At 47.7% G+C, this 140,657-nt stretch overlaps 3 protein-coding genes across 4 annotated transcripts; 2 read left to right on the top strand and 1 right to left on the bottom strand.

Moving 5' to 3' along the window:
* Positions 1-13,940: 13,940 nt before the first annotated feature.
* Positions 13,941-37,300, top strand: SEPTIN11 (septin 11). 2 transcript variants are annotated; one of them, XM_009960779.2, is made up of 8 exons: positions 20,148-20,343; positions 22,462-22,648; positions 24,849-25,010; positions 26,774-26,870; positions 28,647-28,815; positions 33,640-33,772; positions 34,834-35,021; positions 37,267-37,300. In XM_009960779.2, the coding sequence occupies exons 1-8, from the start codon at positions 20,177-20,179 to the stop codon at positions 37,298-37,300; spliced, it is 1,137 nt and encodes a 378-aa protein (XP_009959081.2). In that variant the 5' UTR covers positions 20,148-20,176. The 2 variants fall into 2 exon arrangements, with proteins under 2 accessions (XP_086320655.1, XP_009959081.2); XM_086464529.1 differs by lacking the exons at positions 20,148-20,343; positions 37,267-37,300 and adding an exon at positions 13,941-13,954 and having other exon boundaries at positions 34,834-35,034.
* Positions 37,301-49,577: 12,277 nt separating this feature from the next.
* CCNI (cyclin I) lies at positions 49,578-82,690 on the bottom strand. The gene is made up of 7 exons (XM_086464528.1): positions 82,660-82,690; positions 66,075-66,231; positions 55,955-56,089; positions 53,290-53,364; positions 52,982-53,122; positions 51,954-52,184; positions 49,578-51,277 (listed from the first exon to the last, which is right to left on the bottom strand). The coding sequence occupies exons 2-7, from the start codon at positions 66,186-66,188 to the stop codon at positions 50,819-50,821; spliced, it is 1,155 nt and encodes a 384-aa protein (XP_086320654.1). The 5' UTR covers positions 66,189-66,231; positions 82,660-82,690; the 3' UTR covers positions 49,578-50,818.
* A 15,954-nt stretch (positions 82,691-98,644) lies between these two features.
* CCNG2 (cyclin G2) lies at positions 98,645-105,551 on the top strand. The gene is made up of 8 exons (XM_086464032.1): positions 98,645-98,655; positions 98,827-98,964; positions 99,950-100,087; positions 101,069-101,319; positions 101,466-101,544; positions 101,625-101,723; positions 102,637-102,842; positions 103,363-105,551. Exons 2-8 carry the CDS (start codon positions 98,854-98,856, stop codon positions 103,493-103,495), a joined length of 1,017 nt encoding a protein of 338 aa, XP_086320158.1. The 5' UTR covers positions 98,645-98,655; positions 98,827-98,853; the 3' UTR covers positions 103,496-105,551.
* The last annotated feature ends 35,106 nt before the right edge of the window (positions 105,552-140,657 follow it).

The raw sequence follows: 140,657 nt of genomic DNA, 5'->3' as shown, positions 1-140,657 counted from the left end.
AGCTGTGGGATACCGGGGGCTGTGCAGAACTGGCCGCTCTGGCAGCTGCTGCTTTCAGAAGCCTCAGATAACTTTGTTCGCTGTCCTCATGGAGCTTATTCCTTTGCCTGCCATGGAAGCATCTCCCCTCTCTTTTCCAGGCCAAGTATTGCTCCTGTTACGTGTGTAAATGACTGCTTACTGCATCTCTTGTTACGAATGTCAGTCTTTCTAGTGGACAGGTTGAAATGCAACGTGATCCTCAACTGTTCTGGAGCTTTGACATATACCGTGAGCTCACTGAACACACAGCCTTGCCAGGGCCCATGTTGGGACAGAGTGCTTTTGAAAAAAATAGCTATAGGAAGGCTGTTTCTGGAATGGCTGGAAGGGGGAACTGAACACAAAGCCCTCTTACTGATGGTAATAGGTGTGGGGAAAAATCCAATGACTAGAAAGTAAGTTTCCTTCATTTTAGAGAAGTAAGTCTCCATACTTTGATCAGGTGAAAACTTATAAAGCTGTATGTTATATTTTGTAGCAGATTTGAAAGGGACTTCTGTCTGATGTCCAGAGCTCAGTTTCCAAATGAGCACTGTGCCTGCCGATGTACATCACTCCTGAGTCCTGGCCACAGGCCATTGGACCCCCTTTCTCATAAGCACCTGGAAAATGGCAAACTGCTGATATAGCCAGTAGGATTCCAGGCGTTGATGATGAACCTGCTGCCAAGTTATGGATGTGCGTTGGTTTATCAGAGGGATCTTGGAATAGTCATGGGAAACCATGGGGAGCATAGCTGTGTCTGTTAGATAGTGACTCATTATTAAGTGAATTAATTTGATTGAGTGTATAAGGTGGTGTTAATACATGGCTGCTTCTTCCCCCCGAGTTTATAAATCAGTTTGCTCTTCTGTGCTGTTAAATTTGTGACTGCAGTGTCTTTCATCAGCTTACTGCATGGGAGATACTGGGCGTATTGTTGGAGTGTGCAGCAGGGACGATTCCCCTTGCTGACATGAGGGGAAATTCAAGAATAAGCCCACAGTGTGCAATATGCTTCCTGAGGTTTTAGGGGATTTTTCTTCCCTGTTTGTTTGTTTGTTTTTGTTTTCCTGATGGAATAAACTGGAACATTGGGCCCTCTAAAGTTGATAGTAGGTTTTGGGGATCAAGGTCTCAGAATTACGTAGAAGAAAGAATAGGATTTTTATGGTTACAAGATGTATTTAATTAATGTCTGGAATTTAGTCACTAATATAAGTTTGTTGATAGAAATACTGTTAGTATTTTCTTTGAGGAGTTTTTGTTTTCTACATGTAGTTGTTAGAAATAATACTTAGTGTTAATGAAACTTAGCAACAGCCAAAAGAAAAACATTTTTCTCTTGCTTATTTCCTTATGCTGTGAATTTATACACTGATCCCATTGGGCTTTTTTGTTTTGGGGTATGTATGTTGCTTTTTCTAGAGCAAAAATTAAAATGTTCACCAAGAAAAGCTGAGCTTATACAAACATAGCAGTTGGCTGAAGTTTCTGGGGCTGGTGACATCTGAACCTACTTGCATAGGGGGAAGTGTGGGATCTTGAGGTTTTATTTATTTATTTTTCATTTCATGTTGGACAGTCTTGAAGAGATTTCCCCCTTCCCAGCCACAGGAATTTAACATGGCGCTTCTTGTTTTCATGACTGCTGATGCGTAACTGGTGTTTGTGGGAAGCTGAACGTGGGATTAGTCTCATCTCTTAAAGAATGAGCTTCCTCCCCTGAAATCTAGATATGCTTCTTAGAACCTTGCTGGGGGTCTTCACTAACACTGCTGAGCTTGAGCTATGTGGAAACAGATTGCAGGCTGTAAAATCTGAAACTGCCCAGAGCAAGCGCAACCTCCTCCGGTGGTTGGTGTCCACCAGGTCTGGCGTAGCAATGCCACAGTGCTGTGCTTCACTCCTAGAGCACCTGAGCCTCCTGGGTGCGCCGCGGTGACAGGGAGTTACGTTTGGCCGTGAGCAAGCAGCCCCTCCTCTGAATACTTTAGCTGACGGTAATCGGTGTCCATGCCTTTGTGAGCAGGATCCTGACCGGTGGTAGTCTGACCCCAGAGAGTGGGATGAGGAAAAGAGAAATGGGGTGTGACTTGAGCCTCCAAAGCCCTTGCTGTGTTAACAGGGGGACCTGCAGCCTCTCTGTTAGGGCTTGAATATTGGTCGAGAAGAAACTCCAACCCCTGAAGGTGTATCCCTGCATGCAAACGTTGAATTTGGTCTCAAGTGCTAGCACGTTCAGGTAGATACAAGGGCAGAAGCACCTTTATTGGGAGAGAAGGCAGTTACTGAAATGGCAGCTGTGCCCACCTTGTCCCCCTGGCACACCCAGCCTGGTAGCATCGAGCTGGCTCAAGTTCCAGAGGATGGGGAAGGAGGAAAAGGATAACTGTACAGGCTTGTGCTTCATTATGAGAGATTCATGAAGGGGGGGGGGGTGGTGTCATGGGCAGGTTTTTCCACATGTAGTGACTTATGGCAGTTTTGCATCTGGCTTTATTTGCATTGTTAGGATTAAACTAATAAATCTGCTTGAAATCCTTAATGATGGGAAATTGCCATTTGCCAGTGCTGTGTTGCCAAGGAAAGGCTTTCTCCAGGCTGGGTGTCTGGTCTGCACAACATATTACAAAGCTTGTACCACACACTCATGCTCTGTTGTTCTTTCCCTAGTGGGTTATCACCCATGACTTAGCTTTTTATATTAATCCTGACATTTGCCTTTGTTACAGGCTTTAGAAATTTCTGTAGTACAGTGCCTAGTACAAAATGGGTAGTTTTTGGGGAGTTTGCACAGGTGTCAGTACAAAGTTGTTCCGTTGGCTTGCATTTGTGTACAGTCAATTTTATTTACAGTGTTGAGCTTAACCTCACAGCAAAGGCAGCGTTGTGTTCTGTGGACTTCACGGGGACTGGGGAAGCGCTAGTCTCGAAGCTGCCCTTGACCTATGCATGATGCGTGATCGCTTGGCTCTTGCCTGTGCCTGGGAGCCTGGCTGGGTGAACACCCCTCACACACATGTACACGCTTGGAGTTGTGTCTACCCCACAGAGACTGAGGCAGGGCGCTTTAATGCCTTCTCCCCAAATACTGCCTGGTCAGTGGGCCAGGGACTGAGTGCTGTTGCAGAAGAGAGCAGTGGTTTCCTAGTTAAGTACCAGCACTGAAGAACACTACTCATCTGTCCATCTTTGAGACAGACTGTTACATGGCTGCTTTTTTTTTTTTTTTTTGTAAGTGGCAGCTGGCAGGCAGTTTTCAGATGTCCAAAACAGTGCATGTGTTTGCTTGAAGACCCCAGAAATATACTGGAGACTGAAGTGGAGGTCATGCAGTGGTCTCTGTTTTGAGCCTGGCCACCTAGAAATTGTTAGTGTCTTGATGAAAAGCCTGGTAGCAAGTACTGGCAAAGGAGGAGAGAAGACAGAGACAGGGAGAAGGGTAAAAGTCTGAGCTTTGGCTGAGGCCACAACTAGTACTGGTTCGTGATACCAAAGCTCTTAGTCACTGCCTGGCCTGCTTATAGCACTCAAGTCAGGTAGGCATGCAGCCACAGCAGTTTGAAAATGACAGGTTTGTCTGTGCCCATGCATTTTGCTGAGAAGTTAAGGCCTGGATTTCCCCCAACTCAGGTAGGCTTTGTTGTTTCAGTTGCCTCAGTAGCTGTTCCTACGCGACTACAGATGAAGGCACAAGAAAATAAAGGCAAATTGTGTAGCTGTTTTTTATTCTGAATGCATTGCAGTTATCTGCTTTTCCTGGTCCTTTCTCCTTTGCAGCTTTTCCCTCCTAGACATCTCTCGCACAGACGAAGCTGCTGCTTTTACTCGAGGTGATAAATTTGTAGCCTGCAGAAATTAAGTTCTGCAGCTGACCTAAGACATGTCTTTTCCTGCTAAAGAGCACCTCGCTGCAAAATAAGCTGCATTAAGGAAATCGTCACAGCTCGTATAAAATGAGCAAGGAAAGCTGACGTGACTATGGGAGTTGGAGTTGCTGGTGTGATCTGAGCTTGGTCTGATGGGAAAGCTTGCCCAGCCTTTCAGAGGCTGAGAGCTGCAAGCTGGAATACAGCTAGGAGCCACGCAAGTGCTGCGTGTGTTTGAAGGGGGCACCTGGGGTGGGGGCTCAGAGGCTCTGCCAGGAACGTACCGTTTGCCGGGGCTGGGCCCACAGCAGGAATTGGGGGTCTGGTGCTGACTCTGCCTTCCTGTACATTTCTTAGCAAGCTGGGGGTTGCACATGAACCCCCCCTACCCTCTGTTCTGGCACAGACCCACCGTCTCCTGCCGGGATCCAGCCCTGGGGTGGAAGCTGTGCCCAAACACCTCGGGAGCCTGGTGCGTCCAACGAGCTGTGGTGTGGCCTCATTGACTTTACAATGTATTCCCAATTGGACCAGTGAAACTATTTTATTCCCCAGGAATTCCTGCCTCAGTAATAGAGGTGTTTGGAAAATAGGTCCCTGCAAAAGAAGCTTGTTGGACAAGCCTCATGTTAGGTATCACTGGGGGAAAGATCCTTCCCTGCTGTGTCACGTTCCCAGGCTTGTCACCTGCGGGATAACCCCACTCTTGTTTTAGGGTGATGGTGTCTGCTTGAGCCACCTTTGGAGGTGGGAGCACTTGGAGGGTCTGGAGGAGGGAGGAAACAGTATTTCTGTCTGTTTTGTGGATGGTGCAAAGATATTTCCATGAAAAAGCCTCCACTTTTCTAGTGCCTTCAGAGCAGCCTCTCTGGCAAATGGCTCCTTTTTATCCTTGTCTGTGGATGACCTGCAGCTGGTGAAGCACGAGGCGAGAACTGTCGGGGCGGCACGAGTCTCTTGGTGATGCTGGTTGGCACCACCATCCAGATCCCCTTGAATTATTGTGCTGTGGCACAGTACAGGGCAGCACGAGGTTTCTCTGCCTTGACTGTAATGCCTGCAAAGCCTCATTCTGCCTGACTTGTTCCAGATGGTAGGTAGCTGGCTTAATTTGGGCTGTCTTCACTTGCTTACTGACATGGGCTCCTCCTGAGCTAATTAGCAGATGAAGTTGATGGTACCCATGCTTTGCTGTCTGCTGTCATGGAGGTCTGATGTATGGGGGTTGGGGGGACAGGGAGAAAAAGTGATATTTTCTCTACTTTGGTGCTAGCTCGGGCTGCCCAGGCTGACTCCAGTGGGAGACGGGAAGTGAGGGACTTCAAATCACTCTTGGAGACATCCTCTTGGTGGAACCTCTCTGTGACTTTGTAGCTAGCTCTTCTGGCCCAGGCAAAAAAATAGTCGTGGGAGTTGGATTTCCTTGCTGGTCTGCTTGCAGTGGAGGCTGAGGACCTGTTTGGAGAGGACAGAAATGTTCAGCTTCAGAAGGGCATTTCTGTGCTGCGTAAGAGGCCTTGGTGGCCTGTGCTGTGGTAGGGACTTGCAGCTCTGTAACATCTTTCATGCTGTCTTACTTGTAGTTAGTCACGAGCAGCTAGAGTGCATGGAAAGCCTTTTCCCTTTTCGGTGTGTGAGGAGGAATAGCTCAGGATAAACTCTGGTGCAGAAAATAGGTATGGGGCAGAGTGGGACTCTTCCTGTTTATGGGAGTTGGTTTAGATCTCCTGAGGAAAAGGCTTGTCTCTGCCACAACCCAAAAACTGGAGTTGTAAAACTCATCCTTAGATTCCTGGTGACTGGAGAGTTAATCCTTTCTTCTGGTGCTGTAGACGTTTATTTAGCCGTCCCTCTTATGCATTTGTGGAGCTCAAACACTTTTGAGTGTATGTTGGGCAATTGCCGGTGTCCTGTCCAGGGATTTTTTATGACTTGGAGCATCACCAGAATTGTAGTGGTCATCAAATGCCTTTGTGATCTTGCCCCTTTGCAAGTGATGGATGTGGAGAGGGCTGTGGGAACATTCCTGTCTGTGGGCTGCCTGCGAGAAAAATGTTTTGTCTTGCGCTGCCTATTGAATCCAGAAAATCAACTTTCTGTAGCAGTCTATCAGCGCAGCAAAGCACAAGGCGGGTAAAAAGCCTGGTGTAGAGTGGCCTTCTAGGCCCTCCTAATGATACCAGTGTTATGACTGTGACGCTGACCTAGATGAGATGCGCTTTCCTCTGGAAGAGCTCTGGCCAAGTAGCATTTTTGGAAAGACAAAACACAGTCTTTCAAGGCAACCACAAAAATTTGGAATTAATGAGGTGGAGGGAAGGAAGTACTTCAGCTAAAATTGAGAATTGCTCCTTGAAGCTATGTCTTATTTATGAAAATTTTTGTATAGGCTTTCTCTGTTAAAGGCAGGAAGACGAAGACTTGCTGAAGGCAAGTGGGGAATGTTGTTGCTGTTGAGTCAATTGAGAGCTTGAAGTCTATGGACTAATGTTTCAAACCTGTCAGCTAAATAATTCAATAAACCTTGACCTTTTCCTCTGCACGCAGATTCAATTCAACTTAATTCCACTTTTGCTCCTGCTGAAGACAGAACACTGCATGCTAAGGCAAACAACATCATTTATAATTCTCTATATTCTTTGATTTCTGGCCTTTTCTTACTAAGGATGAATGACTTCTGTGGCGCCCTAGAAGAGCTTCGTGTACCATAATGGGCTATGCACATTCCTTTTTCCTTTTCGAAGCAGATGCGAGGGCTGTGACTCGAGACTCAGAAAATTAGACTATACTGTGAGCGCATTAAAATCTGGTTTTCCTGCTTTGTTGTTGTTGTCTGCATTGCTTTGTCAGAACCATGCTCAAGTGTACGCATTGCTAGTGAGAGTAAAAACACTGGACTTGTCTAAATCTGAATTTAGTATCCTTAATGTCATATGTGCACGTGCATGTCACATGAATTTAAGGAAAACTGGTCTGAGCCAACTGTTTCAATCCAGATGATAGTGGATTGACTTGGTGTGCTGGACCAGTAAAGCTTCTCTGAGGAATTCCAGTGTGTATCTAGCACTTGTTGGGACCTTAAAAGCCCTTGTAGGGATTTTCCAAGGAGTACGTTTAATTGCTTCATTTAGGTCCTCCAGTAACTCCAAGCGCAAGACAAGTTGCCAGTGCACTGCCCATGTGAAATCACATAGCTGAATGCTGAGATTGCTTTGAGACCTGTTGGTACTCACTGCTGTGGTACCTGGGCACTGAAGGAACCTTGTATGTATACTTATCAGTGTTGTCGTAGGACTTTGATATGAAGACAGTTACTGTGATAAATCTCAACTCTGTAGTCCAGACTCAAGAGAACTAGTAAATAAATGATCTGAATCTATATGCCTTTATATACGCAGCTCTGCATGCCCTACTTGGGAACTGGGTCTGTGCAGACAACTGTAGCATGTCCGTGTGCCGGGTAGCACTATGCCACGGTGTCCCCCACCTGCTTCGGAGCAAACCAGCAGGGCATGGTATTAATGCAGATCCTGCTCGTAACTCCCAGGGCTAATTAATTATCCAGAGCGTGATATGGGGCACCTTTCAGTCCTGGAGTTTGCTGAACAGGAGCTGACAAAATGTGCCCTTGATGTGCAGCTATGGTTTTTCAGGAAAGAAAACACAGGGTTCAGGAACTGCAGGCCAGCCCTGCTCTGCTGTGCCTGCACCGCCTTGCAAGGAAAGCTGCTGCTTTTTGTGCTTGGAGTGGCCCTTAATTTGATTCAGGTATTGGAACAGTGCTGCCTTGTTACAGTTTTATAAGCAAGCCTTATGGGCTGCTTTCCTTTCTAAAAATCTCTGTGTTTTGCTCTGGTTGTGTTCACACCCCTAACTGTACTGGAGTTGGCAGAAGCCTGGGGAAGGTTTGAGGAAAACTTGGCAATGGGATCAGATGGTCTGTTCCTGGGTTTGTGCATATTCTACCTTCTTGTGCCCAGGATCAGTGTCCCAGAGAGCTCCCTGCAAGCTGCCCCTGTGTTAGTGTAACTGGGAGTCTCGCCGAGTTCGTTTATCACGGTTTCCTCTGTGTCGAGCCCTGTATTGCACTGTTTCAGAGCTATTTTAAGTGCATGACAGTGGAATACAGAAGGAAATGGTTGTTGTTGGCTTTTTCCTCTCTGCTGTCTTGCTGGACTATGTCTGTGGTGGTGTGGCACTGTATAGTCAGAAGGGCTGGAAAAGGGCAAAAGAACTGGAGGGAGGAAAAAAAAAAAAAGTATTTCTAATATCCATATAGCGACATGCCTTGCTGCCATCTCCCAGTTAGCTTCTGCCTTACTGATCCGAGTTGTTTTTAACTCTTAAGATTACACGTTCTCAAGTCTAACAAAGACTCGACCTTCTCCAATACTTGCCGGTGTCACAGACTGCCTCGTGTGCTGTGTCGCCCTGCAGCAGCTGCTGGGCTGCTGGGCTGCAGTCTCTGCCGAAAACATTTCGTTCAGGGCTGCTGCGAAGGATCCTCCAACTTTATCATCTGTGCCTGGCTGAGAAAGGATGGCTGGGCGTGCTAAAAAGGGATATATTTGCCTTTCCCTACGTGTGGCACCTCAGAAGACAAAAGACGGGGAAGTTGCAATAAATCACGTGCTGTTTTTTTGAAATAGGAGGAGTGGAGTATTTCAAGCTAGGGGAGCCTGGCAGTGAATAATAACTCCCATTCTATTTCATCAACCTCATACAAGCAGTCAAAAAGGCAGTTAGTTGCACATCGTCCTGCTGTCAGGAGAGAGGTTGCCAGAGAAGCAAAGAGCATCTGGTTCTCATTGGGCTCTGCCTTTAGATGGTCTTCATTCTTGTTTGTCACATTATGTCTCTTTTTTCCCCCCTCCCTTCCTCTTTCCTCTTTCTTTTTTTTTTTTTCTTTTTTTTTTTTCTTTTCCCTTCAGTGAGTTTACAGGCCTTGCTGGAATGCACATATGGTCCTTATCAGCCCCAAAGTCCAGTTTTGTTGTTTTGTTTTTTTTTTTTTTTTGCTGGTTAGCAGTTTGTGACATCAAGGGCTGTTAGAGGCATTAGTCACTTTTACTCCAAATAGAAAGGTCTGTGGTTTTTGGAAACCTAGGAAGGAATATGTCTTTTATGTCAGTTCTTGGCGTAAGTGGAACTGTTAGTGCTCTGAGCTTGTGCTGACCTTTAGCCAAACATTTTGCCTGGAAGACAAATGTTCGTTCCCACTCTCTACAGCCACTTCTGAATTGTCAGATTTTGCTGACTTCCCTCTTCCCAGAAGAATGCGACCGTATCCTTTTTCTCCATCCTCCTGCTGAGTTGCTGCAGTTTGCCAATGTAAGCAATTCCCCTCGCCTCCCGGCCAGCGTGCCTTGCAGGCACGGGAACAGCGCGGCTCTGTCGGCCGCAGGGAGCGTGTCCTTGCTGCGTGGCAGGGGCCACGACTCGTGATTGCAAGCCACTGGTGACCAGGATATGTGGTGCTAGATGTTGAGGGGATGGGCCATGTGCTTCTCACCCCGTGCTGCATCTGTGCTGGGGAAGTTGGGATTGGGCCAGAGAGTTGGCTCGGGGATTTTCCTCTGGCGGGCAGGGGCTGGCTTGTGATGCCAGCTCACTGTCCCCGGTGTCACCCGGCAATACGTTTAGGGAGCCAGCCTTGGAGAGAGGGTGCTTCCTTCCCCATCGCTTCTGTGTGTTGTTGCCCGTGCTAATGTAAGCATGTCCAGCATCACCCAGTCCCTGAGAGTGGCTCCTCAGGGGAACCCCTTGCTTTGTCTCGCTGGCAGCCTCCACTGGCTGGTGATTCCCTGGATAAAATCTCATGTATCTGTAGAGCAATATTCTGTGCGAGGAGGGGCAGCGTGAGACCCACACCTACCCTTCCCTGTCTGCTGCTGCCGGGTGCTTTGTTGGCCAAATTGCTTCCAGCCTTCCTCCCACAAAATAGCCTTTCCTGCTATCCCGATTCTCCAGGATTAATGGGAAAAAACAGCACTTTGAAGGAGAGATTTTTTGTGTTCCCGGTGACCTCTGTGGTTACTGAGCGAGGAGGCCAACTGTGGCATAACACTGTTGATAGGATTTCTTGTTACTGGGAGTAGGGAGACCTGGCTTCTTGATGTTTAAGCATTGCTGGAGGGCTGGGGCAGGGGACTTTTGATGGGTTGGTGGCAGGGCAGGAGGCATTAGCCATCCAGCTCGCCTACCTCTGTGATGAATCTTTGTGGCTTGCTTGACACATCCTTATTCCGTGTCTTCCAAAGGGGCCTGCCCTCCCGGTTGAGAGAGAGAGAAGGGGAAAAAAAGAAAAGGGGGAGGGGGGAAAACCCAAAAGACCTCCCGGACTTTGGTGGCTTTTGGAGACATCTGCCCGAGTCTGCAGCCAGCCAGCAGCAGAAGTATGGAGACAGGAACTCCCCCTCCTCTGCTGGTGACACTGATGGTTATCTTAGCCTAAAACAACAAGAAAGCAGTCCTTCCTTTCCTGATTAACTGATGGATTGCTACGGGCTGTTTTCTTGTGGCATGACTATGGCTACGGCCAGAAGGGGAAAGGAATTGTTCTTTCTTTTTGTGGTCCCCCATACTATTATACTTGAGTTTCCTTGTCCAAGAACTACGGGTTTAACCATCACTTAAGTCTGTGTAAGAAAAGGGATGGGGGTTGTGGGTGCTCTTTCAAGGAACTTAAACAGTGAGCTTGGCTCTGGCATAGGTGCTGGGAATACTTTGTGTCCTGCCGGCAGGTACCCCAGCTCTCGGATTTAACACAGGGAGAGGGCAGGAGAGATCCATCTCTTGTGACTACTCTTTGCTTCTGTGCTCACTGCTCTTTCTTGAGCCACCAGACTCGAGTATCTCTGAGGTCCCTGGCTTTGGATGCGGCATCTAAGATTACTTCAGAAACACGGGAATGTGCGCCTAGTAATGGGGTGAAAATGTAGCTGGCCTGAGCTGCTGACAACAATAAAAGCTTTCAGAATTTCTTAAAGGTGCCTCCTAAGTCGTGTGGCCTCAAATAACTAAACACTTGCTTCATATTTGTGGTTGAGCTCAATATTTTGCATACCAGCATTTTTCCCCTCTTGAATTTGAGGCTCTTTTTTGTTTTCTTTAACTCTTGGGAGGCCGTGTGAAGCTGACCCCCAGCTGCCAGGGGCAGTGGGCCAGGAGGGGCTGAAGGAGAATATCTTGCCATTAGCCTAAAAGCAGAAGGGGCTCAGCCAGGAGCTGGCTTGGATTGAGGGAACAGCTGTCATCATGGTTAAGTCCTGAGCGAGGAGAGCAGACTGGGGGAATAAGTGCGGATGTCCTTGTGGACCCTCTCTGCTCAGTGTTTTGGGAGCAACACACTTTTTCTACCTAGGAGAAAAGCAACTTTGCTTTATCTTGGATCAGCTATCAGAGACCTTCTGAAGTGTAAGGGCATGGCTCTGCTTTGTGCTGCGTCTGCAGAAGCGGTGCATTTCTCATCATGGGACCCACCTTTATATCCATGTCTCCATCTGCACACAGGCACACTGCTGCTGACTCTGATCAGAAAAATAAGTTTCCCCTTACTCCTGCTAGATCTGCCAAGCCACCGTGGCTTAGGAGGAATGAGCTGATTCTCTCTTTGCACGTGCCTTGTCAGCCAAATTGTTTTATAAAGCTTCACTGAATTACATCCAGGCAAACCCACTGTTTGCCACAGAGATCCGTTACGGCGTCGCTTGACCTATAAAACCTTTGCCACCAGGATCTATGTATGAAGACAATCAGATCTGAAGTAGACTTGACAGGGCTTTGGGATTGCAAACCCTTTCTTGTCTTCTGCAAGGCATTTTTTTTTTTTCCCCCTTAAGATTAAGAGCACTAGGACATGGGTTCCTGGCAATTAATCTCTTATGTAGTCAATGCTGTTTCCTCTGGAGGCCTGTCTCTTCTTTACTTACCCCTTCTCTTACCCTGCTGGAGTTAAAACCAGCAGCTGCAATAACAGCATCTCAAAGATTCTTGACCCAAGAAATCAACTGTGGGATGCCTTGTAGGTCACTGTGCAAAGAAAAGTAAAGTGATCAGCATCTTTCCCAATAAACAAGTGTTTATTTGTTCATGTTACTCTGTAGTTTTTGTAGGGCTTAGCACACAGCTCTGGAGGTTTAGAACCGCTTCTCGCTCATGCGGTTGGTATGAGAAGAGGGAAGGAAGATTTGCCCTATAATGCAGCGTTCAGTAAAGGAGACATGGCTGTGTCTTTAGGAGGAGTTTAAAAATAAAGACTGCTCTTGGGATGTCTTAAGCTCTCTGACATCTGAGAACATCCAGACACCCAAGTCTAGCAGAGTATCTGGTGCAAATTGGCTGGTCTCTATAGAAGTCTGGAGCTGCAGTTTTACCCCTGCTGATATTATCCATCGCTCATGAAGCTGCAAGCAAGGAGGGGTGCTTGGCAAACAGTTATTCTTTTACCATGCTTGTAAGAGGTCAGCACTTGCAGATACAGTAACTTGTCTGTGTGTTAATAAGGGGCTGTGTTACTGTGAGTGACAGCTGAGGCGTTGTTTTAATCCCAGCGCGTGTTTAGGTGCGGTATTGGAGCAAGAGAGGAGTTGTGCTGAACTCAAAGGCATGCTGAGCTCTGTTCATCTTCTGAGGGAAAGTGAGGAATACCCTTGGGAAGAAATTGGTGAGGCAGGGTGACAATATGCCTTTCCACTTGGAGTGAAGAGCCTGGGCAACACTGATGTCTTCCTCTGGAAGAGCAGCCCTGTGGCAGGAGGAATAAATCAGTGCTGGTGGCATTGCTCCCCTGGCTTGTTGGGTGCACAAGGGGGCTCTGGGCTTGTCTCTGTGGGGCAGGAGCCTTTGCCTACCTCAGCCTTTGACCACCCCTCAGCTGGAGGCACCCATTTTACAGTGGAATGACTCCCTTGAGATCAAAACCCAGTCCAATGACTCTCCTCAGGAGCTTGTCACAGCGATTCACAGCCGGAGCAGCAGGGCCATCTGACTTAGCATCCCGTTGTTTTTAAAACACTTCTGTTTTGCCAGACTGAGCGCATGAATCACATGCCTGTTCTGCTAATTATACACTGAGCAATCATGCTTATTGCTCTCCAGCAGAGCCTGTCTTTCTACGTGGATAAAACCTGAGCTCGTGAGCTGCTCCTGAGTTCGCAGTGGTTTCAGTCCTTGCCCCCTCCCCAGGCAGCCCGAGAGCTGAAGACTGTAGCCCTGTTGAGCTGATAAAGCCAGAGCTGCCCAGTTGAAAGCAATCGGGTTAATTGGTAAAATTGCCTGACGTGATTTTGCCGATTGGCATCCTTGGCAGTCCTGTGCCTTGGCTAGAGGGCCTGCAGAGCCTCGTGAGGGGTCCTGCAGCTTCCAGCCTGCTGTCCAAACCTCTGTGTGGGGAGAGCAGAGAAAGGGGGCAGGGTTTTTCTCCTTGTGTCAGAGCCCTGGCTGCAGTGGTAAGAGATCATGCGGTGTGTGCACCTCCCGTTAACCCCTCTTGTCAGAGAGGAGCAGCCTGCATCTCCCCCCACCAAAAGTGCCGTCTCTCCAAGCCCATCTGCTTGCACTTGGAGCTGGCTGTGATGTTGTACGGTACTTTCATTTGTGTGTTGACGGAGATGTTTAGAGACTCTAGTCCCTTTGGCTCTTCTGCCTTGTCTGCAATGCCTATCTGTGATGCTTCTGCAGAAACGCACGTATTTTCTGTATCCGCTCAATGAGATGTGCTGCAGACTGGGGAGTACGGAAGGAGGTGGGGACTGGCGTTTGCATTTCATCTCTGGCCATGCCTTGGGCCTCTGAGCCTTTTCGTGAGTGTTTTGGTGTTTCGGGCAGATATCAGACTACATTTCTGCCTCCCGTTATGCAGCATAGCTTGTGAAAAATACTTGGCATTGAAAGGTGTAGAGATAGTTTTTGTTTTTTCCACTGTTGGTGTTTGCCACTTGCAGGAAAAAGAAACAAGAGGGAGCTAAACCGGAGAAGGTATGCAGCAAAAATTAACTGACACAGATGCAAGAGATGAGTCTAACTCCTGTTCCTGCTGAGTAACCGATGATGAGGCAGTAGTTGCTTTCCCAAAATAAATCAGGGAAAGAGATATCGGTTCTGTGCTGAGAGATGTTCAACACCCACCACTTTCTGTGAAGCCTGTGAGTCATGGGCACCTATTGCTTTCTGGGATCTGCTGCAAGCTCTCTTCACTTAATCATAAACATAAGCCCACTGGTGTTTTAAAAATACTTCTGTTCCAAATATTTAATTTAACCCATTCACATCCTGCATAAGTCCCAGGGTCTCCTTCCATTGCCTGGGGCTTTTCCAGGGAAATAATTCTTGTGGGTAAATAAGGTCATGGTCCCTTTTGTGTTGTGGGGTTTGGTTTTGTTTTGTTTTGTTTTTTTGTTAACCAGCCTGAGTGAAGGAGGTGGCATCTCTTAATCACCTTAAGCTTCTGTGGTATGCTGCTGCTGAATAGCTGTCCAGTATATGGAGGGGAACAGTCTGGTGCACTGCCGTTTTAGCCTTCAGACAAGCCTAGCTCAGGTGTTAAGAGAAGGCTTAGGTATCACCTACGGGTGCCAAGCTGCATGTGCCAGCACGGCAAAAAGGAGCCCTTTGTGCCATATGGTCATGTCACAGACTTAGACATTTTTACTTTGAGATGTTGCGTTTCTCAGAGGATTTCTGTATTTTTTTTCTTTAAGTCTGAGCGCTATTTTCATCAACTCTCGGCTCAGATGTAGCTGATTTCTTCCTGCAATAGATGGCTGGTCTGTATGTTTTAAGGAGGGAGGTGGAGAAGCTCAGCAATTGTGCAGAGAGTGGGAAGTCGTCCTCCGCTTTTGATTCTTATTTTAACAGCTAAAGAGTGGGGTTTTTTTTCTGTGTCTGGTCCAAAGCACACTGTTTTTGTGGAAAAGCAGCTGGTGCTTCTAGTGTCTTTATACAAGGCTGAGGCTGCCCATGTCTATAATGTAGCTCAAGAGTATGGCCTCAGTGGAGTGACTCTGCTGGAAATGTTTAGGTTTGGAGAAAGGTTAGAATCTTCAGTTAGGCACAGCAAGCTTTTAGAGAAAAACATTGTGTGAAACAACAGCAGAGCTGCTGTAGGTCTACCGAGTTGTTGGTGGTTTTTTGTTTATGTTATTCGTTTTACCTGTGCTCAGGGTGTCAACATAACTGCGATTTGCTGGGGAAGAGACAACTGGGCTGGCTTCTTTTGCCAAGCCTCCCTCTGAATTACTGTACAGCTGTTGTGGGAAAGTCCTAAATACAATCTTGGAGTTGTTTCAAACCTCCCTTCTGCGAGGTCTGTGCTGCCCCATTACCCTCCACAAAATGGCCTTGGGGTGTTTGATATTATCAGCTTGAGAGCCCAGCAGCCTGGAGGAGGCGAGTGGGTCACGAGGGGTGACTTGCACCCCAGGGGTGCCTGGCCTGGCTTTTTTTTTTTCCTGCTGAAGGCATGGGAGGGCAGCACAGTGGGCTTTGTCGGTCGTGCAGAGAACACCGGGAACGGTGCCCTGCTTTCTCACCTCGCGTCGGATGAGGTTATTTGTGAACCAAGGCATCTGCAGAGCAGCATGCATGCTTTTTTCCATTCCGGTCAAGGCCTGTAAAAGCTGGAAAGAGACTTAGCTGGCTTTAGAGAGGGTGCTGCCAGCTAAGCTATGTCCTGCTGTGGTCATACGGAAGGGTTGCAGCAAAAGTGCGTGAGTGTTGGTGTCTCCCTTGTACTGCTGGGAGCACTGCTCCTTCCCTTTGGCAAACTGAGCCAAGGAGAACACAAGCTTGGCGCTCTGCTTGCCTACAGGGCTTTCTGTCAGGAATAGATTTTGGAGTTGCAAGCAGGACCACATCATTGCCTCTGTCACTCTTTCACATGCTGTTTGGGAGAGCTGGCCTCACTGGGTGGTTTAGGGAAGCTCTCACGCTGCTGGGGGAGGTTGGCTGGTTTCTGCAGAGAGCTGTACAGTGGACATGGGGGAGGCAGACTGAGCTGCTTCACCGATTAAACAGGAATTGGTTTGCTTGCAGCCACGACTGTGTTTCACTGTGGCTCTTCCAGGTGTCCGCCTAAATCTTTGGGTAACCCTAGGGGTGTGTGATGCTGAGGCCTCAGAAACAATGTTTGGGTGTTGCAGATTGGTACAGAATCATGGTTTATTAGTCGCAGGCGTGGACAGTCTGGTGGTGTTTGCATGCCTTGAGGTTGGGGACGTTTTAGCTCCTAAGCCCCACAGTGGAGGGCTGGATAGAAGTAAAAGGAGAGCACGTTTGGGAGGCAAATCTGAGACAGAAAGATCTTGTGTCCCAAAAACTCCTGTGTCGTTACGCAGTTCTGATCGGACTAGGCACAGCCTTCTTCCCTGGGTGTTGCAACCCTGTTAAATGCCTGCTGCCTTGGTTTTACAGAGCGATGACCTTAGGAACCTGTCCCTCTCTGGCCACGTGGGCTTCGACAGCCTCCCTGATCAGCTGGTCAACAAGTCAACGTCGCAGGGCTTCTGCTTCAACATCCTCTGCGTGGGTAAGTCATCCTGCGCCGCTGGGCAGTCAGCTGATGCCAAGGAGTGCATGCGTAGCCACAAATTAGCACCTTCTCCCTCCTGCAAAGGGTAGCATCTGAGCCAGTGGGGACCATAGTGGTAGGGAAGTGACAAGTTTCTTTCCAGAGCTGCTCCAGGGTAAAATCTACTATCCCTCTTTTCCTTTTCTCTTCCCTGTCCCCCGCGTCAAAACATGGAAATTTCTAGCTGTTAAAATCTACCCTTTTGATCATCTTGTGGTTCTGCTTACCCCAAGGGCTGCCCATAAGGAAGCTGAGCTAACTTGGGAACTGAATGTGTTTTTAAAAGAACGTTAACTTAAATCTGCCTTTCACTGGGTTGGGTGTGGAGGCCGTTTCTCAATAAATTGCATTTCTTCCCTTCCAGGCTTTGCCTGTCTGTCTCGTTATATTCTTAGTTTCTCCAGTGGGAAACAATGCCATTTTTAGTCTCCAAATGATGTACTTGAGAACAAAGCCTGTCACCTGTTCTCTGCTGTATTTAATCTGGGTGCTGCAAGTTGGTTTTATAACCTGAGTTACCGTGTTACTTTCCCCAAAATGTTCAGAGGGTGAAATATGGGGAGGCAACGTCTTCTCTTGGCTATAGAGAGATATGTCCTCTCTTGGTACTCTGTGGATACTATGCTATTGGAAATTCATTGCTCGGCCCTAGGGAGCTGTGTGCCAAAACAGCCTTGACCTCTTGTTCATGACGGCCCCAGAACGTGGTTCTGTAAATTGACAAAAATGGTGGGTTTTGCTCTTAGTTTGGCAGAGCAGTCTGCAAACATCATCTTTCCATTCTTTTTTCATTTAAGCTTGCAAGGAGGGAGTGTTGTCCCTTCTAATTAGTTACATTAATTAGCTGGGAAATCACAACCCTCTGACTGTGATTTTTCTACAGCAAGTTGAGAATTTCTGTCTGCAGTGCACGACAAGCTGTCTGAAAAGAAATCTGGCAAACTAGACTCCTCTCTGTAGCTTTGCCTGTCGAAGAACAAGATAAGAGAGTAGTTGTACTTGTGCACACTCAAGCTACAAACCCTCACGTGACTCTCCAAGCGGCATGAAACCACTTAAAATGCAGCAGGGAACAGCCCGATTAGCAGGCAGCTCTTTGATCAAAATGGCATAAATTAATTGCCTTTTTCTCTTGCGGTAAATATTCCTCTCTTAGCATGACTTGATACGTCTCCATTAACAGAGCAATTTGGTCCAGCTCTTTTCTCTTGTAAGATGTGCTGATCAACCATTCTTTGCCCCAAATGAAAATTTCACACAAATTGCTGCAGTTGTCCAAGGAATGGAAATCTCACCTTTGGGGGAAAAACAAACAAACAAACAAACAAAAAAACCCTACAAAAACCAACACCAAACACTTTTGAAATTGTGCTTTTGAGAAAGGACACAATTAACTTTGCATTGTAATTTCAGACTTCTAATTGTGGCGTGCATGGATAAAATGCTGCAAAGCCCATCTAGCACAGCGTGCAGCAGCGCTGCGTTCACACCAGGAGCTCGCTAAAATACGTAGCTTCAGAGATGAAGTCTGTGCCATCGGTTTAGGACTGATCTTTTTATGTGGGTTGTGCTTTATGTGGGCCTAGATTTTGAGCTCTAATGTTGTGTATACTTTGTCTTCCCTGTCTTTCATTTGTTCATTCTTTTTTAAAAGCTTGCATTATGTCCTGCACTTCCCAGGGCAGGAATGCTGTGACAAGCATATCTCTGCTCGATTGTTTTACTGGGCTGTAAGTAATTACTTACCTTCCTGAGCCTGGCATGAAAATGGTCAAAATGAAAGCCAGCAAAATGAACGGTTGAGTATCGCAGAGCAACAGGCAGTTGCTGAGTAGTGGTGTTTGTTTCTGTGGACACAAATACTGTATGGTTTTCTGAGATCTTCTAAGTGGGGGTTTTGCATATTTTCAGAGAGATATTTTCATGGTAGGACAGCTGCATGCAGCTCAGAGATGCTTGAGGGCCATCCCAGATGCAGGCCCTCCTCTCCTAGCTGACATTTTGCATTGCTTTTCTATTATTTGCTTAAGATTTTGGGGGATTTAAGAGGTTGGGCTAGGACACCCTCACAAGCCCAACCTCCAGTCCAGGAGGTCTGTCCCGAACTTCTTCAGCTGGAACAACTTCAGGATGTTACCTCAGCCCACCCCCTGCTCGCAGCATGGGCAGCACTAGGAGTTTGAGAGTGGAATTGCAAAGCAAACACTCTTGACTTAAAAATGGGATTTAGGCTAATGCTTTCATCCATGTTACTAATTGTGCTGGAGATTAGTGAACATCTAATAATTTTAAAGGTTGATATTTAAGCAGTGTGCTATTTTAGACTTTTTTGAAACTTTTTCTGTATTTCTCTGTCTTCAATTTTCATTGTCCAGGTTGCATTATGGACTTTTTTGTGATCCTTTTGAAAAAGGAATGGAAGCTGAGCTGAAAAAACAGCATAAAAACATGTAGAGAAACAGATACCTCCACATGAATCAAACTCAGAGTTGAGAGAATTTACAACTTGCTTCTGTAAAGAAAGTGATATCAGAACTAGGACTTAGCCTGCACTGTTAAAAAGAGAATTAAATATTTCTTGAGTAAGAACAGCTTCTTGCTGTCTTGAATACAGGTGTCGTTCGCAGGGTCAGGAGGTTGCGGCTCTTGGTGCTATCAACCAGGAGGGAGCCTGCATCACCAGTGATGTGAAAACCACGGGCAACAGCTGAAGACTGCTGGAAGCAAAGGCTTTTATGGGAAGGGAAGGATTATTTGTCTCTCTTGCACTGCCAGTGTAGCAAGTCCAGTAACAGGGCTCAGCATCAGCAGGCATTTGCTGGTTCATCATGGAAGGAGTCCTTTCCCTTCTCCATGGAGGGGGGATCACTTGGCAAATATCTAATTAACTATTCTGAAAACTGTCGTGGGTTTATTTTTATTTTTATTTTTTCTTATTTGTCATCGTGTCTCCCCCTCCCTGCCTTGCCGTTTAGTACCTTCTCTTCAGGGAGTCTCATAATCCTCAGCAATTCCTCTGTTTCCTATTGGAAATGTTAACAGTAGTATTACTGGAAAAACCTGTGTACCTCTCTGTCTGAAATAAGCCCCTTTACTTCCCCAAAATAATGAGAAATCCCTGAGGTCAGGGGTATCTCTGGTGATGCCCCTTTTGGTGTCCTTGTCTGTGACTGTGGTACACCTGTGAAAACCCAGCCCACAAATTTCTCTTGCCATTCCCAGCGCAGCAGCCTCGCTCTTCACCTCCAGGTGATGACTTTGAGCTCTGAAGGTGTTCAGTTTGTCTCGGTGTCTGTCAGGGTAGCAGCTTCTGCATAGCAAGGGCTCATTTCAGACTCGCATCCCCAGCGTGTGGTGCTTTGATCACCAGTGTCTGCAAGGTGTGCTGCAGAGACCCAGGCAGTGTGACCCAGGGAGGAGATGAGTTGGAGCCCAGCAGCAGAAGCCAGACCTGCTGTCACATCCCAGTGTCCACAAAGTCCTTGGTTCAGTCCTGGGAGACTGGTAAAGGTGGGGACTGTTTCAAAAGACATCTGTTGCTGCAGGGATTATTTTACTTAGCCATGTGAACGTAGCCTAATTCCGCTGCTACCCGAGTGGAATAACTCCTTAGCCTGGCAAATGTGCCTGAGAACGAGATGAGGAAAAGCAATCAGACCATACTAACGTTGCCTTTGTCTGCTCAGGTGAAACTGGCATCGGCAAGTCAACGTTGATGGACACTCTGTTCAATACCAAGTTTGAAAGTGAACCCGCGACGCACAACGAGCCTGGTGTGAGATTGAAAGCCAGGAGTTACGAGCTCCAGGAGAGTAATGTCCGTCTGAAGCTGACTATTGTTGACACAGTTGGATTTGGCGATCAAATTAACAAAGATGACAGGTAAATTTATTTCTCTCAAGAGAAGCAATCCTTGTGTTGATGTGCTCTGAGATCAGAAGGGCCCGATTCCTCATGGGGAGTAGGTCCCTCCTGTTCCTGGGGGCGTTTCCAGATCCAGGTGTGGCCCCTAGCATCACTCACCCCATGAGACAGGTAGAAGTGATGAGAAACTGAAGTGAAGAACAGCGAGATCAACTATGCAACAGAACTGAAACTGTGTTTCTGCCTTCCTTGTCTCTGTGCATCTCTTCTCTGCACCTTGCCGAGCGAGGGGCATGCTGGCTGGCAGCGTGTGTGCTGACCAAAAGCTATTAGGGCACTAGGTAGCTTTTGGAAAAAGCAAGCTGAACATCGAAGTTTCCCCCAGGATCCCCATTAGCATGGAGAACTGAGCAGGTTCTGCTTCCTGGTCCATGAGGTAAACTCTGTAGGCTTTTCAAAAAAGATTTTGTGCTGCTTTATTTCTGTAACGCTTCCTTGCTGCTTGACCTGATGCCAAAATGCAACTGCTGCCCCTGCTTTGCAGCTCCTGCTTCTAACTGACGCTAGAGAGCTGAAACAGTGAGGGGCACGTGCTGGCTGGAGGGAGAGCTCTGCACGTCAGACGCTGCCATATGCTCTCGGGCGAGAACAAAAGCTGCTCAGAGGAGGAGCAGGTGCTCGGAGCGGGGATGCTCTGCAGCTTGTTACTGCCGGGTCACTTTGCATTTGCTTCGTTTGGCAGACAAGAAGAGCCAGTGGTATTGGTGGCGAAGCCCCTCCAGCTTCCCTCTCGGGCAGTTGGAGAGAGGGGCAGTCATGGGCAGCAGGGCTTAGGGGCAGCGTTTGTCCTCCTGCTGTGTCCTGACACAGGCTGCAGTGGGTGGGATTGGATTTTCTCTGTGCTCCTGGTTTGAGTTCTCCCAGTCCTTTTTTGCTCTACTTTTTTATGGTACTTTCTCTAATAGGATCTCCCAATGTAAGGCCTTACTGCTTTCTTTGCAACATTGCTCTGTCTGAGGTTTCTGGGGTCTCATGATCAGAGACAGAAATTCCAAGAGCAAAGAAACCAGAGGAGCAGTCATGTTACGAACCCACCTAGTGATATTGATGATACCCTCTGTGCTGGCAAATGAAGCAGAGCTCGGTAGGGGTCTCTGGTGTCGGCAGCCCTTATGCAGCTCTGTCTGTCTTTTGCTGTAGCTCTCGCTCGGTAAATCAAGCAAGAGTCTGCTCTGCTTCACCGAGGGTTTTGAGCAACTGCTCAAACAGCTGCACTGGCATCTGGAGCAGAGAGGCCAGAGCAGAGCCTTGCTGGCTGCCTGTCAGAAGGGTGTTTCTGGAAGACCTGAAGGTCTGTTTCCACGTCACAGCTGCTTTTAAGGGAGGACATTAACACTGTTGTGAATCCAGTGCTGAAGGCAGTGGCAGTGTTGTCTTGGTGCCCTCTTTCGAGAGCTTCCTTGGGCTGGATGTCCCGAGGCAGCCCTTGGTGGAGGGAGGAGCAAACTGCAAAGTTTCCTTTCCAAAAGCACAATCAGTTAGTGAGATCAGGACATGTTACCCTGCACCAGCTTTTTTTTTTCTCGGAGAAAATGGTCCCCTCCAAGTATACAAACAGTGCAGTTGTCTCCTGAGCTTTGCTCCCAGGCTTCAATGCCTGAAAAGTTCCTTTTATTCCCTTGTGAATCTCCCTTCCCTCTTTTAAGATCGCAAACAAGCTTTTGGATGAGCTGGGGTGCAGGTGGCGGTTTCATCTTTAAATCTTCTTGTATCAGATGATTCTCAATGACCTTGGCAGAGCAGCAGCTCAGACTTTAATTGGAGAGACTGCAAAATACTTTTTTCTTTTTTTTTTTTTTTTCAGGATAGCAGCCTTGTGTGGTTTCCGTGCACCTAAAGTCCAGGGTCTCTGCCGCTTTATCTTGCTAATATGTCCATAATACTCTCCCTGTGCACTGAGTGGAAACACAGGCTTGCTAAGGAGGGAGTGTAGGTTGGGCTGGGAGGGTCCTAGGAGCAGCACTTGTCCCGTAACATCCAGAACACCTATACAGCTTCCAGAGTGTCAGTCGGTGACCTGTGTTGTCCCAGCAGTGAATGCCCTGGTTTTCTCTGTGCCATGTTCTTTCTCCTCAGCTACAAGCCTATAGTAGAATATATTGATGCGCAGTTTGAAGCCTACTTGCAAGAAGAGCTGAAGATCAAACGATCCTTGTTCAATTACCACGACACCAGAATTCACGCCTGCCTATATTTCATTGCACCGACTGGACACTCACTGAAGTCCCTAGACTTGGTCACCATGAAGAAGCTTGACAGTAAGGTACTTGGCTGCTCATGCTAGGACCCTCGCATGGCCCTACTAGTGCTTTTATGATCTTGCACAGGCTTAGTTAAACTGCTCAGAAAAATACTGGGTTTAGCAGTGGAGAGTTGCAGAGGTGCATGTGAAAACTTCACCTTGGGCTAGCTGCTAAAATGGGTTGTTATTCACCAATTCAGATGCTGCAGAGATTTATGAAGAGTATGGGCTCCTACCCTCTTCCAGTCCCATCTTGGATTAGGAAACTTGGCTGCTTGCTCCCCAGCTGTGCTGTAAAGTTAGCAGTCTGAGAGCAAGAAACTGTATTTATGAGGATGCATTAGGAGACCACTGGTCTTTTTGCTGCTGTGTGTTAACTCGGCCAAGTTCAGTGGCAGGTTTGTTTGCAACTGAAAGATCTGTTGAGAGAGAAAAGTGTGTTCTCCTCTTTAAATCCATAAATAAAAATGAGAGGTTGAAGTTGAGCTCTACTAGTTCTAGCACTCAAAGACATGATTGCCATCTCTATTTCACTTTGTCCAACAGATTATTAATTAGGTTTTGGTACAAAACCCGAGAAGTACATCTAAACCTCTTAGGTCATCTTGCTAATCAGTGAAAAACAAATGAAAATGCTGTGTCTGCATGCTCTGACTGCATCCAGCTAGACACAAACAGTGATTTGAACTTCTATAGCAAATGTAGTGTTATTCTAACCACTATCTGATAAACAAGAAGAATCTGAGTGAGTACATTAGTCAGTATGTACTTTTTCAGTTATCCTCCTCACTAGCACGAATGGGAACTGAGCTTGGTTTAAACCATGGTGTTTTACTAGATACTTGTAAGGAGATTTCAACTCTCTCCTTCTAGGGAAGATAAGCAGGGTACAAATGTAAAACCTGAATATTTAAACTGAGCTTTCTCTGTGCTTCTTTACATCATGATGAAGCATTTTCAATCAGTCTGCCTTGTACCTTTGGCTTGTTGGATCCCGATTGTGCAGAAGAAAAATGATGACAATGGTTCTTTAATTTGAGTGACCTATTGATTGGGTTTTATGCAGTGATGGAGAAGGATGCCTGCTCTATTCAGCTTAAAATAGGGTTATGGAGATTTACCCAAAGTGAGCTAATTGGCATTCATCTTCTAGCTTTTGGCAAAGGGGAATTTAATAACCCCAGGCCGTCCTCTGAACAGAATTAAGTGATGTAATATAAGAGGATTTTCAAGTACTGTAGTTAAAATCCCTTCATATAGGTCAATATCGACATCTTCCTCGCTACAATTTCTATCTGCTGTTGCAAGAAAAAACAAGTCCTGCAAGATCAAAAGCAGAAATTGTCCGTCTGGAGGGAGTAGAAAGGGAAAGAAAGCAGGATCCGTCCTCCTAATGCATTCTTGCCCTCTCCCAACAAAGCAGATGCTTGTGCAGTGGTCACTGTGCATTGACCCCTTCAGCTACGCTGAGGGTACCATGCTGTCTCTCCTCAGCTCCTAGATGGTGTTGCTGTTTGCCGTCCTGCTGCCGGTAGTGCAAACAGCCTGTGTAGGGAAAAAAGCCAGCGACTTATCTTTCATTTCTGTGTTTAACCCCATTGTGCCATTCCTTTGGATGGTTGTCTTAGAGCTGTGCAGGCAGAAATCAGCCCTAGTCCTGCAGTACAGCAGTGTTTGGGAGCATGTGAGGGCATGCAGGTGGAGGAAGGATGCCTGTGTTCCTGCCAGCCCCCACCCTGGCTGTAGCATGGTTGGATATGGACCATCTGCTTCCACCTTCAGTGGGGTAACAGCAGCACTGCTGCCCACCTGGGTGTCCCCGACAGCAACACCCAAGCAAACGCTCACGAGAGGCTATTGTCTGTCTCTTGCAGTCATCCAGCCTGCTGCAGCATGGGGGAGAAGTGCCTAGACATGGTAATTTCCTTTTTTTTGGAACAGCTCGTGATAATCTGTGACAGCATTTCCTGTCCAGCCAATTCGGATGAGGAGGGGAATAGGACAGGACAGGAAATAGCACGTTGCCAAATTGCATTTGACTTCTTTTTAAGGCCATCATTGCTGCTGCCTTTCCCAGCCCCAGGGAAAGTCTTCTGCTGGGGAGGCGGTGGCTGGTGGCACTCACAGGGCTGTTGCTGCAGGATGCATGCTGCTCTCCATCTTCTCCCAGTGATGCAACATGTGCAGTCCTGTATGCGGAGGCGCTGTCTTTGTCTTGCAGGTGAACATCATCCCCATCATTGCCAAGGCTGACACCATCGCAAAAAATGAGTTGCACAAGTTCAAGAGTAAAATCATGAGCGAACTGGTCAGCAACGGTGTCCAGATCTACCAGTTCCCGACAGACGAAGAGACGGTGGCTGAGATAAATGCCACGATGAGTGTATGTTTTTTTGGGGGTGGGGTGGGGTGTTGCTTGCCTTGGTTTGTGTGCGTCCTTGATGGTAGGACACATTATACCGTGTTTCTTTTGGCTTTAAGACTGCAGTCTAAGCACAGATATTGGGCTGGCCCAAAGGCTTTTGGAATAGGAGATACCTGTCACATGTGGCCTCCTGGCCTGATATGCTTCATTGTCTGATGAACGATTCTCCTTTGAGCATTTTTTCATATCCTTCCCCTCTTGCAGTATTCCCATCTCGGGAAAGGAAGAGGATGGGAGGTAGGGCCCCGACGTGGTCAGGGCAAAGGGCTAGGGTTTGGGTTTCCTGTCCCAAATGACTGCTTGTTGCTTAGTGGGGGGTGATTGAGGTCTGTCTTTGTTTCACTTTCCGGTGAGAGTGGGGGCGTCGTCAGTGATGTTCCAGCTCTCGTCAGGGCCAGTGGCCGTCAGCGGCCAGGTCTCTGGCTTTCACCTCTTTCCCCTTCCTCTAGTGATAGGGTGGGATTTGAGGGCAAACAGGGCTGGGGTAGACCAGACGTTTTAGTGAGGTTTACAGAGGGGAAACAACTGTTTCCCATGGGCCTGACTTTGAGCGCAAGGGGAAGAACCTAAGCTCAGGGTTTCTGGCAGTGACGTGCGTCACAGCGGTGCTGACAGGGCCCTTGGGTGGCTTTAGCAGGGCACGTAACACCCAAGAGGACATGCCAACCCCAAAGCAAGTGCACTCAAAAGCAAGAGCAAGGATGAGGTTGAGTTATCTGCATTTCAGAGGCACGAAGATTCAGCCATTTCCTTGCAACTTGGAGGCTTTTGTGATTTTCTCTGTGCAACTTCTTGTAGATGGGCAATGGCCAACTCCAGATGGGTACCAGACCCTGTCTAAACTTCTCTATTGCCTCTTTTCCTTGTCTATGTTGTGCCTTCAGCAGGGAGAAGCTTGCACAGAGAAGGGACATGGCTCTGCCAGGGTGCAGCTTGCGTTTTGCCTTCCTCTGATGCAGCCCAGCTGCTAGGGAACTGCTTTGCCAGTTCATCACATCTCTGCTGCTTGGCTTCTTCCCCTCCCACCCAGCCTGTGACCACAGCTTGGCCGACACGGCACCCGCTCCCAGAGCTTGCACCCAGCCCTTCTGGATGCTGTTAAGGCTGGGAGAGCACCGCGGGGGCGGGCTGGCGGCAGCGGCGAGCTCCCTCCTGGTAGCAGCCACCCTTCTGGGAGCAGATCCCAGATTGTCGCCACCCCAGCCGTGGGGAGACTGGGATATCGCAGAGCTCGGTGACTCAGACCTGTCAGCCCAGGGCTGGGTCGACTCTGCTCTTCCCCTTGCTCACAACTTTGCCCTTTTTAAGAGGAAGTATTAGCAGTTATTTCTAGCAGCAGAAACCCCCTGAATTTTTAGCCTACCTTCCTCAGGAGGATATTGGGGGTTTTTTATTATTGTTTAACAGTTATTTTTCCTCAGTGTTCAGATTCCATTCTAGTTTGTAAGACTTCTGTGCTTAAGACAGTCGTGCTTTACAATTACATGAAAAATACATACATCTTTTGTATTTTTAGGGCTTCAGAATTTTGGACATTAAGTGTGAGCGGGTTTCTCGGCCAGATTGTCCTGTTGCTCTTTCTAAAACACCAGATGAATTGCAAAGGCATTTAAGCAACTTAAATCCAGCACAGCTGCCACAGTAAACAGCTTTCTTCAGAAACAATCCCTGGCAAGGCAACAAAGGAAATCCCTAACCTCCTTGTTCCTTTCCTTTTGTAGGTCCACCTTCCTTTTGCCGTAGTTGGCAGCACCGAAGAAGTGAAGATCGGCAATAAGATGGCAAAAGCCAGGCAGTACCCCTGGGGTGTGGTGCAGGGTATGTTACCGAAAGCAGAGTTAAGACCTTGTCATCCTGTCTCATTCTGATGAAAAAACGCATTGATCTCTGGATGGTCCTTATCGAAATCTGTCTTGAGAAAGCAAGATCACAGCTCTAAGACCTCCTAAAATCAGAGCTTGGCAACCTACATCTAGACATGGAGGGGGTTGGGCAGCAGGATGGTGTTGTCAACCTAGCCATTGGCTTTGGGAGGTCACGTTACTAGGAGACGTTAAGTAACTAGCTCAAAAAACCAAAGACTTGCCATTTTCTGTTCTTTATGGTTTTCTGCAAGGATAAAAAGCATGAGCGACAGGGAAGGCTTGGGCAGCTGAGTGGTTCGCTTTGGACCTTGCGCACAAGCCCGACTGCAGACATGTAGCTGGGGGATTTTCCAGGGAGGTCAGCAGGTGCTCTGCCTTCTTAACTCGAAGTGAGAGCAGAACTAATTCAACACTAACTGCTTGGTATGTCTCGTCCTGGTATCCTAAACAGTGGACGTGCAGCTTAAGTATGCAACAGCGCATAAAGCCAACCAAAAGCTCCTTTCTGTTGGAGAGCAGAGCTTGGCTAGGGCTGTGTTTGCAACCCAGGCTGTACTGAAGCTGCCAAAGATGGGGCTGGTCCTTGCTTTCCCAGCCAGTGCTGAGAAGTACAAGGTTGAGCTGGTGGTGGTCTGCCTGTGGCGTCAGCTGTGCATCCAGTTGGGGAATGCCCCAGCAAGCTGTAGGGGAATATTTGCAGGGCAGGTCTGCAAAACTCACCCACTTTTTCTCAGTAATACAAGCTGACCCTGAAGCAGCTTCAGACTTACTGTCTTCAGTTTCACCAGAGGATAATACTGGGAATAACTCACAATTAGGAAAGAAGTTGATGTGTTTGTTAAGTCTTGGACTCGATGCGTATCCTGCTGGGTTCTTGCTGTTTGCAGGAAACTAGGACGAGATAGTCAAAGAGGTTTAGTTGGTTACCAGAGAGTCTTTGAAGATCTGGCCCTGAACTGCCCCTTTGAGAGGCAGCTGCTCTGGTCTGAAGGGGAGCAGCCGGAGTGCTTCCCTGTGTCCCCGGAGGCGCGCTGCGGAGTTGTCCATTAGCAGCAGAGATGCCTGCTGCTTGCCATCACATCCTAAAGAGAGAACTTCCACCCCTCGTCTTTAGGCGTGCTCAAGCTGTTTGCCCGCGCTGAAGCGTGCAGCCCTCTGGCACACCAGACCCTGCTCTGAACAGAAGTTGTTACGGGAAGCCATGTTACACTCTGCGTGCTGCCTCCCTTCAGAGCCAGGAAGGAGCAAGGGTTTAGGGTTCCTTCGTAAGGTTAGCTGGCATGGAAAGGGTACAGCGTCTCTGGTAGGGTCTTCTTATAACCTTTCCTTTCAGCACTGCTACAAACAGACTTTGTTGCCTGCCTGGGCCCTTATTAGTTTGGCCTTTGGCTTTAGAGTGGATTTGAGTGGGGAGTGAAATCCTGTGTGCAAATGGATCATCTCCTTGCTGGTGCAGAAATGCATGGAGAGACAGGAGCTCCGTGACAGATGGGTAACACAGAGATCTTGCAAATCCAGTGAAAGGCCTTGAACTGGTGGCTGTGTGTTGGCGTGGGATGGCTTCACCCCACGTTCAGCAAGGGGTTTTGGTGCAGGCTGACTTGGCGTTCTGCCTGTGTGCCTGCAGAACTCTCAGGCTTGCTAAACTGGGGCCCGGGTCCAGGGAATGGGGGGGACTTGGCTCCTGGGTTTAACGTTCTCTCTGTGGACGGTCTGTCTTTTTTTGCAGTTGAAAATGAAAATCACTGTGACTTTGTGAAGCTGCGGGAGATGCTGATCCGAGTGAACATGGAGGACTTGAGAGAGCAGACGCACACCCGGCACTACGAGCTGTACAGGCGCTGCAAACTTGAAGAGATGGGGTTCAAGGACACAGATCCGGACAGCAAGCCTTTCAGGTAGGAAAGGCCTTGTACAACCAGAGAGGTTGGAGGGTTTGGGGTTGCCAGTGCTTGCAAGAACCAGGGAGGGAATAGCCATGGTCACTCAGAGCAGCTGAGATCTAAAGTGTGGCTGGGAAGGCAAGCCTTATGCAATGCAATCTTGCCCTCAGGGCCTAGGATTTGTACAGCAGAAGCCCAGGAAAAGCTTGAGTGGCTGAGAAAGCCAATTCTTACCTTAACATTTTGAAAACGTCTGCAACCCAACAGCAGGGCTGTACAGGCTTTCTAGAGCCTGCGAAATGTCATCAGAGTGCTTGATGTGTTTTGAGGGAAGAATATGAGTCATTTTGGATCAACCTGGAAAGTTTAGGAGGAAGAAGTACATGCCCGCGGATCTATTTGTACCTTGTTGCTTAAGTTGTATGGGTTTTTCCTTGCACCCTTCTCTGAGCATCCCCTGCTCTGCCCTGTCAGATACAAGCTGCTGGCCCCCACTCACAACTGTGTGCCTTTCAGTCGATCTCCTGCCTGTAATCTGTCAGCCAGTGCTGAAAAGTGTTGAAAGGATTGATTTCTAAATGCTCCTCCTGTCACTCAGTGTGGTGTTCCTCACTGGACTCTTCAGGCTGATTTTGCTATCCCTGCTTGAAACCATCCGTCGCTCTATGTGGCCAAGAGGCAGCTGTAATGCAGAGCCTGCCGTGGGGATCACTGCTGCTTCCTGGTTTCTTTGTGTCCTCAGTGTCATGAAAGGGGGCATGTTTTTGCAAGGTGCAGTGAGAGAGTTGGTGGTAGTATGCAATCCAGGCTTGTAGGCGTGTCTGATTGGGAGCCATTACCATCAGGGAACTGTTCACGTTGTTGACTTGTCATTTTTTCAAGCTGGGAGAATCTCATTTTGGGGTTGGGCAATTGATTTTTTTTTTTTTTTTTTTTTTTTCCCCTCCACCTTTGCCCTTGTTTTCCTAAAGCCTGTGGACTGCCTAGTTTTAGGTGACGCTTATGCTCATCTTCCTGCTGGCAGTACTATGAGCTTCACAGAGACTTGAGTGAATCTGTTGAACAGGGAATTTGTTAATCACTTCAGAAATTCCCCCTGACGCTTTTTGCCTGTGAAGGAGGGCAAGGTGTGAGATGGTCAGGTAATATATCGGTGCCTCCTTTCCTCCACTGCAGACTCAACAGTGTTTTGCAGCCAGCTTGCTCTGCTGCAAGTCAGGGCTACGTACAATTGCTGGGCTTGAAAAGTACAGCCGTGTCCATGCTGACATGAGGGCGACTCCTGTGTTGAGGTAAAACTGGATGCCGAAAGGGAGATCCTGGGATAAATGTTCTTGTGGACCCTCCTAGAGCTTTTCACAGCTGGTCCAAGGTGCGCTGTGAAGAGGGTACCACGATCCGATGCTTGAGGTTTGGCTTTTTAGTAAATACAGAGTTTGTGCTGTCTGACAGCTTTATTGGTCTGAAGCCCAAGTCATTAGCCAGGGACAGCAGCTGTGTGGGAATTTGGGAGGGAGTGTTTGTTTTCTTCTTTCATTTCCTGTGTCCCGTTCCTCCCCGACTTTTCCCCAATAATTGCACCCGCTGCCTTAGCCACATCCCACGCTCCCCTCTGCCCCAAGGGAAGGCAGGCAGAGTTAAATGTGCATCAATGTAGGTTTACCCCCTTAACACATGTGTCTGTCGGGAATCGGTGTTTCGATCCCCGAGACGGCAGCCCTGCGGCTGGCTTGTGCAGATAGCCACGGACTGGTTCGTCTCTGATCCTGAGCTGGGGAAAGCCGGGTGGGCTCCAGAGCAGAAGGCAGAGTGGGAGCCTTGTGTTCCTCTTTCTGGAAAACAGCACTGCGTGGTGAGCCGAGCGAGGTCTGCGCTATGACATGGAGTTTGCGTCAGTTCAGGGTTTTGTGACTTGCTGAGTTTATGCAGCTGCATTTCTTTTGCAGCACAGAAATTCTGCTGGAATCAGTCGAGCTCAGTTCTGTTACTAAGCCCAAGTGTGAAGCTTTATTGGATTTCCTTTCTGGAGAGCAATGGCTTAAGATGGGCTCAGCCCTTCCCTTTGAGGAATCTGAGGAATTTCCATTGCTTCCTGTACACGAGGCCTCTCTTGACCAAGCTATAAGTAGAAAGGAAATGAAAATGTACAGATTTTCTCCATCTGGTACGTGCTAGTTCAGAACAGTTCGCTTTGGCTGCTTCTTCCCTCCAATAAACAAACAAAACCCATGATCCCAAGCTGTTTGGCTGAGGCTGATGTATATCTGAAATGAGGAAAACAGTTGGTTTGGTTCTTTCTGTTCTTCCTTCTGAGCCTAGGGATCAAAAGCATGCCTTTCCCCCGGGTCTGGGCCCTGGGAGCCACAGGGACTGCTGATCTTCAGCTGGTTTGCATCAGCCAGGAGCAGGGAGCCTTTGTAAATGTCGGGGTGAGCAGGTCAAAAGACCCCAGTGGTCTGTTGGTACTGTGTAGACGCTTGTGCAAGGTGTGGAAAAGGGAGGCTGGTGTGAGGCCCACCCTGCGAGCAGAACGGCCACTGCTTGTCCAAGCTGCAGGAGGGAGCAACAGCGTCCCTGTAGGCATCTGCTCTGTGAAACGGGGTTCTTTGTTGCACAGAGACCCTTCTGCTGTCCTTGTGTCTGTAGTGGACTGGTTTTTCTGCTGCTTTGGTTAATTTTCTCAAAATATGTGTTTAAAAAGAATGTTATTTGCAAGGGCATCGTTCAGTGTGTGGGTGTTGGGGAATCAAGTTACTCTTGTAATCTAGGTTCATATGTTTGTATACTTAACAAGCAAATTCCCTGGTTGTCTTCCTCTGTGAGAAGCTGCAGGGATCCCAGTTGGTTTGGACTGTTATTCCTTAGGGCTGTAAGTTTGTTTTTCATATACAGCCTGGAGTTGCCGGGCCAGTTTCTCTGAGAACTTTGCTTCTCTGGAAGTTGGAGTCACTTCAGCAAACAATTAAGCTTGCTGGCTTTAGGTTAGTGGTAAGTTTTTAAGCTTGAAGCTGGGATTAGCATTGAACCTGGGACAATTTAACAGCAAGCCCCTGCCACCCTCGCTCCTGCCATCCTTTTCCTCCTTGCCCGTCACTTGGCATTGTGGTTTTGGAAGTGAGCTTTGCAATAAATGGTTTGCAGTACAGGGTATGATTAGCAGCGTGCAGAGTTTTCTGTTTCGGTCCGTAAGGCTCTGCTGCTCCCTAGTATAGTGTGTCACTAATTGCAGATTCAGTTTTTCCTCACTGAGCAGTCAGTGAAGGCTAATCTGCCCTCAGGGTTTTCCTGGGCTCTAGCCAGACCCTTCAGAAGGGTTATGAATTTAAGTTTCAGTGTCCACAGTCAAAGGATTAAATCCAAGACTGAATTTGAGGGAGGTTTTGATTCGAGTCTCTTGATTTCTATCTGCTGTGAGTTGTCTGGTTCCTGATATAGTTAAGAATCCAAAGATGCCTCTCGCCCTGTTCTCCCATTAAAAGATTTTTGTCATTTTTAGAATCGATATTTTTGCTTCAATGCATGGGAGGTTGGTGTGGTCAGCTGGAGTCGTGTGATTCCTCCAGGGAGGCCAGTGCTGTGCAAGAACAGCTCTGGGCATGCTCTCTGTGGAGTATTTTAGGAGACAGCTGATGTGCCCATCAATTAGCAGTGTCAAACCCAATACTTGGGTTTATCTGTCAGGTTCAGCTCCCTAGCTCAACATCCCCACCTCAAAAAAATCTCCCCACAAACTCACCGACCAAAAAAACCCACAAAAAAACCCCAACAAAACCAAGGAAAGAAAGAAAAAAAAAAAAAAAAAAAAAAAAAGCCACCATAAACCACTCCACATGCAAGGAGAGGCAAAGCTTGGCTTTAGTGGGATTAAAATGTTCTACTAGCCCAGTGGTCAATATGTTTCTTAGGCGCTTGGATGCACGGTATCTGTGTGATATCAGTGGAGTTTTCATTTAAAAGAATGCATTTTCAAAAAGGCAATCTTGGGGGAAATAGTTATCATTCCCACACTATCATTATGTCTGCAATATCCAAATCCATTTAAGGAATGAAATGAAGAGGAATTTGGCGTCCAGAGTTCCTAAGAGGCTCTGAAAATCTCAGAGGTGTATGGACAACATATTTTGTGTCCCAAATCTTTGCTGCGGTATCTCGGTGCTGGGGAAATAAAGGAATGCCAAGAAGTAGAGGGGGAATAACGGAATTAAGGAATCAAGTAATGTGGTTATTTGGAGGAGGAAGGCTGCTGCTCGTTCACGAAGGCTTAGCCTCCCTTGGCAGCTAAAGGAGAAAGAGAGGTCTCCCAAGATGGCTTTATCTAAATAAAGCCCCTGATCTGAATCCATTAGCAATGAGCAGTGAAAATTAGTTTTGCTCTGCGTCAGTGTCATGCTTAATGAACTACATAAAGCCAGATTTCTCACTCTGATATGCCCGTGTCTGTTCCACGAATCTTGCACTTCAAATGAAGAGGTACAGGACAGACGGTGGGACAAGTGAGGAGGTGTGACTGAAACGGATCACAAGCCATGTGGGCATCGGGGATTGCTGTAGATGCTTACGTCATGGCTGTTTATTTTCGAGGGCAGTCGGCCTGCCTGTGAAGTGATTTACAGCATCCTCAAAAGAGTGTGCTCATTTATTCCTTGCCAATTTGTCTCCCACTGCTGCCACCTAGCAAGCTAGGAGTGGTTTCGGGGGAGGTGTTCATGCCTCTGTTGTAGTCAGGGACCTCTGACGATGATTTCTGACAAGGCAATGCGGAAAGATCAGCAAAGGCTGGAAACTCATGACTGTGCTTGAAACAGAGCTCTGACTGGTTTTTTTCTGTGTTTTTAACAGTCTCCAAGAGACTTATGAAGCAAAGAGGAACGAATTCCTGGGTGAACTCCAGAAGAAGGAGGACGAAATGAGGCAGATGTTTGTCATGCGAGTAAAGGAGAAGGAAGCAGAGTTGAAGGAAGCAGAGAAAGATGTGAGTATATTGTAACTGAGAGAACTGTGTGCGAGGCTTTAGGCTGGGGCTTTTCCAGGAGAGCCCTGAGAAGGTGAGCATCCAGATTCCGCCATCAAGCCTACCAAGGTGCTTGCTGTGGATGAACAGTCTCAGGAAGCAGATGTGAACTCAGTTCTCAGTCCTGCTGTGGACTTGTGGTCACACAAGTCCTCTGCCACTTTTCTGTGCCTGTGATGTGGAGCAGGGGTATTCCCTGCTTTTGGACAGCTGGAGGAGGATGTATGCTGTGGAGCGAGTGGGAGGTGCTGCAGCGTGACAGTAACAGGGGCTGCGGCTACATACCCCACAGAAGTGCCAGCCTGGCTGTGCTGCGGGAGTGCTCTCTGCTCTCTCCCCTCTTCAGTCTCACCCAAAGGAGAGAATATGTTTGTTACTCAATGTTGAGTTGCAATGGATCTTCAGCTATGGTACAGCCAGCGCTGCCCTTTAGCAGTTGCGCCTTTCTGGAGACTTTCAGTAAGTAGATGAGGACTTCCCAGAGGGCAGTAAGTCCCACTCAGCATAGTTGTAGAGGGATGTGACAGAGATCTTTGAGAGCTGCCCTGCTGTGATTTGCTTGGTGTGTGTAGATCAGCACTGATTACCTTGGGACAGAGAAAACATAGATATCCACTAGGGGAGGGAGCTGTTTCTTGGCCCTCACAGGAGGGTGTGGACTTCTACAGAGGTATGGAGAAGAGCCCCAGGGAAGCCTGTCGCCTTGCATGGCCACATCTTCTTGCTTTGCACAAGCCTGAGAGAGTCCACTAGGTACAAAGCAATGAGGGATGGAACATGGGGGTTTGGAAGTGTCCAGAGACCTGTCATATTCCTGCAGCAACTTAAAATCCCGCCATCTATGTGTGGGCGCCTGTGTGTTAATTTTCTCAGAAAGTCAGGCATTGGGGGGAGGGGCAATGACTTGTTATTAGTGCAAGGAGGCCTCAGTGCCAACCGAACCCCTTCAGGCATCAGTACTGGTAATCAGGGTGAAACATTCTTCTCTTCCCGTCCAATTCTCATTATCTCTGTCCTGGCAGCTTCACGAAAAGTTTGACCATCTAAAGAGGACTCACCAAGAGGAGAAGAAAAAGGTGGAAGACAAAAAGAAGGAACTTGAGGAAGAGCTGAACAACTTTCAAAAGAAGAAGGCAGCAGCTCAGCTATTACAGTCACAGGCCCAGCAGGCAGGTTCTCAACAAACCAAGAAAGACAAGGACAAGAAAAAGTAAGCGGATGTCACCCACGTCTTTTGTAGGGTTTATTAGAGTTTGGGAGGTTGTTTTTTCTTTCTTGCTGCATGTCTGTATTTGCTTTTCCCCGTTACCAGACTGGAAACTGGGCTTTTATCAGCCTGATCAAATAAAATATTTTTTTCTAAAGGGTGGGCCAGGGACATGATCTTAATTTTTCCTCTAGAAGAGTACCTTCAAGTTTTATGTCAAAGTCTGACTGGTATGGGAGAGCAGTTGGATGGTGGAGGTTTGACCTGTGATCTGTCCAGCATCTCCTGGAACAGCCCTGATTTATCTGCCTGAGCCAAAGTGATTAAGGGGGTCTCTACCCATCCTTTCTTTCACCCAAGAGTAGTCTCCAGTTCCTGTTCCTTAAGGTTATAGTTGTAAGTAGAAGTAGAGTAGAACCAAAACCACCATGTTATTTTTACATGGGAAATGCTAGTGCCAAAAGTGAATACTTGGCAGCTTGCTTGAAAGACAAGAAGTTTTGGGTTTGTTTTTCTTTTAGAAAACAAGCTACTATGGTACCGTAATTGCAGATAAATGGCATTTGTGGTTGTATCAAGTTGACATAATAAGCTAAGAAACCCATACCTTTTAGTAAAGATAATGGCACTGTTTTCTACTATTTTATATTCGTATACTAGGAGTATAACTCTATACCCTCCAGTACTCTGAGATTCCAGCAACGTAGTAGGCGCCAAGTGTATCTGTGGACAGAGTCTGCCCTGTGGTCAGTATTTGGAGGTGGGATTTTCAGATGTGCTCAGTTTGGACCTAACTCTGCTTCCGTTGAAACTGGAGGAATGTTGCCATTGACTTGGGCTCAGAGTTAAGTCAGTGCGGAGCTCCGCTGAAAACCTTCAGCTCTAGGCTGATCCAAATTGAGGAACCTCCTCCTTGCAGCCTGTACTGGGAGACGGCTATGTTGAGCTTGCTATTGGTGCAAGAGGCCCCTCTTTATTACATGATACTGGCTACTTCACTGTGCTTTACAAACCAGAACACGAAGTCCACTAAGACGTGATAGGTACAGTGAAGCCAGACAAACCGTGCGGAGGTGAAGTAGACTGCACGTGGCTGGTTTGTACGGCGCAGCAAGGCAGGTTACTGCAACAGAGGCTGCTTTGAGGCCTCCTGGCGTAATTTCCATTCGCTTTTTGCATACTTAGTAAGGGGAGAGTCATGCAGGTCCTTTCTGGGTCATCTGCGATAGCAGCGCTGGTTGATGACAGCAGTCAGGAAAGATGTAAAGGCGATAATGCAGCAAATCTCACTGGAAGATGCTTCTTTAACCCACACACGAAAACGACAGTTCCACGCTTCTCTTAACAGCCGACAGTGAAGGGGTGCACTCCTTAATAGGCTCCGGCAGAGTCACCTGCTCAGTTAACATCAAGCTGTCGCTGTTGGAGGAACCAAAATGCTAGTAGGGGTGTGGTATAGACACTTTTGTCTCCCTTGCTAACCTGTGAGCTTAAGCCAGGTCTGAGCTGTCTTACAGCATAAGCCTATGAGATTCTGTTGTATTGCATATATACTAGTATATTTTTATACTTCGGGAAGTTACGCCAACGCTCACTGCATGTCCCTCGTCTCTGTTGCTGGTTTGGTGCCCGTCATTCGTTGCTTCTGCCCCTGACTTCCCCGGGGTAGGTCTAGGGCGAGTTCCTCAGCTGATGTAAATTGATGTAGCTCCTATGGAGCCGTGCTGCTTTATGCTAACTGAGAACCTGGCCTTCGGTGCCCGCTGAAATATGTAGAGTGCTTGTGTGCTGCATGCTCTGCTTGGGTAATGAAATCATTTCAGACCGATCAGTGCCATGCTGAACTGTAGAAACAGCAAGTGTCGGGAGCTAACGTCCAAGCATGCTGGAACAGCGTTCTGCGACGATGCCTGTAAATAGGGTAGGCTGAAACACCGGTCTTGTCTCACATGAGAATTCAGACGTGGTGACCTGTTTCCTAAAAAGAATAGAAAATTTTGAAGACGCCTTTTCTTATCTGTTAAACAGAGTATTTTTAAGAACTCTGCAGTCAGTTTTTTCACCTCTTAGATATGAGACCAGTGCAGTATCTAATAGTCTGGGGAGTTTTGTAACTTTTGTAGTCAGTGTTAGCTACAGTTTGCTTCTGTGAAGTTGGCTGGCACGTGCACAATGTTGTGGGTGTGATACACGGATGTTTTTAGCCACCATGACAAACACAGTTTCTGCTTTGCTGGTGCATTCACAGAAATCCCGTCGTGAGGAACATGCACGTGTTTTAGTGTGTCCTTTCAGTGTCGCTCCGCACCAGGTGCTGTAACTGCTTCAAACGTTCTTTAGTGTCTGAATTACTAACGGAGGCTTTAAAGGGAAATGCTGATGCTTCTGCCTTCTGCACACCTTGGTTTTTCTAATGGCTTTAAGTTCTTCCTTGCACTGTAATGTAAAGCTGCGGTTTATTTAGGTAAGGCTTTCAACCTTTCTCTTGTGCTGATATTGCCTGTGGTGGTTCTTGTGTGGTTGCCAGAGGAAATCCTTGCCATGCACGATCGTTGTAGCCTCCCCAGAAAGTCAGTCACAGGAATGCTGCTTTCTCGAGGTGGGATTAGTTTTCTCCAGCTTGGACAACGGAGACTTCCTGCTGTGCTGTGGAAGCCTGCGGGAAGGCTCATGGGGGAATCTGCTGCTGGCCTAACTCCATGAGCGGGAACTTGGTCCTCTTGGGTTTCCAGACTATTTCTATAGGAAAAACTTGTCTCTTTATACTTTTTTTTTGGTAATACATTTCCCAGATTCCTGTAGCTTACGCTTTTTTCATCTAAAATTGTTGCAGCTCTGGCCTGATGACAGAAGTGTGCTGTTCTCAGGACACTCAGACGCTTGTGTGACTGTAGTATAGACACGTACCCGCGTCCTTCCCTGCAACAGGGGCTGAGCATACATAGCAAGCCCTTGCTGTTATTTTGGGATGGGACTGTACTTCAAACCTGAACAGTCTGGAGATGGTTCCTGGCAATGGACTTGTCAAAAACAAATAGGAGCTGCAAATAGCCTTCTGGTGCTTGCCTGTTGTTTGGTAGATGGCCACATGCATGCCTCAACACGTGCCATTGTGTTACTTGCTCATCCTCAACCCACCCCCCCAGCCCCCCAGGAGCTGGGACCATCTGTTTGGGCTCTGTTTCTGTTTATTTCAAGCTACTTCTGAAAACCAGATGAAAAACTTGTTTCCAGTTTCCTTTCTACATAATAGTTTCCAGTCCAATGTGACTGGTCTGGCCATCACAGGCTATGCTTAGTCCCAAAGAAGTCCCTGAGCTCTACCACGCAGCTGTAAGCTGAGCTGTAACACGTGTGTCAGGGCCTGGCCCAACACCCTGTAAAAAGAGGGGGTTTGTTGATGTCTGAAGGATCTGACTTGGGCCTGAAAGCTGATGTGCAAGTGCTGGGAGACATCACGGTGTCCAGGTCCGAGATACCCGAGCTTGGGTGAAGGCTAAGCACACAGCTTTCTGCAAAAGCGCCCGTGTGAGGTAACCCCAACTGGACACCTGCAACCGTGCCCCACAGCCATGGACATTCAGAAAAGATGAGGATTAAAGACACCAACCACTGTGTGGTTACAGACCGTAACCTTAACGTGGTCGGTGGTTCGGTAGCTCTGCCCGCTCCATTTTTCTTTTTGCCTTTGCTTGTCATAGGCTGGAGTAGAGCCCAGCCTTGAGGTTTAATTTCTTTAAAATTCCATCTGCATGCCCACCCACCAAAGCGGGTTGCTGGTGTCGGCTCTCGCAGCTTTCTTTGATTTTGGTTTTTTTGAGGGTTTTTTTTTTCATTTTGAGTTCCATTATTGCTAACTTTTTTTGTATTTTGTTCTTTTTTTAACTTGCAGTGCAAGCTTCACATAAAGCCTGTCAAGCCAAGGATGTTCCTGCATTCACCTGCTTTTGCAGTAATGTGTCTCTGCCATCTGTTTTCTTTCTTTTTTTCTTTTTCCTTTTTTTTTTTTTTCCATTTTTTAACATGAATAACTATTAACTCATCTAATAACATAGTGGGAACAAGAAGGACTGGGTGCAGGACTGTATGCAACTGGAAGTTCAGGGGTGGGTGGAGAGGCGAGGTAATGATACCATGTGTTTTTCTGGTCAAAACCAGCAGCAGTAAATCATTCTCGGCCCCAAATTTGTACGGAGGTAGTCAGGGCTGGCCATCAGCAGCTCGGGTGAGCGTCATTGAGTGCATCAGGTCCTACCCAGCGCTTGGAGGGCTGGCTACCATAGCCCTGTGCTGAAGGGGTCCCTGGGTCCGCAGAAACCGGCCTTGGGGAATTGCTGCTGTACGAGGGCCACAGCCCAGTCCCCGGTGGGGCTAAACCCTGGAGTTTAGTTGGACCCATATTCCTTCAATAGCGAATGTGTTAGAGCAACAGGAGTCCCGCTGCTGGGGGAGAGGGAGGGGGGTATGTGTGTGTACATAACAAAAGTTTAACTGACCTTGCATGCCATTACATTTGCATGATAGTTTTTAATAGTTCCTGTTTTTGTTGTGTGACTTGATCCTACTAGTTGGCTTGGGTTTATCATCACGTGCTGGCATATTTTTACAGCCACCCTTCCAGTTCAGTGTAGTAGCTACCTGCTGAATGCTGCGGTGGGAAGCAAGCGGCGCTGCAGGTGCCTGGGAGAAGGACCACTTCTTGTTACTGCTTTCCATGTATTGCCTGGCCATAACCTTTGAAACCTCACGTAAAATAGTACCTGGTTGCCAATGTGCATGATCTTAGCAAGACTTAGCAGCTCTTACGGAATCAGATGCACGGGTAGGGGGGAAGACACAGCCTTCAGCATCCACTTAGAGCCTTCAGGAGGGATTCCTGCACCCACTTAAATACAGACTTGCAGAGCTGTGGGATCTGGAATTTCATGTCAAAGGAGAGAGGGTGCCTGGACACACATTCCCACACTCCCCACCAGCCCTCCTGCACCAGGGACAATGTCCCCTTCACATGTCCCTGGATCATGCAAAGGAGGTGTAGCACAAGTCAGGCCTTGTCCTCCGGCCAGCGTGGTGTGGAAATCGGTCTGTTTAACGTGTATTTTCTATGCCATTGCTTTTTGGACAGAGTCTTTCCCTTCCTTCCCAAGAAGTGGCGCACCATGCTTACCCTATGACTTCTGGATTTCTTTCTCTTCTGCTGATGTACAGCCAGCATTTCCACTGCTCCTAGCTAGGTAGTCTCCTGTTTCTTTCTTTAAAGCACTCCTAAAAAGAGCTCTTTCCACCTAAGCCTCACGCACTGCAGTTCTTTGCTTGTTTCTGGGAGGGAATTTCATGTCTCTCTGCAGGGGTGGGTGGGGGAGAGAAAAAAGGCAGAATTATCACCTTTTCTGAAGTGTTGGATTGGGAGATGTGTTTGGGGGTTAGCTTTTGGGTAGTCTTGCTGTTTAACCCTCACTGCTCAAACATGGCTTTGGGAAGAGAATAGCTAAATATGATGTCCCAGACAGAGGGCAAAAATTGATTGGAGATAAATAAGCTGGAAATAAAATAGTTGAGCCTTTTCTCTTTTTTTTTTTTTTTTTTGTTGTTGTTGTTGTTGTTGTTGGGCTTTGTTTTGTTTTGTTTTTCCTAAGTCGCACCTCCTGCTCTTACCAGCCTTGTTGCACTTTTTGTCAAGTTAAATAGATTTGCTGGGGGTTGTTTGGAAAAATGGAACTATAGTTCTCATGGCTTCTGGCAAACCCAGCTTTGAAATCTTGAGTTGCCAAGGGAGAAGTTTGGGTTTTGGCGTGAGTTGCCTTTTTTTTTTTTTTTTACAGTCTGATCATACGCATATTGTGGAATGCTTGTGGTGGTATGCTTTGCTTCAGCTGTCTCCGTGCATGTCCCCTTTTTAAGTACCAGCATTTTGTGCCAAGTAGGAAACTTTAATTTTAACGTTTATTCATCTAACAGCCCTTCAAGGTGTGCTTGGCAGGGGAAATCAGCTGAGTCTAGCTATGTTTTTATATTTTTTTTGGCACAAAGCTGTGGTCAAGTGTATTAATGTATTTTTGGTTGAGTTTCTTTCTCCAGCAAAAAGCAAACTGTTTTGGAGAAACTGGGAATAAAGCGTAGACTTGCGAAAGTCAAAGGTACCATTTTGTTGTGGTGTTTTGTGTTTGTTTTGTTTTGTTTTGTTTTTGCCAGAGGAGATGTTAATTACTTACTTTCTCCTTAAACCCCTGGGCCATGTTTAGCTTGTTACCGCTGCACTTCTTTCTTTTCTTTACTTATGCCTTTTCCCACAGTAGCCCCTGATTCTGCATGGAATAAATGATGATACCCTCAAATCTAGCTGGATGTGCGTTCACCTTTGCATGTAAGTGCAGTAGTAAGACACTCACCCTTGCTGCCTCGCTACTGGTACGGAACCAGCCGTGTTTTTTTGGGGCGTTCTTTAAGTCCGCTTGCTTACAAGTGGCATGGTTAAAACTCCTTTAAAACTTTCTGCAATAATCTGCTTTTTGCTGAGATGTTGGAAAGGAGTCGTAGGGAACACGACATCCAGCTCCTGTTGAATGCCTAGAGCAACCTGCCCAGCTGCTCTGCGTGCTTGAAGCTAGCAAGCCGGCTGGTGGAAGTGCGGGCAGACAGCCGTGCAGGCAGAAGCCTTGCTTGAGAGGCACTGCGGCCTCAAATGTGCATTAGGCAGCGATGGGGACTAGCTGATAATGCTGCATGTTCCCAACAAGGTGGATTTCAAACCTTAGAGTAATATAAAGGAGCAGGAAAGCACACTGAAACATGCATTTCTGGGATGATGGTGTTCCCTGGGCATGGAATGAACCCCCAGAATGGGAAACCAGACAAAATCCAGGTCGCTCTGTAGGGGTGGGCACGCGCGCATCCAGCAGTCAGCCGAAAAGGCGGAGGGTGAATGAAGGTTTGCTCCTCCAAACCCCACTGGGGTTGCACAGTTGCTTCCCGGGAGGGCAGGAAGGAGGAAGGCGCCCTTGGAGCTCGTGATGGTGAAATGCATCACCTTGCATCTCCTGTGGCGGGTGGTGCTGCCGGGGAGGGCGGGAAGCAGAGACTGGCGCCCGCCTCGGGCCTCTCTGCAGCCTGAAATCTGCAACTGGTGTCACCCCCTCTGTGTGCTTTTGACAGCTTGAAATCCCGTCAAGGAGACTGGTATCTCTGTGTCCCCCTTTAAGCGTGTCTTTATTTAACGTGACCAGTGTTTCTCCAGGCAGCTCTCATTCTGCTTCTCCTAAAACATCCAAGTGAGAATGGAAATCTCTTTTTGTGTGTCATCGTATTGGATATGTCCATTTGAATCCAGTTACCACTTGCCCTTCTAAGATGTTAGAAGAGGGTGTATTTGTCTCTTCTCCGAGGACCCTGGTTGCATTTGCAGTATATGATATCCATGACGCTCTCATCAGCGTGTATCAGCACAGAACTGTACAAATATGAAGGGTTTTTTTAATTAACGGAAAATAAAGCTGTGAACAGCAGTAGAAGTATTGTATTTGTATACATTTTTAATATCCCAATTGCCTTAAACTATAGATGTAGAACTTTATTACCTTGCTATTTGAAAATAACCCATGTTTGTAACTAAATAATTGTGTAACCTACATACAGTGTTAATGCAAATTATATGTATGCATCTGTTAGATATTGTCACTTTATTTGATGTTAAAATATTTCAGTTTTTGAATTACAAATTGAATAATAACCTTATAGCATAAGCTCAGTTATTTCTTGTACGTGCTTCAGGTTACACATACGGATAGTGCCAACACTTGAAGTGGGGAGAGGAAATTTGTTTATTTTTTTCTCCAAACACTTTGGTCTTCCCGTGGCCTCTGTGACTTTGTTTTGTAACGGTGTGACAGGAGGGGCCGAGGCCCTGCGAGCTTGCCCGGTGGGTTCTGTGGTGCCTTTTGAGATGCCTCTGTAGGTTTGTGCTGGTGTTTGTCAGTCGCTTTTTGTGGCGGTTGTGAGCTTGTTCTCCAAATCAGCCCGTATCTCGGAGAGGTCCAGGCCTTTCTGGAGTTGGTTGGTGTGACACCTCCCCAGCGCACTCCTTCTTTCATGGCTTGTTCTCTTTAAAATGTTGTTCCTCCTTTTTTTTCCCCCCTCTTTCTCACTTTTTCATTTCAATTCTGAACCTCTGTTTCTTTTCTTTTCTGTCTTTCTCTTTTTTTTTCTTTTTTTTTCTGTAGCTTCTTCTTTATGTAGCCGTCATCTTGCCAAAGCCCCCACACCCCCTCTCCCAGTGGACAATAGGGCGCTGGAAGAGCCTGCAGCTACGGGCACCCCCGCCAGGAGAAGAGCCATCTCATTCTTCCATCACGTCCGCCCTTCTCTCCTTCCCTTTTTGTTTCTCACCTGTGCGTCTGAGGGTGCGCTGTGCTGTGTGTCTCTGTGTGGGATCTCCCTGCTCCTGGCGCGTCTCCGACAGAATTGAGGCTACCAAAAATCAGAGGTAACGGCTGGAGGAGACAGCTTGGCCATCATGTGAGATAACTGCACTGGGTTTAGGTGTTCTGGGTTGTTTTTTTTTTTCTCCCTCCCCGTTTTCTTTCCTTTTGCCATAATATGCCCATGTTGCTGTTGACAAATAGAATGCCAGACGGCGGCTGAGCGTGCATAGCCGGAGGACTTCATTTCTGCCTCTAAAGATCAAGCCTGGCTGCTTTGGACACCACAGCTTCATCACAAGGACGTCCCGTGCTGCTCCGACACGTGCTGAAAATAAGTCCTTAGGCCCAGGTGACTTTGTGTTTTCAGCGTGCGGCTGCACGGAGCGGAGCTGGCTGGTGTCACGTACTGTGGCACCGATGGAGCCTGCTCTGAACAGCTGGGGCCTTATTATTTTCGGGCTGATCTGCCTCTGTATGAGCACAGTAGGTATCTCTTCTGCTGCTCGGACCTGTACTTGGATTGAAGGCTTCATTTTATTTTCTTGAAGCCGAATTAGCGATTATTTTTTTAAGAATCCTGGATGTAGGATAGTTGTTAACTTTCTAACTTGTTTACTTTGGAAGTGAATTCAGTCAAAAAGCTTGAGAAGCACCAAAGTGTTGTTTGAAGGTAAAAACAAAGCTGGTAAACTTGGTGTGTAGTGAGCTCCGGCTGGTGCGGGATGGATGGATGGAAGGAGACAGCCTGGTCGTCTTTGGATGTTTTTCATGTGGGGTGCTGCACTTTTTTTTTTTTTTAACCGAATACTAGTGATTTATTCTTTTCATCTGTGAACCTTAATCAAGGAATTCACCTTCTTTAACTTGCCATGGAAAAGGTACTATTAAATCATCTAGGTTTTGCCTCTTCCAATCCCTTTGTGAAGTACAAGCTGCCCAGGGTCTCTGCTGAAGTCTGCTGGGTTTTTTTCTGAAGCACAATATTTTTTGGCGCTCCTCAGTGACGAGGGTTAGGTCACTGGAAGCTCCCTCCAGCCAAGTGGCTATTTTTCCAAAGTGGCAGAAAAACTGTTTGTCTTGGAAACCTTTGCAACCAAGTGACTTTCTAGATACAACGGGTAAAATTATTAAATATTGGCCTTGTGCATATGCTCTGATGATCTAGCTGGTGTGTAAATGGCGTCGCTGGCCGTTGCCAAAACTGAAGGGGTATGAATATTCGCGCAAATGTAATTCCCACAGAATTTGCAATAATACCAAAAATGGAGCCTGTCCTGCTCTCTAGGCTTCGGTGGCCTCAGGTGGTGGCTGCTGAGGGTCTGCTCTCCAGCCGCCAGCGCTTACCACGGGAGAGCCAGATCCTGAACGCTTTTCACATTCAGCTTTCTAAGGACAAAACGGAGTAGCTGGTGCCTCACGGGTCGAGGCCTTGAGGGTGTTGCTGGATTAAACCTTGCCAGTGTTAATTCCTCTCTTATTCTGCAAGACTCTGTGGGTGCTTTGCTAACTGGGAACGGGTTGTACCGCTTGCGGGAGGGAATCTTTTTTGTTCTGATGGGGCTTAGGCAGCAGTGCTCTCTGTGCACCAGGACCCCCATAGCTGGCAAAAAGCGATGGGTTGAGCCACAGGTTTTCTGAAATCGGCCCAGGGTCTCCGCGCATGAAGGCGATCGCTGTTTGCTGAGAAAACGTCTTGCCCGTTAAACCCTCAGTTTGAGTCCTGTGTCCTCATTGTCAGTGTTGGCACCTAGGCTAGTCTGCAGCGTCACGGACCACCGCCCCGGGCCTGCGGGACTTACTGTGGCTTGTCTGTGCAACCCCCTCCATGGTAGCCTCCAACTTGCCAAAATACCCTGCTGGTTATTCGCCCAGAGGCCAGCCCACCCACCGGATGGCTCTTGCAGCATCCTGCCCAGTGAGACGCTCTCCAGTGCCCCTGTTTCAGGGAGAGAATCCTCTCCTGATGTTTCTCTCATTCCTCAGACTTTTTTTTTTTTCTCCTTTTAAAAATTGGAGTATGGGTTTATCTGGTGGTAGTCTAGCCTGTAAAATCCCACCGCTGGGCTATAGCCTCCCTCTTGAAATAGTCACTTGGTTCACGATCACGGATGGGCACAGAGCTGTTCTGCTGGGCTCTGCCTCATGCCAGGTCACCCATGTTGTGCTGCTGACAGCCATTTGGGACCCAGGCTCAATCATGGGTGACTGGGCATCATTTACAAGTAAGAAGTGAAAAATTAGGTGATGGTGAGTCTTTTTTTTTTTTTTTTTTTTATCCTGTACCTAAGGAGAGGCCATCAGGTGCTACTAACCCCATCATCTTACCGACATAGCTGTGCCCCATGACTCTCTGAAATCTTGTTTGTGACAGTAGGAAGCCGTGACCGAATCTGCAGGTTGGCAACACTGAAGAGGTATCCTGATGGGCTCCTGTCCGCCAGGTCAGCCCTGGACTTTTCAAGCAGCTCTCAAGACCTCAACTTTTTAGGGCCTTTCTTCTGCCCTTTGGAAGTGCTGGGCCGTACCAGAGGAGCTTGTCCTTCATCAGCTGGAGGGGCTTTGGGCTAGGTGACCCACCAGTAGTGCTGCTGTGTCAAGGTTCGAAGAGGGGCTAAACGCTTTTGTTGGTTGACTTCTAAACTCCAAATAGTTGGGGGTTTTTTGTTGGTTTTTTTTTGGTTGGTTGGTTGGTTGGTTGTTGTTGTTGGGGTTTTTTTACAGCTTTATATAAAGAGAAGGAGATAGCATAGGCCAAATGCCGACACTTACATGACCTGCCTTTATTTTGCAGCTCTAGCGTTTGTCTGTGCTGGTGCCTTGAGTCCTGTATGCAGCTCTGGACTTCATGCCTCCAGAAGGCCATAGTGGAGTTAGAGAAGGGCACTAATGATAAATGGGATGGAGCAGCAGCCTGCCAGGTGAGACTGCAAAGGCTTGGAGGCCTCAGTTTGGAGAGGGAAAGGCTGAGATGAGAGGGAAGGTCAGCCCTGCTGTGAGCTGGAGGTTGCAGCAGGTGTCCTCTAGAGGTCCCTTGCTGCCTAAATTTATTTGTGATTCGGCGTTAAAAAGTCCGCTAAGTTGCTGACCTGCTAGTTATCAAATCCTCACAACTAGAACCAGAGGGGCGCTCAGCTGGAAGGAAATCTGCTCAAAACATGGAGTGACTTTCTTACAGAACAGGGAGTAAACTTCTGGGGTTTGTTGCCCCAGGTGGTTGAGCTGTCAGCCGGTTTTGGGTTTTTGTTTTTGTTTTCTTTTTTAATTTGGTTTGGTTTTTTAAGGTAAATTCATGGGGAACAGAGCCGTAAGGAATTTTAAAGAGGGGGGAAAAACCAGGATGAAACATCCGACATGCATAATCTGGTGGTGGTGGGTGCTGGGGCAGAGGGAGGGGAACAGCAGAAAGCACACGTGGGCACTGCAAGTGGTGTTTGCAGCGAGACGTGCGTGTGGGACAAGGGGCTGAGCTGGGGGAGCGTGGCTGAGGCTTTCCCACTCCTTGGCACTGGGGGGAAGGGATGGCGACGTGCCCTTTGGCTCGCTTCCTCCGTGGTGTGCAGCTGTTAGGGGAAGAGGTGTCAGCGAACAGCAGTGTGAAACCTCTTGTTGGACAGCCCGGAGGGGTTGTTTGTCACTCGGTGCCACCAAATGTCCCCAGCAGAGCTGGGAAAGCAGCTTCATCCGCAGGAGCGAGCGGGTGCCCAAGTTTAAAAATTGTGCTTTGTGGGCTTAACCCTGCTATCGCTGCTGGCAAGTAAAAATGAACTTTAAGAAACTCCCGAACGCCAGAGGTAGGAACAGCTTCCAGGTTAGACGTGGCGCAGGCTGGGAGGCGTGTGGTGTTGTGGAGAAAACTGCAGAGAGGTTACTGCTGTCATGTCTTCAAAGGAAACCCTTCTGGGGCATTGAGGGAAGATGGGGTGTTGCAGAGGCTCATGGCTGCGCAGCGTGTAAAGGTGAGCTGGGATTATTGCTAGAAGGCGTTTGAAACAAGTGGCCGTGCTCTGCTAAAACATGGCCAGCAGTGCAGGCCTGCGTTCCCTGGGCTCCTCGCTGGCCCCAGCCGGCCTGGGGCACAGGTGGCTGCAGCACCAGCAGCAGGAGGAGAGCCGCAAAGCTGAAGACCCACCTCGTGACGTTGCTGCGGTGCCCTGCGGAGACCTGCGTGCCAGCCCTGGCCTCCGAGACCCAGGCTGGCCAGTCCCCAGAGCACAACTCTCCCACGGCCAAGTCAGCGCGGGGCGGGAGGGGGGAGCTGGTGGGCCAGGTCTGGGTGTGTTTTACCCACGGCTTACGGCAGAGCTGGGCGCCTGCACTTGGGGCACGGGTGGTTTTGAAAGTTAATCCTCCGTACCCTGCTGCATCCGTACACCTCGATGGCGCAAGTGTCCCAGGGCCTGCGTGAGGACAGCCGGGCAGCAGCCTGTCAGCAGGACCCTGCGGAGGTAGGTCTAACCAAATGAGTGGGGACAGATTTTGTCTGACTGACCCTCGTTTTCTGTTGGTGGAGTTGCCTGTACCCAGGCAAAAGATAAGCAGCGTGGGTTTGTGCAGAGCACCAACAAAATAAAAAGGCGTCTCGCTCTGCAGTCTGCTCAGCCTGGGGCTGGGGGGTGCCTGGGTGTTTGGGGCTCGGCAGCATGAGAGCTGCCTTGGCAGCCAGGGAGGTTTTGAGTCCTGCCTCTCTGTATTTGCCTCGCAGGTACATGCCAAGTTGGCACTGTGGCTTGGCCGGCTTTGTGCAGCACAGGGAGGCTGGGAAGGTTTCTGGGCAGTGACTCTGCCCAGCGCTGCATTTAATCCTGGGAGAGCCGCAGGTAACGCTGGGTTTATTGCGCACAGTGCTGAAGGCAGTTAATGATACAGTAAAATTAACTTTGTGACTCCCACAAGCTGCTTCTCACCAGAGCTATCCCCCTGCCCCTTTGCTGCAAAGAACACAATTGTTGCTTTTCCCCAAATGCGGGGAAAACACGTCCTTTAAACTGGGAGGGCAGGAGTTGTGGAGGGGAGAAGCCAAAGGAAGGTGAGGCTTAGATGTATCGCTGTGGGATGACAATGCCATGGCACTTTGGCTCCCCATCTTCTCTTCTTCCCCCCGCCAATGGGTCTCATACCGTTGGAAGCCAATTAGAATAAGCTCTGGCCCCACAAAACTCTCCGTGGTTTTGTACCATGCAGGCCAATACGGTTAGGAGAGCCCTGGCTCACCTCTCTCTGACTGCATACGCAGCCGGAGCTCTGAGCAACTGCTCCCTTTGGGGTAAGCGGGATCCCTGTTAACTGCAGCTCGCAGGCAGCAAGCGCAAGCTCACACAAGGACTCCCTTCTGTGCAGGAACCACGGGTGCCTGGCTTGGCTGTCAAGGGGCGTGAACATGACCTGGCTCTAATCTTTCCTGTGCTAACGTTGTCCTATCTAGCGTTGGGAATCGGGGCGGTTATTTTTATTTAGAGCTGTGATGCTGTGTGATTTAACTGAAAAAGATGTGTGCCTTGAAGTGGGTTTGGAGTAGCGAGCACCAGTATCGCAGAAGTCCGGCAGCGACGGGGTATTTTGCTCGGGGTGTGCTAGGTGAAGCCCCGGGACTGCACAGCAGCCTGGCTGGAGAAGGCGAAGTCAGCGGGAAGAGAGAAAAGGTCAGGGACTGGTTATCCCATAAGGATGACAGGAAGGGCTGGAAGGGAAGGAAGGCGCACGCCCCTTGGAGAAATGCGGCCTCGGGAGGTGGTTTCCAGGTCACGTGCAGGAAGAGAGCTGGAACCTGAGAAAAGTGTGTCAGAGCCGACTGTGCACAACGCAAAGGATGGCACCTCGGAGGACACGGAGCAGGAGGGGCCGGCTCCTCCTGAAGCGCAGGAGATCAAAGCCAGCCGGGAAGAAGGTGAGATCACGGAACAGAACCTGTGCTGAGGTGGGATGAAGCAGTCACACGCCGAGTGGCCCGTACTCAGCTTGAGGAGGGAGTGAGGAGCAGCAGAGCTGGGGCTCAAGCTGGAACTGCTGTAGAGGCCATGGGTTTATGGTGTGCAGCACCCCAGCACCCCTAAAGCCGCCTTCTCACCCATCTGGCAGCTCCCTTGTAGCCTCCGGGTAAAACCCGCACTGGAGTCGGGTGAAAAGCACAAAACAACACTCGGAATCCAGGACAACTTTCTTTATTGCTACCAGAAGGCTTTCATCAGTACAATGGCTCCAAATACGATACCTTCCTCAGGGCTGTGGAGAGAGCTTACAATTGGGACAGGTCATTCTGAGAAACGGAGGTGTAACATTTAAGAGACAAGTTTTTAAAGGTTTTACTCTTGGTTAGAAGTTACATGAACACAAAAGTTTAGGGTTAGGGTCTTCTGTTTTGGTTTTGTGGCTGATAATTACACACCTTTCATACCTCAGGCGTACGCAGCCGCCCCAGCGCCTCACCGGGCAGCGCTGGTCACATGCTAAAGCTTATAAACATAGGGGGGTAAAAACAGACTCTGCATAATTTAAGGTTTCCGCCTGACATAGTCAAGCATTGGTGAAAATTCCACACAGAGTGCAACAATTCTTGGTGCAAACAAGAAAAAAATACCGGTTTTGTTCCAGCGACAGAAAATCCATTAACTGCTTTCAGTGTTTGGAAGCACAAACTCTTTTTAACGTGGAGGAGTCTGTGTAAGGTACAGAGCACAGTGGCCGGCTGCCCGAGTGTTCTTCTAGAGTACATTCGCACCCCTGGGGTTATTACTGAAGTGTGGAGCAGCTTGCAAGCATTGGTTTTGGTTTTTTCCTGACTAACCTTTTATTTAAATCCAGTTTTTAAGTATTATCACATTTAAACACCAAAGTGCTAAGAAAACAAAAAAGGTCTTTCTCTTCAGAAAGGAAAAAGAAGGCTGTGGTGAAGGTCAGGTAGTTGAGAACATCATGCACGAGACTTGCTGAGAATTAAAAGAGGAGCAAGCAGAAAGAGAGCAGGGAGCAGATGGAAATGGGATCAGAGAGGTGTTAGTTGGCTGGGAGACCTGGAACAACTCCGCACGACTGATGTGAGCTCTTGGACATGGAGAATGGGTTACAACACACAGGAGCAGAAAAACAGTGGAACTGACAACACTAGAAAGAAACAATTTTTTGCTACTTTTTTTGTTTGGTTTTTGGGTCTTTTTTAGATTTTTATACTTTTTTGTGTTTTTAAGTGCTTAAATAGTGGAACTATAATTAGCCGCACAAGAAAAAAAATTCAAAAAAGGGTTGGGATTTTTTTTTTTCTGTTTTTTGGCTCCCTTCAGTTCAGCCTGACAAGGTATGGCCCCTTCTCCCCCCCGTGAGAACACAGGATGCCAGGTACCGGGTGGTTTCTAGGGTAGCTATGGCGGAGCAGGTGGTGAGCACTCACAGCTACATGACAGACACTGGCTGTAAAGGTGGACAAGGGGAAACGTTGCCCTCCTGCCTGGAGACATCAGCGCCACAAACAGAGCCCATGTTTTCAAGAGCCACTACCTCTGGAGCAACGTCTTCGTTGTAGAGACGCTTGATACCGTCATAGAAGTCGTCCACTTCCATCTCTTCCACTTTACGCTTGGCAGAGGCTTGCTTGCAACCGCTGGGAGCTGGCAGACGCTGGTAGAGCGCGGCTGTACCTGTGACTGGCACTTCTGGCCTGCCGTTGTCCTTGGAGAAACCTGGCCCTGGGACAGAGGAGGGCTGGCATTTGAACGCTCCTCTGTTACAGGTCACCAAGGTATGCTGGAGGGGACTGTAGACATATACAGGATTGGGCAGCAGAGAAGACTGCAGAGTGGAAAGGTGATGTGCCACAAGCTCCCGGCAGTGGATCAGCTGCGAGCTATCCATCTGGAGTGGGAAAACAAGTAAGGAGACCGGCATTGTGGGGCCACCACCATGGAGAGGAGAGGCTGTCGGCCAGGGCAGGGCTAGGGCTCCGCACACACCAGCCACCCGCGCACCCGCTTCTCAATGATACGCTGGATGCAGGAGAGAGTAAGTGATGACAGGACCGAAAAGACCCCCAACACCACTACTTCATACGATACGGACACCTGCTCCTTCTTACGCCTCATGGCAATAGTGGGGAGGGAAGAAGCCTTCCAGATGTTAAAAGGTTTCACTGCGTGTTTTTAGCAGCCTGAGCGTTTGTCTTTCCAGTACTTGTCGGACCACCCCGTACGCTTGCAATGAACGGCTGAGGGGCTCACTAGGATTTTTCTCCCCAGGGTGCTATTTTCTGCCTGCTGCAGAGAGCGCCCGTACACATCGGGGCACACAGCTCCTCCCCTTCTCACCTACTGCATGCGGTCGAGATCAAGGCTTGGCAGAACCGTCCCGACAAACCGTCCCCTTCAGGCTGAAGCACAACCGTCCTCGCAAAAGCCCAACTGCGGGCGGAGCTCGGCGGCTACGGATCCGAAAGCCCCCGCTGGCTTGGATCGCTGGAGTACCCAGCGAGACGCAGCCTTCCGCAGCCCCCGGTCCCTCCCCGCCTCAGCGTGCGGTGCCAGCGTCCCCTCACCTGTGCCTTCTGGAGCAGCTCGATGATGAGAGCCAGCCAGTCGGGGAGCAGCTTCTCCAGCTCCAGGCTGACGATGGCCAGCGCCAGCATGGAGCCCTTGAACTGCAGCAGCTGGTAACAGGCCATGCAGTGCAGCAGCTGCTTGGTGAGCGCCGCTACGTGCTGAGAGGGACTCAGCTTGGGCAGGATGGTCAGTAGCTGAGGCCTGTTGGACACCGCAACTGCGTGGAACTGCGGGGGGAAACAAGCACGTGAGGCAGCTGGCGTCACCCACAGGCAAGGCCGGGTCAGACCGCAAGACTGGCATGCGACGTGTCTTTGATGCACAAGGATCCTCCAGCTCAACCTTCAAGGCCATTTCTGCACCGTGGGTTAAAAAACCCAATGCGCTGAACCCACCAACAGCTTGGTGCGGCCTTTCTGGCAGGGCCTGCCATGGCACTTATCACCTGCCTGGGGAACCAGGCTTCTCGGGGCTCTGCAGTCCCCTTCCACCCTTGCCTCCCAACAACACAGGTTTGGCAGTTCAGGTGTCCTAGACAAAAACCCCTTCTCGAGCAAGTGGAGCGGATGCAGTTCAACAGAGGACCTCGGGACGCTGTCCTTCCCTTTGTCTTATCTCATCCAAGAATCTGGTTCTCTGGCCGTGCCTTTCTGTGGCAAATGCTTTCTCCTTGGTTCTACTTAACAGTTTTTGTGCTGCCTAGTACCTAGCTTTGAGCAAAACCACTAGCAAATAAGACTGAAGGGCAAGGTTTTCAAGAGCTCTGAGTCTTAGTGTGTGGCTTAACGTGCCTCAAAGCAGGCCAGATGGCAGGCTCGCATTTTGGAAATTGCGCCCAAAGCATCACAAGTCTCCTCTGAAACTCTCTGGCAAGGCTTTTCTTTCTGCAACTACTTGTCTGGAGGAATTACTAATACATCCTGAGGTCTTTGCTCCCCTACAAGTAGAGTTTTTGTCTAAGTACCTCTCGCTCAGTTATTTACACCGACAGACACCAGAGGAAATGTAAATAGCCCCTACATACAATGTGAAGGAAATCCAGTGGCGTTGCCATGTGAAGATCCCAGTTCAATTTATCCAGGATAATCTTCTCCATTCTGCGAATTTCAGCTGGAGAACAACCACAAAAGCTATCCCGAGCCAACACCTTCAGTACTGGAATCCTCTGCAAAAGCCAATGCAAAAAAGAAACAAGAGAACCAGTCATTACACAAATCACACAAAACACTTCGTTCCTGTCCTGGCAAGCGCCAGCCACCATGTGCAAGCAAAGGCAGGACTGGAAGAGCGTATATTCAGACAATGCTGAGGTAGAAAGAACAAAATAATTACCTCGTCTTCCTCAATGGTCTTTGCAGCAAGGAAGAAGCAGCTGATTGCAATACAGTTCAAGTACTTTGGACGGGCCTACGGTACAGAAGAGCAGAGAAGTCTCTGTGTGAATGGGATGCAAAAATGATGCATAACCCTTTCTGGTACAAAATCCTGAGCCCCGGGGTCTCGGTTGCCCCTGCAACGCGTTCTGGATCGGCGGGCTGACCTCCAGCTACGCCACAACGGCGGCAAGCCGTGCCAAGCAAAGATCCGTACTCTGTGACGTAAGGCAGGAGAGCAATCTGCCAGCCCCACGATCGTAACTGGCACCCACTGATGTGCAGCGCTGGAGGGGAAAGAGCTCATTTTTTAGGCAGTGCTGTAGAAACAGGAGAAAATCAGAAGGGCCGGGCTGTCATCTGGCAAAAAGAAAACCCCATTGCCGCTCCACCTGCGTCAGGAGAGCTCTGCTGTTGGTGCTGCTGGGGGTCGGACACAGAAGAGGAAGGAAAAGAATAGACTTTAAAAACGCCATCCTTGCCTAGGGAAGTATAAAACACCCATAAAAATCACCGCTCACGTAGCTCGGCACTGCCGTTCTCAAGACCGTGGCCCAGGGGTTATCAAGGGAGAGGTGGTCCCTTCCACAGTGAGTTGTTTTAGGCAAGGTAAGTGACATTTGGAGGGGAAGGGGTGATTTTTTTTTTTATGTGCATCAAAAACTCCTTTTATGGGCCTGGGTTGAGGGGCAAGGGGGGAAGCAGACTAGCTTCAGAACAGACTAGTTCAAAGCACACTCACGGTGAAGGGAAGGAACTAGCTGTCTTAGTAATAAAATCCCACACGGTAGTGCCTGGTGAAAAAAACATGAGTTAAACTGCATCAGAGGAATGATGGCTTTGTGGGAGAGGGAAACGGAGAGGGAGGGCAAAGCCCTGAGCTGCGTGAGCAGGATTCACCCAGAGAAAACACCTTTCTGCATTCCTGCTCGCTGCCTGAAGCACGCAGTGGACTCCTTACTCGTACTCTCATACTTTCTTTGCAAGCTCCTTCGCTGCTGCAAATTACTGAAAGAAAAACTGCACTCAAGGGCATTAGCTGCTGAGATATGTAAATGTCCTTTCCATCTCAGTATTTGAGGAAATCAGCTACTTTAACATCTCCTTGAAATAAAAAATCCTATGGCTTGTAATTAAAACGTTATCAATATTTAGTGGTATTTAAAGGGTAGGATAACGGACGATGGCACTTGCATTCTCCCAAACGCTGAAATGTAAGTGCACAGGCTGAGGGTACGTTCTTCTGCCGTGATCTCCCAAGCTACACTGCTTGCCCAACAGTGTTGGCGATGAGGTCAGACACGCACGCAGATGAGACTGCAGATTTGCTGAGCACGGAACGTCACTGAGCAAATACGGTAAGGGATAAAGCTACCCAAACCCTGACTTCACAGCTCAAGGCCAGGGGTTTCGAGTTCATCTACTGTTTGTTTGGTCACTTGGGCGGGTACAAAACACGGCCCATCTACTTGCTTCCGTGGCAGACTTACAAGGACAGAGGAGCAGCAGATCCCCGTTGCGGGTAGCCCAATTGCCAATTTTTAACTTTTTAAACGGTTTCTATGGTGTAACAGCCTTAAAACCAAACAAGCGTATCTGTTCAGTGCAGCAGGCGTGGACAGCCTGTCCCTTTGATGGCCCGCACCCACGCTTGCTCACCTCTCTCCCCTTCATGTCTGCCTGACTTGACATCAGGCTTAAGCTGTCAGTCAGTGCTCTCAGCCTGGCTGCAGAGCACGTCAGTGCTGAACTGCTCCCCAAAGCGCAATCCCCTCTGGCTGCATCTTCTCCCCCCCATTTTTTTTTTTTTTCCTTTCCCTGCACTTGCACACTTGCCAGGCCCAAACTTGTCCTCAAACCTCTGTTTCCTCCAGCTAGTTCATTGCCAGCAGGTGCTCCCAGCAATTCTGGGTGGTACAAGTGCAGTTAAAACACCAGAGAAATTAAGAGGTGAGCGGGGACATTCCTTGACTTCTCTGTCAGAGGACATTGGGCCTAGGTTTCTAACTGCAGGCTCGGAGGCATTTCCCTTAGCTTTATGAGTCAATTTAGGTTAAGGTAAAGACTGTTCTCTTGTAATCTTAAAGCGTAAACTCTACGCCACCCCTTTTTCTGGTTGCATAAAGGAACAGGTACTGTGCTGAGGCAAGTTCAACATTCAAACCAGGTTAAGAGCAAGCATGTGGTTGAAGAGGAAGGGAAGGGTGCTGCTTTTCTCCCAGGTTAACAGACACTTAAAACTAATGAGCTGCATTACATGAAGGAAATGGGCAGAACAGAGGAAAGAGGGGACAATGTTCTTGGCAGGTATAAGCACTGGGTCAGTTCCCCAAGAACTGTGTGTTCTTACTAAAGCAGTGGCTACTTCACCAGGTGAGAAATGACTTTGGAAAGAATCTACCTCCAGAAGTTCCTGGAGGCAGTGTGTGCTGCCAGTTCCACAACCCAAAATTAAGCTCCTAGAGTAGTGTAGGTACCATCCCATGCATGGGTGAGAAAGGAAGAGGGTGTGAGAGCAGAGGGGGAAGTAAGTGTTTCCTACAGCCACACCATTCGGACTGTACACAGAAATAGCTGAGAGGGTGGATAAATCTGTTTCGGTTTATGTATCTGCAAATATTTACCTTTACTGCAGCTAAAAACCTGTCCAAAAGGCTGATGGCCAGGGCGAGCGTTTCTGGATAAAGGTGGAACTGGTATTTGAGCTTGGCCAGCCACTGAATGACCTCATCCCTCTGCTTTGGAGAAATGGCTACATCCTGTTGGAGAGAAAAACAAACTATTCTTACACACAGGCTCAGCAAGTCAGAAAAGGCCAAACGTTTTACCTCCGCAGGAGTTCCTCAGCACAGAAACGAAGCCTCCTTTGGAACAGGGGGGCCTCGAGCCAGCCTGAATCACCACTTTGTTCTTGCAGTTACTTACCCCATCCCAAGAAATCTGCCCCGGAAAAGACAACTTTCCGTACAGTAACCTCAACCATCACTCAGAAATTCCACTGTACACTGGGGGAAAAGAGGGAGGATGTCTTGTAGCTTCTCAAGTGCTGACAGGGTATTCTCCGGCTTAGCTCCAAGAGATTTATTACTTTTTTAACCTCCTTAGAACCACGTAGATATACAGAAATGCCCGGCTTGAACAAATCCAGGCATGCTCTGGGAGCCAGGCAGGTGCGCAGCTCCTGACAAACGGAAGGGGAGGGACCGAGTTGGTGTTTGGAAAGGAAAGGTTTATTTTTCTGTCAAATTATGGGGTTATTTTTAGCTTGGTATATGTTAAAAAAAGAAAACTCCAAACATCTTACAAAAGACCTTTAGCAGTACAGTTCACCACAAACTGGGGTAAAGCAGGTCCAATCTTACCTTAAAAACTTGGGGTTTGAGGTTTTTGGGGTTTTTTTGGTTTTTCACTTTTTGGGCCCAAGTGACCACCATTGATCTGTTTGGATAATAGCTGAATTTCAACCACACAGATCAGTCATTGACTTAAACTCTTTCTGACTTTCTTCAGAAATAGCTACAGCTTTTCTAGAACCTTTCAATTCACCCACATAAACGACTGGTCTCACTTCAACAGGGATTATTTGGGGTGAGTAGCGAGGATGTGTCCAGAAGTGAAACCGAACACATTTCTTCTGCTACGTGCAGGGCCCTTGTGCTCTTTTGGCTACTGCTGAGGGTGGGGGGAAGTAGCAGAATTTTAGAAAATAAAACCCCCTGACATTGATGCAATATAAATACTTCAGGCTCCATCTATCACCAAAGTACCTCCCGTGTGCCTTACCCAGACCGTAACGCGCTTTGTTACAGGTCTGCTGACTCCCCTGCCTGGGAGTCGAGAACATTTGTGGAAGCGGAGCGCGGTAAGCAGAACTGCAACGGCACGAGGGCCTCCACGAGGCCACCAGCTTCACCCCTTTCGTTGTTACTTGCAGTATGACATCTTTACTCTGCGCTCACCGTCCTTACTGGAGCTGAGCTCCACCTTCTCCACCAAGTGGGGCAGAAGGGGCGCCGAAGGGGGCAGGGCTCGAGCCTCAGGGCTGAATCCTGGGCTCTGGGGCAGGGGGCGCGCAGCCGGTTACTGCTGCTCGTGGACGTGCGTCCTGCCGCAGCGCGCCCGCCCGGTTCCCTTACAAGAGGTACAGCAGTGATGGTGCTGTGTGGCAGCACAGGGTTCTGCGATCCAAAGCTGACTCTTCCAGCTGAACTAGCTGAGCTAATAAAGTGGTAGGTACTACCTCTGCCTGCAAAACGTGCCTTCCGTGCTACATCGGGTGCTCCCCTGGGAGAACAAAGTCCTGCCTTGGCTCTGCTGAAGCCCTGAAGGTGCAATGGCGTCAGCAGGATGATGTCTGATCCACACTGGTCTCAGCTGGGACCTCTCGATGCCACTTGACTACAGTGTGGCTTTTTAAAAAGCACCTACTACTTTTCGGGAGAGAAGAGAAAATTAGTTTTCTCCATTCCAAGAAATAATGATTTTTTCCAAAATGGTTACTGCACTTTAAGGGTGAAATCTGAGCCCCAACCAGGGGCAGGACACCTGCTGTCTGCAACATGTTGCACTCAGTTCAGAACCACTAGTTCAATGGGTGCTGGGAGTATAACGAATGCACCGCACAGCAATAAAGAGTTTATTAAATGCTCTGCTACAAGCATGTTTTGGACAGCAGGATAGGGGCCTAGAATGTGTGCGGGGAGAAAAAAGGGCTAGTATGTTAAATACTGGCTGTCCTTATAGAAAAAGTATTTCTCATCCAGCCCAGCGAGGCCTGCACAGCTGAACGTAAACAGGCAAAGAAGGAAGGAGTGACAGTTAAGACAAAGTTCCTTATTGCTCTGTTCATTGCGCCTGTTTCTAAATGGCAGGAGCCAAGGCTGTACAAAAGGGCTTGTAACCCCAGCCAGGTTTGGGCAGTACTGTGGCCTTAAAAGATTTCAAGCAGCTTAAAGGATTCTTTTGGAAATGCACTACCTGGGTGAAACCAGCAGGTAAGCTCTGTGTGTACCTGCTAAAAGCCAATGTGAAACCGCCCCATCAAACAAAATAAACTTGAATTTAAAAACCTGCCTCTGACCCTTCAATCACTGCCCTGGTCCAGCTGCAGCAGCTTTACCAGTGAAGCCAGCAGGAACGGCCTTGGGCCCTTGGCCGGCATGGGGGGGAGCCGCACGGTCAGTGCTGTGTCAAGGGGGCAGTAGGGCCTGCTCCCTCCTGCGGTACAACGTCTGCTCTAGAGGAGGGGGCGAAAAGGGCAGCTCCTTGCTGGGGAGGCAGGGCCATGCCTCAAAAGCACGGGAGCATTCTTCCCATCCCTTTCCCTTCCTGGCAAATCCCGTTCCTGCCAGATTCCCAGCAGCAAGGGGCATCTGCTTCAACCACTCCTGGTGGTGTCTGTCCTGGCTCAGCGCTGTTTTCCCTGTGCCTGCCAAAGCAAAAGGTTAGGCCTTCTCCTAAAAACAGCATGGGTGGGAAGGGTAAGATCGTCTTTCCATGCTGCCCTGTTTGTCTCCGGTCCTCCCAAGGTCTGTCCTTCTGTCTTCTCTCCCTTCGTGGGCAGTGTGAGGCCAAAAGGCAAAATTTTAGACTCGGGAGTTAGCTTTAAATGGCAAGGCCTTAACAGAAAGAATAGCAACTGTACACTCAGACCATGGTAACAGCTGTCCTTTCCCTGTGAAAAAGAAATGGTGTCTCATCTAAACCACTGAAAAACAACAGTGTATCTAAGCAAAAGGTAAAATTAAAGCAAACAAAAAACAGCCCGGCACAGAGCACCATGATGTTCCTTTAATATGAAGAACAACTGCAAAGCGCGCTCCCATCTGAGTATACGCAAGGCAGAATTAAGGCTTCAAAATAAAATCTGGCTTTTTAAGAGCTATCTGGGGAAGCAAAGGAAAGGAGATGACTCTCCAGCTCTTTTCTGCAGTAATCCTACAACAAGTTTGGCTACTCTGTGTCTACTGCAAATAAAGGGCGGGGGGAAAATTCCCTCACACAGAAAGACCAGGTGAATTCAAGCCTCCTCCCACCAGCACCAGAAGTTCGGCACGGCCCATTTTAAGAGATGGGCTGAAGGAATGAGAGCTGGTCCCACCGTACCCACGAACCCTGCTGCTACATCCAAGCAGGGCAAGGACCTTCCCGCGCAAATGTATTGGTCATTATTCCTCTCCCTCGAAGGTGTACCTATGTCATCCTAGTAATACAGGTAAGAAATGCAGCACTGTAAAATTAATCAAGCAGCGAGGTCACTGTTCCTTAGTTATACAAAACTGAAAGCAAAAATGAGACGCTGTGGTGGCTGAAAGTAAAAAAGTCCCTTTGGGCTGGAAAGCAAAAGTTCCTCTTTGGCGTGGACCTTTTTTTTTCTTTCCTTCTGCCACTCACCCCGGCTGTGTGTGGCCAGCTCTTTGTTTTGTTGCCACAAATCCACCGGTGCAGAACTTAACCCCTGGGGTGGAAGAGCACACTAGCCTAGCGTGACGGCTTTAATTAGGGAAAATTAACCCAAGCTCAGCAACGGCAGACTCAGTTTTCAGCCAGCAGCAGCAGGTTGCTCTGAGACAGACCTAACAACCGCCCGAAGGACAATCCGTCTCTTCTGGCTGGCGCTTTTCACCCCCTCTTCTGTTTTGGAGGGGAGGCCAGATCAGAGAGCAAGGACCGATCTACCAATCTGGTTGCCTGTCCCCGCACCAAACGTTAGCAGACGTGTGGGTGACTCCTGCCACCAAAAAAAGTGATGGCACTCCCAGCTCTTCACCACAACCACCACCAGGATCAGGCGCCTGACTAAGCCACAGCCCTACTCGCTGTGTGCCACTGCGGGTGCCCAGGACCCCGACCTGCTGCAGGGGGTTGGTGCTACCCTCCCCCCCCTCCCACACCAGCTATCACAGACCAAGCCCGTGCCGGTGCCGGAGTGCTCTTCTCTGGGCTGGCGCCCGAGCAGGTATTTGCAGGAGGAAGCCAGCAGGCAGCTGCATGAAGCGTGAGGGATTTCAGAGCCAGTTTGCTGTGCACGAACACCCCACGAGCGCAGGCAGGGCTCTTGCAAAAAGTGCCTGACAGAGTTTTACCAAGCAGGAAGAGACACAGCGCTACTGCCTTAAGAGCAACTTTTACAAACCGCCCTGCACGCTTACAGCAGTGCTCACAGCCCGCTCTTCGTCTGCCTGGTGCTTGGGACCGACAGCCATGCGTGCCGTGGCAGGCTGAACGCTCCTGCAGAGTGCAAGACCAGCCGCTGCTCCTTTCCTCCCTCTCCATCCTGCTTCGTCCTGCCTGGCACCTCCGTAAAATAACGCAAGGGGTTTCCGCAGCTCTTTTCCTGTCTTCCACCTGCGGAGCGCACGAACGCCCCCGCTCCGAGGGAGGCCGGCGGGAGCGGTGGACAGAGCAGTGCACACAACGGGCCCTGTGGGTATCGGCTCAAAATGTGATCCCCAAGGAACGCAACGGGCCCATCGGATGTGCAAACCCATCAACGCTATTCTAAACCCACATGTGAGCGACAGGCCTGTATCTTCTTTTCCAAGCAGAAGATGTGATGCTAATTCCCACCTTTTCAGAGCACGACAGCATGTTCAGCAGGAACACAAACGAGCCACCTTGCAGGGACAACAGAGCTAACAGAATGTGTTTGGGACACAAATGGGGAAGCAGGGGGATGTCAACTTCTCTCTCTTCCTTCCTTAAAGCAGGGGCACAGCACATCGCCCTGCTTCCTGCCACTATTTGCTTGACTCCTTATCAAGAAATATCCTGTCTGTCGCTTCTCTATCGATGAACATGCTGTCAAGGAACAGGAAGCCTCTCTGAAGGATTCCTGACAGGTATTTTAAATAACACAACACGAGGCCAGTCAACATGCTGGCACCGCAGGTGACTACACTGAACGACGGCAGCGCCGTGCTCACCGCGCCTGTCATTTTAACCACTCCACAGTGAGCAACCACGGAGGTCGGTAATTCTGCCCAAGGGAGGGAATACGGCACCCCGTACAAACCACGCGGACCCAAGGCTTCCAGCATCTGTGATGGTTAATATCTTACTTGTCCGATTCCCAAATCAGTGCCCCAAACCCCATTTCCTAGCCATCCTGTCAGAAAGCTGCCTGTGCAGCCTTGGCAATGGCGAGGGGCACACAGAGCTGTTGTTCTGCCTCCCGTTTACCGACGGCTGAATCGCCTTGCTACCGTCCCCGACCGGCAGCCCTGCTGCGGGACCTGCTGCACACTCGCTGAGTGAGACAGGAGGGCCGCAGGCCGTGACTCAGGCTCCAGAGGGCGAGCACAGTACAAGTCATCTCTAAGAATACCTTGAGACTTTTGGAAAACGCAGGCTAAAACCAATATTATCGGTGAACTCAAACATGACTCAATTTTATTGCTGCCTAATCTAGGAAAAACACCTTACCTGATAATTTTTTTTCTTTAATGTCTGCTGTCCCAGACAGGGATGTTTTGCTCTTTCCCCTATTTGTTTCTGCCTAGTCCCGCTGTGGGCTCCTTAGGGAGCAAGCAGGTGACCTTTATCAGCACTGGGAGGCTTCTGAAAAGGGCAGCTATAAAATCTCGCAGCCAAATCGGTCCTTCCTTGGGGCTCAGGATTGCTTCTTCCACACCAGAGCGGCCCCCAGCTGACACCCACTGGGTTGTTTCTCACTTGTACCAGCTGGGAACTCAAGGTGCTCTCCTAATACCTCTCAGAAGTGGTGTCTTGCAGGGTTTGCCTACAGCTTAGTGGCTCAGCGAAGAGCCCAAGCAGCACAGCCTCTGCCGTCTGCACAGCAACGTGCCCCAACACTGGGGAGAGTGATGGCCGCGCAGCGAAGCGGAAGAGCTGGATGCAATAACCTCACAGTGGTTTACAAAATTGGTAAGTCAGTCTCTGATTCGCCCCCAGGATAAAACAGGCACCAGAAGGTTAAAAGCCCGACCCAAGGTCATGTGGTGAGACAGTGGAAAAACTGGAAATAAACAGGTCTCCTGATTCCTCAAGAGGTACAAAAGAGCAAATGAGAAGACAGAAAGAAAGAGCCAGAACAGGCAAGAAAGGGGAAATGACAGAAGTGACACTCTGTTTCTATAAAAGAATAAAAATCTTGGCTTACACACCTCTCTGCTGCGAAGTTACTTGGTAACATGCAAAAATCAACCTTTGACCAGTCTTTACTGCTTGATTTCTCAAGCTTTAATCACATGAAAACTTCTGAATGTCATCTGCATGTTGTATAACCCGAAGGGGGGGAGGGGGGGGAAAGACCAAACCCATTCAGAAGCACTAGGAGGGTTCCAGACTCAGCCCACCTAGTTTTTTCAGGCTGAAAAGCCCTTGTGCGATCTGGCTTTGGTATGTTGCAAATACCCAATGCCAGCGGCCTATATTTAAAGGAGGGAAACTAAAAGAAACGTACATGCCAGTAGGAAGTGGGAGTTTTCAGATAAAAAGTAAAGACAAAACAGAAAAACCACATACATTGAATTATCAGGACCAAAGTCCCCAACAGATTCTGCATCCTCTACTAAAAATGTAAAGTCTTCCTGTTTCTGTTACTACGAGTTTCTTTCTTCCTTTCAAGGATTTCAACTCTGACACATACTTAGAAACCGAATTTGTTCCAGTTTTAAACACTAGCAGCACAAATGTCTCCTGAAGAGTCAAAACTGAAAGTTTACTCCTGAAGAATAGTTATGGTATACCTCCAATCCGATCATTAAGATTTTGGTAGACGCACTCACATTTTCTCATTTGCAAACCAGATGACTTCATTAAAACCCTTTCTGTAGCCATTCTACCTTTGTAGCAAGGAATGGAAAGTTCCACACTCTTCGAGTTGCCAGATCTGATACACAGAGGGATGCAGATTTCCTGACTGTCATGGGAAATAAACAACAGTTTCATACAAGTGAGGTTTTAGGCTACTGCAGCTGTTTTCAAAAGAAGGCAGGAGATGTTAGGGAGTATGACCTTCTTCCAGATATTACAGAAAATAGGATAATTCACAGTGACTGTCCGTGACTAGAATGTTGCCAAAATGCAGAAGTGGAGGAACGCGTGTCACAAACTGTAGGAACAGAGAGAAATATGTGACTACAGATCCAGGGTTTTCAGCTGCACCCTGGCATTGCAAGTCAGGATTTCCCCACGTTTATGTTCTCTTTTAAATCTGACCTTCACACATTTTACACATACGCACACAGACATTTCAATCCAATTTAATGATTGTTTACTGCTAGAAAACATGTAACACTGTGGCATTCTAGCTGATAAAGTCAATGTCTGAACTGACATGTAGGAAAACAGAAAAACGTTACAAAGACAACAGAGTTTTGGGGGTGGAAATTTCAGGAGTAGAAACCCTAGGGGACACACGCAGAGGGCGAGGAAACACTCCCAAGCACGAACCTCAGCAGCACTGTCCAAGTGCAGGGGAGGAGGGGGAAGAGATCCTTCATCATCATCATGACATAATTGCACTCTAAAAGGACGAACTCGCTATTTGTCCTGAGACCTGAGACTCTGCTATCGAGCACAAACTTCACACTGGCTTTAGCCATCAGGCTGTTTCCACACTTGATCCTACTCTGACTTTTCACAGCACCCAACACAGCTGCCTCCCCGGTTTCATACTCGGCAGACCGCCAAAAGCGCCGTTAACTTCTCTCAGTATTTACCACTGAGGAAAACACTTTGCGAGGTGCTGCAAACCTCAGCCGCAGTGACGTTAGGCCCCCCCTCAAGACTCCTGGCAGCAGGACAACTGCTTTTGACCAGAGACGGGGCCGAGGTTAAGGTCCTGCTGCTGCAGTGACAACCTGAACGTGGCACAGGTGGGGAACCTCATCTTTGGAGGGTGACAACGCCACCCTGCAAGGGAGGGATTGCTGAGAAGACTGGCTGATGCAGGTGGTGGTTTCTGAGCCACCAGAATCAATTTCACCGAGGCAAAAACGCAAGCGCCTTGTGCCTGTGAAATCTTCACACAAGAATCTGGTTCGGTTACACTCTCGTCCCTAACCTATCTTGTTATACTGTAATCTTATCTCCCTGCATTAGAATCACAGGAATACTGCCTGGAACAACAGGCTGGTTTACCATAAACCAGGGTCTTGCATTGTACGTGCCCAAAGACAGCCACAGCCGCAATATACCCAACACCTCTGACAACCAGGTCACTTATTTGGAAACCTAAATGTGGATTAACAAAACTAATAGAGCCCCTTAAAAACATATTCGTTCCTACACAACAACAGCAGTTTCTTGTCTGCCAGACAGACAAAATAAAACGCCACACTGATTAGCTTTCACAACAGCTGACATACTTGCGTGAACATTTTATACGAATCAAGAACAGCGAGACTGGATCTGAGCCCGTTGGTGTGGCTATTTCTGCCCAACCCAGCGACAAAGTGCCAGAAACTCTATGACATCCATCCTCACGTTTCACATTTTGTTTTGAACAAAACTTTGTGGAGTTCACGGGCATTTCTGAGTGCACATGCTAGACGGACGCCTCCTCTGCAAGAAGCACAAAGGCAATTCAGGCTGGGTAAGGCTGTGCGTGACCTGGTCCAACCTCCCAGCTGGCCCTGCTGCCAAACTTGAGCAGGAGGTTGGAGTACGGACCCCCTGCGGTCCCTTCCACCCTGAATTTTCCTCCAGTCCTATGAGAACATTCCTCACTGGAACAGGCCAGCGCCTGGCTCTGCTTCCCTTGACACAAGCTTGCACCCTGCTCCATAAATAGTCCTGTTACAGTCCGTGGGGTTCTTCCTGAAGGAGACGGTGCTTTACCAAGTCAGATCCTCATTCAGCTGACACAGCCACCGCCTACCCTGCAGAACTAGGCTGATTTACACCGGGGAAGAATCTGGCTCAGCATGGGAAAAGGTGGTGAAGTTGAGCTTTTGCTGTGAATATGCTGTTTCAGGGGGAGCCCTGAGCCAAGCTAACAGTGGCTCGTGTGAGAAGACGTCGTTCCACATGGAAAGCAACCAGCATTTCAACGCTGTTAGTAGTGAACTTGGTCCATGTTTACAAAGCTGCTTTTATAACTGTTGCAGAGTTGGTGCCCACCAGAAATGTGCGTTAATTATCCGCACGATTTGTAAAATTCATTTAACTAAGACATTGTACGTACGTGCAACAGCACATGTTCAGTGCATTCTTGTCCTGGTTTGGCTGGGACAGAATCATCGACCAGCCATGCTAGGCAGGCTCCAGTCAGCCAGGGCAGCTGACCTGCATTAGCTACAGGTGTAGCCCATCCCATAATGTCATGGTCATGATAAAGGGGGAAGGTGTGCTAAGGAATAGGAGTTCTTGTGAGGTTCCTGCTGGGGTTTCTTCTACTCCTTCTCTGGCTTCTCCCTGCTTCCTGGATATTCATTTGGCTGAGTATAAGTCTGTATATCTCTGTTGGTATTGGTGTGATCTCGTTACAAATCTGTTCTCACTTCCACCCACAGGTCTGCTCACCTTGTTCCCTGATTCTCCTCCCCGGGGTTGTTGGGTGACAGAGTGACTGTTATACTTTAGCCTAAGCGTAGACAATTCTGGACCTCTGATTGCATGTGTGTCCCTCAAATAAAGTCATCAATTATTTCAGAGGCTAATTTCCCAGGTCTCAAGCAGAAGCTTCTCATGCAACAGCTTCAGTTGTTCACAGGAAAATACACCAGCGGATACTCTCATGCCTTTACTACGATGAATGATGTGAAGAAGAGACATTACCTGATTGGGCTGAATTTTCGGCACATGTGCTTTCCACATTTGAGCTTCCCTAGAGATTGCCGTCTCCAGAAGGAGAGACAACCTCTGGCTCTCCAGGGGTCCTGAAAACTTCATGGTAACCCTTGGATCCACCTGCCACCCAGCTGGATACAGCTACCTGCAAAACCAAAGACAGCCTGGTGAAATACTGAGCTGTGCCCGTCTGGTAAACGGAGCAAAAGAAAGCACAGAAGTGACCGAAGCTGCAAGCAATGGAACGGGCTCATCTGTAACGGACAGCAATGGGATATTTGGCAAACCTACCCAAGGAAAGCCAAACCAGTCGGCTCAGATTCAGCTGAAGCCGGGCCAAAATTGTCCACAGGTCTCCAACACCTATGTGGGCTGTAGAGTCCTGCCAGTTCGAGGTTTTCTGCTTCTCTGTTATGTAGGCAATCGGGCAAGACCTCTCCTGCTTCAGCAGCACTAAAAAGTAGAGGTGTTGTACGAAAAATACTTGAGAAGAGGGAGGAGCTGTACGGCAAATATAAAGGGGATTTCAGTTGGTTGCCCTGGCCCAAATCTTGAAGTTAAAACCAGTCTACTTGTGACTTCAAGGGAAGTTAAGTCTGACATTCAAGTGTCCCAGCCTCGGAGTCCGGCTGGTGCCAGCTTTACCCCAGCACCCTCAGCAGCAAGGGGAAGTTCAAAGCAAAACAGAGGAAGGCTTGTTTGAGAACTTAAATGATATACGAGCTGAAGCCCGACAAAAAGATCAATGTTTTCCCTCTCTGCACACTATGTTTTGTAGCTTGTCACAGAAGCTGAGACCTGCTTCACGTGCAATGCAAGTGTACCACGGAGTTCAGGAAGGTCCCTCTCCGGTCCAATCGCTCTGAAAACATGTTCGATCCACAAAGCTTTAGGGCTCATCTCTAATTTTAGACAGGAAATGTGTAGTAAAGGAGGAAAAAAGGGGCGAATTCAGTGACAGCCCTTGCAAAGCATGAATCAACTATGAGCCAGGAGAAAATGTCTGCAAGGCCTACAGTATTCAGAAACGCCTGCTTCCACTGGCAGAAGCAATGATGAAAAGCGTGTAATTTAAAGCAAAACACTGCTATACACAAAATCAGAAAAAAGGGGGTTCCCCCGGCCCTAGTGCAGCCTTGCTCAGCAGTAATCAAAGTGTCCATAAAGTCTGAAGTTTGAAATAAAAAACAAAGCAGAGGCAAGATTATTTTTTTTAAAGACAACAGATTGCACCACTTGCTTTCAAATGGAGACCATGATCTGATCGAAAAGGTTATTCAAATTGTTCTAATACTGCCGACCATTACTGTAGCCACGAATTTCTTGACAGTATTACATCACTTAAGGCAAAACTTCAGCCCTGAAGGGTGAATCCATTGGAAAGTTATTTAAACTTTCAGTTCCTTCTGTGAGCTCTTGTGAAATCTGCAACAGGTGGACATCGGCCAGAAGCTAACCAGGCTATTTTACAAATACCAGTTTGTTAATAAAACAGTTTATGCTGTATTTACAGGAAAGAAGGCAATGTGTTGAATCAGAGAAAATAAACAAAATTCAAAGTGAAAACAATCAGTTTATTATAAATAATAACAACAGCAGCTCTGAACAAATGAAGATTTGGAGTGCTTTCACAGAGTTAAGGGAAACTGTAGAACAAATATTTTTCTTTACATAAAAATACACAAAACCAGGAGTTTTTAATGGGCATGATGCACACAGAACCTGCATGAGGCGTAAAAACCGCACTCAAGTCCGGGTTAAAGCCCAGCAGGTTTTAAGTGGCAAATAAAGGTCAAGCCTCTCAGCCCGGAACACAAACCCCTTTTATATTAGATTTTAATAAAACAAGTGCTTCTCCACGAACAAAGGAGAGGCTGTACTAGCTTGGCATTCCTCTCTACACGGTCTCTAGCCCGTCCCTGTAATGACCCAAGGTGACTGGGAACACCTTTGGATCCAGGATTCCAAAACGGGCTCAAAATGCTCTGCATTGTGTCTCAAAATCACTTCCCACCAGCCCCCAGAAGGCTAATTGAGTATCACTGTGGACTGAAAAATACCTATTAAAAGTTCCTCACTTGACAAGAGGGAGACTTTGCCCGGGAAGAGGTGAAACGATGCTCCTCTAAGCAGAACCGTGCCTTGAACCGCAGCTTATTTATGTGGTTTTACTCATTTTTGCATTTTTTTTTAAACCTCGGGGTGATCCTGACAACACGCACACCACTCACTGTAAATGGGGCTGAAGGGGAAACGGGGATCCACGTTCACAGGCCCCCCCCTCCCCCCCACCTCAATCCCTCGGGGGCTTCATTAGCATGTCATTATCCTTCCATGAGACACTACAGGTTTCCCTGCGGGCTTGGCTGGTACCCAAAGGGCAGATCATCCACCATTTCCAGAGCCATCAGGGCTTCCAAAGGAGGCGTAAAGCCCTGGGAAATGAGGACAAGCAGGGATGAGGGCTGCACCACCCCCCCACCCCACCCCACCCCACCCCCCCCCCCCCCGCACCGATGGAAAAAAACAGTTCAAATCGCAGGTGAAATATTTTGTCCCCTCCGGCATGCGGGGGGGGGGAATGTGGGGCGAGCATCCAGCAGACAGAGGTGGAGCTGGGGGACCCCACATAGCCTCCCCACATTGCAACTCAAGAGCCCCAAAAAAGGGGGTTCTCCAGGCCTGTGCAGAGCAAAAGATGGGTGATTATTTTATTTGTTTATCATCTAACTGAGCCTGCAGATAGTCAGTTGCTACGTCCAGGTAACGCTAAGTGGGTAACATCCAACAGGGTATCAGCTACCGTCTCTCAGACCCCACCTGGAGAAGACGGCGATGAAAGGTGTGCGCAGGCACTCGGCGTTGCACAAGGCAAAATCCATGACATGGAGAAAGACAGTGAGGTTAGGACTAGATCCAGCTCGGCCATGCTAGCGGAGAGGCCAAAGCCAGGGACCAGCGCTGAGCCGGGAGACAGCGAGCTCCTCGCCTGCATGCTTGTCAGAAAAAAAGCAGTAGCTATATTTAGCCCGACCACGTCTCCTCTAACATGAAATATTGATGGTCCTTTCTTGGTTTCACAGGAAAGAGAGTAATTAGCCACCCCTCAAATCACTGAAGAAAACACATGAAAAATTTCAGGCCACAGCGAGCATCCTCAGGCACATTTTTCCTTCTGTTGCAACTGACGAACATTCCCACTGTATTTACACCACAAATGGGTTTCACAGGCCTCTGGGCCCAGAAAAGATCTTTTAGTTACCCTGATTCCTTTTTAGGTTGTCCCTGTATTGCCTTGGCTGATCAGAGGTCCCAGAGCGAGCTCAGGGGCGTCCCTGGAGCACCCTTAATGGCCCTGCGAGGGACATATTTAGTGAGCAGCCATGGCAAGTCTTCTTGAGTTGCCAACGGGAAAAGAGAGGGAAAAATAACCTTTCCTTTCTGAACTAGGGAGGTAATTCAATGAGGGCTGAGGCACAATAACCTTTAGAAGGAAAAAAAAAAAGAGGAATGACTGGGGCTTGAAAGTTTCCCTTGGAGCAACAGTGGTGCGCAGACTTTTCCAGCACCGAGAGCAAGCCAGGCAACTTGCCAAGCACCCTGAGGGCTGAAACGAGTTTGCATCTAAATTTACATAGCTCTTAATCAGATAAATGCACGCCATTTAAAAAAAAAAAAAAAAGCCAGCACGCTCTACATGTACGCAGCGCAGCGGTACACAAAACACAAGGGAGCTACTGCAGAGCGAGCTCAGTGAGGATGAGGAACAGGACGGCCGGCACAGCTTCCCGAAATCCAGCACGTCGACTTCGACTGTGGAGGGACCAGAGTCTCTTCTCAGATCAAGATGATGAACCCTAAGCATGGCAGAAAAGCAACGTCGAGGCTCCCACCAGCAGTAAAGCTCGCTGCCAAGGCAGGAGGCAACTCTGCAGAGAAGAGCAGCACCAACAGGAGGGCTGAGCCTGCCCTCACAGAAAAGGTTTGCTCCAGCCAAAAACCCGCACGCAGTTTTCTGCAACTGTGCCCCAGAGACCCACGGCTGGAGGAACTGCCGAAGCTGTGACAGCCACCATAAACTATCTCACCCTAGCCTTCTGCTTCTGTTTCCCCGACTTAAAATTAAACTTTAGCTCCAGGGTGGTGGTAACTTTGGGGTTTTTTGGGGTTTTCTTTTAATGTGGTCACTTCGGGAGTTTTTAAACCACGGTTCAAGCAGTTCCTAAAGTTTCTTAATCTTCACTGGAAGATGAGCTGGCTACACTGAAACTTCCTAAAGAACAGCTGGGAAGTTAGTAAAGGAGAAGTGAGCCAAGTCAACACATTGGCTTTGTTCTGACATCTCCTGTGAGCAAAGTCACAAGCTGCAGGTTGAATCTTGCTCTGAAATTAGAGTGTCAAAACTTTGGTGTGAGGTTTTTTTTTCACTTATAAGAGGCATTGAAAATCACCTCCTTATCCATTAAAAATACCCTGACTTGGTCCATAAAATGTAACCCACGCCATAAAGATCCCTCTTTTTGACCCAAGTTTATAGCTAACTTCAGTTAAAGAGGTACTTTCAGCTTCCCTAGGGAAGTTTTACGCTGATAAGTGCTGCAGGCTACAGTTTTCAAACGTAGTTTCGTGTTTGCAGTAACTGGGGCAGACAGCTACCTAGCCAGAAACACTTTTTGGTTTGGGGGTATGTGCATTTGTGTAGGATGCAAAATAATCGATTATTTTTTTTAAGGCTTTGTAATCACTTGCACTGACAATAAAAAGTGTCTTCTGCAGACAAAAGATGCAGTTACAGGAACGTATCATCCACTGGCAGAACAAGCTCATAACACAGCTCCTGATCTTCCCCTGCAATTCAGCTGTGCCAATACAACTGCTCTGTAAACAGGATCACTGAAATCATTCAGGGCAATCATAAAACCCTCTTTTGTTTTGGTTGTGGGTTGGTTTTTTTGGTTGTTTGGTTGGGGTTTTTTTTTAATATATTTCATTTCATAAACAATTAACAAGATTTCTAAGACTAGACACGGCCTAAAACCCGCTATCTTTATTTTGCACTTAAATCCAGGGGGGTATTCTGGACAAGATGGGTAATTCCGATAGAGCTTAACCGCCATTTCTGCAGACCTTGAGTTTTCAGCGACCAGCAGCCAAATCTGCTTCAGCTTTAGTGAGCAATAATACAATCTTACAGATGACCTGAAAACAGACTTTTCTGGGCGGGGGGATAAAGGCAAAGCAGAAGGAAGAGAGGAAGGAGACTGAATTCCTCTGAGCTCCAGCCAGCCATCTGTGATTCCAAATGATCAAAACGTAGTTTGCACAGCTAGAAGAAATCGTCTAACTGCAAGTTGTGATTAGAAATTTCAAAGCTGTGGGCGGGAGAGTGGGATGGATGTTAATTTTAGTATCTGGGGCTTTCTTTTAGCTTAACTCTTTCCTCACCCCATGCCGGTAAAGCAGTCTGGAAATTTATGCCAGACAGAGGTAAATGCCCACAGCGTTGCTTCCATCTGAGAAGGAAAAAGCAGCAGGCATAAACTACTTTTACGAGTTTACATTATTTCTGTGCTACATAACAGTTCTAAGAGGACAATATTTCTGTGGTTTAGAGAGTAAAATTTCCCCTGAATGCCTGACCACTGGAAATCAACGCCTAGCCTTCTGTCTTTTCAACTTGCCAAAGCACAACCCGATGTGATAGTGATAAGCAGAGGAGCGGCAGGGGTTGAAATCAACTGTTTCGAGTTGTAGAAAGTAAATCATGTTGCAGCCCAGTTAGTGGAAATAGCTTGTCAGAGTTGTGAGATAATGTATGATCGTTTTCAAGTTAAATGACTGGGAAAAAGTTGTTTGAGAATATAGTTTTAAATTTCAACATCTAAATAAGCGAGTGTATTTGAAGCAACGAGGTGACGTCTATGGAATGAATACTAATATGCATTCAAATAAGAATGCGTTCCCCCATGAGAAATGCGTTAGTATCAAACACAAACAGGCCACAGGCACGCACATGATATTGAGCCTTTAACGAGACCTGTGTATAAGCCAGCCAACAGACCTAAATTCGGAAAGAGGTAATTTTATTCAGGCTGGGAAATGCAGAGGGCCCTCGCCATTTGCCTGGGTGACTCACCCAGAGCGAACTCCCACAACCTGCTACAAAGGCAAGCCTGTGAGATATTTTGGCAGCATCGTTCAGGCAGGCTCATGTACATCACACGCTCGCCACTTCTTTTCCTCCAACCAGATTTTTCCTGGGAGTGCAAACAAAGCTGACCTCATTTGAGTGCCAGTTTTCCAAACCAAAGAATTTTTCCAAACATTTTAAAGAAACCTGCCAGTTAAAAACACAGGTCTGCGACTGCAAAAAGAGAGTGCAGAGCAATGTTTTGAAGGGAGGAGAGGGAGGCGGTTTTAAGTCTGTTTTGAAACACAGAAATCCCAGGGCCTATTTAGCAACTGCGGAGGAGGAGCAGGAGACCTCTGGAGCGGGCTGCATCATGACCAGCAGCAGTGCACTCTTCTCACCACCATCTTCTGTTTCTCTTCTGTTCAAAAAGGAAAGCTTAGATGGAATTCATCACAGCACCATAAACACCTTGAAATTTGTAGAGCAATGTGGCAGAAAACATAAACATCTTCAGTTCTTCACAGTATTCCCTAAGGGTAGCAAAAAAATTATCAAGAAAACAGGGGGAATAATTCAGAGGGGGAAGAAAAAGCCTGGATGAGGTGCCACAGAGCCCCTGGTGACAGGGGTGGCATAAAGCTGCTGTCTGATGGCTGTCCCTCAGGGGGCTTCTGCAGGTACAAGCCTGAGCCATTTTTTGTTTTCTTATGGCAGCCACTGCTTTGTAAAAGCTACACCTGCTGCCCAGCCTTTTCGCTCCTACGCCCGGGGACCATAAACCAGAGCCGTTCTAAGAAATCTCTGCTGTACTTCATTCCCCAAGCCTCATGATTGACACCAGGGTTTTACTCTTTAAGGGAAGCTTGAAAGGTTATTTTCCGAAGTAGGGGCTTTTAAAAGAAGCAAGGTAGAAGATGAACTCCTGAGTGAACTTTCAGACAATGTCACCATTCTTCCCTCCTGGTGAGACAGGCATGCTTCCAGACCCATGCCTGCCCTACCCCCTTTTCTAATGGCTCCGGTTGGAAATGCCGGAGGAGGTTTGCATTTCCTTTTTGTTTCCGCAACTGCCAAGATGAGTCTGTCCAAGCAGCATTTGCCCAGAAAGCCTTTCGGTCAGCAACAGCTTAAATTTTCAGTGCCACAGCTCATGATTGATGCAAACGAGCTGTTTCAATCACAGCTCCTTTCTCTTTTGAGGCAGTGTGTGGCAACATACCAAGTAAACTGTGGATAAAAGGTAAACTCGGAATCCAGCCCTAGAAGACCAGCTCCAGCTGCATAACGTATGCGTTTGATGCAAAGAGGAGATGAAACTCAATATACTTTAATGAGTTCTGCTTTGAGATTTTGGTTTATTTGAACCTAAAAATCAAAGGAAAAGTTATTAACCAATGGAGGCTGTTTGCATGCATGGATTAAATTAAGCAAAACCAAAACCCTTGCAAACCAAAACCCCTCTATGCCACTTTATGAACACTTGCAAAAGAAATGCTTGCATTTTACACTCTTTCAACACTGTGGGCTCATCATCTGGCTGCTGATATGCATGCAAGATGCCTCTTGAAGATGTAAACTCCCCACAACATTTATTAAAACCAACCAAGAGACTCGGGCTAACATTTCGGTAGGGGTAGGAATGGGCCCTGCTATTGTTCGGCACGTAGATCTCAATGCTCAGCAACTGCCGTGCTGCCAGGTCAGGAAGGAGAGCTTTATTGTGTGCACTGGCCTATCCCATCAAGGGTGGACAGCCCTCGCAAGGGACAATTTGCGATCATATGCTGAAAAGGCGGTGCTACCTCCTTGTTCACAACTGGAGCACGGGACAGGTATAAAGCACCTACAAGCGAGTGCTTGCTGAAACGATGAACATTATTTTTACACTGTTTCCAACCTAAATGGCAGGTAAATCCACGAAAGCGACAACTGAGCTCTGTACCAAATTGTCCGTACACCGTCAGCAAAAGAACGACCACAGCTCCTGCAGGCAACCAACCCAGGTTTGCAAAGAAGTCTCTGGGTTCTGCTTTGGGACCGTCCAGATCTTTTGGGGACAAGGTCCAGGATCATTGGGGAACACCTGGGAACCCTCTGAGAAACCTGAGGGTGCTGCTGTTGCCAGGTGAGACAAGGTAAGGGGAGCCGAGGGGCTGAGGAAGCTCTAGCAATTTCTAATGAGTATCACCAGCTGCCCTTGACCCTGGGTGCAGCTAATTAGGGAGGGGCAGGCACCGTTTTAGCCAGTGCTTGGGTGAGGTCTATATAAGAGCCAAGCCCAAGGCACCACTATTAGCTGCAGGAGTTTATGTAAAAGGCTGCCTTGAAGAGGGAGTCAGCTTGATCTGTTGCAGTGTAAACAGTCTTGGATATGCTGGTGGCGCACCACAAAGATGTTGGAGCAGCTGCCCCTGCTAGAGTAGAGGTTTTGATGCAGGCAGAGCTCTGGATGATGGGCACAGCCCTGGAAGCCCCAGGCTGCAGGGAGTGCCTAGGGCACAACTCTCTCTGAGGCTGGGAGAGATGGTCCTCTGTCCTGCAGGAGGTATGTTGCCTCAGAGCAACATATGTTGTTGCCATGTTGCTATGTGGTGCCAAGTGAAGGAGTTATAGAAGGAAGTGAGCAAGTTGTGTGGCATCAGAGTTTCATGGGAGACAGACAGGATGTTCTCTGGGACTTAGCAGCTTGAAAAGCCTCAGCCTCCATCTGCAATAGATAAGCAGGCAGTTTCCACCCCCACCATTAAGGTAAGTGAAACCTCTGGAAAAGAGGAGGAATGGAAGCAAGTGACCTCTAGCACGAAAAGTAAGTCCCTGCCCCACCTAAGGGCTTATAACTACAAAACAGGCTCAGCACCCTTGTTAAAGGGAGCTAGGTGTGCCTTTAGGCAAAAGATATAGGCCACCTGACCCTAAACCACGCTAAGACCCTAGAAAGAAGGTGTGAGAGATTGTAATGGGCAATTCCTTGCTGCAGGGGATAGAGGCACTCACTTGTCAACCTGATCTATCGTCTAGAGAGGCTTGCTGCCTGCTCGGGGCTCAGATCTGGAATGTTGTGGAGGGACTGCCCAGGCTTGTCCAACCTTCTGACTGCTACCTCTGATGTTCTTCCATGTGGGCATCAGTGATACCATCAGGGGCAACCTGGAGAGTATCAAGTGACTATGGAGATCTGGGGTGGCAGTCAAAAGGCTTGGGGGCCCTGGTGATGTTCTCATCAGTGCAGTTGGATAGGTGGCTGCAGAACTGGTGTTGGTGACAGAGTTTTGGGTTCTGTGACCACAGGATCCTGCTTGTGGAGCAGCGTATGCTTGGGAGGGATGGGATCCACCTCACCAAGCTGCACCCAAGCCAGTAGGATGGCTGACCTTATAAGGAGGGCTTCAAACTAGGTGTGATGGGGCAGGGACAGTTACCAGGAGCCCTGTGAGAGTGACTGACAGGGCTGATGAACAAAGGGCCTAGAGTGATATGACAGGAAGGGATCGCAGAATCAACAAAAAATGAGGCTTAAGCAGGGTCACTTTCAGCATTTGCATGTAAGCAAGGACGCACCTATGAGGTACCGTTATGGAGACATCCCCCAAACCCCTTCTGGGAAATAAGCAGGTTGGGGTGCTTCTCTGAAGTGCATGTATGCTTATGCATGTGGTGCGGAGAACAGACATGGTGAGAGACCTGCGTGCAGCTGAAAGGCTACAGTCTTGCTGAGACATGGTGGGATGGCTCCCATGGCTTGCAACACTTGGAGCGTTGCAATGGAGGGATACAGGCTCTACTGGAAAGACATGCTGGAAAGAGGAGGGTGGTGGTTTCCCCTGATGTGAGAGAACAGCTGGAATGTGTCAAGATTTGTCTGGAGATGGATGGGGAACCAATTGAGAGCTTATGGGTGAGGATTAAAAAGAAAACAGGTAAGGGTGACACTGTAGTGGGTGGAAAAACAAGTGGATAAGGCCTTCTACAGACAGCTGGAAGCAGCCTCGTGTTTGCAGACCCTGGCCCTCATGGGGGACTCCAACAACCCTGACATTTTCTTGCCAGGCAGAAAAGGGCCTGGGGGTGCTGGTCGACAGCCGGCTGAACATGAGTCCACAGTGTGCCCAGCTGGCCCAGAAGGCCAACAGCATCCTGGCCTGTATCAGCAATAGTGTGGCCAGCAGGAGCAGGGAGGTGATTGTGCCCCTGTACTCGACACTGGTGAGGCCACACCTAGAGTACTGTGTGCGGTTTTGGGCCCCTCGCTATAAGACAGACATTGAGGTGCTGGAGTGGGTCCTGAGAAGGGCAACGAAGCTGGTGAAGGGTCTGGAGCACCGGTCTTATGAGGAGCGGCTGAGGAACTGGGGTTGTTCAGCCTGGAGAAGGGGAGCCTGAGGGAAGACCTTATCACTCTCTGCAACTACCTGAAAGGAGGCTGGAGTGAGGTGGGGGTCGGTCTCTTCTCCCAAGTAACAAGTGATGGGACGACAGAAAATGGTTTCAAGCTGTGCCAGGGGAGGTTTAGATGGGACATTAGGGAAAAAATTCTTTACTGAAAGAGTGGTCAAACATGGGAACAGGCTGTTCAGGGAAGTGGCGGAGTCACCATCCCTGGAGGTGTTTAAAAAAAAAAAATGTGTAGAGGTGGCACTTTGGGATATGGTTTAGTGGGCATGGTGGTGTTGGGTTGCTGGTTGGACTTGATGATCTTGGAGATCTTTTCCAACCTTATGATTCTATGACATATGCAGGAGGGACAACACAGCAGAGCGTAAGCAATCCAGGAGTTACCCAAGTGCACTGATGACACCTTCCTGACCCAAGTGACAGAGAAGCTAAAGGAAAGGTGTTCTGCTGGACCTCATTCCCTCCTATGAGGGGCTTTTTGGGGATGTGAAGGTCAAAGGCTGCCTTGGCTGCAGTGACCATGGGATAATGGATTTCAGCATCCTACGGGCAAAGGAGGAAGCTAAGAAGCAAGCTCATAACCCTGGACTTCAGGTGAGGAGGCTTTGGACTCAAAAGATCTGCTTGGAAGCACTCTGTGGGGCAAGGCCCTGAAGGGAAAAGGGGCTCAGAAATGCTTGGAGAGAGACCAGTAAAGAACAACTAATATGATGGACTGAAGCATCTCTCCTACGAGGAAAGGCTGAGAGAGCCAGGGCTGTTCAGCCTGGAAGGTTTGGTGGAAGGGATCTTACTAGTATATATACAAATACCTGAAGGGAGGGTGTAAAGAAGATGGAGCCGGGCTCTTTTCAGTGGTGACCAGAGGCAAGGGGCACAAAATGAAACACAGTATGCTCACTCTAAACATCAGGAACACTTCTTTACTGTGAGGGTGACAGAGCTTTGGCAGAGGTTGCCCAGAGAGGCTGTGGAGACTCCATCCTTGGAGATATTGAAAAGGCATCTGGACATTGTACAGGGCAACTGTTTTTAGGTGGCCCTGCTTGAGCCAGGGGGGTTGGAAAAGATGACCTTCAGAGGTCCCTTCCAGCCTCAACCACCCTGTGATCCTAAGGGCTTTAGGTTCCAGGCAGCGCAGTTGTGAGGGCTCAGCTGTATGCCCAGAGCAGCTCATCAGTTCTTCAGGCAGCAAAAGCTCAAAGCGTAAGGCTTTAAAAAAAAAAAGGCAACCCAAACCCGGCATTATGTAATGTCTCACTGCTAGTCTCCAAAAAGCAACACATGCAGAGTATGATTCACTTCTCCCATCACCAATATACTTGGTATAAATCAACAGTAACTTGAAGGAACTCACTCTGAGGAAAATCAAGCTCACAAAGTATGAGAGTGAGCAGTAATTTCATAAAATAGGGCCAGAGGCTTTCAAGCTCATAAAAGCTAACTCTCTACAGGCAAGGGCCAACAGGCATTTGGAATCTAAAGCATCGCACACCACCTTTTGAGTAATACAATCCCCTGAAACCAAATAAATACAATGCCTCTATGGGCAAAAACACAGAAACAGGATTCAGCAGTAGTTCTTTCTGTCTTTCGGCAGTAGTCAGTTATTAACATAAGTGAACAGCCACAAAACTAAACAAGTTTATACCCAGTTCAACACCCACATCCAAAAAAACATGTAACTACAATTGCTCTATTCCTCTTGACAACAACAAAAGAGAATTTTATCTGAAAGCATAAATGCTCACCAAGGCCAATATTTTGCTTTGCAGATTCTGATTGGCTTCAGGGTAAATTATCAGTGATTACAGCTAATATCAGGATACAGTGTGAGGCACTAAAAAGATAATTATGAGGAAATGAGGAATTATCCGCTGTTGAAACAATAGATCAATTATGAGGTACAGCACAGTAGCTGCGGAGCAGCATTCTTAAGCTCTGAGGGTACTGTCTCCTCTTTCTCATCGACCAAAGAGAACCCACACTTATAAAGCTTAATTATCCTCCAGGAGCTTGAGCTTGCTGACTAATTAGCCTCTTGTTGAGACAATACAGAAAAGGACCTAATTCCCATTGTCCGCAAAAATAGGATGGCACAGGCATAGTCCTGGCTCTTCCCTATGTACTCATCTCTCCTGCCCAACCAGTACCAATGCAACAGCCTTGACATCCCCAGTTCTGGACAACCTAAAAACAACAATCTTCAGCCTAAAATAAACCCAAGGAAGGAAACTTTGGGAGGTGGGGATACTGATAAAGAGAAAACCGTATGTCTGAGGCAGTACGTAACGGCAGTCACGAGTTCTCCTGCTGCTCCTTCCACAAAGCATGTTGTGCGAAGTTCCCCCTTTGCTCCTATCACTGCAAGTGCAGACACAGTTGCTTTCATAAACGGAGACTAAGCTGCATTTGACGGTCATGCTATTACAGCAGTTGCATCCTTAAAGGAAGCAGGCTTTTCAGCTGCAAGGCAGCAGTTAGGAGCAGTTAAACCCCAAGATTTACAACCAAAATTGTTAGGAAGGTAAAGGTCGAAGTTTTTGAGAGCCAAGTTCTTGTCGAACAGACCACTGTACTCAAGAGCTACCCCAGCCAAGAAACAGAATCTCACTGTATACAGTAAAGTACCACCAAAAAGGTGCAAAAGCCTCTGGCAAATGGGTTCATCCAGCACCTCTCATCATGCCTGTAAAGAAAATGTTTGATGTCTGGGCTGATGAGCAAAATGGAGTATCTGCAGTAACATGTTATTCATGGGTGAGCTTTTAGATGAGCTTATTGCACAGCAAGTGCAAATACCCTTTATGGTTACTAAATCAGCATTGGTAATATTTGCAGTTAGCAAACCACATCTGCTTTGTACTGAGACGGGAGACACTTGAGATTTTTCCTTCCATCTGAATGGCTTCACCCTTTTTGGCATTTGAAAATAGCTGTTATTGTGCTGAATTCTCAAAGAAACAACTCTCTGTTCTCAGTGAACCAGAATCCACCTCCTTGATGGCCAGCCAGGATTTTGAGCTTCTTTATTGAGAGCATCCTGGTGACAAGTACCTTCTCCAGCCCCACAGAGTCATGGGAGCAAAGGAGAACAGCCACAATTTGCTTTTGGGCAGGTTAGCTCTAGACACCCACTTTACATCTTACTGGGGAGGACCTTCAGATCCCACAACTGTGTTTCGCTCAATCTGGAGATACATGTCTCCTCCCCTACTCACATTTTCCTCCCTGCTTGGGCAATAGAGTGCTAAGAGTTATCATTTGGTGGTCAAAATATAATGTCTAGTTTTCCTGAAGCCACTGGTCCTTCCCAGCCTTTTTAAAATCTCTGGCTGGCAGGCTACGGAGCGGTGTGTATTAACTGCAGATTGTGTATCTATCCATTCTATCACCCAGTTTAGATGGATAATTTACACCAGCATGGCAGCTGCACCAAATCTCCCTTGCTCACCTTTATTTCCTAAAAAGTGCTAAGTAAAAAACACACAGATCAAACCTGGGAATATATGTGTTCCTAAAAGGCCAGCTCAGTGTGAGGTCAAGATTAATTACCACTTTAACCAGTGCACTGCTGCAGGTGTGCAAAGGAGGGCATCTTGCACACAGGCCCTGAGGGAAGGCATGCTCCACCACACAAACACTACTCATGTTCTTATTTCTTGCCTGCATGAGGTACGCTAAGAAGCAGGTGAGCACAGAAAAGATGAGAAGGGAAAATATCAGAGACTGTAATTACAGGAGAGATGCTCAAAGCTGTGAAAAGCTAACTAGTGTCCACCTACTGAAAATGATGCTGGTAAAGGCAGCCACATTGAACAGCCTCACACTTGGACTGATGTCTATTTAAATTGATAAATGTCTGTAAACATTAGTATAACAATCTGAAAATAGGAAAATAACACATTTTAGAAAGTAAATGTTGATTGCATCAAGGTGTTAATATAAGATGGCAGGCACATAGCTCTGGACACTGCATTGCCCCTGCTAACATAGGTCCCTGCACCTGCACATGTCCATTCCCTCAAAGTCATCCCAAGGCCTCTGGGATGTAGGGATAGGGACTGCTGAGCTCAGGCCGTTTCCCTAAAACCATACCTGAACCAACCCAAACTGCCCTTTCCCACCTGGCTGTACAGAGGAGTCTACAAAGAAGGCTGCATGGCCAGCCTGACGAGCCACACAGCTGGCCCCCGACTGCACTCCGGGCAGAGGCCAGGGCATGTGGCAGGGCCCACAATGGGGTCTCTTGGCCCTGCAGGGCCGAGGCTGCTCTCTCCGAGTAGCCCGCACCCAGCAAACCTCAGGCTGCACTGAGGCACGTCAACACCCTCGACTGCATCCAGGAACGGCTGTCGATGGCAAGACCAGAGCAGAAACGTGCTGCTCTGCTTACTGCCAGCTCTCATCAACACCAGCTGCAGCCCTAAACATGAAACAGCGGGAAAGCCCAGCCTCAGCAGGTGTGCACAGAGCAGGACCTTTTGTGGAGAGGGTCTTGACAGAGCAAGGCTCTTATGCAATAACAGAAGCAATCTCAAGAGTATTTTTAAATAAGGACCTGGAGCAAACGAAGCACAGGGCCTGGTAAGAATACAGAATGGATACAGATCTGTTCTGCCATATCAAACTATACACAAGCCTTAAACAGGGGTGAAGGATAATTAGAAGTATATATATATATACACACCATGTGAAAGTTCAGTTCCTGCTGGGGAGAAGCCAGAAGATCAGCTTCCCGCAGCCCACGCCAAGGTCTGTGCAGGCACAGATGAGAGCGAGCCATCACCCAGCTTTACGAGCCAGCCAAACTACTCGAAAAACAAACCCCAATCATTTGCAAGGATCCAAAATCAAACCCTCGAGACAAGGAAAAGATGCTGTAATTTGCTTTGTGAGAGATTTGTTTTTTGAGAGGCTCCCAGCCAGCCTCACCTTGCAAAACCTGGGCTCCACACGCACCCCTCTAGCTTTAAATTGGGGCAGAGGCAGCAGTCAGCCCCAGCCGGGGGGGAGGGGGCTAGCCCCAGGGGAGCAGGGGCATAGCCACATCTGCCACCCCTGCAGCGAGAGGCGAGAGAAAAGTGAGAGAAAAGGCGAGAGACGCTCCAGAAAGGGGAGCTTCGCAACCACATGCATTTTGCTCAATTTAAATATTTAGTTAATAAAAAATCTCACTCTTCTGTCTTGAAAAGGGCTGGGGCTGTTGGGGCACGCCACGGGAAGGTTGTTTTGGGAGCTGATGCTGAAAAGCACTTTTAAAGTCAGGCTTAGGACAGGCTGCCTTCTGACACCCGTATTTTTAAGAGCAGGAAAATTCAGGGAAAATTTCCCCTCCTTCACAGGGTCGTAAGGAGAGAATAAGGGAACAGGTTTTTCTGTGTTCGATGGACAAGTTTTCTGGAGGATTTTTGCAAGTCTGCTTTCTACCACCGGCATGAAATAACTGCCGGTAACCTCACTCCTTTAAGTTCACTCCTTTGGAGATAGATTTATAGAACACAACGCCACTCTTCTTTCAAGGAAACTTCTTCCACGGCAGATGGGAAGGCAAAACAAGGAAGGGAGGAGAGCGCAGCCCACCTCTGCAAACGAAGTACACGAAGACAAGAGAACAAAACCAAATTCCGTGCGCCACCAAGAGCCACCCGGCCCAGCGCCGTGACAAGAAGTCACACCTGGGGCATAGAGGCGCTGCTCAGAGCCCAGCCGGCCCCTGGGTGGGGGGACACGGGACACGGGCCTGCCGAGCACTGGTACTGAAGGGACAGGGGGGGTGAGAGGAGGGCACGGCGTGCACGGCACGCACCCGCCGGCACTGCACCCCCTACACACACACAGAAGAGCTGCACAGCGCCCGGGAGCGCTGCACGCACAACGCTTTGCACACACACACACACACACACACACTCGCAGGCTGCACACACACTCTCCCCCCCCCCGCGATGCATCGCACACATCCCCCCCGCCACGGTGCTTTGCACACCCGATCCCGTAGCGGGGACCCCCGCCCTCACACCCCCCCCGACCCCCACCCCACGGGCTCACCTCCCCTGCGCGGCGGCGGGGTGCCCGGCGGGGCCCGGCCATCAGCACCCCATGGCGGGGCGACAACGGCGGGGCTCCTCCGCGGCGCTTCAGCACCGTGCGGGCCCCATGTCCGGGGCGGCGGCGGCGGCGGCGGCCGGCGGGCTCATGTCGCCATGGCGGGGCCGCGGCGACGGGGGGGGGGGGGGGGAAGGTGGGCCGCCGCCGCCGCCGCGCGGGGGATGGGGGGGGGGTAAAATAAAATAAAATAAAAATTAAAAGGGGGGGGGGGGGAGCGAGAGGCAGCCCGCAGCCAGCCGCTTCCCGGGGGGAGCAGGGGAGGGAAAGAAGGGCCGGCGGGGCGGCCTCCCCTCAGCCCATCCCCGCCTCCCGCGCGGGCGGGGCGGCGCGCGGCGTTCAGCACCACGGCGGGGGGGGACAACGCCGTGCGGGGGGGGGGGCGGGGGCTGATCGCCTTCCCCATACCCGCCTCACTGCCCTCCGCCGCCCGCCGGTACGCGCTTCGCCGCCCACGCCGCGGCGGCGGCGGGGGGCGGGGGGGGGGGAGCGCCCCGGTGCGGGAGGCGGAGCAGGATCCGCCGGCGGGCAGAGGTGAGGGCGGGGGGGACTTTCCTCCCTCGGAAAGCCTAGCGGAAGGATCGCGCGGTGGTAGCGCGAGGATAAGCCGATTTGCTGCCGTCCCTCCGCGGCGCCTGCGCGGTTGAGGGGACGGGAGGACGACCGTTCCCGCGGCTGTCGCCGTGCCGGCGCTGAGCGCGCTCCGGCCGGCGGCTGTGAGGGGGCCGCGGGGCCCTGCCCGGCCGGTGGCCGCGGAGGGTGAGTCGGCATCCTGCCGTCAGCGGGGGTGGCCCCAGCGGGGATGGGCCTGCCGGGCAGGGCCGTTGGCGCGGTCAGCTGTCACCGCCGCCCTCCGCACGCCTCTGCCTTGCAAGCGGGGGGCGTGGGCGCCGGCGGCCTCCGCTGGCTCCTTCCAGCGGCCCTAGCGTCAGAGGAGAGTGCCCCTCAGTGAGAGCTTGGCAGCGGGCAGGTTAAAGCTTTAAAGTTTCATTTAAAACACTTGCGAAACCGTAAGCCAAGGCGTTTATTTACAAACACCTTCTTGTGCGGAAGAGTCAAGTTCTCGCTGCTTTTATGTCCGTACCGTGTCTGCCGGCCTGTGTTTGCTGGGACAGAGCTCCCTGTCACTGCCTTGTTAATTGTTACTGCCGTGCAAGATGCAAACAGGAATTTACCCTTTACTTGCTTTATTTATTTACTTAGGCCTTTCCCCAGTACAAAGGCCCGCAGGAGGGATTCACTGTCCTTTTTTCTTCTCGTTTCCAGATGGCAGGCTCTATCTGGCAGTCCCACTGACACAGCAGAAGATAGAGAAGCCTGAAGTGCTAGGGAAGCCAAGATGTTTTCTCATGGCTCCATTTATTCCTTTTGTCCACTCAGCTTAAGAACTGGACAACTAAACTTGTGAGTGTTCAAATTTCTTGTAATCTAAGTCCCTTTTTTTTTTCTTTTCTTTTTCTTCTCTCTCCAGAGGGGGCTGGGGCTGTGTTATAACACTGTACAGTAAAGACCAGAAACAGAATAAATACTTTGCATGAAAATCCTGGCACTGTGAAGATGAGCGGCAAAACCTTGCTATACCACTAGAGGTTGAAATTAACAGATGAAAGCAAGAAGCTCAGAGCAAAGGCAACTCATTTTCTTTAAACTCCTTCCAGTATCTGAAGTTATTAGCTATTCAGCACACAGAGGAGGATTTCCTCTAGAGATAATAAGCACAGTGACATAAATCAAGTGGAGACATCATAGATTTTTTTTTTTCTGTTTATTTCCTGACAAATTATCTCTGCAGCACTTTGCTAAAAATTCATAAGGTTTTTTAACCCTTTCTTTAGTAACTCTCGGGCCACACTTGCAAGACTGAAATGAAAGGCTATTTTTGCTGCAGCAACCAAACTACTGTAGGCATAGGGTGAACTGCTTTTCAAATCCAAGCTTGCTGCGTGCTGCTCCCTTCCGTTCTTCATACATTTTATTTTGGAATAGGATATGCCTTTTAGAACTAAGAAGGTGCAGAGAAGGGCAAGTCCCACTGGAATTTTATCTAGCTTTCCCAAATTCATTCTAATTCTTCTGGGTCTCATTGTTTAAGAATCAGTGTTTAAATGTTTTTCCAAAATGACTTGGCCCGCTGGTAGTTTGTGGCAGTGTCCAAATGAAGATCATTGAGCTGATGCTCCTAGCTGGGAAATTCTTGCTGGAGGTCTGACCAGCACTGCCTCGAGATCGTTCCACTCCCACAGCTACAGCAGCTCTTGCATATTCTGACTATTTGCTCAAGGGATTTCCATCAGGGCCTTTCCCAGAACATTTCGCATGTCAGCACTGGGAGCCCGAGGCGGTGCAGCACATCCTCAGACCAGCAGACTGTGGAATTGATGGTTTGGCAGGAACCTCTAGTGCTAACAGAGTTCCTTTTATTCCTCTGATGTTCAATATGCCCTCAGCTGGGTGCACGTGATTACAGTCCTTTGTCCTCAGTAACAGTAGGAAGGGACAGTTGAGGCGGCAGCCAACTGAGTTGAAAGTAACGCAATAAACTAGTCAGCTACTGGATCGATACTCTTCCGAAGGATATCCCGGAGACTGAGGAGTGAGCCACCAGGCGCAGGAGGAACCTCAGAGCAGGTCATCCTAGCAGGGTGGTCAGTTGAAGGCAAGGTCTCCCAGGACCACTTCAAGCCTCTGTAGGTTTTGACCCCCAGCTAGGGGTCAAAATAGCAGCACAGTTGTACACGCTCAGAGAAGAAAGACCCAGCATGTCCCCAGAGCAGCTGAGGGTTATGGCAGGCAGGCTGCCATAAATAAGTGGCTGCCAAAGCCAAGGGATTTAGAAACTGCTGAGAAAGAGATGGAGGCAGCCAGCAAGAACTCTATGTGTTTGGGCCTGTGGAGGTAGCAAAAGAGGCAATGTTAAACCTAGAAAAAAACCCTAACTGGATGAATGTAATGAAGCACACTTGGAGGAAGGCCATTGCACCGCTACAAGCAAGTGTTCTGTGTGCAGAGACTTGAGACACCGTACAAAAATCTGACCCCTTGGAATAGTACAAAGACCCCAAATACCATATCAGCCAAGGAAGAAAGACACTTCAGTAGCAGGGCAAGGGCCTGTTCATCCCTGGGGAGAGGAATGAAGCACATCTATTTTAAAGAGACTTGACAGGGCAACTGTGTTGTCACAGGCAGCAGGTACAGTGTCATGCAGGGGGCTTACAGCGATACGGGTTGCTGTGCTTACAGCAAAATGAAGTGTGTCCCAGCCTGGCTCCCAAGTCAGTGTGACAGCATGCAAGTGTTAACTACACAGGTGGCCACTGCCTTAACACCGACTGGGCTCTTGGGAGGTGACAAACCAGTAAATACCAGACCAGTGAGAGATCCACCTTAGTGTAAACAAGAAAATCCCACATATAAGGCATCTGTAGTACCTGCCTTTCAGCTTATGCAATGCCTGATTTTGCTCCCACTGACTGGAGGGAAAGAAGAGAGCCTACAGGATTCACAGCCAAATCCCAGTATGTGAAAAAGTGAAGGATATACACCTTTGCAGCAGACGTTTCTATCTGTGCTGACTAGACACCCTTCAGAGGGAAAAACAGATGATCTTGTGGTTTGGCTCTGTGTTCCACTTTGGAGACCCAAGCGCTATTCTCCCCATGACTTTTGACCAGTCAGTTAAACCCACAGATACAAAGGTTAATACTAATTTTCATATCCACTCAACTTACGTGTGCACAAAGTCCAGCATGGGCAAGCAAGCTTGATGAGTTCAAATATGTATGCAGACAGCAACTTCAGAGCAAGGATAAATTTACCCTCATGTCAGGTTGGTTGTGAGGCTAAATTAGAGTATTTAGTAAAGCATTCGAATATCCCAAAGGGCTAGAGGCATGCAAACTTTTAATAGTAATTGCTGTTTGGATTTAGCTGGTGGGGTTCAGTGTAACGTGGCAGAATAAGTCTAGTTATTCCTATGTTTGTGCTTTGACTCCATCTATATTTATTGCTAACCTGAGATCTTTGAAATAGCAAGCAAGTTTTGATCAGCCCAGGGAAGGCAATATTGATTTGGTTTAAAGAACAAAACACACAAAACCTTAAAAAGAAGCAATGGAAAAGTCCTATTGTTATTTTCCAAACTGATCTGAGACATAAAATGTGGTGAGCAGGTGGGCTGAGCTTGGGCTGTTAGTGGAAGAAACCCTCACAGACATCTGAGTGCTTATCAAAGCAATCAGGAGATATGCATGCTGATAGCACTGTAGACATAGCATACAGAGGCTTACACAGGGCTCAGAAAGACTACTTTTCTTGGAGGGAACTCCTTTTTTCAAAGACTGGAATGAAGCAGACTCTCAGGAAGAGATTTTTAGAAGCTGTGAAGGAATTTATGCTTCACTTGGTCTAGAGGCACAGTTTGCAAAACAGTATTGTAGCACATTGGGAAAAGCAACAGAAGGAAACGAGGAGAATCCTAAAAAAGCGATTATGGTGAAATTACCTGACAAGCCTTTGCCCAGCTTCCTGGGAGTAAGTGCTCATCGAATAAAAATCATCAGTAGATAGGAACTCTTCTCAGATTATAGGAATGAAATGGGTTTGAGCACTGAACTGTCTGTGACCTCTATGAAAACTGAACTATCCAAAATCGCTAGTTATTTTTGCAAATCTTACCCTTTCTGTGCAATGAATCAATCAGTGGAATGCTAATTTTCCAAGTAAGTAGTGCAGAAGTCAGTACTTACCAATTATGAGACTGTTCTACCTTTCAAGTACATTAGCTATGCTTGTTCTTACAGGCAATAATGAAAACAAAATAACCTAGTATTCCTGAAGTATGTGGCAAAGAAAAAGAAACTAGATGCAGGCGTCTTCATTTCTTTCAGCTTAAAATGTAGCTTTCCACTGCAGCTGGACAGACAAACCCTGGCTTCAGTTTCACAAGCAGAATTCAGCTGTTCCATGCGTGAAACTGAAGCTAAATTGTTGTCCTGGCATGGAACAGGAAGAAGCATCTGGCCGGTAAGAGAGCCTAGCAGCAAGCAAGCCCCCTTTCCAAAGTACTCTACGTTGGTTTACTTTTTCCAAAACAGATGAGAAAAAAAGCAACAGAAATTCCCTGTCCAAATATTTGTCAGCTTTAGGAAAAAAAAAAAATTAGCAAAAAAATAGAATAGCTGGCACGCTAAGTGTCTCTCATAGCTAAATCCATTTTTTAATCAAGAGAACAGAGCAGCCATGGCTGCGTGTAGCGTGCACAGTCAACAAACTGTGCAATTGTGCAATCTGTGCCGTCTCTTTTAAATCAATTGTCAGTTTTAGTGCTCTCCCTTATCAGACGCTATCAGCTGTCATGCAGGGAGAGGCAGTCTCTCAGGGATGTAGCCACTTGGTTTTGATTGTAGGTCCACGGAATTGCATGTTAAAAGACGTCTGTTGCTGTTAGAAATCATCATAAGCTCAATCACAGGAGTGCCAGAGCAAGTGTAACATCTCCACAGCCTCTTAGGACTTCAGAGCTGTTACCACGCTGCTTTCCAACAGCCTCTCGCAACTTCTTCCTAACAGCAGGAATATAAATTATTTACTTGGGAAACAAACCCTGCTATTTGAGCTGAAGAAGGTTCCCTTGCTATCTGTTCCCACCGCAGAGCTGCTTGAAACAGACACGCTTCTGCTTTCATCCAGAACACTGAAATGCATGCTTACATTTGGCAAATTAAGTACCTGTTTCACATTCAGTGATTAATTTGGAGAGAACTGCAGGCGCTAAATTAACCTTTTTACCTGATTTATTTTTACTAAATAAACGGCCCCATAATGTTATTTTCTCAATCAGAACAGATATTTTCTGCGGTTTGCTGTACTATTTGGAAAATGTTCTAATCTATTCCAAATCTATTCCATTTCCCTTGGTAATAGTAAAACCTTCAGACTGTGTCCCCTCACCCAGGGGATTGCACCTGTCAATCAAGCATTCTTCCTAAAAACCAGACAACTAGTCAGAAACGTATGTTGCAACATGCCGAAACGCCACCAGCAGATGGGAACCTATCTCCTCCTCTACAGCATTTCCAATTTTGCCCTTTTAGTATTGGTAGCATGAATGATGCCATGGAACAACTATCTGCTAGTAATATTTCATGCACACTTCCCCTTAATTCTGTTTTATCTATGTGATCTACATGCCTGAATCCAATTTACTATAGGGAAAAAAAAAAACCTTCTTAGTTTAACTGCCTGTACTCAAACCTTTGTGACCTGCTCTTCTAAAGGATAAAATGGTGCCAGATTTTTGAAAAAACTTTTCAAATAGTCAGCATCTGCCATTAAGTTTAATTCTTGTACAATTTGATTTGAAGAGATGTGTTTTCTCAAATCACTTTCTAAACGACAATATAATTTCTTAACGGCCTTTCTTAATAGCGCTAGGAGCAACACAGACTGGTAATACGGCACTGCAGGAGAAACAGAAAATTACCTACTTTCACAATCCAAGATCAATAAGTAAATGGGCATTATAAACGTAAAGGTGTAAACTGCAATAAATAGTCATAAAATCGAAGGATAACCGAGGTTGGAAGGGACCTCTGGGGGGTTTCTAGGCCAAACTCCTGCTCAGAGCAGGGCTAATTTCAAAGTTAAATGAGGTTGAACAGTTTTCCGCAATGCGTGTAGCAAAAGACAAGGGGTGAGTGCGTGGGAACAGACATAAGGTAAATCACGGCAACAACAGCAGTGTGCTCGTGAGCGTGCCAACTCCAAACAAGCCTTCAGCTAAAGCAACTGTATTGTGGTCTTCAGGAAGGGACAAAATGTGAGTAACAGTACTTAAAAATTCAATCTCTCTAGGTCATTGAATACTGGTTTTCTTACACTTTTCCCTTACAGAAGAAAAAAATTCCTTTCTTTTCCCCATGAGGCTACTTTAAGGCAGTTCACATTAATTACCTGACTGTGGTTATACCTCACTGTAGACATGATCTTCTGTAATTGGATGGTTTATGTCCTGGAAAGTTCCTATCAGCATTGTAGGGGTTTATAATCTTGCAGAATGTATAGTATTTCTGTGACGCTTGTATACATGCCTTTTTAAATGGATAATTTGCTGCCTAGTGACACAGTGGCTTGCACTTTTCTGTGTTGGTCAGGATCAAGTTCACTGAGGCTCTTTTGGATAGAAGAAAGGTTGCAGATTTTACAAAAGTGACACACGCTCCCGTTCGCTAAAAATCACCTGGCAGGTCGCAGCAGTCTGGGATTCCTGTCCTTGCTGCTAGGGCTTGGCTTTTCTTCCGCTGAAGGAGATGAGAGCCTTGCCACGGACTGCAGTGGCAGCAGGAGGAGAGCTGACACAGACTAGGCAAGGTGGTGGTGGATTTTCTGCACTCTTTATAAGTATTTAGGGAACCGTGTGATAGATGATCCTCAATACAAGGTTAGGCAGTTTGAACCCTTGAATTAGACCCAGATACAGGCAGAGCTACCTACTGCCTGTACACCAAAGAAAGTACATCTGAGTTATTTCTTCTGGCAAGTATCAAGAGTATGTAGGTGAAGTGTGCCTGGATATGGTAGCTTCAGATAGAACTATGCTGGAAATGTTCCTGCAGCTGTTATTGGAAAACATCTGTGGAACTGTGCATGGAAATGTCTACATCTCTGTTCACACTAGCACAGAGCAATTAATCTTGTGAAACAAAATATACATTATTATTGGGAAATATGAGAAGGACATTATGCACCAATGGACATGAAATGGCTGAAGGTAGTTATCGTTTGGAAAGAAAGGAAGAAAATGGAATATTATTTTTCTGGCTCAGGAAATAGAGTAAGATCAGCAGACCTCTGTCAGACTTCCAGAACTCAAACTGCTAGTTATTTGAGCAAGAATAACCAATCCACTAGTCTTGAGGGGAGAAATTTTTCACACTTACAGTTGGAAAAAACCTTCCGTCTGTGATTTTTTTTTGGTGGCAGTCTGTGTTTGTGTAATCTGATAAAGGGAAGAATATACAAGGTGACATGATTTCTTATTTACAGTTAATGGTTATCCCTACGCAAAGTATAAAAGACATCACCCCGAAGAACTCAATTTTAGCAAAAGACATACAGGAAGGTAAACTTAATAACCCTGGGAAAGGACAATCAGATGTATTTTGTTCACAGCACATTAGATAATTAAGGGATTTTTCATCTCTTGGGGCTTTCAAATTACACCTGGGTCATTAGAAGGTGTGCTTACTGTGCTTACATGGCCTGTTGCATTCAAGAACTCAGACTGGATAATCTGCAAAGCGAGTGTGTAAGAAGTTGAGAATGTCTTTGGTAACACAGCAGAGAGCGGCATGATGTGAAGTGGATATCTGACTGGTGGCCAGAAATTTGTCACTGACTGCTACTGAGGCAGAGTCTCTGCTAAGAGCCAATGAGGCGTAAGTTGCAGTGTGTGACCTGTCATTAAATCTTCCAGTAGCCACGTATGAGCTCTGCGGTACGGAGCACCTGTACTTTGCTCTTTTACCTGTTTTCTCTCATGATACTGGCATTGCGTGATTAAAAAACAGAAATCAAGATGGGAGTATTTTCCTGTTATTTTGTGGAGGCTTTGTGCAAAGGCTCGTTTGGCCTCTTAGTTTTTAATCCAAATTATACAAAATGGGTTTGCACTACGTTAAATTTGAAAATAACTTTAAAATATCCATTCCCAGTCCTCGCAACTGAATGCCTCTGAGCAAGTCGTTTTACTCAACAGCTGCCTGGTTCTACAGTCAGAAAGGTGACTGCTCTTTTTTTCTTGGTTTAACTTTTAATGACTAATTTAAATTCCATTTATGCAGAATCCCTATGATTTTGAAAATGCCTTCTGAAATGATGCGCACTACCTTTCTAAAAAAAAATACTTTAAAAAGCCTTCAGTACAACATTGCCCAGAATTATCTTGTCAATTAAATAAAAGAACCCGCTCGAAATAAGTGACAGAAATATACAGTGAATGAAATGCACCTTCCAGTAACAAATCATTATTAAAAGAGACCTTTAAGCAAACTGCTAGTTACGCGGTCATGCTTAGACAAGCACAAGGTTATTGAAACATACAGCTTCCTTTCAGACGATTTAACTTGCACTGAAGGCAAATTATTGCCATAAAAGCACTGAAGCATGTTGCTCAGGCCTTTGATGTCATTCCATTGGCTTCTACAAGATTGCCCTCGCTGCACAACAATATCAGCGGGATCAGAACTGGGTCTGTTGTCTTCAGCTGCCATTACAAATACTGCCTGCAATGTCTTCCTGCAGAAAATTGATATATGCAGCTGATTTGATCATCTAAAAAAGACAGAAGAGGTATTTTAATAGACTTGAAGATGCAGTATAGGTTTCTGACAATACTTGTAATGGAAATCAGTGAGACTGAGCTGGCTCGCAAAGGAGCTGCAAGGGGGTTAATACAAAGGGCACCTAAACCCACCCGACACAGAAATCGTGAATAGTAATTGTATTCACTGGGTAAGTTATAGAATGTGTCACAGATTTGGAGTCTTTCCTGGTTCCTTCCTTCTTCTCAGAGAGTGGAGTTTGAACAAGGTGGAGCAACAGCAACCCCTGAGCCACAAAACTGCAAACATTCTTGACATGGCGCTGGTGAGGTCATCCACGAGTGCCTTCCCTGTCTCACCCTCTACGTGAGGGTTTGCAGTGGTGTGGGGGTGTAGTTCTCCCTTCCTCTTCTCATGCCGGAGCCATTTTCAAGGCCTCCAAAATGACATTTGATGATGTTACAAAAGCAGGTTGCATGGGACGGTGTGCTTGCAAGCTCAGCAGTTAGCTCCTTAACACCATTCCAGATCTTTTCAGCTCTGTGTCGAGAGAGGTCTTCATGAAAACACAGAGAATCAGGCTCGCCGAAGAATGCTGTTCACTCTCCAGCCATTTCCTCAGGCTCTGTCGATATCGGGGATCATGGATTTCTGTGGTTACTGCACGTGGCTTGCTCAGGGCCATGAAATCATAGACAGGGGCCCATCAATGGTGTGATTTCTGGAACAAAATGCTTCTGCATCAGTGAAAATTCTCAATGAAGACTTGGAATTTACTTCATGAATCGACATTTTAGCACGACAAGCTATTCAATTTAGCTGTGTTTTACAAGTTTTATGCTACTGTACAAGGAATAAGAACATTTTCTAGGAAAGATTCTGTTTTCCAATCGACTTTTTGATATCTCTCTTCTAGTAGCCTCATCTTGGGAGTCAGAAGTTTCTCCGTTGTCAGAGGGGATTCAGAAATGCCTCCTGGGACAGTTTAATGTCAAAAGTATCTCTGATGAAATGGGTGGGGAGGAGAACACTGCGTTAACAGCATAAAATGGATGAAAACAGACCAAATGTTAATCGAGGCAGTAAAAATGCAGCTCTGAAGTAGTCCCCCTCAGCACCCCGCATCAACATTTTATCTCCTCTGGAAGTCTGATGCTGCTCGCTTGGTGGTTAGCTGTAGTTTTTGCCTTCTTTATGCTAGGAAGTTTTGCGATTTAAGCTACGTGGACGCACTTCCTCTTGTCCTGGGCCCTTGATGCAGCTGTGCTGGGGTACTTACACTGATGTAATGGTATAAATATGGTTGGGTTTTTTCAGTAAACAAAGTATGTGGTGTCAGTGCATGGCAGCTTTATACCAGCTTAAATGTACACATAATTTGGGTGTACGTAAGTATCTAGAATATGTACAACAATAGATGTTTCCTCTAAATGTACACTGGAGTTCTAGGATATATGTATGACCAGCTCTGCGTACAAGCAGGGTTCTTTGCATCTGGCCTCTCCCAAAAACTCAAGCCGCTTGGCTGAAGGTGTCCTGCAGTCGGCCGCATGTGGCTGGCGCCGCAGCTCGATAAAGATCCCGAGGACCAAACGGCGCTTCCAGGCTCACTCTCTGGGTGCATCTGAAACGCGTTTCTGGATGCCCATCATAGAACCCCGTGAACTTTGCCTTCACAAAACAAAGCAGTACGCCTCAACAGCCTAGCTGCGCCGTTATGAATTTTCTTCTGTAGGCAAACTTGTGTTTTCCTTTGTGGTGAGCTTCCTCTTGTCGTGGAAATTCCTCTCACCTACCCATTAACGCTGTTAGGTGCTATTTCTGCACTGGTTTGCCATATGTTGCAGCAGCAAGACAAAAAAAAAATCACAATCTCTAACAGCTTACAGTGTGTCCTAAACTTGCTAAGTTTCCATTGATTTGTGTTTGGGTCTTGTGGGCTCAAAATATCTTCTGCTAAGTATAGCTCCCTTCTTCTGAGCAAACAAGCTGGATTTCTTTTTTCTGCACCCTCCCTTCCCATTTTCCACAGCTATTTTGAAGGCGGGGTGTGGTCACTGAGACAGACATGCATGCACTGTCCGTTGCTTGTCTCTTGTTCGCGTTGCCAGCGAACCTCTTCCCTAACACCAACTTCACGTTTACCTTAATCCTCGATCGGCAACTCTTGCTCTCCATCCGTCTTTTAGGCGGCACGTAATAAATCTGAATGAATTCATTAATGAATTCTGAACTCGACCAGCTTCCATGAGCACAAGGTGAAAAAGTGTGAAATTACACTCCTCTGTGCTGCAGGTGGGACCCGTGGGGACATTGATTCCTATGGCTGCTAGAGGATCGAATGCCGCTCTCCTTTACGCGCTTCTGTCAGGGGAACGAGTTTTAACGTCTGGCAGATTTAGGGATCTCCTGGGCTTGTTCCTTCGCAAAGGGCCTGGGGAGGGGAAACCTAGGCAAAGGCTGCAGGTTTGATTGCTTTTATCACCAGGTGCTGGTCCCACTTGCTTCTAAAAGCAACAGAGTCTGCAAGATGTTTCTCAGATACATATATATGTGTGTGTGTACGTACCCATAGGTATGTAGCCTCTATGTGTGTTTTCTAATATGTATATTTCTGTATAAAAATAAAACGTGCACACTGAGGTTATTCTGTTTGCTTAAAGAACCTACTTGTACTCCCCTCAGTTAAACAGGCAACACTCAACTGTCAAATCATCCCATTTAATTAAAACAGATTTTTAAATTTTTTTTTCATGTGATGTCTCTTAAGCAGTGATGAAAGAATAAGCAGCTCTCAAGGGTGGGGGGAAGGATTCTAGGGCTAATCTCATTTGACGCAGGCTCGCTTGATGTTCAATACTTCACCCGTATTTTCACATGAGCTTGAATTGTCTTTGAAGAAAATGCTAATTCACGCATGAGCTGTTGTCTCTTCCGTCATTGTAGAAAACAAGGATGTTGGCCAAACTAGATGCATTTTTTTCCCCTCAGAATGAGGTGCTAAGTCTCTAATTGTCATACAGCAGCAGTCTGGTCTTACAGGAAGAGAAGTAGTCACAACACCGTGACTTCTGCCTTCCAGTTCTCAACACTGCGGCTTTCCAGTTGGCACTGCTGTCCTCCGTACCAGTATGATGGGGTGGCAGTGGGGCACAGAGAGTGGTTAGCGGCTGTAAAGCGTGTGGAGCTCTTTGGTTAAATGGTTCTAAGGAAACTGTTCTTCTCAGTGGCCCCTGTTCTTACCTGGGTGTCCAGCTGCCGAGGGGCAGACTGCTTCTGTCTAGACTGTTAATTACTGCATGTCACTTAATCACAAAGGTTTGTAATCCTGTTTCAGTTTGGAAATCCACATGTCACAAGGCCAAATTAACATCTCTGATATCATCACCTGCTAGTCAATACACAGCTATTAGCTGTCTATAACTATTCCCGATTAATTGCTGTGCAGATGCGCCAGGACAAGTTTTGCCAAGCTGTATTGGAAGAGAGTTTAGCAAGGCTAGTTAAAATAATACCTGTTTAATTTGACAGCATTGGGAAGTCACACGTCACAATATAGTTATTTGGTTTAAAGTTTGTCTTGCAGAGGTGAAAGCTTCAGTATAAATCTTCACTTTTATTAGGACCCCAAAAGATTTCAGATGGGCTTTCCTCCATTTTTAGTTCCTTTTTTGGTGATTTCACATCAGCCTTCCGGTTCAGTGTTAACTGAAGAATTCCCCTCTCAAAGGCTATTGTCACTGTTTCTAAATAATGAGTGCTATAGCATCTGTAGCTAAGGAATTTTTATATATATCTTTAGGTCCCCAAAGAATGTCAGGAAGGAATCGCTGTTCTCTAGAGCACGGCATGTTACAGAATAGATAAATTGTGTTTTCTCATAATACTGAAAATGCTTCTCATTTCTCCCCCCACGTACACACTTCCCTTAATCACAACTAAATGCCACATTGAAAGAAAATGATTCCTTACATAAGTGAAAAAACCCCTCAGGTTTTATTTCTAGACCTCACCACAACTCCGCCTTTGCCTGCAACACTTGATTGTTCTGCCAGGTCCAGACAGCACAGGGGGCAGATTAATTTTCCCAAAGCTGATGAGTGCATCACTTATAGTAACGATCCTTGGGGTTTGTTTGGTTTGGTTTGTTTTTTTTTCTGGATCCTACTCAGGTCTTTGCAACAGATCAGTTAATTACAGAGGAACAAAGACAGGGCAGGGATCCTTCTAATGAGCCTTTCTGCTGCGAGGCTGCAGAGAAAGTGCCCTTGAACCATGCTCTTATAACAGATTTCCCCCCCTCAAATGACGTGATATGTGAATGATAATTTTGCAGAGTGTTTTATTAGGTTTAAATTAGTAAAGGGAAAGGAATGTATGTGTTCAAGTAGATGTCGGAATTAGCATTTTTAGTATTTTCATGCTATGTGTTTACAAAATGAGCCTTTTTTGCCGTTTAGGTGAACTGAACCACACCTTCCACTATGTGGCTTAATACAGCAGTCAGAGGAGGAGGAACATCCCCACTCCATCTCTGTGATGGCAAGATACACTTCAGAACGTGGGGGGGGGTGGGGAAAACAGCGACTGCCAAGGGCGTTTAGATAAGAGAGACTGGAGCTCAGAGCCTCGTCCTGGAAACATCACCTAGATGATACCACCGCACGCAGTCAGTTTGAAGTCAGCTCCATTACCAGTCATCGTTGCTGTTCAAACCGGGCCAGATCCACGACTCTTACTTCAGAGCCTAAAACTACTTTTATCCCACAAAAAAAAAAAAACAGTTGCCATGCAGGGATGCTGTGTTGAAGGGTGCTCGGATACATCTGATGGTGCCTGCAAGAACACTGGCCTGCGTCAGGAATACCCCGAGGAGATGTTGTGCGTGTTTATGGGAATCTGAGAGCGCTTGTCATCAAAATAAACTTGAAGAAATCGTTGGCCGTCATCGCTGGCATAGCAGACAGGAACTGTGCCTAGAAATAGAGATTGGCATAGCAACGTTGCTGGCTGTTTTGTAGAGAAGGCGGCTTATTTTTCCAGGCTGCGACATTTAATAAACATTTTCTGTTTGTTGAAACTGCGGAACCTCACTAGATCAAACTGAATGCTAATCTGCTCGACTCGCCACCACAGACTTTTGTCTCCAGTATGTACACACTGCGAGTCACTGTGGTTTCGTTGGTTTTGTCCCACGACATTTGTTCCTTTGTCCATGAAAAACAGGCAGAACGCGTTGAAACAACCCCACAGACGATGATTTATTTTGCGAGATCCCGTTTTATCTTGCCATGAGGGCTCCATTAAGCTGCAGGCTGAGAAGCCCTTTGATGCAGCCTCCGACTGGCAATCTGCTGGAGGGTCGCCATCAGCCCGTCAGCCGCCTTCCACCTGAAGCATCCAACCTCGGATTCACGCTCCAAAAAACCGGACTGTCTTTACAAAGAGAAGCTTAGAAGTGCACATCCTAAAAACTCTGAAACACCAGACTGTAAATACATGGGTTTGATGCTTTTCAATGGGGTTTTTAAATCCAAATGGACGCCTTAAACCCTCGCGAGACAGCAGGAGGAGAAGGGTCCCACACAGACACCCGGTAGCCGAGCTACCCCAGGCCGCCCCCCTCGCTGGGGGCAGCAGGTCAGTATTTGCCTTTATGACAGCGCAAGAGGGCTGCGGGGACGGGAGATGTTCCTCGGCGGCTTGGCCGGCCCGAGGTGTGGGTCCCGGTAGCCATTGCTGCGGAGCCGAGCGGCGGCGGTCGGGCTGCGGCCCGGGGCACCCACAGCCGCCCCCCTCAGCGCCCGGTGCCCCGGCCCGGTTGCTAAGGCCCGAAGCGGTAGGCGGGGCAGAGGTAGAACTCGTCCGGCCAATCCGGAGAGACCCAGCCGCGGTCGGCGGCCAATCGCTGACGGTAAACAACACACCCCCGCGGGGTGGGGAAAAGCTGCGCTGACGGCCAATCAGCGGCTGAGGAGCGCGGGCCAATCAGGGCGGGGGAGGGTTTGGGCGGACTTTTTAAAACAGGTCAGCCGCCGCCGAGGAGCCGCTTTCGGGTCCCTTTAAAGGAGTGCTACGGCTTATATCTGTCTTCCTCCGCCGGGGCCTAGCGTTCCCTCCGGAGGAGCGCGGTTCCGCCCCGCCTCCCGTCTAGCAGGGTTGCCGCTGGGTGGTTGCGTGGTCCCCTGACCTCCGAGCCCCCTCGGGGTACCCTTAGCGTGCGCGGCTGGAAGCGCACTATTTTACTTCGTCGCGGCGGCTCACCGGCCGGACCTAGCAGGGAGCGCTCCGCGCGGGGCCATCTGCGGGACGCCAGAACAAAAACAAGGGGGCGGGGCCGCGCCGCCTCCATTTTGATGCGGGGCTGGGGCGGCGGCGGTTGGGGGCCGGGGATGGTGCCGCTGCCTCGGGCATCGCCGTGACTCGCTGGGGGAGGCGAGCGGGGCCCGCCGCGGGCGGGGGCGCAGGCGGCCCTGCCTGGATGCGGGGCCAGCGGCGGAGCCGACCCGCGTCCGTGCGGTGACGGGAGCCGGGCTCGCCTCCCCCTCCCCGCCGCGGAGGAACCCAGCGGTGAGGGCCGCGGGGGGGGCCCGGTGCCCCCTCACCACCGCCCCGGGTGAGTGTGTCGGTAGCGCTGGCGGTGTCGGGCTGCTCCCTCCTTGAGGCGTCCTCTCGGGTCCCTTTGTTCGCCTCCCCGGTGGCGGTGGGGGGTTTCCCCCGCGGCTCCCTTTGTCCGGCGGGGTGGGGGCGAGCTGCCAGCTGTTGACGACGTGTGTCTGCCGCCAAGGTGAAGGATCCGGAGGCGGGGGAGAAGATGAGCAGCGAGGCGTTGTGGCTTTTCAAGCAGCTAAATCTCCACCTGGAGCAAGAGGGGCGGTTTCAGCCCCGCGAAAAGGGGCTCAGCCTCATCGAGTGCGCCGCCGAGGTAAGGGGGGCACCTAGCAGCTGGGCTGGGGTAGGCGCGGAGGGAGGAGGCAGCCTCCTCAGGGCAGGAAATACGTGCTTTAAAAAAAAACCTTCGAGCTGGAAGGAAGACGTGCGTTAACTGCGAAAAGTTAATTCTTTGCTCTGTAAACGCCACTTGCCTTTTGTTTTAACTCTGTCTTAATCTGTAGTTATTAACATACCCTACATCATGAAAGAAATATGATCTACAGGGCAAGTAAAATCTTGAGGCGTTTAATATTTATCATTTTAACTTCGAGTGAACACAAAACCAATGGAAGTGTATTATTTTCATTTGGGGAGCTTTGTACCACTGTAGGAAAGCTGGGATGTCAAGTAGGCAGTTAACAAATGGGGAAATGACCAGCTTTTCATTAGCAAGGTCTAGGGAAATAAACCTAGAAACACTCAGTGCTTGACAGCAAAAAAATAAACTAAGCACAAGCATTTTCACGTTAATGAGGAGAGTTCCTTACTGAGTTTAGGGCAGGCTTACATTGCTTTGGATGCTTGTGAGTTTTTTGGGAAGGATCTTAATATTTAACAAAAAAGTCTGTGAAATCGGTCTGCTTGTTTGTTTTGAAAGCAGAACTTTTGTGGCTTAAGTACTGACGTGCAGGCAGAGAGGAGAATAAGCTGAGTTTGCTTGTCTGTTTCCGTAAGATCAGGAATCTCTGTGTATTCACGCATTTCGTAGCTATTGTCTTAAAATAACGAGCGCATACTTGGTAATGGGGTTGTACTGGGTATTGCACCAGTGAGACTTGGGACCTGGCTGTAATCCTTGTATCTTGGGTATGTTTTGAGTCTCAAGTATCTAATTTTTAAGTTAAGATAAATAAAGTATTGAAGAAAAAAAAAATAATTGCTTCCCTTTGATGTAAGTAAAAGATGACTTAGGGAGTGAGTGGTTGCGGTCATCACTGCTGCCATTGAATAATCCTACTCTGCTTCTCTTGCTATAGAATGAAAATACTCTATGTCCGAGACAAAGGAATGCCAAGGTGGAAGATCTTTGGAGTCTGACCAACTTTTTCGGTTTTGCAACGGAAACATTTGTTTTGGCCGTTAACATTCTGGACAGATTCTTGGCTCTTATGAAGGTATTTTGGGGGTTGAGGACCTGCTGTAGTGTCAGGTGTGAAAACGTGAGCTCCTGTGAACTTTCTTGTCTGACGAAAAGGGGAAGGTTGTGATCTAGGATGTAACTGTGGCTATTGACTCATTCTATGCTAGCAACACTTCTGAAGGCCTCCTTTGTAAACCTGAAGTTGAGTACAGTTCTTTTTACTTCTAAAGGCAAGTAGCAGCATGGTTTATTTCCTTTAAGTCTCTAGCCTTCGCCAGGTAGATTTAGAAAATTAAGGAGGAACAAAACAATTTGTGTTACAGCCTATTTGTGGGTACTGCGTTACAACTTAGCTTGGTGCTGGAACTAATACCAGATGATAATTTCCTGGATGTTTTTCTTTTTGTGTTTGTGCTCCTTTATGGCAGACAACTTGAACCTAAACCAGTTCCCCATTATTAAGTTGGTAGAAATACTGAAGTTGCATCAGTTTGTTGGTCTGACAGTCCTTGAGGTTGCACAAAATGTTATGCTGGAACATAGGAGAGAATAGCAGAGGTAGGAACAAGTTGTGGAGGGATAGGACTGACTAGAACAGGCTCAGACTGGATTTGTGTAGGCTTCAGATGAGGGTAAGTGAGCACTGCCGCTTGGAGAAGAGGGGTATTGCAGTTCTTGCTGCAATTTATTTGTTGTGTAGTGATGTGGAACAATTTCAGTAGAGGGTGCTCAGCTGTTGAACTTTGGTTCCTCTGACTTAGCTACAGCAGATTGATATTGCTTTATTGGCTCTGCCAGCTGTGTTTTACTGACACTTAAGTGATGAACCTAGTTATGACTAGTGAGGTGTATGAGTTGACTGACATCAGGTCTAGTTGAGATAAGTAAATCTTTTGACTGAACTATGAATATTCAAAACAGCTCGTCTAGGCTGGGTGAGCTGTTGGTGTTGCTGCTCGATAAGCACGGTGTTAATGGGAGGGAGGTATTCATAGCGCTTCCTCTTTATTTTTAGGTGAAACCGAAGCATTTATCTTGCATTGGAGTTTGTTGTTTCCAACTGGCTGCCCGAGTAGTTGAAGAAGAATGCAATATTCCATCTGCTCATGAAATCATCCGGATCAGCCAATGTAAATGCACTGTGTCTGACCTGAAACGGATGGAAAAGATCATTTCAGAAAAGTTGCACTTTGAATTTAAAGCTACTACTGCCTTAACCTTCTTGCACTTGTACCATACTATTGTACTCTGTCATACCTCAGAAAGGTGAGTTGGGTTGCACGTTGGTGGCGGTCTAAGCCCTTTTTCTCTTTAATTGCCTCTTAAATGATTATGGCATTGGCTGTGGAGGAGGCAGCTCCTTACTTCTTACTTCCTCACAAGTCAGTGCTTTTCTCTTGGGTGTCTTACAGGAAAGAAGTATTGAATCTCGACAAATTGGAAGCACAGCTAAAAGCTTGCAACTGTCGTCTAGTCTTCTCTAAAGCAAAAGTAAGTAGAAGTAGCTTTCTTCGGCTTCTCAGTAGGTGTTGATTCGTGTTATGTTGAGCGGTGTTTTTCTGTCCTTCTAGCCATCTGTCTTGGCCTTGTGCCTTCTCACTCTCGAAGTTCAGACTTTGAAATCTGTTGAGCTGTTTGAGATCCTTCTGCGTGTTCAAAAGCATTCTAAGGTAAACAGTTTCTGTGGATTGTTTCTGCAGTTGTTGGGACTGGTGTGGTTAACGATGTACAATGTTGTGTTTAAGGGACCCCTGCTGTCAGTGTGCAGTTTTTACAGGTACTGTTTGGCATCAGCTGAAATAAGCAATGAAATGGGTCTTAAAGCATCTGCCTGCACCCCTTGTAAGCAACATGGTTTTGTTGGTAGAATGCCAAATGCAAAAAACCTGCTGCTTAGAGACTGAGGTTGGGTAGTCATTTTGCACTGGTGCGCCTTGGCAGCTGCCTGGCAAAAAAAAAAACCATTATGGCTTTAAAAAAACAGCTTAAATGTATAAAATTGGAAGAAATGCTGACCCTATGCCTATACAATACACACTTGAACAAGCAGCTGGTTTAACTGGTACGGTTCTAGCTGTGTGTTCTAGAGAAACTTCCAGTTGGTTCATAGGCTGACAATGACTGCTGGGCTGGTTATTCCTTCTGCCTGAATAGCTAACGTAAGCCTTAGAGCTTCTAGCTGCATGCTGTGTCAGTTGATGGTCTAGAACAAGCTTTTCACTCTCATAGTCAAGCTGAACTAACCTGTTTTCTTGAAGGGTGGAAGTAGTTCCTTAAAGTATGAGATTATTCCATTTTAAAATGGAATAATCTTGGTTTCATTTTTCCTTTGGAAGTGATAATGAAAATGTTAAGAGCAGCTGACAGGCAAACTGTCAACTTAAACTTCAATGTGGACATTTCTAGGAGGTGTATAGGAGTTTACCTTCAAAAGCAGCCTGACTTTGAGAAGGGTATCACAGTTATGACTCATACCTTAACAGTTATGTTTTCAAGTCTTTTCTGAGAAGGCAAAATGGAGGGAGGGGTTATCTTTAGAGCCTGTGTGTAACAGACTAAATAAGTTCCTTTTATGCTTTTCAGATAAGTGATAGTGACCTGCTTTACTGGAGGGAACTGGTTTCGAAATGCCTAGCAGATTATTCTTCTCCTGAGTGTTGCAAGCCTGATCATAAAAAGCTAGTTTGGATTGTTTCGAGACGTACAGCCCAGAATCTCCAGAACAGTTACTACAGTGTTCCCGAGTTGCCAACGATACCGGAGGGTGGATGTTTCAATGAAAGCGAGAGGTTGGTAAATTCCAGAGGTAGTTAATTTGGGAATTCTCATTTTCTGGAAATGTTAATGGCAACTCTGTATAACTAGGCTTATTCACTGCTGCTTGGGGAAAAAAAGTTGCTAGCTTTGAAAATACTGATGGGTTTAAAATACATCTTAAACAGAAGAGAAAAATAGGGAATGGTCCTTGTGGTGCTCAAAAAGTACAAGTGCTTTGCAGGGTGGTGGGAGGCATTCATTTTTTTTAAGGTGGGGAGGCTTATAAAGCATTTAAGCCTTCTGAAGTAATGTGTATTTGATATCTCTAATACTGGCTTCTTGGTTAGTAGGAGATTTTTGGCATTAGAAGAAAGGAAATTGTACCTTGTGATGATTTAAGCCTTAGAGCTGAGAAGCATTTAGATCTGGGATGTTATCCTAGGAACAGAAAAGCATGCAAGAAAACACAGGGTTGAGGAGTATTTTGCCACTTTCAAGGGGTTGTGCTTTTTTGCCTTTTTTTTAAACTACCTTTCCTGCTGTTCCTTCTAGTGAAGACTCTTGTGAAGATATGAGCAGCGGAGAAGAAAGCCTTAGCAGTTCTCCTCCGAGTGATCTGGAAGGCACCTTCTTCTTTGAACTCAAACCTAAAACAAAGTGGCAAACTCTTAGCTGTCGGTCTTAGCATTAAGTCTTGGTTGTATTAGGTTGAGATTTTTTAATGCACCATAGAGTCCTTTTGGCAATAATAAATGAGATGATAAACTGTATTAAGGCAAGAATTGCTGTGGTATATCAATGCTTCAAACGCCTGCCTTGTTTTCTTTTGTTGTTGTAACCTTAAGGAAGAAAAAAAAAAAACCCAACCTGTCCCATTCAGGTCCCTGGTTCAGCAAAAAAATTAATGTGTAGTTCTGTTGTCAACAAGCATAAACGTAATCTTGTACCTGGTGGTCCAAAATGCTTAGCTGAAGGCATGAGCAGTGTGCCGTGGCAGCAGTGAAGGCTGACAGCGTGCTGGGCTGTGTTAACAGGAGCATAGCCAATAGGTGGAGGGAAGCAGGTGTTTTTTCCTCATTTTGCTTGGCATTTGTTCCCATTTGGAACTGTCCAGTTCAGGGCTCAAGATGTTCATCACCTTGTGCAAGTGCCAAGGTGGTTAAGAGACTCGGGGTACAGGACCTGTGAGGAGAAGCTAAGCAAAATGAGCTCAGTCAGCCTGGCAGAGCGGCCCGTGGGGGGAAAATGGGCTTGAACAGCAGCCTTTTGGTATCAAAGAGGAGGTTGCTGAGGAGAAGATGGTTTCAGGGTCTTGACTGAGAAGCACCGAGCAAGAAAGGTGTTCCTTAAATTGGAGTGTGAAGTTCTCAGTTAATGGAAGAAGTTTGCTCTGTGGGGACAGTCAAGCATGGGAGTGGACCAAGAGGGGCTGTGCAGTCTTTATCCTGGGAGGCTCTCAGGATTTAACATGACAGAACCCGAAACTTGGTTTGAATTTGACGTTGACCCCGCTTTGAGCAGAAGGTAGGACTAGAGTCCTCTTGAGGGCACCTCCACTCTTTAGTGTTTTTGGGGTTGGATCAAATTGTCAGAGTAGGTTGTGTGGAATGATAAGTATATGTAGTACCAGGCTGGAGTGATTTACTGGCAAATGGGCCAAATGCTGGAACTGCTTTAACACTTTACATGCTGTGCTCCTTTTCAGCAGGATCTTGAGTTGTGTACTCCAAGTAGATTTGTTTTTTTTTTTTAAAGCTTGGTATTTAAAAGCTTCAAGAATCCCTATTCCACAATGGGAGTATGCACGGCAAGAAGGAGGTTTCTAGTCGATACTAGTTTCCACTAAAGGATAGCATAAAGTGTGTGGCAGGGAATAATTTCATGTTTTCTTTAATACAGATATTTTTACACTGAAATTCACATTGTATACTTCAGTGTGTTTAAAATCTTAACTAAACATGCCAATCCATAGTATTTGCTTAGACTTACTAACATGGTAAATCTCGGTAAGTCTACATTCCTTTTTAATATTTAACCCTTGTAGTTGTTTTGCAGTATATTCATGTTATTGATTAAGTCATTATCAGACTTGTTTGCATGCTTATGTAAAGCAGTTAGTGCAGGAACAGTTGATATTATGCAGTAATTTCAGGTAAATGTGATGTTGATGAAGTAGTTAACGTAATGGTTTTTTCTAAACTTTTTAATTGAAGCACAAATTGAAGTATGATTGTGTTTCTCCATATTGAGAACGTGGTTAGGTAGCAAGCGGACTAATTAGCTTGGAATAACGGTGTGAAGTGTGTTGGTGCCAAAGTAGAAATGAAGGAGCGAAGAAGCTAAAGGCTGTTTTGTAGATGCAAGCGTTGTTTTAGAATGGTAAGAGGGGTGCTGTAAGTTCATAACTGTTATGTGATTTCAGTTTTATAAAAATACAAAAAGTTTACAAAAATGTATATAAAAATGTAAATGAAAAAATGTACAGAAAAAATTTAAAACAAAAAATGAGCAGAAAATACTGTATTTTTTTACACTGTATGTAACTTTTTGTAGGTATGTTGCATGTAGATGGTAATTTATTGTGTACTCTGTATGATTTAAATACTGTACCTCTGAAGACTTCTTGCTGCAAGTCTCTGCGCCTGGAAGCTCACTTCTGGAGTACTGTGGTTGCAGGTAACGAACCTACTGAGTCTTGTTTCAGTTGAGAACAAAAATAAACCAAGTGCTGTATTTGTTAACTGGTGAGTTACGGTTGGTTACTCGATGCTTTTGGCTTGCTTTTTGGTTTTTTGCTGTACAGTTTGAATGGTACTGCAGCTGTGTTCCGGGTTCCCCAGAAGTACTGGTAAGCAGCTCGCAAAGAAAAAGGAGAGACTCCTGTATGCGTTCCTACTGGATGTGAATATTTTCTCAGCTTTGCTCTGAGCTGTTTTAGAAGCTAGTGTGAGGGATCCTCTGCTTGTCACCCAGCTGCAGCCGGGCTCTGTTGTGCTGGGATGAGTGTTGTGAATGGCAGGTTTGCACATCTGGCAAATGGGAGCTCCCACTCGTGGTTAAGTTGGGGGTCATTACAGGCAAAGTCTTCCGGGTTTTCCTGAGTTTGTGGTTGCCGCTGTTCCCAGTCTTCTGAGTGAAACCTGGTCTCAGGATACGTCTGTGTCTTCGCAATCCAAAACACCTACAGTAACTCATCAAAGGCAAACTTCAGCTTGTTTCCTTTTCCTCTCATCCTGCCAAAGTATTTCCGTGTGGTGCCTGTGCTACAAAAAAGGAAGGAATAAGGGGCTGTAAATGCTCCTTGCTGGAAAGGTGCTCCCAGCCCTTGAAAGACAAAAAGGGAACCAGGACCTGCACTGAGCTAGATGCTGAGATGGCTGTAAGCTTCAGGACAGACCTCTTGCACCTTGTAGCTTCATCCGGGTCTTGTCTCATTCTGTCTGTTTTGTTTCTTGAGCAAGCGACCGAGTGAGAGAAAGCAGGAAGATGCTCCCTCTGCCAGGCCAGCCGTCTTCTGGCTCCATCTGCTGCGAGGGGAAATCCCACCTCGGATGTCCCAGCATCAGGGCAGCACGTGTAGGCTGGGCTGGGAATGCATCGGGTGCTGTGAGGCTGATGTGAGTGCTGTCACTCACCGGCAGGGAGCATGTGTGGGAAGAATAGGGCCATTGCTGCTCTTAAAATAATCCTCTTGAGTGTAATAACAATACTTTTTTTTTTTCCTTCGTGGTCTTCATAGTTACTTTTTTTAAAAATGGGAACACACTACAAGGCTTCTCACTTCCCACATACAATAGATGAGGGATGGACACTTGATATTACCAAGAGTTCTGTATGAAATTCCCTTCTGTCTAAAAAGTCACATGTGCCCCTGACAGCCAATTCCATACTGGAACTGTTCATCTTTGAGACACACGCTGCAATGTTTCAAGAGCAATGGCTTCCTTGCTGGCTGTTGTGACCACTTGGAACCTGAAAGCTGGTGCAGCAAAGATGTTCAGCTTCTACTTCAAAGGTTCCCACCCGGGTCGCTTCAGTACAGCAACCGCCTCGCTCGGGAGTCAGCAGATAGTGCGTGCGCTGTGTAGGTGGGCTGTTACGAAGTTAGAAAGCCGTGGGCAATGTCCCTGGGTTTACTAACAGCTTGTGAGATTAGTCTGTTTAATAAAGCTTGGGGTGTACCCTTCAGCCCCTTTCAAGTTCGTCCCAGCATGAAAAGAAATTTGCTTGCAAGGACGTTGTCAGGTTTACTTCTGTGGTTTGATAATTTAGGCTCAACTTTGATTTTGCCGGGTCGGAGAGCTGTGTCTCCCTCAAAGGGGGTTTGCCTGGCTTTGTTCAGAGAGTGGGGCTTTTCGTGGTTGGCTTGTTTTTAATAGCAGAGGTGTGCATGGTTTTTTTAAATGCTGGTTTAGGCTTTCTTGTACCACGAGGTGAAACTTTGAACGCTTGCAGTCTCAAGAGTTTAAATATGTGCTCATTTTCATAAGTGCCTTGTCAGTAAGACTGGTTTGGGTGGGGGCTGAAAGGGAATGTTTCTGTGGGGAACACATCCCCTGGGACAGCCCCTAGCTGTAGGGTTTCTCTGCGAGCTTGGGGATGTTAATCCCTGTGCCTTTGTGAGAGAGCGTGTTGCCTAACCTATTTGTAGAGCTGAAGGTTCAGTGTAGACGAGCCCGGGTTTCTGAGAGGATCTTGGGGTGTTATCATAGTGCTCACCTGCTCTCCTGTGGCTGAACTGGGCCGCAAGGGATTGGTAGTGGAACCACTTCTCTTCCTAGTGAATTGTCGTTCCATAATTAAATAATGATAATGGCATTTTAAAAAGGAGAATTGACTTCTCCGCCACTTGATTGTATAACAAGTGACACGGAGCAGTAAAATCTGTCAGCATAAATCAGTTGGTATGTTCAGGCTCTGGTCTTTAACAGCTCCCCATTTTTTCTGGTGGAATAAGTAATAATGTTTCTGTTGGTCAGTGCTTAGAGCAGGCTCTGCGCTTGGCTGTAGTGTGAAAGGCTGAACCACGCAGTAGAGGAAACAGTAGATTGAAAAGGCAGTGCTGCCTCACAGTCTCGTGCCATTTCTTTGCCTGCTTGTGAAGGAGCTGGGCTAATAGCAGAGTGCCTTACTCTCGTGATACCAGTTAGCTGTCAGGGCTTTGAAGCTCAGCGAGGTGTGAATCAGTACATACTGGGGCAAGACCAGAAGCTGCAGTTTCCAGTTCAATATCTTTTCATAGCGCCTTTAACGAGGGAAAATGTCTGTGTTTCACAGTGATGCCTAACTCACAGCTGCTGTCTTCAGCTCCCTAAAAACTTGATGCATGTGAGGCAGATGACTCACAAGAGATTTTTAAGGATGTACTCCAGGGACCAGCAAAATGCGCTTCGCTAGCATACGTGCTCAGAGAGCAAGATCTGTTTTGCTGTGCAGAATTTAGTGGATGTGTGTACACACGAGCGGTGGTTCCACCATCACTGGGGAGAGACTGGGCAGGAGATAAACAGGAGTGGATGTGTTGAGGACAGCTGAGCAGCGCCTGTGCTGTGTGTTCTTGTTTAACTGAGCTGCGTACGTTCTTCCAAACAGGGAAAGGCATGGTTTGGAGTTCAGGTCTCAACAGTCAGGTTTTGAGTTCTTGCTCTGAATTCCTGTTGTGTAAAAGCTTTTCTGGAAGAGTTTCAGAATATAGATGAGAGAATGTCTAACATACGTACTGACAAAACTGCCATTACTAGCTTCTTCACAAAATGGCCACTGTTTTTCCTCAAGCAGAGTGCCAAGTAGTGTAACGGAGGACGGTTAATGGTGGAGATCAGCATGGAAGTCACCAGTTGGGACAGCAGAGAGAAGCTGCATATAATGATAAAACATCAGACTAGAAGGTGTTAGACAGCTCTAACTATGGTCTCTGTCTACTATATATCATATAAGCAGGTAATTAGTATTACTTACCTTAAAATGCGTGTTGCAGCTGTGGTGTGTCACACAGCCTTACTTCATGGCTTAAGCCTGTAGTGTAGTGCATATACTAAATGGAGAAAGTTGCCATAACAACTGAATGAAATCAATTAGAGTAATAAGCAATTAAAATCTCATCCTTAGTGTTGCATAAACATAGCATTTTGCTCATGAATTATTAGTAATCTTGCCTCTAGACCTGTACGTTCTGTTCCTGATTTGCAATCTCAACAATTTTTGAATTAATGAAGCATTTAATGTCTCCTTCAAAGAGTGCTGGTGAGGTTTTTTTGGCTGCAGCAAGTACGTCTTCATCAGAGAGATGTGAACATCTAAATGAAGGAAGCATTCATGATGGGATTTCCAGAGCGCTCGGTGCTGGCTTCATTCCCACCCGGTGAAGTCAATGGGAGAACTAGCTTATGGTGGGAAATTTGTCCTGGACCTAGAAAGGCAAATGCAACTCCTTCCTCTGTCACACGCTTCCTCCTTGACCTTCTGTGTATTTCTGAATCTCTCGCTTCCTTTGTTCCCCCTCAGTAGGAGCGAGATAGGAATAGCTCCTCGCTGTAGTCCTAAGTTGTCAAGGGTAAATCGGCTGAAAAGAGAGAACCACACAGCTGCTGTGGGAAGGCGGGGTACGTAAGGGCCTGGGGAAAGCAGGGCTTGCAGGCTTTGGTGCAATTGGAGCTACACCTCCCGCTTCTTCCCAGCTGGGCATTTCAGTGCTCCCGTATTTAGCTGCCCCCAAGCGGGGATTCACACTGATGTGTGGTGTTGCCTTTGCTACCAGGGCAGGCCCGGCGGTACGACCAGTTGGTAACATCCCCAGTCTGCCCCGGTTGCTGTGGGAAGAGGCATTCAGCATGTTCCAAGTACAGACAGCCTCTCTTTGCTGGGAAGGTCCCGTGCGGTGCCTTGAAGGGTACCGTGCCTTTAGCAGCCTTGTGTGTGTGCCTAGAGCTTTGCCCACTGTGCATTCCACGGGGATACATGGACCAAGCTAAAGAGAGTTGCAGCTGTGCAAGTTAGGCAATGGTGGAAATGCAACATCTGTTTGCTTTGCAAAAGCCAGGACACTTGTTCACTGAGGATTTCATGTAGCTGTAGGTAAAACATCTCAAAGGTTAGAGTTGAATTTATAATCCCAAGTCTCCAAGGAACTTTGGAAAACGTTGCTGTGGTCTGAATAGCAGTCTTCTCACGTGCAGTGACTGAGCCAGGGATCTGGGAAGTCTCTCATCCAGAGCTCAATTGTTAACTATGTTGGGCAGCAAAAGGACTTGAGGTGATCCCTGATTCTGGCTTGCTGTCCTGCCAAGTTGACAAATGCAAGGGACAGTAATCTAATTGTTTGTGCTGCAGATGATCAGAAGATACGTGCGCTTTACGTGGCAGCTCCTTGCCCCGAGACGTTGACATGGTGTCAGACAGGAGGGGAAAGCTGTTCTGTGACAAAGCGAAGTAACGTGCTCCTCCCTCGCTGTATCAGGAGAGAAAAGGGACACTGCAGGTCCCAGTTGGTGCTCTGGGCTCCTGCAGCGGCTGCCTGCTGTCCCTCACTCAGACCACGCTGTAAGAAGCAATTTTGGTGTTATTGCTCCTGAGGCCAAGAGCTGCTCTTCTTGGAATGCCACTTACAAATTCGGTCTTACCGGAGACACTGCCCGGTGCATCCAGAGGTCATCTGTCTGATGCTTGTTGCTTTTCTAAGCTTTTATGGTTCCATTAAATGTAATCCTGCCACCTTTATCCTGCTCGGGCAATTGGGAAAAGCCGCACGCTCAATTCTGTGAAAGCAACATGAGCTACTTGCGTCAGTTGTGAAATCAAATGTGGCTCCGTGGAAGGAATTTGGTTTTGGTAAGTTCTCAGGATGTGTGCTTTGATCGGTTACCTCCACAGCCTGCTGTTGCCACTGGAATAGCTGTTGTAGTATTCTTTCAAGCCCAAGTTAGGGATTTGCTTTTGCACCCCAAACTATCCAATTCCGCATTAGTTCTCAGGGCGTTGTGTTCTTTAACATCAAGCAAGTGATGGTGATGACACCTACTCCTCTGGTCTGTGTGCGTGTACACTCTGTGGCTCTTCATGCTTATGAAAACATGGATTTCTGTTTCAGTGTAAAGAAGATGGGCACCTTATCCTGCCAAGCAGAGAGGAGTGCCGTCATATAACATCTCAAATGTTTGTCCGTAGTGAGCTGGGCACTGGACAGCTCTTACGCATTTACGTTTATCTTTTAGATGGGAGATGCCTTCGCCCAGGTGTGTTAAGCAGGGGAATGTTCTCTGAAAATAATCCCTGTGTGTGAACATTTGGCACGAGAGGTCACTTCCGTCTCGGGTTCTGTGTCCTGAGATTTTCTTAGCTGGATGAACAGAGCGTATCTCATGGATTTGCTCAAAAGTGTGGTTAGCAGTGAGTTTTCTTTTTTCCACGACTTTTCCAAACAAGATAGCAGTAGTATTAATATTGGCACTGTGCTAAAAACATTCTTTGAGTTTTACATTCCCCTTGCTTGCTCTTAAGGCTCATTTTTGGGGTAACTGGCAAAGACTGAGGCATTCTATTTTTATGGGCAGCCAAGGGACTATTCTTAAAGTGTGTACCATGCCTTAAATATCCAAGTGGGGGGAAATGTACTTCCACTCTTTTTCCATGTGGTTTGGGAGCTGATAAAGACAAGGGCCGGTGCAGAAGAGAGCTCTTCCAGTGATGAGCACAACACTGAGGCTTTCTAGTTTGCAGTGAGACAGTGCAGAAAATGGTTGAACACTGGTGATCTTCCACAGGTTTCTAACAGGAATAGACCATTCCCCCCTCCTCCCGCCCCCTCCCCCCCTTTGGCAGCCTATTGGATTATTTTGTTTTTCTAGAGGAGGATTTTAGAGGCAGGGGGGTTGGATTTATCGTTCCACTCTGCAGCTATACATGTCTGCACTCATAAAAAGGAAGAGGGAAGGAGGAGAAGGAATACTGTGCTAAGTGGTGGACCTTGCTTATAACATCTTTGTTTGTATACCAGTTGTGTACTGATACACTCGCTGCTTGCAGGTAAGGTTCCTAAGGCTGTGGCCGTGGTTTTCTAGAAAAGTGCCTATCTTTGCTGTCATCCATGACTGTTAAGGGTACGCGGTTTCCTACAGACTGGAAAGGTTGGTTAGGGCGTTTGACTGGCATGAAGGTGGTATGGGCTGGATTCGTAGCTTTTTCTTGGGTTTTCAACGTGGCTTTTCATTAGCTGCTGTCCCACCCTATAGAAATTTAGCTAATCGTTGTCGCATTTGCAAAATGAGAATGATAATTTCTCCCTACCTTTTTGTGTGCTTGGCATGTTACTGCAGTGAACCAAGTGCCGTGCGCTTGCTTACTGTGTGTGTAGTGTATCTTACTTCCATTTTCATATAGCAGTCTCAACTGGTATCTTCAGATACAGCTAAATACAACAGATCACTACGATTAAGGGCTGTTTTCTTGGCTGTACTAATGTCTGGTTTCTTATCCTCTCATCTCCTAGCTGATTTAATAAACAAGAACTTACCTGTGGTGGTAGCTTAGCACTCTTCTCAGCTCTCCAGGATGAATAGAGATTAATTCCTTCCAGGGGAATAACAGCGGCTTTAACTTCCGCTGGTGTCTAATCTCTGCGACGGTGCCTCTGCTTCTCTGCTTTCTTCAACAAGTCACCTGGCAGCAACACTTGGCTCCTGAACACCTACAGTCAAGTGTAATCCTTCAGCTTTTCTTCTCTGGATTGATTTAGCGACAGAGCTTTTAGTCCACAGCTCCTGGTTACATGTCACCGTGCATTCTCCAGTGTTTCCCTCTTCCACCTTTGAGCTCCTCCAACAAGGTGGTCCTGGAGGCAAAATCTCAGTCCGGGTGGACATTCATGTTCACTGGCCCAGAGCCTCCAGACAGATTCAGCTACCAAAGACACGAGGAGCTGGGGCTGGTGCTGTTTGTTGTCCACTGCTTTCCTCTCTTCCCCAGCACTCCTAGGACATTAGGACCTGAGAGAGAGCAAAATCAAACCAGCTGACTCCAGGCTTAGCAGGGCCAAGCCTGCTTCCCAGCTCACTAAGGTTTTGGGATAACATGGGTGCAGCTTTCCCTCAGCAGGGGATTTGGCCCAGGATGTTTGCTGATAAGCTTTGATCCTGCCAGGCCATAGTTACAGAGCAGAAAAACTGTTGGATCTTAGCTGTGTAGTTGAAGAAAAAGGAGTCAATTAACCTGTCTGATGACCAGAGAACGGTACTGTAGAAAGAGGAGACTTCTTTGTTCCTGCTTCACTGATCAGATAGGCTGCTGGCAGCTGCACATGCAGTACGAGCGTATTCACAAATGTAAGTTTGGGGAATTAGGCACAAATAAGCAGGAAGTGGGACCAACCGTTTGTGTGCAGAATGCTGCTATTCAATGTCTGGGTTTAGAAAACAGTGCTTTAGGATATCATCTCTTTCTTCCTGAATGAACCACTTTGGATCCCTCTCCAGTCTCACCAAAAAGAGGCAGTGTCTGCCTGAGCTGGTGACTGCAAATGGCTCACCTGTGTCCTATTAGTTCCTTTAGGGTGACCTTTCATTCCTTTAGCAGGGACCTTTACTTGCAGAGGCCGCTGGATGTGTGCGATTTTGCAGATATGCCCTGCTATTAAAAGCAATCAACGCATCTCTGGGCCTGAAGGAAAGAGCAGGCAGTGGCTGCAGCTCAGAGAGCACAGTGTTGGAGTACCGGGAGAGGTGGGGAGAGGCATGAGCCACCAGTGTGAATATATTGAGGACATGAGCAGTGTAGAAAGCCTTTCTCTGCAGATCAGCAGTCTGGAGAAAGATCTCAGTAGCCAGTATTTCAAAGCGCCCTTGGAATGAGAAGGAAGCCTGGTAGCTGCCTCAGGAGTTTGTGGAGACTGATGCTACCATTAGAAAAGCTGGACTGAGGCAGGAATGAGGGTAAACCTGTGCTGCAACCCACCAAGAGGCATCTGAGCTGGCTTTGCCAGGTATACCCCGAGGGGGAACCAGGGTCACTTCCCATCACTTTCAGAGTAGCAGGTTGCTGTACAGGTGGGGACAAGCAATCTCTCTCCCAACTACATAACACTGAATTAATTTGTAAAATCTCTCAATCCTTTCATTCTTTTCCCTTTTAACATTGGAAAATGGGACGAACAAAGCCCTTCAGCCTCCCTTTTCCTAGAATTCACCTGACTGCCCTGGGCAGGATCTTCAGCCAGACATCTTGTTAGAGCACTGTTTTTTTCAGCTCCAAGTAGTGAGCTGTGTTTGTGTCTAAATGAGCCCAAGTGACATTGTTCAACTTCCCCAGGTGCTCAGCACTAACCTATGTCCTGCTGTCCTCGCAGATGTCACTGAGGGCTTTCTTGAAGGTGCCACCTTTACACGCCCATCTCTTGCCTCCGTAAGAAATGCACCCCTCGAATGTGTATCCATTGCACACAGATGCAGAGTCCCAAGAATGTTGATGAGGGGTTTGCATTTAACATGGGATGCTTTAGAGGCCGACCTATAACTGGCATGTAATTCTCAATAAAAAAAGATTGGGATGGCTTCAGATTTCTCCAGAAAGCAGCTAAAGGCTTGACTGTTAAATGCAGTCCGGCTTACACTGTGCTGGGTATACTGATGTACTTTCTTAATCAGTGTTTATTTGGAAATTTTTTTTGTACTGGCATAGTTTTCAGAAAGAGACTTTGTAATGGAGAATTTGCTAAATCTTCTAACTCTGTTTAATGGGCTTTGACCACAGTTGCCATAGAAGCCTGCCTTCTGAATGCCCCTGTGATTTGCCTGTTAGAAAAGGTCCACCTGAAGTCACAGGGCTGAACTTTTTTTTTTTTTCTATATAGCTGTCAGTCCTTGGAGGGTTAAAGTCATGCTGGCTCTGGTCACAACTCATTTTCTGCTTCACTGGGGTTCAAGCTTTTATGTTACTGCTTTCTTTAGATCTTTCCAGACCAATCCTTTAGATGCTGTGGTGTGTAGAGCATTTAGGTCTGCGCTGGCCATCACTTGATGTTGTTGCTCTGTGATCAGTTTATATCTTTTGGCATTATTTCTTGAGCTGTGAGCGGGGAAATAACTCCGACGGTGCTCTCTATCTGGTACTTATCCCTCAACTGATGTCCTGGGTGCCTTACGTTATATAAAAGGCAAATAAAATGCTTTGTGAAATGTATTGCTTCTTGGAGGTGTTAGGTTGTCAACTCTGGAGATCAAAGTCCTTTTTCAAGTAGCTAACAGCAGCACACACTTTTCTGTACTTCCTCTTGTCCATGTTTCAAACCCGACCTCAAGAGGCTGTTTTTCGAGAAGCATGTTGATGCTGTGGAAATTTACCCAGCTGAGTAAAGCCACTTTCCTGCCTAGATGGAAAACCCCACACATCTGCGTGCAAAATTTGGCCTGATCGTTTGCAAGGCAACTAGTTCTGTACGAAAGAAGCTGCGCATCCCCGAGCTGCTGCCTCTGCCGGTGTTGTGTGTGTCAGGCTCAGTCTTGTAGTGTCATCTCAGCTATGAACTAGTGAGAGGACTGGCTTAATCCTTGTGCTGTTGTATCACTCAAGGATACCCAGGACTTCTTAGTTCTGGAGATGATGACGAAGGGGAGGTAGGTAGCTACAGGGACTTGCTTTTGCAACAGTTCTTGTAACACATTCACAATAAATCTGAAGCATAGCCAGTCTGTGCTCTGGCTGCCAGTCCACCGGATCCCCATAGCACCTAATTCAGGCTGGCAGATTGCACATCTCCTCCGACAGTAACGTGGGCTGGGCTGTCATCGCAGAGCTTGCTGTTGAAGCAGAGGTTGCTCCTTCAACACAACGCATACATGTTATATGTAACTCCTTGAAGAATGCTGCTCAAGTAGGGAGTGTTCAGGTTCCTAGCAGAGGAGATTTATGGAGGCTATTTGGATGTGAAACAGCAGCAGCATTTTTCCACCTATATGCAGAGAGGGTGATTTTTCCAGCAGTTGAGCACCTCCATCTGCCACTGCTTTCTGAAGGAGCTGAAGAGATTCATGAGCTCTGAAACTCAGGTCTTGCACATCCTAGGGTTATGCCAGAGGGAAAACTGGCTACAAAATACCTAATCAACACCTGAGTTTTGCAAATGCTTGCTTGAGTAAGCGCTTATCTTTACTAACAGGTTTTTGGAAAGAACCAAGCAAGCAAAACTGCCCCGTGTTACTGTGGGCTGCATTAAAACACGGTCAGAATGCTCCTGAACTTCAGGAAGTCTGAAATTCAAATCTGCGCTTTGAGACTGGGCCAGTGTTTTAATTTCCATTTCAGAAGTGGAAATACCCGGTAGCAGTTTGAGCCAGGAGTAAGTGGCCAGCCCTAGTGTCTTAACAGAAAGTTTGGAGCAGACATGTATAAGCAAAGATCACAAAGTATAAGATGGAGAATATCTATTTTACTGTTTTATATTTAGTTGCAAGCATTTTTAGAGCTGACTCGTGATGCTGATTGTATCGTGTGTATGTGCAGGGAGGAGGATCTAGGCTGGAGCATGATTTCCAGAGAGTGGGGTCTTAGAAGCAGCCATTTCCCATGCCCTGTCTTGGCCAAAGAAGAAAATTGGACTCTGGACATGAGACTCTCATTAAAGGACTGAAAACAAACTATTTTGAGAAACATTAAAAAAAAAAAAATTAAAGGATGAAGGGTAGCTGGTGATTTATCTCCAAGGTGGCAAGCAGGCAAGCCTATCCTTGAAACATGGGTCCCCCGTACCACAAAGCTGTGACAAGTTGCGCCGTGTAGCCATCCGTTACGCTAGCATTTTGTTCCCAAAACCCTGACCTAGCAAAACGTGAACTCACTTGAGCTGCTCAAGCCGGGTTAATACCCCCGTGGAACAGCCTTGAGCCCGGTCTGCAGCTCCGAACTTTGTGCTGATCTGGTTAGCTTTGTGAAGGAGGTCAGTCGTCCTGTGTCGCAACGTGCTCTGCTGTGTCCTAATCCCAGAGTATTAGCAAACAGTTTGTTTTCACTTTCCCTTTACCTCCGCTGTAATTTTTTTCCTCTTTGGCTCCAGTACAGTATTTCTTTCACAGCTCACTATTGCCTTTCCTGGCCTTCATCGGGTAAAGTCTGTCTTAAGCAACAGACTTGTTATGGTTTGTAGGAGCCCTTATGGGATATGAAAATCCAGACTGGGGGAGTGCTTCCTCCCCGTTTTCTAGCATGAGTAAGGCATGCAAATCTCTTTGGTACACGTTTGGAAAGGTATCTAACCGTGATTACTTACTCGAACCTCCTGATAGCATTTCCATGCCCTTCCGGGTAAAAAAATCAGGACAATATATGTCCCTGCCAGCAGTTTGAATCTCTCAGAGCACTTTAAGTTGTTAAGACCAACAACACTTTCATTTTGTCAAATGAAAAGAAACAAAAGCGAGATGGGAACAAGAACTTGGTGGGGTTTTTTACCTTCCCAGAGTTGGGAAACTCTTGGGGGATAGGTTCCTGTATGACAAAAAGAGCAACAGAGGATATGTTTGCTATTTATGTGGTCACTTGATAATGACAAAATACCAGCACTTGTCATGGATAAGCTATCAGACTGTTTCCATGAGAAAGATTTGGAAAGAAATCCAAGCTCAGAAGTAGAATTTGTAGTTTTAAGTCTATCAACACAAGGGGCAGTTGCTGGTGAGCATGTTCTTGCTCACCTGTGGCAGATAAATTTGCAGCAGCAGCTCTAACCCCATGGGATACTCTTACTCCCTTAGCATAAAGGGTGTAAGCAAGCAAAATGTACGTGTCTCACACTGCCAGCGGTGCCTGTGCCCAGCCTTGTAGAGGAATTGTTGTCTTTCTCCAGGGCTGTTCATTTACAGTCTTCCAGTGAAACTGCTGCTGACAGCTGGGAAAGATCCAATCCACTGTAGCCAGATGCCTTTCAAGCCCTTTCTTTCAAGCACACTTGATAACTTGGACACAGCTGTTTTGCAAGACCAAGCCAATCCCTTATTTGTAGTGTATTACAGAGATCGGAGGCCTTTCTTTCCCTCCCTGCTTACGAGTTGACATCCACAACCCACCCAAACCTCTCTTGGGCTTTTATAGATGACTGGACTCCTTCACCCGGACCTACCCCCTTGCCAATTGCATCGCATGCTGGCCTGTCTTTGTGGGAGTGGATGACAACGCGACCACAAAATGCTCTTTAGGGGATGTCATGTTCACTTGGCACGTGTGTTGCTCAGCAAGATGGATGCCAGCAACATCACCTCAGCTCAAAACCTGAGCAAAGAGCACGGGGTCAGTCCCTTCCAGAGTTCTGGTGTAATCTTATGCTGATACTCAGCCAAATCAGGTCTCCTGATTTTTGAAACAACATAGATAGGTGAGTCTTCTGCAAGCTAAGAGCTGGCCAAAGAATGCTCACAATGTCCTCTTGGTGAAGTGCAACGTGCTCGAGCCAGGACAGAGACATTGCCTGTTTGCTTGTGCTTCGTGCTAGGCTGATAAGAGTAATAGAGCCACTTCTGCAGGGGGATAGAGAGGCAAACCTGCAGAGTGAGTGGTTATATAGGGAAGAAGTGCTGAGTGACAGCTATTGCTGGTCTATAAAACAGCCTGTTTGGGGAGGCAAGGGGCAAAGGGAAGTAATTCAGCATCCCACACGTTTAAATTTAGAAGAGGGGCCTGCAGGTTACTCTATAAAAAGGGGGCTGTGGCGCTCAGTAATTTTTAAACAGTGGAGGCTAGTTTGGGGGAAGGCTGGTTGAAAATGCAGAGAGGCAAGAAAAAGATTAGGGACACGGTAGTCTTTTCTTCCATGTGCAGTTGATGGGAAATGGCAGGGAAATGCTTTTGTGTAGAGAAGCATGTTAGAGAAGAAATTGTAGGAAGACAGTAGGTGTTGAGGGAAATAATTTCTTAGCTGACTTCAGACCGGCTCTCTAGGGAGGTGGAGGGCTTGATAGACATCAGGCTCTTCTCTTAGGGTTCAGCTTCATTAGCATCAGCAGAAATGAAACTTCCACAGATGAAAACAACCTGCAAATAAGGAGAGCCTGGGGGGAAAAAGAACCTACCTGACAGATAAATCATCTAGGACAGTTTTTCAAGTGCAGCCTGCAGGGCACTTGAGGCTTGACAAGCCTCTACATGCAGCCTAGAAGGGGATTTTTAAAAAAAAAAAAAAAAACCAAAAAACGAGGCGCTGCATTTATCTGGGGTATTTCACCATGGAGGAATGTTATGTGATCCAAGCCTAGCAGCCCACTGATGGAGTGGGTGACTATGAACACCACTAATCCTACAGTAGGGCTGTCCTGTCAAGAACTTCCTAAAGTTTTCTTTAGGCAAGAGTGTTATCTGTACTAAGAAAAACAAAGCCTTCTGAGGCTAGGAAGGAAAATAATCTCCTGAAAGTCATATGTTTTATCCTGTGGTTTCATTAGCTTTCTCAGGGAATTAGGCTTCAAGGGTGAGGAAAAAAAAAAAAAAAAAAAAAAAAGGAAGTAATAAGGGCAGTTTGAATTTTTTCAGTACTTAATGTCAGTCTTAATCAGTTATCTGAACTCTAGCTCTGTTTCTTACTGCATTATTGTAGGGCTGTTTTAGGTAACCTGCCACAAAGTGGCTGGAATAGTGAGAAACTACGTCTTTTGCAATCTGCATCCTCTTTATCATGGCCAGGGAAAAATAAGCTCAGGGCTGCGTTTGTGTTGAAATACTAACAACTGGGAGAAATCAGACCGTAGAGTCCCTTCAGCCCTCAAGGCTGTGTGAAGTGGGTCACTGGAAACATGTAAGCAGAATGAAAGGAGAGAGGAGAACCTATTAATCCTGGTTTTTTTGGTTCCTTGAGCACAAATTTAATGCTAAACTACTTTCTGACTTGAGGGATTGACACGTGCTAAAAAGCTTTGCTACAAAGAAGGGAGAGAGCAGCAGAACATAAATGAAAGGGAAATCCTTTGCTTCTGAAAGCAACAGTGATTTACTGAGATGTTTGAGGATTTCTGGAAATGTGTTCCCACTTCAGCACCGCTTTATGGAAACGACTTTCCACATGATGGAGAAAACTCATTGTGCGCTTGTAGAACTACACGAGCATCCTCTCCTTGTGCTTCAGGGGAAATGCCCAGCATTACCCTGCTCTTGGTGAGGAGGGTACGGTATAACTCCCCTGTCCCAGCACTCAGGACAATGTGGTGGATTCTCTGGCAGGTAAAAAGCATGTGCTCCTCTCACGGGTCACGCACTCCTGCAAACTAGCACACCATTCGGAGCTTGTAAAATTTAAGCTTGGAAATTATTGCAGAGAGGGGATGACAGAAGCCTGTAGGGAAGTACTCAGGGGGTAAAATGTCGTTAACTTGCTTCTGTCTTCGTCTAATTAGCTCGACTCATCTTCTCCTATTGCTGCCAATCACCAGATAGGTGAGGAATGCACCAAAGCAAGCATCCCTCTTGCTCCCCTTCCCTGGGTCCCAGGTGGGAGTGCTTTACAAGGAACTGGGCAGCATACCAATTCCTAGCTGAGCCCAGGTGTAGAGACTGCCCTCGCAGCGAGCTTCCTGCTGATTATAGGAAACCCCCGTGGCCACCTTTCTTAGTGGAGAGGCCTCTGGGAACAGAGCTGTGAATTTGGCTGCAGAGATGACAGGACTCTTGCTTCTTACAGCAGTTAAGCTTCAATATGTAAGTACACACAATTTTTCCAATTGTTTTACTAGTAGTTTGTGCTGGTGCCTGCTATTTAACTTGAATAGGAACTTATTTATTAGTAGAGATATGCCTTGACCTCATCTTCTCTCAGATGTAGAAGTCTCCGTTTCATTACTCAGTGGGGAGTCTTTCTCTCAGCTAGGCGTTATCAGGCATGAGGGTAAGGCAGTACATACTGTTCCTTGAAGAACACAGGCTTGTTGGTATCAATACAACTTATCTTGGAAGAAGTTGAGTTGAAATTTACCCTCTGTTAGAAAGTTCTGTGCCAACACAGCGGTCTTCTAAATAGTTGAGAGGATGGTCTTGGGGGAAAGAAGGGAAAAGTCTGGGTTTTTTCTAATTAAGTTGAAACAAGCAAAGCGTGTGTTGGGGAGAGCAGCTGTTATGGTCTTGAACCCACAGCAGTAGCCTTTTGAGTTGCTTCTGGCTTGTTTCTTCTGGTTTGTTCTTTCTGGGGAGAGATGTGTTATTCTCTTTGCCAAACCAGGCTGGTCTTACAGATGGAAGTAGAGGAATAAGAAGAGAATAAATAGAGGAAGGAGTAGAGCCAGTATACACCTGAGGAAGTGAATGGGCAGGTAGTGCTGAAGCTCACGTAGATAGTGTAGTCCTTGAACCTCGCTACATTTGATCCCAAAAGACTTGCTGAAGTTCTGGCTCCGAGGTCCCAATGAATTGTAGGCACCTCTTCACCTCCACATTTTAAAAGCTTCCTAGAGGAAACATGACTATTTCAAGGGCTTGAAACTTCATTTCAATAAAACAATAGTGCATGAACTCAACCTGCTACTTTGAGAAGTTCTAAACTTTCTGGAGTTGGATAGTTGCTCTCTATTCACTGAGAGCCAGTGAGTGACGTGCTATCAGTGGAGGTGTGGAGCATCTGAAAGTAGGAGCTGGGAAATAGCAGGGCTAGAGTCAGGCTTTTAAGACTGAGGAACAGCTGAAAAGAGGGACTCCTCTTTTTCACCCAGAAGTTAAAAACCCAGTCAGACCAATGACGGGAGCCTGGGCTCCTCTGTAGGCTCTCAGGTTAACTTACCTGCAAATTATGTCCCTGCCTAGCAGGACACAATGGTCCAGGTAACAGTAATGCAGTGCACTACCACCAGGTCACCAACAACCTCCTTCTTCCCCGGGGAGCAGAAAATCAGCTGAGAACACTGTCTGAGAAACTGGTTTCGCCCTTGTGTTAGCTGTGGGGAAAAGAAATGAGTCTCGAAACTCTCTGTAGCTTTTCCAACGAAATATTGGGAGCCAAGGAGCTCAGGGACAGGAAGGGAGGAGGAAAAGCAGTGTTCCTCTCTCCGAGTCGTTTCAAAGCGCAGGAAGGGCTTGCAACGTTGGTTTTGGAGGGCTGTGACTGTTTAAATAGAGCAGCAAGTGAGAAAAAGACTTACCGCCCTGTGACAGGGTCTTCTGGCTTTTGGGCACAGGCTGGGGCTGTTTGGATGCTGGAAGAGGAAAGAAGTTCTGTATTTGGAAAATCCATGTTCTGTTGTTATTGTCCCAGGATCCTGCTTTTTCCATACAAAACTTGTTTTTCAACCAACCTGCCTTTCTCGGTGAAAATGATGTCTACAGAACAGAGGTTTCGGGTTAGGACAGTGACAGTTTTTACTTCCATTTTAAGTACTTGTAATTGAAGTAACTGTGCAAACATTTTAATATTGCTGGTGAATGCATGAGCTCTGGCAACAGAGTGATGTGTACAAAGCTGCTGACAGGTCCCAGGCTCCTTCCAGAGGGAAAAGGCAGAAGGAGATCTGGCTGCTCTTTTCTACTAATTCTAGAAGAAACCGCAACTTCCTCCGTGCGCTTCAAAGCACATCCGAACTGCGAGGATCACGTCTCCTTTTCAGCACAGGGAGGTAGCCAGCCTCTCAGGAAAAGCTGCCATACCTCAGTAGTGAAAATAATCTGAGGCTGTGATGAAGAGCGGGGATTTTGCTGACAGCAAATTTGCTCGGGCCCAAATAAAGACTTAAAAGGGTCTGTTGCTTCCCATGAACTGCCGTGAGGTATTGCAGAGAAGGTGGAAATTCCTGTAGCATGTTTGCAACACGAGGTAGGGAGGAGGCTTTTGACAGCATTGCAATGTGTTTGCGGTAAAAATGGTACATGGCTGACGTTTTGCTTAAACCAGTGCAAACTGCAGGTGAATTACTGTGTAGATCGCGGTGAATTGAACATCCGAAGTCTGGTGTTGCTGCCCTGGTGGGGAAGGAGACAGGGCAAAGTTTGAATCTAAAGGGAACTGAGAAGACTCATCGAGGAAAGGGGTCCTGTCCTGATGCAGTGTGTTGAGCCGGGTAGCTGTGCTTCCACTGTTTACCAGTGACTCTGCTCAGCATCAGTACGGGTGGGGTTCAGACAGCACCAGCCGGTGAGCGGAATTTCTCCTTCTCCTGTTAAGATAACTCTGTCTGGCCTGATGCTGATGACTGTGTGACTCATATTTCTTTACACACAGCTTTGAAGGGGTTGTGTTGTGGTGTACCCAGTCACGGTGGTGTGGGGCACTCGCTGTGTGTCCTGTGATTGACTGTCACTGCTTGGGATATATTGCACAGGAAAGCATAACGAGCTTGAATCGTTTCCTCCTCCTTTCAGATCTTGTGTGTTGGCAAAGGGCCTCCTGATGTCTCCCAGGTTTGATTATACCAAAGCAGGTGCGTGGTGGGCTTCTGTTGTGACCCTGAAGTGCAAGCACTTACTCTGGTTACAAGTAATGCAGAGCAACTGCACCTCAAACGAAGGGTTTTTCCGTAGGTGTGGTAGAAACTTGGGCTCCCTGCATGCAGGTTAGTCTGAGGTTAGGCGGAATGCTGACTAACCTTAGGAGAGGCTGGGGGAGGAAGGCGTGAGTGTGCTGCTATTTATGCAAACACCCTGATAGCTCAAGCAATTCAGAAAATACCTCAGGACCTCAGAAACTGAGGAAATATCACAAGGAAGTATCAGCTGGGTAGGGCAAATAGCTGTGGCGTTACCTGTGAGGAGGTGGAACTGGTGACAGCTTGGGAGCGTGATGCAGACATGTAATTGGACTTGCACCTTCACCTCGATTTGCCCCGGTCTAAGGGAGAGGAAGACGGAAGGGAGGCAGGCAGCGCTCCTTGCCCGTGGGCTTGTAGCTGCCCATCTGAGAGGACATCTCAGGGGAGGCTGACAAGAAAGCGATGCAGAGCCAGTGATGGGGACAAAACACGGCTAGCTCACCTTGGAGCCATGCAAGAGCTGGGGTAGGGACTGTGACCTCATGCACATCCTAAAATAGCTAGAGGTGGTGGATGCAGGATGCAGCAGCCTTTCTCTCCTTACCCGAAGCAGCAGAGGCACAATCATAGGGCTGATGCAGGAAGGAGTCCTTTGAGTAGCAAAAATATTGCAATGGCATTTAGCACCGTGACCTTTGAACACTTCCTCAGGCTGATTCAACTGGACCGTAGAAAACACTTTGGGTGAGGCAGGGCTAAGTGTAAATCTGCTGTGAATCATGCTGTCCACTGCTTTACATGGTCTCCCAGTCCCATACGTTTGAGTTCTGGGCAGATAAACTCAATTTACTTTAGCATGACAAATTAAATGGTTGGGAGGGGCCACTACAATTGCCTACGAATGCTGGATGAGCATTGAAGCAGATAAGGCTAACCCTGCGAGAGACTTAAAGCATCATCTAACTATTAGTTAGTCTTGGCTATTATTTCCAAAGTATTAAAAACCCCAGCTTTTCAAGATGTTTGGCGTGGAAATGCATTTTGCCCACCCTCCTTGCAAAGTTGCTTTGCTCTCCAGGAAGCAGCTGAGCGCCCTCCAGCCTGGTGGCTTACCCTGTATCGCTCCCCTCCGGCTGGAATTGTAACCAGTTGTACCATCAAACAGGAAAAAACAGGCTCAAGTGAGGCTCCAACATAACCAGCTGGCTATATCAACAAGTACCCAGGACTGAATGCTTCCTGGGTGGCAGTTCTCTGGGGAAAATGCTGCCCTGGCTCCTGTACCTCCCTCCTGCAGCTGTCTGGAAAGAACCGGGTATCATGTCTATAGTTACTTCAATATTATAGGGGGATTTTGATTTTCTACTGAACTGTGTAGTTTACTCAGTCAATGGACACCTACATCACTTACCCAGAAGTACTGACTGTCACAAAACCAAGATGTACTGTACAAAAGTGGATAGATCATAAAGTATCATGTTTACTAGCCGTGTCTTGTGCTTTACAGGGGCGCTGTAACTGTTGGAATGGAGGACTTTGGAGTAACTTAGTGGTTTCTGTAAGGTTCACAGGTTTAGCTAGGTGTTAGGGCAACAGTGCCGTTGCTCGGTCTCTCCCTCCTTTATCTTTCATCTCTGGAAGTCCTATACTGCAGGTTTGCACCCATGTTACTTTTTAGCAAATAAGCATCCAGCATTGTCTTGCGGAAGCGTGTCTACAGGACACAAAACTCTCTTGCAGCAAAAACCCGGGAGAAATTAGAAAGAAGTTCACCTTGAGCTCCCCTAAACTTTGATCCCACTATTGCTCCTCTTTGGGATTCAAGAAGACAGATCCCAAACGTGTGCTCTGCTGGCACTTAAACACAAGTGTGGCGAGATCATGTACTCGAGTGATCAAAGCAGACAGCTTGAGCTCTGATGCTCCAGCTGCTCCCAGTGGGAAGCCTCAACCGTTGTAGTATTTCTTTACTTTCATGTGTAGCACGCTGGCTTCCTGTGACACTAACAGGCTCCAGCTCTTTCCAGGTGTGCAGCTGAACAGTAAGGCTCGTGTCTCAGCTTAAGACTGTTTAACCTACAAATTTTCTAGCTGAGAGTATAGCCAGTATACACATACTAAGAAGGTGTTGTGTGTAAGCTTCCGTCTTCATGCTCCTAGCAGAACTCTAGGTATATTAATAATAAGTCCCTCTGGACTTGGAAAAACAAGAGTGCCGCTTTCCTAAGCTGACTGTCCTTTTAATGCTGGCATGCTTGTAGTGTCAAGTATCGCAGCACAGCTCAGCAGCGGGAGTCCTTCACAGTATATATTCCTCAGCCGTGCTGGCTTTAGTTAAGATGTGTAGCTACTTTAATACTCTTTCAGGTCATAAGCACAAGAAAAGTGTATTTTAGTTAACTCAGAAATAACTCTGGTATTTCAGGCTGCTTGCAAAGTCGGGCAGATGTGCTGTAGCAGTTACACCCACTAAGGTTTCTGGGTGTACTTGTGAAGAAGAGGGATTTACTCGCTCTGAAGGAAAGCCTGGGCTTAGAGCCCAAAGCAGGGCAGCGTACAACATAGGCAGCTTGTCAGTCTAACGAATGGCAGCCTCTACCTGGCTCTGCTTGGAGGGATGCCTTTTGTAAGCCGGGATCAGACAGCCGTGTGATCGTCCATAAGCCTGCTGTGCTCGATACACAGAACAACAGTTTGTCTGGAGGATGATGCCAGCTTTTGAAGAGCAGTTCAAAAAATTCTGGCCTGTGAGTTGCCCTGGTGCCCTCCTGCCTCTGGGTTTTCAGTCACAAAAGTACTTTGCCTACGCAGCAACATGCATCTTGAGTTGGCTTATCTGAGCTTGCTTCCATTCTCCGTAACTGGGCGACACCTCTAGATGCATTGGTGATGGTGGAGCTGTATAGGAGTGTCCCTTCTGCCATCCCCAGGACAGTGCAAGCTCTCCCTGTCCCTGACCAGGCACGGGAGGCATTTTCTGGCTGCCTGTGGCGGCTCTGCAGCAGGCACAATGCTGTGTGATTGCTCCATTTCTGGTGGTTTGCTCTCCAGCCTCCTCGTTCCACCCACAGACAGTCCTGTGCACTTTGTCCTCTTGGGATGCTCTGTCTCTCCAGGGCGGCATGTTGGCTGCAGGCTATTTTCCTTTCCTACACTGTAGACTTCAGCCAGTCCCCCAGCAGTGCAGGAGAAAGAAGACTTTCTGTCTACATCTCCTGCTCCTCATCTTTCAGGGTGATCGCCGCTCTATGCAGCAGCTTCCTCAATCCTCCCTCAAATGAAGGTCCCTTTACATTGCTGCAGGGTCCACAGGGTCTAACCTGCATGTCTAGATTTCCAGGATGCCTCTGTGCCTCTCCCAAAAACCTACCCTGAACTGTGCTTCGCTGCAGATCATCAAGACAAGCCAGTTCCACTGGTTGCTACTGCTCTTGCCTGGGAATTGAGCAAAGAGCCCCAACCTGTGTGTTTTGTGAGAGGAGGAAGCCCTCCTTTCACCTCATGTCTTTCCTTCTCTTTTTCCTTCCTCTGCCCAGGGTTTCCTCTGTTCCTTCCCACCCCAACACCCGGTTGCTTGGTCCTTCTCAGCTACATCCCACCTCCGTTCCTTGGGGCACTCTGGTCTTTGCACAGCACCCACCTGTGCTCAGGTCTGATGACATGGGACAGTGCCGCAGCACTGGCCAGCTCCAGTTTTACTGCACCGCAGTCGCTAACAGAAATGACAAACTGGGAAAAAAAATGAAAGCTGGTGGTTCAGCAATACTTCTGAACGTTACCTTTCTTAAGGGGGATGGTGGGGAAAAAACCCTCTGTGATGAAAGCAGACACGTGTAACAACACCTACAAAGATGTTAAGATTTTTCCTGTACGGTCGGTCAGCTTTGACTGTGATCTTCTGCCTACGACCTGGACGCTTGGGTAGATCCCGGGCAGCACGAAAGTCTTCCTTCCCGCTCCATTTTTCCTTGCTCAGCTGCCATCCGCGGTGCTGGTGTCTGCCGCTCTCTAGTGGTGCCGAGCCCTGAGCCTCCCGGGGAGCACCGCTTTCCAGCAGCTTTTCCCATAATTGCTGGGTATGGACACATGTGCAGGCGCTGGGAAGGGCTCGGTGGAAGTTTCGGTGTGTGTTTGTCTGTACATCCACTCCGCATCCGCCACTGGACCCTGCCCACGAGGAGTTACTGGGCTCCCTATCTCACCCAGTACAGCCATTCTCAGGGTCTTTCCTCAAACCGGATTAAACGTCTTCCCATAGGAAGGGCAAAAAAAAAAAATTCTGGATGTCAGTACGTGTGTTGCACGAACTGTTTAGCTGCAATAGCTGTGCCTTAAGATCAGTGCAATGGAGTAAAACAGCAAATGTAGCTCTGAAACTAAAGACAATGGCTTTTTTTCTGACTTGCTCTGCATGAATCCTGGGTGTCGCTGCAAAGTGAGAACATAGCTGGCGCTTTATTTTTTTTAGGGGGTTTTTTTTTTTTGAGAGCTTACTTCTGCTGTGGCAAGTCCTGTATCTACATGATGCAGGCATTTGAGCTGCCCACGTTCCCCGGTCCTGTACTTGGAGGCAGAAGCAAAGTCCCTCATTTTGTTATGCTAAGGTGATATGTTACGTGGGTGTGTTATGCTGAGGAAACATGTTTCCAAGCCACCTCCACCTTCCACACAGCCAAAACTGATGTCTGAAATACCCACTTCTGCTTGTCGTGGAGACCAGTGATATTCAGTCAAATGTCCTCAGCAAATACTATAGAAAAGGAAATCCCCTGTCCGGTAGAGGAAAAACCCTTTCTTGCCTTAGTGTCCTTTTGCTCCAGCTCACCGTTTCCAGTTACCACAGCTTGGATGCTTGTTCTGCTGTGCTGCAGTCCCCGTCAGCAAAGGGGAAGGTTTTGGGGAGACCAGGTTGTCTAGAGTGAGCACAAGAAGGGCTTTTGCTCTGTCTGATGCCAAACTCTATTTGAGTACCAATCCCATTTGTCTGAGGCCAGAAGAGCATGAGACAGATGACCTAATTTTATTGGAAAATGCCTTTTTAATATAGGACCGTAATCAGATATATTTGGGGAGGGTCACCTTGGATCACGTCACAGCCCTCCTCATCTGTGATATTTCTCTTATGTGAAGCACAAATGCTTTATAGTCCTTTGACAATTTTGCTTCTTATATTGTTGTTTGAACAAGGAAAAAAGAGACCCTAAAATAAAGTAAAATAGAAAAATTTCTGTGTTTGTCAAAGTAGTTGATGTGTGGAAGAATCCAGGTTTTCAACAGAATATTGTTTGTAGTTTTCTTCCAAGCCATCTGTGCATCTCCAGTGAGGACCAGCAAACTAAGGAGAGGAAAAGGGTGTTTTCTGACAAATCCAGGCGCAGGGGAGGGTAGGAGTTTATCTTCTGTAAGATCCATAGAGTTTATTTGGCAAGGAAGAAAAAAATAAAAATATTTATTGAAACAGATAAAAGCAAATTTTCCTCATATATCAATTATGTCAGACTTTTAGTGATGTTCCCTCAGTTGGAAGCCGGTTAGATTAAATTTTTTTTTTTTTTCTTAGAGTAAGGTGTTTTTTCCCCTGGTTGGGAGCCTCTCTGCAAAGGCCGTGCTGGTGTCTCCGTTATGCCCCGAGGCACCAGGAGGTGTCGGGGTGCGCACACTCGCTCACCAGCTGCGGCTCAGCGCCCTCTGGCCCTGAGTGCTGCCAAAACTGCATCCAACTCAGCCCATTATGTCTTTGCTAATTTTTTTTTTTTTTTTTTTTGGTCCAATCCAGCCTGCAGCAGATGGTTTGCTGAGGTCTTATACTCTGACTGCAGCCCGGTGCAGCCTGGTCCCCATTTGGTTTTGAAGGTGTGACCCATTTCTCTGGCTCCTTCTAATACTGTGACTTCTCAACACAGCTGCCTTCTTTCTTTCTCTTAGATAGGGGTTGGAATTAGGAGATATTCCTGTTAGGCGTTGGTTTTAAGACAACTATAGTGATTATGTTACCCCAAAACGCAAAGATGCTGTGTTTCCACGTAGGTTTCACTCTCAGACCTTTTTTTAAGCTGTTGCAATGATCACTGACCCTTCATGGCCTTAGGTTCTCCAGTACCGTGCAAGGCACGACCTTCTTGTACACGAAGACGCCTGTGCTGACTCCAGGTAAACACCTCCATTCACGATGGATTGTGTCTTGCAGAAGTTTAAGGCAAAGCCCCATGACAAGACGTCGGTTTCTGCTGTATTTGACTGCTTTTCTACGGTGGAAATGAGCCACAAAATGCCCAGAACGTGCCTTATGTTCATCAAGCAGCCCATAAAGCTGCTCTGCTCTAGTGACAAAATTAGCGGTGTGGGTCCATTAGCACAATCTGGGTGATTTTTTTTTTCCCCCACGAGGCCAGGGCGTGTGTGCGTGGTCTTGCTGCCAGGTATTCCACAACTGGTCACTTTGCCTTTCCCAGGAGCTAATCCGGTCCTTTGTACATTGTGGGCTTTTCATACTCTATTTGAATAGAGTTTTGGTTGGGGGGGGGGGGGGGGGATGGTTTTTTTTGGACCAAATGTCCTCAGCATCCCTGCTTACAGTGCTGTCCTCCGTTCAACAGGGTGGTCCTCGGGCTATGGAGTCAGTTCCCTTCTGGTGAATTTAAATGGGGTGCTGAAGCCCACTAGATGTGGGCCAGGATCCAGTGAGCATTTGGTCCGAATGACCGGACTAGGCTGATTCAGGAATGAAAATGAAGAAGCCCCTGATGTGTGCATAGAGTCTGGATGCCTGATCTTCAGACAGCTTTGCAGGTGTCATGCTGGTCCGGGATACTTGCCAACGTAGACAGGACTGTAATGGTCCTTTCTGACTTTAAGGGAGTAAATCACTGTGCTGAGAGGAGCATGGAAGGAGGAAGAGAGCATTAATGAATCCTCCCTGGAGCACTGGGAAATGAACTGGAGGAGAAAAAGTTAACCGGAATACCTTTCTTCTTCAGGCTGAGGTCAAGCAGGGAGCTTTCCTCCCTAGATCAGCTTCCTTGCTGCGTACCTCTGAAAAAATCAGTCTGGGGCAGTAAAAACTGCTTTTCCCCTGTTTTTCATTTGCACATGGCTCGCAGGGGTGGGAAGCTTCAGATTTGAGATGGAAAACCTTTCCTGCACAACAAAACCTCAAGCTGGGAGATGCTCTAGTCTGTGCCTGTGAGAGGCAGTCACCTGAGCTGCGGGAAGGTGGGCTATGAAAGGGAGAGGAGATGCACAAATAGCTTCGGGAGCATTCTGGATCCAATCCAGGGCTGTGCCCTGTGACAGATGAGACTTTTTAGGCCTATTAGTTTTCAGGGTGTGTTTTGTAAGTGACAATGGAGATAAAAGCTGAGGAAACATCAAAGCAGATTTCATGGTTTCTATGGGTTTATGCTTCTTGGTTTCACTTTCCAGTATCTCCCTAAGCCTTTTTTCTCTCCCCATACGCTGCCCTTTCATCTCCCTCCCTGTTTCCACCCAGCAGGTGAGAGCTTGCCGACCTTCCAGTCTTGAGCATGACTTGTAGAGCTCCACCAACCTTTCTTTCATCCCCCCAAACCTGAGGCAGTCTTGGATTATTTCAGCTGCAAGACAACTCCTTTCAGTATCGATTCTCTTAGCTGGTGAGATTTATGTCCTTTGCAGAAGTTGAGCTCGAGTTTCTCCTTCTCTGTTGAGAGCACCTCTGGGTAGCTGCGTTGGCTCAGCAGCACGTGCAAGGCTCCAATGTCCAAAGTGCTGATTCAAGGGTGCTGGGTCCAAGAGAAACGGTTGAGAAGGGGCTTTCCAGGGGGTGGGAGGGCTGCTCATCTTACCAAAAGACATTCGTATTGCAGCAACGTGGTTCCTTCTTGGTGGAGATCTGGATTTCCCCTCCTCACCATGTGCGCTTCTACTTGCTGCTAGAGAACAGTCGCTCTTGACTTGCTCTTTTTTAAAAAAAAATATAACTAGTCCTGTGGTGGCTTCTGGGTGAAATGTGGGGAAAGGATCTTCCCCAAGGAGAAGAGGAGACACCTGGTAAAGAGAGGGTACGGAGAGGCCTCGCAACATTAAGTGAATGTTAATGAAAATAATGACTCTGGGTGTAAGCCCAAGTCTGATGGCTGAGTTTGGGTCCATTCCTGGTACGTTAGGATACGAAGTGCCTCGTGGCAGAAGCAATATACTCAAATGTGTTGTGCTGCACTGGCATTAGGGCTCCAGCCAGAAACACCATCCCCCAGTAGCTGGGTGTGATGAGCTACTGCCCACCTGGGAGGGGAGGGTGGATGGGGCTGGCACGTGGCAGTCCCTCCAGCAGCCCTGGCTGGATGTGACCAAGGTGTCATGGGAGGTGGGACCATCCGTAATCTCATCCCCACAGCCATTTCCTACCTGTCTCATCCTTCTCCTTCCCAATAAACTTTTAACAGCTGGGTAGCCTCCCACTCCTTGACAGCAGCCCCTCAGCAGTGATTAACCCTGGCAGGATGGCAAGCATTTGTCTGTGCCTGTCTGCAGCGGGGACCATCGCTTTCCCTCCTGCCCCACCACGTGGCTCTTCCAAAAGTGGCACGTTTTGGCGCTCCAGGCTGTGCTTGCAGGTACTTTGCCTTGCTGCCAGCGGGCCTAGGACTTGGAGCAGCATTGGTAGATGTGGCAGGCAGAAATGCCCGTCACACAGGGCTAGTGAGGCTCCTTGACCCTTGACCATGTCACTTAAAAAGTATCAGCTCTTTAGAGCAGATCTTGGTGTAGGCAGCTGTGCATCACGAGGACTAGTGCTCTGGTGGCTTCTCTGCACCTCTTCGAGCGAGACTGGCTCATCTCATGGTTCCTTTAGGTGGTCATCCTGCCTTGCTGGCTTCCCATCCTTTAGGTAGCTCATCCCAGGCTGTGAATGCGTCAGGCAGTGGTCTCTGTGTGCAATTCCCCCTTGGATGAGTGGGTCCTGTGGGCAATGGGGATTTCCATCCCTTCAACTAGTTTGTCACCTTCGGGTTGCTTAATCAGACTGGACCACGTTAGGCAAGACCCTGCTTTGAGGTGGGGAGCTGGACCTCATGTGTGATTGGCAAACTTTCCAAGTAGGCAGAATAAACTTAGCATTACTTGGTCAGATGGGAAATGTCAAGCTACTGCAAGCACAAGATCTGCAAATACCACTTTGAACAGGAGGAAAACAGCAGAGACAAATGTCATATATGCTGTGGCAATCAAACCAGATAGTCTGGAAAGAGATGACATTTGCTGATAAATGAGTCACTAACATACGTGTGAAGTGGAGATGTGCCATAGACATTGGGGAGATGGGTTGTTGTGGTTGAGGAAGCTTGTGTCAAGCTAGAAAGCAAGGGGCGCTACTTTTGTAAAGATGAGCTACTGTCTTCTGACTTAACCAGTAGCAAATGGGTCAAGACCACATTTAGCTCTACCAGAAATAATAGTTATGGGTTATTCTGCAAGCCAAAGAATGTGGAGACAGCTTGACTACTGGCTCAGCTAAAATGGAAACTACTAATGTTTGGGGGAAAAAAAAATAAATTAAAAAATACTGCTTTAACCAACCCTGCCAGCTTCTAGCTGCATTTATTGAGACATTCATCTGAGGAGAAGGGGAGGAGACCTTGCCATAATGCTCCTTGCGAGGTCAGTGGCAAGACTGTTGCTAAGTGTTTGCCTAAATTACCCAAATAGGATACAATTCGGCTCAAGCAATTAAAATGTGCCTTCAGGAGGCTGCTTCCTCAAGCACGGAGGGAAAATGTGCTTGTGTACCCGTATCTCTGTTGTATTTGTGGCATTTTTGGCACCTCTTCCTCTTTGTCATGCACAGAAAGTTCCAGCTGTGAAAGCTCGTGTGACTCCTTCCATATCTTGGCAGTCCCCTGCGTCTCATTCCTTTCTCCAGTCCCCCAGCTAGTGATGCTGTTGCTGTCACAGACACAAAAGACAGGTAAAACTTTGAGCTGCCTCAGTGTCGTGCTTGATACCCAGCCTCCCACTGGCACCATCATCAGCGCTATGGGACAAGCAGGCGATGTAATCCAACCCCTCTGATTCAGCTTCTCTTTAGCACCTGTTGCATAAGACTCTTGAAGCGCTGGAGCATCCTTGCCGGCTCTGCAGCATCCTCTTTCTATTCCAGGGAAAGGCGCTGGGGGTTGTGGAGGCCGCCTTCGAGTTTGGTGGACGCTTCCCCTCTTGTGAAGCACCGCCAAGATCTAGCTGGGGGAGTTTCCAGGAGCATGTTTTGGTCTAGCTATTGTAATTAGACCTGGATGACTTCTTTGCTAGCCCAAGAATGAAATTCTAAAAGCAAGAGACCTTCCTCCCAGCCAGCAGAGATGTGGAGGACATCGAGTTGAAGTTGCACCAACTACGCCACGAGAGCAGCGAGGCCATGCCAGCAGGCACGCCTCGCTTAATACGCGCCGGCTTGTGATTTATTGCCTCCCTCCCTGTCGCAGCCCGACTTCGTTTCAACTCATCGTCAGCTTCCTCCCATGCCGGGGTCTTGAGCCCTCGCCATCGCACGAAGCCCCTATGCAAATCGCTAACGGCGCTCGCTCGGCGGCACCTGCGGTGTCTAGACCGGTTCCTGAGCCCGCATGCAAATGTGCGGGGAAGGAGCCAGGGCCCGCGGCCGAGCCACCGATGCCGCTTTCTGGTAAAGCCCTGGGGTTTCATCCCTGCTTTGCCTCTTTTGTGCCAGGCGGCATGGCGCTGTCTGCTTTTTCTGGCGTGCCTTGGAGGAAAAACGCTGCTTCTCTGCTTCGCCTTGGGTTCGTTTCGGATTAACTCGTATTTGGAACAAATCAAGAGCTTCAGGGCAAGGAAGGTGCAGGGCTCTCCAGCGTGCTTTTCTGGCAGCGAGTGCAAATCAGCGCAGCAGTCCGGGGATTTTCTCCTGTGCTTGCTCAGTGCCATTTGCATCTCTGGGGTGGATGGGATGTCCCAGAAACTGTCCCTGCTCTGGGGTCGGGTGGTGTGCTCTGACAGGCTGCTGAACGTGTGGTAGTGCCTTCCCTTCGGCAGAAAGCACCCGGTCGCTGCTCCGCAGATGTCCTATGGCTTGGGATTGACCGGGGAGGCAGGAATATTGAATCCACATTTCTTAAAAGTTTCCTATAATTTCTCTCACCCTGACTGAGCTTTTGATTTTGCTCTGAGCCTTTCTCCTTCATCATCTATTGTCTTTCAAAGCTCCCTCTTACTGTATTCCCTTTCTTTAGCCCTCAAGCAGACCAAATACTCGAGCCCTACTTTTAAAGATGCCCACAGTAGGTTTTTCGCCTGCTTGCAGATATGCAAAGCAGAGGTGTCATCACACTGCTCTGGTATCTCCACAAATGAGCCAAAAATGAGAATTTTTCCCCATGCTACGTCATCAGCAAGACTGCGCACCTTTGCTCGAAGGCAGTAAGTGACAGTGAGCTTGATAGGTGGTTTGAACAACCTAATTTTGGACTGATTTCGTTAGGCTTTGGCTAATTCTGGTGCTCTCATGTTGAAATTTCACTTCTATACCTGGCGTCTGCCGCAGTAAGCACAGTCTGTTTTGCATCTGAGTCCAAATAAAACTCCGCTGAGTTGCGTCTGAGCTGGTAACCACCAGCACAGGGCCCTGGAGACCCACCCGTCCTGGTCAGTCATTCCCTTCCCCTGGGCTGTACCCTTGCGTTGGTGTTACTTTTTTTGCAGATTTGGGCTAGTAATTTTGGGGAAGAAAGGAAGGCCTGTTGCATAAAGGGACCGATTCTTCCTATATTGCAACCAGGAGAAGGGACATCAGGGGGGAAAACGGGCTGAAGAAGTTCTTTTCGTACGTAGATAGATGAACACAGGCTGTTTGGGAACGTATGGTTGAGGTGTAGGAGGCACAAGGGGATGGAGAACGTCCCAGTTGGGCTGGAAGGAGCCCTGGGCTGGAAACTGGGCACAGCATGAAGCGGCTGAGAAACACTTTTGTACGATAAGAGAGAAACCAACACTGTGCTTGGGTCGTGGGTGCCTCTGCTCGGGGTTTTCACGCAGTGCTGAGCTGGTCGATGCTGAAATAGGTGTGGGTGCAGCTCTCCCTCAGGTTTTGGCAGTAGGCATCTGTATCTTTGAAGCAGATGATGGACCACAAACCACAGTGGTGACAATTCACTGCAGCTGGGTTTTTTTGGGGGGTAATTTTTTCTTTTTCTTTTTTTTTTTTTTCTCAAAAGAACACTAGTTTTTATCTCTCCTGCAAGGAGCGCTGAGTGAGTTGTGGAGGAAGGTGGGGTGTGCTGAAAGTTTGCTTTCTCTCAACACCTAGTGTTTTCAAACCGAGAGGTTTGCTTGTTGCAAATGCCTCTGATGCAGCCTCTTGCAAATTGTTATACGCTCACTTGTGGATCCTCACTGAAGGGCAGAAGAGCTGGCATGTCCATGGCATTTACGTCAGGGTTGAGTTATGTGGAAAAAGCTTTTTGGCTTTTTTCTTCCCTCCTGCTCCACTTAGCTTAGGTTGTGTCCTACCCGTGTCTGAAGCTGCCTTGTTACAGACCAAGTTCTCGCTCCATTCCTGGCTCATGCGTTTGGAGATGCTGCAACAGGTTTTCTGTCCTCCTCCTTCAGAGGGGGCTCAGGCATGTAAAACCTCCAGTTTCTCTCTGCCAAAAAAGCATGGGCTCTCTTCTTTCCACACATGGCTCACCTATCTCCCCTCTCATGTCCCATCACCTATTTTTCAGTGTCTTCAAGGAAATCTTTGAACTCACTGAACTAGTCTGAGGCTTTCTATGGTTTGATGCCACTAAGTTGTGTGTTTTCAAGCAGTTTAATGGCTGCAGAAGCACAGCAAAGCCACGCAGCAGAGCACTTCTTTCCTGCTGCGGTCGTGGCCTTTGGGAGGTATTTGCACCATATTTTTGTAGGCCTTTGATTTAGGTACCATGGGATGGATGTCCGGAGGTGTTCATGGCCAGGTTGGATGGGGCTTTGAGCAGCCTGGTCTAGTGGAAGGTGTCCCTGCCATGGCAGGGGATTGGAACTGGATGATCTTTAAGGTCCCTTCCAACCCAAACCATTCTATGAGGATCCAGTGGGTGTAAAAAAAACTTAAAAGAGCTAATAAAAATAAAAGAAAGAAAAAACTACTCAATTCAAACTCTTGCCTGTAAAAGTACAGCTGCTTCAGAAAATACAGAAGCTGTTTGGATGTTTCTAAGATGTTTCAGCTGATGCTGGCCTGCCTAAATCCTCAGATCAATACATAAGGGCCACTTTTCTGAATTACTGGCATCCAGGAAGCGGTTAGCTTAAATATAGTCGCAGGCTAGATCCTCACCCTCCTTCTCCCTCTTCAGAATTGCCACTCAGCATGCACAAATATTAGCCACCCGCAATGACTGCAAGCTTTTCCTTCCTGAGAAAACACCACAATGTTTACCAATATACACATTAGTCATACATCAAAACCACCATGACTACTATCAAGGCGATTCAGAAACCCTGGGATTACAGTATCTCTCTCAAGTTCTCCTTTCTCACCGCATCCACTTTTATTTCGCCTTTCCTACCCGAAGCAGAAACTTGTAGCGGCTTGAGGACCAGCTAGGCAAATGCACGTCTTCTGGGGTGATGTGGCGGGGATTCACCAAACTGCCCCGGCGTCCTGGGGGAAACCCAAGCACACTGCTTCGGAGATGGAGGCTTCACTACGAAAATCTGTGTCTAGGTAGGAATTAAGAGGGCACATCTGAAAGGGAACCACTGGTTATGCTCTGTTCATCCTCATAGCCATGCGGGCAATGACTGCCATGCCACCCCACCGCCTGAATCGCAGAGCTGAGCTCGTGCTTTGGGGTGTCTTTCCAGAAGCACCCATGGGCCAGGCCGGAGACAACACAAAGGGAGTTAACGAGCACCATGACTGTCATGGAAGAAGTGTTGCGAGGACGGGTGTACAGCAACGTGTTGGCACATCCCTAGAGGAGAAAACCTCAATGAAATCACCTGGGATCTTGCACAGGTCTGGGGGCAAACGTCTGCCCCAGGCTAAAACTGAGGTTGCTGTGGCCAAGCTGATTGCCCAGGACCCCTCTAAAGCCACCTCTCTAAATCCATCAGCTGAAACACACTTCTGTAGCTCCCACTTCTCCCCAGGGGAGACGGGAGATGGACAACTGCCCTGTACCCACAAATCTGGGGTGTGATCTCTTGCTCATGAGTTGTCTTGGTCTGTCCATTGCATGTCTCCCAGGGGTAGCTTCTTCCCCTACTGGTTTCTTTAAGTGCTGCCAGCACTGATGGTGTTGGTTTCCCTTGGTCATGGAAGAGCCGTGCTTGGAGCACCGGCTGCGTGCCCTGACTCTGTTCTTTCCGCTGTGCAGCTCTGGGGAAAGTTGCTGTCACTTCTCTCGGTTTTCCCCAGCTATAAAAGCAGGATCATTTTGAAGTCATGAACTTCAGAAACACTTTGACGCTTTTTTAGTGCCTCCATAGCACTTTGAGTAGGTGACTCGTCATCTCTCCCCATAAATCGCTGCCTTCCCCACTGTTCTGCATGCTTTTCTTTGAAGAGATGCCTGCCACAGCCCAGCAAAACCATTTAGGTTAGGCTTCTCCTCATAACTCTTAGCAAGGAAATGGAAACCTCTGAAAATATCAAACAGAACCCAGTTTTAAAGCCATCTCCTTTTCCACTGCTGTAGCAGCAAGGCTCTCGTTCCCCCCCCCAGGGCTTTGGGAATAGCTCATGGAAGTTGTTCCTGGTCCCTCTGCAGCCCTGATGTACAGGAGTTAAACTCCTCGCTTGTCTGTTTTTGACTTTGACCTCTTGAAAAAGGTCTTTACAAGAATTTTGGACCTCTCTGAGGAAAAGCAAGTTTCTGAGAGAAAGAGGAGTAGCTTACAATTTTAGTGGAAGACTTTTTTTTTTTTTTTTTTTTTTTTTAGTTTTACGTTACTGTATAAAACGTTGATGTGATTTGAAAGCTCTGAATTACAACTTTATCACACAACCACATCATCTTTCTTCTACCCTCTTCCTTCCTCCTCACTATCATGGCTGCGTGTCCCCTTCCCCTTTTGCTTCCTGGCTGGTGACTTTGCCTTCTTCAGGGCAGCCCCCCATCCCACCAAAACCCAAGAGCGCGGGCTGCTGCTGCCGCCATCGCTGCAAAGCGATGGCCCTTGAACATCCTGCGTGAGAGCCGAAGGTGTTGGCACTGCAGGACTGACCCCTCGCGTGCCAAAAGGAGCTGCTTTAGTCCTTCAATGGCCCGCTGCGAGAGAAACCCAGAAGATGCTGTGAAATGTGTGGAGGAGCAAGCAGTAGCTGAAGGTCCCCCAAAATGGGCAGGAGTGTTCCTGCCCTGGAGAGCTCCACGTCGCCAGAATAAAGCCTTAAAGCCTCATGGACACATGGCTCTACAGCATTGTAAGGATGAGCGTGGTCTGACCTCCCTTTCTATATGCTCCTATGGTTTCTCACTGCCGCGTATGCATCTGCTTTGGTGTCCATAGTTTGCCCACTGCCATTTGATTGTCCCTGCCTTGAGTGAGGGGGCACTGACTCCCTGATTGCATAGCACATTGCGCCTCTGAGCTGGTAACCTGACAAAAGCTGCTTTTCCTGAAACAGTATGCAGGCAGGACACCTCTAACCAAGCCCAGACTATTTCTGGTCATAAGTGCTGTCATGGGCCACTAAATGAGGCTGAATTAGACAACCCCGTGGTGCTGCCCTGTGGCTCCTTGCACATCCAAGTGGGAATTTGATCCCTACGTTATCGAAGGGCTACATAACATAGAGAGGTGTTCACAAGGGGCTGCAGCCCTTCTCCCTCCTGTCCCACAAGGGGAGAGCTCAGGTCTTCCCCTCACAAATCCATGAGTCCATCCCAGCCCCGCTGTTTTTCCTGGTACCATTCTCCAGCATCCATCTGTGTTTCACTCGCAGGCCGCTGGTACCAAGGAAGTCGCTGCTGATCAATGTACATGTCAGCACTTAGTCACGAACGCGCAGAGGTGTAGGAATAGTTTGCTGGTGCTACTGCGCCAGTCATCTCATCCATTTCCTGGATGTTGTATACCAAAGTGTGAGATTTGAAGGGTCTGAGTGGCAACGTATAGCAGAGATCTTTATTATTTTTCCACGGTACAGTGGTAGGCATTTGTGCTGATGTAAGATATAGCAAAAATAGCGTGGGGGAATTATAGCCCTGAGAGAAATATGTAAATATCTGAATGCATTAAAAAAAAAAACCCTGTTTACACCCAGGGTTTGTGCTCTGATTTTACTCTGGGCTCTTTTTGTGGTTGAGGGGTAAAAGCTAAAGGGAATGAAGGGTGATGTTTGTGCAGACCCAGCTAATCAGAAATAAGGTGTGGGGAAGATTACGTGGGGAATCCAAAGGCGCGGCTTTTTCCCAGTGGCTGGTGTTAATCAATAATACTGTAAATTCAGCTTCTGAGCTGGCTGTGGGGAGCAGCCTAGAAATTACGTCACCTCTCTTCACGGTCTGCTGGTCAGATGTGACTGCTGAAGTTTGAATCTTGCCGCTTGTGTTGGAGCGTGACCCTCCCGAATAAATAGGGGTGTTTCTTCACCTGGTTCTTCAGACCGCCTCTGTGGCTGAGCCTGCTGCCAGGATGCGAGTGCCGGCTGGGGTGGGAACAGGAGCCCCCCTGCTCTCATGGCTGCTGCTGCTGCTGGTCATGTCCTACTCAGCCCACACAGGTGAGCTTTGGATGTCCTTGCAGAGACACCCACGGCCGTCAGCTCCCAGCCTGCCGTGGTCCTCGCGATGGGTCGGCATCACCCGCATCCTGCGCCGAAAGGGGCTGGAGGAGGCTGGGACTCCTCCTGGCTGTTTAGCCCAGGGTTTTTCTCATAGCCAAGGAAAGAGAGCGACTGTCCTCCTTTGCTAGGACCCTACGCAGCTTTCAGGAGCTGTGTGAGAGCAGGGTACTGAGATAGAGGCACTGCCTGTTATCATGGTACCTGAATCGTTGTTAGTGGAAGCACAGAAAGGGGCAATTTCTTCAGCTCTTGAAGAGATTCAGAGTTGTTTTGTCTCTAAATGATGCTGTTTGTCTCTGTAAGCTGCTACCTTCTCTCTCTCTCTCAGCCATCCTGGAGGTGAACGGAAACCTGAACTGTAGGTGTGTAAAGACAACTTCAGACTACATCAGTCCAAAGAGATACGAAAGCATTGAGATAAGACCTGTGGGAAGCACGTGCAGACGTACAGAGATCATGTAAGTGCTGCGGGTGGCTCGCGGGGCAGAAAGCTGCTTTCTCCTCCAGCTCCTGCAGAGCAGCGGGGCCAGCACTGCACCTTTCCTTCTGCAACCACCCTGCTTCTCCTCTTCCTTGCTGAAAATGAAAGCTTTTCAAAAATGCCAGCAACCTCACTGGTTCTTTGGGTCTGAGGAACAGCAGGTCACCTCTGATGGAGGAAACGC

The sequence above is a fragment of the Leptosomus discolor genome, chromosome 4 (assembly GCF_034619465.1).
Source record: "Leptosomus discolor isolate bLepDis1 chromosome 4, bLepDis1.hap2, whole genome shotgun sequence".
Taxonomy (NCBI): Eukaryota; Metazoa; Chordata; class Aves; order Leptosomiformes; family Leptosomidae; genus Leptosomus; species Leptosomus discolor.
The sequence above is the reverse complement of the archived record's forward strand: the minus strand, read 5'-3'. Positions and strand labels throughout refer to the sequence as shown.

What these genes read in the sequence shown, in the direction of transcription:
- SEPTIN11 (XM_009960779.2), top strand. Translation starts at nt 20,177, where the DNA reads ATGGACACTCTGTTCAATACCAAGTTTGAAAGTGAACCCGCGACGCAC. An exon ending in TGAAGAAGCTTGACAGTAAG is followed by an intron (nt 22,649 to 24,848) that starts GTACTTGGCTGC and finishes TTTGTCTTGCAG; the next exon opens with GTGAACATCATCCCCATCAT. An exon ending in CCCCTGGGGTGTGGTGCAGG is followed by an intron (nt 26,871 to 28,646) that starts GTATGTTACCGA and finishes CTTTTTTTGCAG; the next exon opens with TTGAAAATGAAAATCACTGT.
- CCNI (XM_086464528.1), bottom strand. Translation starts at nt 66,188, where the DNA reads ATGAAGTTTTCAGGACCCCTGGAGAGCCAGAGGTTGTCTCTCCTTCTG. An exon ending in AGACCATTGAGGAAGACGAG is followed by an intron (nt 53,123 to 53,289) that starts GTAATTATTTTG and finishes TGGCTTTTGCAG; the next exon opens with AGGATTCCAGTACTGAAGGT. An exon ending in CACTGGATTTCCTTCACATT is followed by an intron (nt 52,185 to 52,981) that starts GTATGTAGGGGC and finishes TTCCCCCCGCAG; the next exon opens with TTCCACGCAGTTGCGGTGTC.
- CCNG2 (XM_086464032.1), top strand. Translation starts at nt 98,854, where the DNA reads ATGAGCAGCGAGGCGTTGTGGCTTTTCAAGCAGCTAAATCTCCACCTG. An exon ending in TAGTCTTCTCTAAAGCAAAA is followed by an intron (nt 101,545 to 101,624) that starts GTAAGTAGAAGT and finishes CTGTCCTTCTAG; the next exon opens with CCATCTGTCTTGGCCTTGTG. An exon ending in TGTTTCAATGAAAGCGAGAG is followed by an intron (nt 102,843 to 103,362) that starts GTTGGTAAATTC and finishes TGTTCCTTCTAG; the next exon opens with TGAAGACTCTTGTGAAGATA.